The 114,690-nt window shown below is 45.1% G+C and overlaps 3 protein-coding genes across 17 annotated transcripts; 2 read left to right on the top strand and 1 right to left on the bottom strand.

Annotated features, from left to right (window-relative positions):
* The first annotated feature begins 3,215 nt into the window (after positions 1-3,215).
* c22h1orf50 (chromosome 22 C1orf50 homolog) lies at positions 3,216-33,764 on the top strand. Of its 2 annotated transcripts, XM_078239077.1 has the most exons (5): positions 3,216-3,400; positions 5,730-5,845; positions 24,431-24,517; positions 28,822-28,953; positions 30,549-33,764. In XM_078239077.1, the coding sequence occupies exons 1-5, from the start codon at positions 3,355-3,357 to the stop codon at positions 30,840-30,842; spliced, it is 675 nt and encodes a 224-aa protein (XP_078095203.1). In that variant the 5' UTR covers positions 3,216-3,354; the 3' UTR covers positions 30,843-33,764. The 2 variants fall into 2 exon arrangements, with proteins under 2 accessions (XP_078095203.1, XP_078095204.1); XM_078239078.1 differs by lacking the exon at positions 24,431-24,517 and having other exon boundaries at positions 3,255-3,400; positions 30,549-32,674.
* Positions 33,765-39,578: 5,814 nt separating this feature from the next.
* On the bottom strand, positions 39,579-50,710 carry ap5b1 (adaptor related protein complex 5 subunit beta 1). The gene is made up of 3 exons (XM_078239073.1): positions 50,661-50,710; positions 44,362-44,512; positions 39,579-42,932 (listed from the first exon to the last, which is right to left on the bottom strand). Exons 2-3 carry the CDS (start codon positions 44,506-44,508, stop codon positions 40,299-40,301), a joined length of 2,781 nt encoding a protein of 926 aa, XP_078095199.1. The 5' UTR covers positions 44,509-44,512; positions 50,661-50,710; the 3' UTR covers positions 39,579-40,298.
* Positions 50,711-76,238: 25,528 nt separating this feature from the next.
* Positions 76,239-110,436, top strand: cdc42 (cell division cycle 42). Of its 14 annotated transcripts, none has more exons than XM_078239093.1 (8): positions 76,239-76,361; positions 79,382-79,536; positions 97,718-97,874; positions 102,153-102,225; positions 103,656-103,765; positions 104,712-104,909; positions 107,618-107,730; positions 109,074-109,240. In XM_078239093.1, the coding sequence occupies exons 3-7, from the start codon at positions 97,770-97,772 to the stop codon at positions 107,705-107,707; spliced, it is 576 nt and encodes a 191-aa protein (XP_078095219.1). In that variant the 5' UTR covers positions 76,239-76,361; positions 79,382-79,536; positions 97,718-97,769; the 3' UTR covers positions 107,708-107,730; positions 109,074-109,240. The 14 variants fall into 14 exon arrangements, with proteins under 14 accessions (XP_078095219.1, XP_078095206.1, XP_078095214.1 ...); XM_078239091.1 differs by lacking the exon at positions 79,382-79,536 and adding exons at positions 79,203-79,303; positions 83,103-83,287 and having other exon boundaries at positions 76,322-76,361; positions 107,618-110,436; XM_078239082.1 differs by lacking the exons at positions 107,618-107,730; positions 109,074-109,240 and adding exons at positions 79,203-79,303; positions 109,400-110,436 and having other exon boundaries at positions 76,322-76,361.
* The last annotated feature ends 4,254 nt before the right edge of the window (positions 110,437-114,690 follow it).

Below are 114,690 nucleotides of genomic sequence, written 5' to 3'. Positions count from 1 at the left end.
AAGGACACACATCTAAAGTTTTTGGGCAAATAATTAGACCGTTATCTGGAAAGGAAGAATGTGCAAAGTTACCTGGAGAAGACAGGGAAAATGGCACCAGATTAATCCTACAGAGAGCTGGCACACAAATGACAGGGCTGAATGGCCTCATTCTGTGCTGTGTCCATTCTGTGTGGTAAGGACCTGGAACTCGCTGCCTGTGAGGCTGCTGGAAGTGGAGGCAATCAATGATTTTGAAAGGAAACTGGATAGGACTTGAGGGAGACAGAGTTACAGGGTTAAAACTGGGCTGCCGTAGAGAGCCATGATGTGGAGATGTCAGCGTTGGACTGGGATGGGCACAGTAAGAAATCTCATAACACCAGGTTAAAGTCCAACAGGTTTATTTGCATCACGAGCTTTCGGAGCGCTGCCCCTTCATCAGGTGAGTCACCTGATGAAGGAGCAACACTCCAAAAGCTTGTGATTCATAATAAACCTGTTGGACTTTAACCTGGTGTTGTGAGACTACTTATTGTACAGAGAACCGGCAGAGACTCAATGGGCCAAGTGATCTTTTGTGTTGCAATGATTCTGAAAGAAACACAGTGTTCGAGGAGAAAACAGCAGATGAAATGGAGTAAGAGATAAAGGGACCAAGGGATTTGGTGGGGGGAGGGGGATCAGAATATTGAATTTGATGATTAGCCATGATCATAATAAATAGCGGAGCAGGCTCGAAGGGCCGAATGGCCTCCTCCTGCTTCTATTTTCTAAGTTTTATGTTGCTAATCAGCCAGCTCTTCCTATCCTGATCACAATCAAGAACAAAAAACAGAGGAAAGTACAGCACAGGAACAGGCCATTCGGCCCTCCAAACCCGTGCCGATCATGATGCTCGAGCTAAACTAAAACAAACCCTTCTGTCCTTACTCGGTCTGTATCCCTCTATTCCCTTCCTATTTATGTACCCATCCAGATGCCTCTTAAACGTTGTTAATGTGCCTGTTTCCACCACCTCCTCTGGCAGTGAGTTCCAAACACCCACCACTCTCTGCGTGAAAAACTTCCCCCGCACTTTTCCTCTCTCACCTTGAATCGGCTGGAACCTGCAGCAGAGTGAGTGTTTGTGTGGACAGTATTGTGCCCAATGATGATGCTTGCCACAGTTGAATAGACTGCTCAGACTCATTTTCAAAGCTCACGGGTGAGGCAGAGCCATTAAAGCGCAGGATTGTCGGGGAAAAGCAAGAAAAAACATTCCTCTAAAGCTGAATTTCAGATATATTAAAAAATCAGCGAACCGAAAAACTGGGCGGAATGAGCTTTAAACAGTTCCAGAAAGAATCCGATTAGCCAATAGCCAGTCCAGGTACCGAGAGAGTGCTGCACTGTCAGAGAGACCTGGGCGGGAGAATAAACCCTTACCCTGTCTGCTCCCTCAGGTGGTGCAGAAGATCCCGGGGTGCTGCCTACGCAGCCGAGCAGTGCTGATCTCCCTGTTGCCCAGGCCGATATTTATCCCACCCCCAACTACACCAAGACAAATTCTCCTGTCATCACCTTATTGCAGCCTGTGGAATCTTGCTGTGCGCAAGTGGATCTCCAGGCTTCCTGCATTATCACAGTGACTGGGGTCGATTTAACTCAGTAGGTTCGTGACGCAGAACGACGCCAACAGCGTGGGTTCAATTCCCCGTACCAGCTGCGGTTATTCATGAAGGCGCCGCCTTGCCCCTCACCTGAGGTTTGGTGACCCTCAGGTTAAATCCCCACCAGTCAGCTCTTCCCCCCCTCTCTACGTTCATCTGGGACTATGGCGACCTTACTCTATTACAACAACTACACTTCAATCGCACTTCCATCAGTTAAAGTTTATTTATTTGTGTCACCGGTAGGCTTACGTTAACACTACAATGAAGTTACTGTGAAAATCCCATAGTCGCCTCTCTCGGGTGCCTGTTCGGGTACAATGAGGGAGAATTTAGCACCTAACCAGCACGTCTTTCAGACTGTGGGAGGAAACCGGAGCACCCGGAGGAAACCCACGCAAACACGGGTAGACTCCACATCGACAGTGGCCCAAGCTGGGAATCGAACCCGGGGTCCCTGGCGCTGTGAGGAAGCAGTGCTAACCACTGTGCCACCGTGCCACCTGTTGAAAAGTGTTCAGTTGGCGCATACTAGGGTTGTGCCGGGCGCTATGTTAATGCAAGTCTTTCTACTGTCCCAGAGTTACTGAGCGATGTGGATTTTATTCTTTGGCTCTGCTCCCCTGCTCGTGTCTGTGTGTTTTATTGATTGAGTGGTGTTCTGAGAACGGGGGAGGGGGTTGCTCTGTTCTGCAGTGTTCCTGGCTCTGCCTTAGAATGATGTGGAGATGCCGGCGTTGGACTGGGGTAAACACAGTAAGAAGTTTAACAACACCAGGTTAAAGTCCAACAGGTTTATTTGGTAGCAAAAGCCACACAAGCTTTCGAGGCTCTGAGCCCCTTCTTCAGGTGAGTGGGAATTCTGTTCACAAACAGAACTTATAAGACACAGACTCAATTTACATGAATAATGGTTGGAATGCGAATACTTACAACTAATCCAGTCTTTAAGAAACAAAACAATGGGAGTGGGGAGAGCGATCCTAGAATCAGAATTTATGTCACACTATTTGTAACTCCCACAGTTGCGTGGACCTGCAGAGTTTCACTGGCTGTCTTGTCTGGAGACAATACACATCTTTTTAGCCTGTCTTGATGCTCTCCCCACTCCCATTGTTTTGTTTCTTAAAGACTGGATTAGTTGTAAGTATTCGCATTCCAACCATTATTCATGTAAATTGAGTCTGTGTCTTATAAGTTCTGTTTGTGAACAGAATTCCCACTCACCTGAAGAAGGGGCTCAGAGCCTCGAAAGCTTGTGTGGCTTTTGCTACCAAATAAACCTGTTGGACTTTAACCTGGTGTTGTTAAACTTCTTTCTGCCTTAGAACCCATGTGTCTGTGACATAACCACACAGTTACACAGGCCGGCAATGGCAGGTAAGCTGCCTGACCAATGCCCTGATCACAGCCGGCCGCATTCTCTGAGATTCTGCTTCTTCGGTTAATGCCCACAATTTCTCCGGCGTGCTTCCTATGAACCGGCCTCCGGTTGCAGAGTTTTCCCTCAGGCGGTCGCTGTGGAACGAGGGCTGAGAGGAGCTGCTTTGTTTTAGGAGCAGTGAGGACAGCTCTGTTGGAGTGGGGGGGGGGAGGAAGGACCCTGGGAGTGAAGGAGCCGTCACCCGAGCCGGTTTGAGTCAGCGTTTGGGGGGTGGAGAAAGAGAGAGAGGGAGGGCAGGAACAGAACGTCAGAGCCGGAGACTGCACCAACAGACACAACATGAGCCAGAAAAACCCTGAGAACGGCGCAGCCAACAAATCAAAGGGTAAGGTGGGGACCAGGTATCCGGTTAATATTGACATGAATGCTACGTGAGTGTACGTAGGTGTCGCAAGTTCTGTCAATATAGAGCCTGATGTCTGTGTGTGGCTCAGCTGCTGTAGTCAGCTGCAAACAGGTGGACTTTTTAATCAGTCAGAACTTGAGTTTTAAGGCTGTTTTACAAAACATAAAAACCAGCCAGAATCCAGCAAGGAATGAGCGCATCGATCATCTCACTGCTGGGTTTGCCGGGTCAATGATTTGCTAAAGCAAATTCCAAATGCAGACAGGGCACAAGGGTAACGCTCCCAAGTATACACAGTGACAGAGGTTACTATCCAAAGATCACACAGTGGTCGCACTAACTCCCAAATTCACAGTGATCGCGCTAACTCCTGAATTCACACAGTGATCGCACTAACTCCTGAATTCACACAGTGTTCGCACTAACTCCTGAATTCACACAGTGATCGCACTAACACTCCAGAATTCACACAGTGATCGCACTAACTCCTGAATTCACACAGTGATCGCACTAACTCCTGAATTCACATAGTGATCGCACTAACTCCTGATTCACACAGTGATCGCACTAACTCCCAAATTCACACAGTGATCGCACTAACTCCCAAATTCACACAGTGATCGCACTAACTCCTGAATCCACACAGTGATCGCACTAACTCCTGATTCACACAGTGATCGCACTAACTCCTGATTCACACAGTGATCGCACTAACTCCCAAATTCACACAGTGATCGCACTAACTCCCAAATTCACACAGTGATCGCACTAACTCCTGAATTCACACAGTGATCGCACTAACTCCTGAATTCACATAGTGATCGCACTAACTCCCAAATTCACACAGTGATCGCACTAACTCCTGAATTCACACAGTGATCGCACTAACTCCCAAATTCACAGTGATCGCACTAACTCCTGAATTCACACAGTGATCGCACTAACTCCCAAATTCACAGTGATCGCACTAACTCCCAAATTCACACAGTGATCGCACTAACTCCCAAATTCACAGTGATCGCACTAACTCCCAAATTCACACAGTGATCGCACTAACTCCTGATTCACACAGTGTTCGCACTAACTCCTGAATTCACACAGTGATCGCACTAACTCCCAAATTCACAGTGATCGCACTAACTCCTGAATTCACACAGTGATCGCACTAACTCCCAAATTCACACAGTGATCGCACTAACTCCCAAATTCACACAGTGATCGCACTAACTCCTGAATTCATATAGTGATCGCACTAACTTCCAAATTCACACAGTGATCGCACTAACTCCCAAATTCACACAGTGATCGCACTAACTCCCGAATTCACACAGTGATCGCACTAACTCCCGAATTCACACAGTGATCGCACTAACTCCCAAATTCACACAGTGATCGCACTAACTCCTGATTCACACAGTGGTCGCACTAACTCCCAAATTCACACAGTGGTCGCACTAACTCCTGAATTCACACAGTGATCGCACTAACTCCTGAATTCACATAGTGATCGCACTAACTCCTGATTTACACAGTGATCGCACTAACACTCCTGAATTAACTCCCGATGTTTGGCCCTCTTTTGGTGTTCTCCACAGGCTGATCAGGTAAGTTTTCAGATATAAACTATCGCTAGCCGGTTCAGTCACATGATCAAACTTGTACCTGGAGCGGCTAAAAGCCATTGCTATCGGGTGGCAATGTGTCTTTCACATCTATTCGAATGAATTGATTTCTGCCCATTTTTCACTGTTACTATTCCGACTCGGAAATATTGAATCTGGATTTGTGATTTGGGTAATCCCTAAACAGCAGCAAGTGTAGATTCCATGGATAGTGTTTGTCTTGATAAATCCATTCCAGCCCGAAGCTCCCACCCAGGGTGATGGAATTAGGACATTTTCAGAAACTTCAAATAGTTTGTGTTGAAGTTGCAATGGTCACTTGACCTTTGCTGGCCATCTGATGGCCCATCAGGGCCCATTTTAAATAAAAGACAGCTCCAGAAACCTCCATACAAAGACAGAATCCACATCTAAAGTTATGAACATAACAGCTATGCCTTTAAAGGCATAACACTGCCTTCCAGCAGAGGTCAAAGGTCAAAAGTGAGAGGTCAGCTGGCTTTGGTTTCCCGCCTGGGAGTCTGAAAATAACTGCGCCGCTCATTGGCTGATGAGCACTGCTCGCTGTGCATTCTGGGATAGTCCTATTCTGCCTGATTCGGTTTCATGCTAAGTGATGCATTCACTCTTGGAATTAACAGATGCCCATTGGTGCTGCCTTTCAATGATTCTTGTTTTGTTTACAGTGGCGCTGGTCGAAAGCTCTGCGAACCCTGCAGGTCTACAACTGGTCAGCACCTACCAAACCAACCGCGTCGGGGACCCTCTTGACGTTGTAGCACTGGCTGAGCAAATCAAAAAGGTAGGGATCCCTTCCCCCACCCTCAACGCCGGCCCCTTCCCGTCCCATTCATGCTGGATTGGAATTCCGCAGATCATGATCCTTCTTGAGTGCTTTTCCCCCCCCCCCTCTAGAATCATAGAATCCCTACAGTGCAGAAGGAGGCCATTCGGCCCATCGAGTCTGCACAGACAACAATCCCACCCAGGCCCTATTCCCGTAACCCCGCATATTTACCCTGTTAACCCCCCTGACATGAGGGTCAATTTAACATCGCAAGTCCACCTAACCCGCACATCTTTGGACTGTGGGAGGAAACCGGGGCACCCGGAGGAAACCCACACAGACACGGGGAGAACGTGCAAACTCCACACAGACAGTGACCCAAGCCAGGAATTGAACCTGGGTTCCTGGCGCTGCGAGGCAGCAGTGCTAACCACTGTGCCGCACATTGTAACTAATAAGATATTAACAGATTCCCCTCTTCTTTTAAATTAAAAATTTGAAAACTCGAATACAATCATTCACATGAATCGAAGAGAAACAAAATTATACATTTTTTTATCTTCTATGTTTCATATTATAGAAATATGAACTATTAATAGATCCCATGTTTCCTTTTCTCAAAACAAAACATTTTTTTCATCTTTACCATGTATAAATAACTACAAAGCAATCAAAGAATATATTGGTTTTCCATGTTCTCATCATACTACAGTATATACTCCTATATACATACTCCTCCAGTATGTCTCAGAGTTTATTAGAACAAGCACCTCTCTCTGTGAATCAGTCTGACAATTGGTGACTTGCATTCACCCATTCTCTCTTCTCTCCAACATATTTAGAAAAGCCAATCCGCAACCTTATTTCAGTGACTCTCTTTGCCAAATGAACATTGTCACAAAGAGAACAGTTATCCACATAGCATTCTCCATAGCATCTATTTACCCTGCTAGATCCCTGACTCTAATTGGAAAGTTTGCATGGGCAATCAACCTAATCTTTGGCGTGTGAGAGGAAACCGCAGCACCTGGAGGAAACCCATGTGGACACGGGGAGAACGTGCAAACTCCACACAGACAGCAGCCTGAAGCTGGAATTGAACCTGGATCCCGGGCGCTGTGAGGCAGCCGTTGCTGTCCACTGTGCCACCCATTCTATGCGCAAACATTTCTCAGATTACCACTTGTGTAAGATTTCGTTCATTTAGCCAGAAAGGTACATCCCCACATCTGTTGCTTCTACTAACACCAATGTTTCAGCAGTAAGGTACTTTTAACTACCCTTTTTATCTTTTTTGCTTCCCAAGCCAATGGACACCATTTATTATTCTTTCCCACCAAGAGTTTGATAAATCCTGCAGCGCGAGAACGTGCATGAGGAATATTGGCTAAAAATGACTAACCACCTATCTTCCAGATTATCCAAGGCTGGACATTTGAGTGTGCATTTCTTTGAATTACATTTCTTCAATGTTTCGTTTGCTCTCAGAACTTCCTCAACTGTAACGTGTTTTATCATAGTAATTAGTTCCAATATATCATAACTGCCATCAGGTCAGGTCCAACTGAACAACCAGTTCAACTGTCCAAACAAAGGTTTGAATCCCATCACAGCCAATGGTGAAATTTGAATTCAATAAAAATCTGGAATTAAAAGTCTAATGATGACCATGAAACCATCGTCGATTCTCATTTTAAAAAATCCCATCTGATTCACAAATGCCCTTTCCTGGTCTGCCCAACTTGTGACTCCAGGTTCCCAGCAATTTGGTTGACTCTTAAATGTCCCCTCAAGGGCAATTAGGAATGGGCAACAAATGCTGACCCAGCCAGCGATGCCACAAAACTGATTGTTTGGCATCCTTTATCAATTATCTTCTACTCAAATTTCTCACTCATAAAGATTTCTATTCCTAATGGCATTCCTAGCCTGTCAGTGATCTTGTCAAAATATGGCCTTCTCTCTCTTTCTGGACTACTGCCTCACGATCTATGATAGGCGTCCTTTTTGCAGGAGCCGTGATCACTTTCCTGTCCACTTTCAGAACTCATACTGTGTTTTCTGGTCTCCCACATCTCTACCTCACGTTGCCAATCCATGGGGGGGAAGGGGTCTTACCACCACCACCCTCACCCCCCCTTCATCTTGCACATTCAGCCAATGTTTTTGTCTTTGCCAGTGACTTTTCCTGCATGCCCTAAAATGATGGCATCCCTCCACACACTGGCCCCCTACTGGCATATATATGTTGCTCTGGTGCCTCCTTTGGGGGTTGTCCTTTGGGAGAAATAGCCTGAACGCATTTCAGTATCACTTTCTTCATAGTGAGTTATCCCTTCATCTGCTGTAATCTGCTCCTCCTAATTGTCCAACATCTGCATCTGTGAAGTGTATGGTGCCTTTCACTTTTTATTACCTGTTCAGATTCTGTAAATGTAAAATCAGAGCCAATTAGCCACGAGGAATGTATCCTATTGGTTCGATTCCCATGTTGTAAAATTACTGTTTTTCCATCGTTGCCGTACCAGGTCCTTCCCGTTCTTTCTTTTTTAGTTTACTTATTTATTAGCGTCACAAGTAGGCTTACATTAACACTGCGATGAAGTTACTGTGAAAATCCCCTAGTCACCACACTCCGGCGCCAGTTCAGGTACTCTGAGTGAGAATTTAGCATGGCCAATGCACCTAACCAGCACATCTTTCGGACTGTGGAAGGAAACTGGAGCACCCGGAGGAAACCCATGCAGACACGGGGAGAAGGTGCAGACTCCACACAGACAGTGACCCAAGGCCGGAATTGAACCCAGGTCCCTGGCGCTGTGAGGCAGCGGTGCTAATCACTATGCCACCATGCCGCCCAATCTACCCTTCATTTTCATAATATACCATGTCCCCCTGATTAAACTGTATTTCTGATGGCCTTATGCGGTGCTGTAAGGCTTGTCAAATTTTCCCCAGAACTTCAGCCATGATAAATGTCTTTCTCCTTCTGATGTGGAGATGCCGGCGTTGGACTGGGGTAAACACAGTAAGAAGTTTAACAACACCAGGTTAAAGTCCAACAGGTTTATTTGGTAGCAAAAGCCACACAAGCTTTCGAGGCTCTGAGCCCCTTCTTCAGGTGAGTGGGAATTCTGTTCACAAACAGAACTTATAAGACACAGACTCAATTTACATGAATAATGGTTGGAATGCGAATACTTACAACTAATCCAGTCTTTAAGAAACAAAACAATGGGAGTGGAGAGAGCATCAAGACAGGCTAAAAAGATGTGTATTGTCTCCAGACAAGACAGCCAGTGAAACTCTGCAGGTCCACGCAACTGTGGGAGTTACAAATAGCGTGACATAAATTCTGATTCTAGGATCGCATGATAAAGACTCAGGAGGAAAAAAGCAGAAATATTTATGTGAAATAGTGTGACATAAACCCAATATCCCGGTTGAGGCCGTCCTTGTGTGTGCGGAACCTGGCTATCAGTTTCTGCTCTGCGACTCTGCGCTGTCGTGTGTCGCGAAGGCCGCCTTGGAGAACGCTTACCCGAATATCAGAGGCCGAATGCCCGTGACCGCTGAAGTGCTCCCCAACAGGAAGAGAACAGTCTTGCCTGGTGATTGTCGAGCGGTGTTCATTCATCCGTTGTCGCAGCGTCTGCATAGTTTCCCCAATGTACCATGCCTCGGGACATCCTTTCTTGCAGCGTATCAGGTAGACAACGTCTACAGTCGCAGAGCAGAAACTGATAGCCAGGTTCCGCACACACAAGGACGGCCTCAACCGGGATATTGGGTTTATGTCACACTATTTCACATAAATATTTCTGCTTTTTTCCTCCTGAGTCTTTATCATGCGATCCTAGAATCAGAATTTATGTCACACTATTTGTAACTCCCACAGTTGCGTGGACCTGCAGAGTTTCACTGGCTGTCTTGTCTGGAGACAATACACATCTTTTTAGCCTGTCTTGATGCTCTCTCCACTCCCATTGTTTTGTTTCTTAAAGACTGGATTAGTTGTAAGTATTCGCATTCCAACCATTATTCATGTAAATTGAGTCTGTGTCTTATAAGTTCTGTTTGTGAACAGAATTCCCACTCACCTGAAGAAGGGGCTCAGAGCCTCGAAAGCTTGTGTGGCTTTTGCTACCAAATAAACCTGTTGGACTTTAACCTGGTGTTGTTAAACTTCTTACTGTGTTTCTCCTTCTGTACAGAGCATTCCAGTTCTCAGAAAAGGTTTAACTAATTATAGCCCCTTCCAAGGCCAAGGCATGATCACCGAAGGTATTTTTGGGCTTTTCCCATAAACTAATTGATAGAGACTGTAACCTCCAACCATTTCAAGTCAGTTCTTCGCTTGGGCTGTCCATGTCAGGGTAGATGCCAGTTTACAGCTCGATTAGTCAGCTCAGATTTTGTGAAGCTTCTCGGCAATTGTTGCAATGATTTCTTTCACAAATCCCATTACTGAAGGGACTTTCCACTGCCCTGTTTGTCACTACGACGTTCGTATTTTCACACAGACTTTTAAATTCATCATTGGTAAACTACCCTTCCCCATTGTCAGTGAGGATTCCCCCTGTCCAGTCCCTATCCATTTTTCACTATCTAGTCCACATTACCTTTTTTTCTTTACATTACTGTGCATTGATGTACAGGTTAGGTGGATTGACCATGCTAAATTGCCCCTGCGTGTCAGGGGGATCAGCAGGGTAAATACTAGGGTTGCAGAGATAGGGTTTGGGTGAGATTGTTGTCGGTGCAGGCTCGATGGGCCCAATGGCCTCTTTCTGTACTGTGGGGATTCTATGATTCTATGTTGATAGACTGAATGAAGTTACAATGTCCACAGACAGAGTGCAAGAAAAAAATGTTTTTGTCCTGATCCCAAACCCTCAAGTCCATTGCTACAAACTTAAACTGCAGGAATCATTCCGGAGTCTATAGAATTTTGAAAGGTGACCACCAATTCATCCACTATCTCTCCGGCCACCTCTTTCAACACTGCAATGTTCAGAGATTTACCAACTTTCAGTCCCACTAATTTCTGCAGTACTGCTACTCTTTTACTAATACTATTTTCTTTCACTTCCACTAGTCCCTAGGTTCTCCATTACATCCATCGTTTTGGGGATGCAACTGATAGGGGAGATAAAGGGAGACCCGTAGCAGTAGAAAACCTCAATTTCCAAAAGACATTTGTGGACCGAGCAGTCACATGATGACGCAGCTACTGAAAGGGTCACGTGACAGGAGTGCAGGGGTCTCCCCGGAGCCCAGCAAGAGTACAAGGGGGTAGCTGCTCTGCCAGTGAATAAAGTATTGTTTGTTACAAGTCCTTGGTCACCAGTCTTCGGGAACCCAGCATTTTACAACATTCGATAAGGGGCCACACAAAGGGTTAATCAACAAGATAAGACCTTGTGAAGTTGGGGTAAATATATAAGCATGGATGGATGATTGGCTAACCGACATGAAACAGAACAGCCAGGATAAACAGGCGTTTCAAACTCAACAAATTGTAACAAACAGAGTGCCACAGTGCTGCGGCCTCAACTTTACAATCTACATTCAGCACTTAGACAAAGAGACCAAGAGTAATGATTCCAACTTAGTCCAGCGAGACCGGCAACAATTCTCCCCACTGCAACTCAGGATTAGCTAACTCGGAATAACCGAGGACTATGATTTGTTACATGGTGCCAGTGCTACTCGATGTAGTGTCACTGAAAGTGGCAATGCAGGTGGAGAAGGTAGTCAAGAAGATATACGGCATGCTTGCCTTCACCGACCAGGGTATTGAGTTTAAAAATTGGCAAGTCATGTTGCAGCTTTATAGAACCTTAGTTAGGCCGCACTTGGAATATAGTGCTCCATTCTGGTCGCCACACTACCAGAAGGATGTGGAGACTTTGGAGTGGGTACAGAAATGATTTACCAGGATGTTGCCTGGTATGGAGGGCATTAGCTATGAGGGGAGATTGGAGAAACTCGGATTGTTCTCACTGGAACGACGGAGGTTGAGGGGCGACCTGATAGAAGTCTACAAGATTATGAGGGGCATGGACAGAGTGAATAGTCAGAAGCTTTATCCCAGGGTGGAAGAGTCAATTACTAGGGAGCATAGGTTTAAGGTGCGAGGGGCAAAGTTTAAAGGAGACGTACGAGGTAAGCTTTTTACACAGAGGGTGGTGGGTGCCTGGAACTCGCTGCCAGGGGGAGGTAGTGGAAGCAGATACGATGGTGACTTTTAAGGGGTGTTTTGACAAGTACATGAATAGGATGGGAATAGAGAGAATATGGTCCCGGAAGGGTAGGGGGTTTTAGTTAAGTTGGGCAGCATGGTCGGTGCAGGTTTGGAGGGCCGAAGGGCCTGTTCCTGTTTACGAGCCGGGAATCGAACTGCGTCCCTATTGCTGTGAGGCAGCTGTGCTAATCCCTGTGCCACCGTGACGCCACATCTTGTGTTATCAGCTAATTTAGCATGACAATACAGTGGGTTGAGATGGCTGATGTAATATCAGGAGCTCATATGGTCTACAGGTACAATGTCTGGAATGTGTTGGTCACCACATTCCAGAGGAGGGAGCGTGGATTGACTGGTTTATTACCATCAATGTCATGGTGTTTACCTCTTGCCTCATTTCACCAGCATGAGGTTAAAAGTGACAGCAAAAAAATGTGGCTCTACCAGCTATCGGGTCCTCCCGCTGTGACCTTTCCTCCCACCGCTCTGCACACCGACAGTCGGCTTTGTTCAAACTTGTCGGTACAGTGCATCTTTTTTAAAATGTCTCAGGTCGGTGAAGCATCGCTTTCGGTATGAGAATTTAAGAATGTTCCTTTTTACAGCAGTCAGAGCGTTATCAATGTTACAAAAAAGAGATTGGTTAGATTGTGATGCAAGTTATCCTGTTAGAAGTTGTCAAACTGTCTTAGCTGCGTGCACTATTTTGAACAGAAACCACTCTGAACACAATACGGATGCATGCATTTCACACATCTATATTTACTTCACCAACACCGCTCCCCCTCCTCACTCAGTAACTGAGGAACTAAAGTGTGCACAACCATCAGAGAAAACACTAGCACATTCTAGTCTTCAAACTTTGAAGACAAACTTGGTTGACAAACACTCAAAAGGTTAAAGTTCACACGCACGCCCTGTTCCCGTTTCTTATTTACTACCCAGGAATGCGATTCGGCTCACTGGGATTCCCGTTAGCCTCTGACTAATGTGTTGGATTAGCATGAGCAAAGACAGCAGTGATGTGGCTGATTATGATCTGACGGGGTGGGAGTTACTTTGTCTGCGATTTAGAATTGACAGAGAAACAGTGAGCAGCTGAATCAAAAGGTTTATTCAAATATAAAGTATCTATTTGCGTGCGATCCAGTCAACACGATCTTCCGGTCCTGCCGACGGTTAACCCCCCACCCGCCGTGGGTTCCCCGGCAGCAGAGGGTGGGAGCAATTGGAAACCCCGTTGACAGTGCTGGGAGAGGATGATCCCAGTGCAAGCCTGGAATAACCCCACAGGGACTAGTGTCCCTTCACCAGATTCTCTTTATTTACAAACTCAATTCCACTCCTAAGAGTGCTTCAGGTATAAAGTCAGAATCCAGAATAAAAATAAAGTAAAGTTTATTTATTAGACACAAATAAGGCTTACATTAACACTGCAATGAAGTTACTGTGAAATTCCCCTACTCGCCACAGTCCGGCGCCTGTTCGGGTCAATGCACCTAACCAGCACGTCTTTCAGAATGTGGGAGGAAACCGGAGCACCCGGAGGAAACCCACGCAGACACAGGGAGAACGTGCAAACTCCACACAGACAGTGACCCAAGCCGGGAATCGAACCTAGGACCCTGGTACTGTGACGCAGCAGTGCTAACCACTGTGCTACCGTGCCACCCATGCTACCGTGCCGCCCATATGTTAGTACCCCTGACACTCCTCGATATATACATGGGTGAGATTCCCTGATTGGGCAGGCAGGGAATCCGTGCACTCCGGTTTCCTCCCACAGTCCAAAGATGTGCGGGTTAGATTGATTGGCCATGCTAAATTGCCCCTTAATGTCAGGGGGATTAGATGGGTAATCGTGGGTTTATGGAGGTAAGGCCTGGATGGGATTGTTTCGGTGCAGGATCTATGGGCTGAATGGCCTCCTTCTGCACTGTTGGGGTTCTCAATCAGGGAGCTCATACTCCAAGAGGCCAACCTCATGGGTCTCATTGAGGCCATTACACAGCCAATGGCGGGCTGCCTCTGCTACCTCAAAACACACCACGTGGGGGGATGGAAAATCTTTGTCTTTCTCTTTACATTTGATTCTGGATTCAAAGGTTATTATGGAAAATGAAAGCTCATGGTGTCGGGGCTAACACATTAGCATGAATGGAAAATTGGCTGTCTGGCAGAAAACTGATAATATGCATAAATGGGTCTTTATCTGGCAGGATGTGACTAGTGGAGTCCCACAGGGGTGCGTGCTGGGGCCTCAACCTCTTATAATTGATATCAATGACTTAGATGAATGGAGCGAGGTCATGGTGACTAAATTTGGAGGTAATAGATAGATAGGAAAATATGTTGTGAAGACATAAGCGCCGAAATTCTACTGCCCTGCCTGCCATGGCAATGGGAGCGAGCGAGGGGCGGAAAATGGGAAAGTCCGTTGACCTCAGGTGGGATTTTCCAGTCTTGGGTCGAGCGGGGCCGTAAATTCCCGCCCAAGGAGTTTACAGTAAAATACAAATAGGTTGAGTAAGTGTATTAACTATTAAGTTGAGTAACAACAAAATTGGCAGATGGAGTATAATGTGGGAAGTTGTGAAGTTGTCCATTTTGGCAGGAAGACTAAAAAAAGCAGACAATTACTTAAACAGAGAATGACTGTAGAATTTCAAGGGGTAGTAGGATCTAGGCATTCTAGTGCATGAGTCACAAAAAGTTAGTGTGCAGGTACAGCATGTAATCAAGAGGGCTAATGGAATTCTATCCTTTATTATGAGAGGAATTTAACATAAAAGTAAGTATGTTATACTGCCGTTAGAAGTTGAACAACACCAGGTTAAAGTCCAACAGGTTTATTTGGTAGCAAAAGCCACACAAGCTTTCGGAGCTCCAAGCCCCTTCTTCAGGTGAAGAAGGTTCTTAGAACATAGAACATAGAACATTACAGCGCAGAACAGGCCCTTCGGCCCACGATGTTGCACCGACCAGTTAAAAAAAAAAACTGTGACCCTCCAACCTAAACCAATTTCTTTTCGTCCATGAACCTATCTACGGATCTCTTAAACGCCCCCAAACTAGGCGCATTTACAACTGATGCTGGCAGGGCATTCCAATCCCTCACCACCCTCTGGGTAAAGAACCTACCCCTGACATCGGTTCTATAACTACCCCCCCTCAATTTAAAGCCATGCCCCCTCGTGCTGGATTTCTCCATCAGAGGAAAAAGGCTATCACTATCCACCCTATCTAAACCTCTAATCATCTTATATGTTTCAATAAGATCCCCTCTTAGCCGCCGCCTTTCCAGCGAAAACAATCCCAAATCCCTCAGCCTCTCCTCATAGGATCTCCCCTCCATACCAGGCAACATCCTGGTAAACCTCCTCTGCACCCTCTCCAAAGCCTCCACATCCTTCCTGTAATGTGGGGACCAGAACTGCACACAGTACTCCAAGTGCGGCCGCACCAGAGTTGTGTACAGTTGCAACATAACGCTACGACTCCTAAATTCAATCCCCCTACCAATAAACGCCAAGACACCATATGCCTTCTTAACAACCTTATCTACTTGATTCCCAACTTTCAGGGATCTATGCACACATACACCTAGATCCCTCTGCTCCTCCACACTATTCAAAGTCCTCCCGTTAGCCCTATACTCAACACATCTGTTATTCCTACCAAAGTGAATTACCTCACACTTCTCCGCATTAAACTCCATCCGCCACCTCTCGGCCCAACTTTGCAACCTGTCTAAGTCTTCCTGCAGACTACGACACCCTTCCTCACTGTCTACCACACCACCGACTTTGGTGTCATCAGCAAATTTGCTAATCCACCCAACTATACCCTCATCCAGATCATTAATAAATATTACAAACAGCAGTGGCCCCAAAACAGATCCCTGAGGTACACCACTTGTAACCGCACTCCATGATGAATATTTACTATCAACCACCACCCTCTGTTTCCTATCCGCTAGCCAATTCCTGATCCAATTTCCTAGATCACCCCCAATCCCATACATCTGCATTTTCTGCAGAAGCCTACCATGGTGAACCTTATCAAACGCCTTACTAAAATCCATATATACCACGTCCACTGCCTTGCCCCCATCCACCTCCTTGGTCACTTTCTCAAAAAACTCAATAAGGTTAGTAAGGCACGACCTACCTGCCACAAAACCATGCTGACTATCACCTATCAATTCATTACTCTCCAAATAACTATAAATCCTATCCCTTATAATTTTTTCCAACATCTTGCCGACAACAGAAGTGAGACTCACCGGTCTATAATTCCCGGGGAAGTCTCTGTTCCCCTTCTTAAACAATGGGACAACATTCGCTAACCTCCAATCTTCTGGTACTATACCAGAGGCCAACGACGACCTGAAGTTCTTCTCACCTGAAGAAGGGGCTTGGAGCTCCGAAAGCTTGTGTGGCTTTTGCTACCAAATAAACCTGTTGGACTTTAACCTGGTGTTGTTAAACTTCTTACTGTGTTTACCCCAGTCCAACGCCGGCATCTCCACATCATACTGCCGTTATACAGGACATTGGTGAGACGGCATCCCGAATAAAATTTAAAGTTTATTTATTAGTGTCACAAGTCGGCCCATATCCCTCTAAGTGAAGTTACTGTGAAAATCCCTTACTCATGCAGTTTTGATCTCCTTATTTAAGGAAGGATGTAAATGCATTGGAGATGGTTCTGAGGAGGTTTACTAGATTGATACCTGGAATGAGTGGGTTATTTTATCAGTTTAAGTTAGAGAGCTTGAGTTTGTTTCCACTGGAGTTTAGAAGAGCAAGTTGTGACTTGATTGAAGTATGTAAGATCTTGACACGGTGGACATGAAAAGGATATTTCCTCTTGTGGGTGAGTCCAGAACTAAGGGACAATATTTTAAAATTAGGTGTCACCCTTTTAGGACAGAGATGAGGAGAAATATTTTCTCTCAGTTATGTGACTTTGGAACTCTCTGTCTCAGAAGGCAGTGGAGGGAGGGTTGCTGAGTATTATTAAGGCAAAGGTAGATAGATTCTTGTTAGGCAAGGGAAGCAAAGGTTATCGGGGTTAGATGGGAACGTGGAACTCAAACAGATCAGCCATGATCTCATTGAAGGACGGAGCAGGCTCGTGGGGGCCGAATGGCTTAATTCTGCTCCTTTCTGGTGTGTTCACATGTACTGGGAATGCCAAAATCAGAGCATTAAGGTAAACTGAATGAGTTTGGGATGGAGTGGAACAGATAGCTGAGGTGCAGAGCTGGGGAGGGAAGCCTGCAGTGGTAGGCCCGGGATAGAGGATGCATCGGAAGGGTAGAAACCAAAGGCTCTACAGCTCCAGATAGCGAGATGGGAAAGAAACCTAACGTCTGTGGCAGCAGCAGGAGGTTGAGAAATTCAAAAGTGAATTTAATAAATAAAATCTGAAATTCCACTTGGAATGGGAAAAGGGATGTGGGAAAAGCAACAGTGCCACCTAGCATTTGAAGTAAATATAATGATTCACAAAGCTCAAGGTGAACCTGAACCCAGGCCTTGCTTCAGTGTGACAAACTGGGGCCAGGGATGGAAGTACAGGAACGGGACATTTCCCAGGACCTGGGAAAAAGAGGGTGAGAAGTTGGAATTTTTGTCCCAGAGTGGGGGATGCAGGCCGGATTGGAAGTCAGGCCTTCCACTCCTGGTGCCAGTATGGAGGTTGCTGGGTGTGGGGGTGGACTGGGTGGAAGCCTTCAATGCTCTGGGTGGGACTTTATTGAAGATATTTTTAAAACGTCCTTAAAACAAAAACAAAATCCCTTCATCCCCCTCCTCCTCATCTGCCCCCACACAAATGGACACTCCCCATACCTCATTCATGCCAACCTTGGCAATCCCATGCCCCCTCCCTATCCCTACACTAATCCCTGCTCCCCACTCATCCCCACCGCACTTTATAGCCTCAATGTCAACTCATACCAACCAATGCACCCTATCTACCACACATTGCCCTTACCCACTCCATGCCAGCTCACCTAGTATCCACCATGGGCAAACCTCAGGACGCATGCTGACATAAAATAAAATGATGTGTCTGTTGACTATTAAAAAAAACTAACTGATAAAAACACATTCAATACATTGTAATTCCTTCAACTAACCCCTTATGTAAATCCTAACTTGCGGACCAAGTAATTCCCCCTGTCAGATTGCAATCAGCCACATCACTGCCCTCTTTCCTCATCCTAATCTGAAAGGTTTAGAGGGATACGGGCCAAACGCAGGCAAATGGGACTAGTTCAGTTTAGGAAACCTGGTCGGCATGGACAAGTTGGGCTGAAGGGCCTATATTCCCATGCTGTATATCTCTGTGACTCTATGACATATTAGTCAAAGGCTAGTGGGGAATCTCATTGAGACTAATCGCATTCCTGATTAGTTAATAAAAAATAGGCTTGTAATCACAATACTAATACATGCGCAGGATGTGTATGTGAAATTTAACGTGGTGGCAGCAGATTCAGGCCAGTGAATGTGTAGTAGAGTTATAATGGAGATATTATCGTGTTATAGATTGTGCCTCTGAATATCGACATAATGCCCTGTTAAATCAGCCAACTATAAAGTTGATGTGATTCCTCCGGCTGTAAGAAAAAAAAAGGACCTGCATTTATATAGCACCTTTCACAACCTCTGGACATCCAAGTTGCTTCAAAGCCAATTAAGTACTTCTGCAGCACGGCCACTATTGTAATGTAGGAAACGCAGCAACCAATTTGCACAGAGCAAGCTCCCACAACAGCAGTGAGATAAGTGACCTGAGAAACTGTTCTACTGATGTGGGCTGAGGGGCAAATATTGGCTGGGTGCAGTGACCTCCACGAGGCCCAGGAAGTTGGCCTCTTGGAGTATGAGCTCCCTAATTGAGGTAATGATTGCCTGCCCAATTAGGGAGCCTCACCTGTGTATATATTGAGGAGCGTCAGGGCTACTGACACTCCGGATTCTGACTTTGTACCTGAAGCACTCTTAGGAGTGGAGATAAGTTTGTAAATAAAGGGAATCTGGTGAAGGGACTCCAATCTCTGAGGAGTTAGGGAAACATAGAATCCTACAGTGCAGAAGGAGGCCATTCGACCCATCGAGTCTGCACCAACCACATTCCCACCCAGGCCCTATTCCCACAACACCACGCATTTACCCTAGCTAGTTCCCCTGACACTAAGAGGCAATTTAGAATGGCCAATCCACCTAACTCACACACTGAAGGAGGAAACCGGAGCACCCGGAGGAAACCCATGCAGACACGGGGAGAATGTGCAAACTCCACGCAGACAGTGACCCAAGGTTGGAATTGAACCTGGGTCCCTGGCGCTGTGAGGCAGCAGTGCTAACTGCTGTGCCACCGGACACCCAGGAAACTTGCTTGCTCATCAGAAATAATGATGGGGGTCTTTTTATGCCTACCTTAGAGGCCAGATTGGTTTAATGCCACATCCAAAAGACATCGAGTGAGATTTAATGGCCCTGCCTGAATGGCGGAATCTTCCGGCCCTGCCGAAGGCCCACCGCCCAACACGGCAGATTCTCCGGCAATGGGATGGGTGAGCCATGCATAGTGCCGTGAACTTTGGTGGAAGGCCCTGCCAATGGCAAGCTGCCTCTGCCACCAGAAAACACACCGCAGGGGGGTGGGGGGGGGGGGGGGGGGGGGTGCCGGGGGGGGGGGGGAGGGGGGTTGGCTGGAAAATCCCACCCGTCGCTCCCACCAGTGCAGCACCCCTATTGCACTGGCACCCTACCAGCCTAGATTTTGCCAGAGTAGGGTGCTCCTCACTGAGCCACGCCTGCCACCTGTTTGCGTTTGAAAAATAACACCACCGTACCCGCTCAGCTTTCTGTGGTTTGTTCCAAGCCGCAGTGCATTTCCTATCGAGTCTCGAGAGGCTGTTTGTCTGCCCAGTCAGTCAGGCGCTGGGACTGAAACCACTCATTACACAGAAGTGAAACCTCATTTTCTCACTTTGCGATCATGCGAGTCAGGTTTGATCACACAGAGAAAGGAAGCAACACGAACTTCCTTTGTTGCGTGTGCAGAACATCCCCAAAGTGTATCGTGTACAGTGAAGATCGAACAGACGAATACTCCAGCCAATTTGGACGCCGCCAATGTCCCATAACCAATCAGAGAACGAGAAGCTTCCATTTACAACACGGCTTTCAGGAATTCAGGCAATTTACAGCAAATTACTTCTGAAATGTAGTCACCATCAGAAAGTAGGAGCGATTGGTTAACAAGGCTTCTTGACCAGAAAACTGGGAAGACTTCATGCTCTTCAACGAACCCTGATCTGCCTTCAGCTTTAGCAAGAACCAGAAAGGGCAGACAGGTGCCGGAATTCTACCGCCCCACCGGCCACGGAATCAGAGCGGGCGAGGGGCGGAAAACAGAAATGTTCGTTGACTTTGGGCTGGAGTTTCTGGTCTCACTCGAGCGAGGCCGTAAAATCCCGCCCAGGGTATTGGTTTAACATCTCATCTTGAAGACAGCACCTCTGACACTGTAGCACTCCCTCAATGCTGCCAAAAAGCGTCAATCTAAATCATACATTCAACTATAGAATAACCACAGTGTAGAGGGAGGCCATTTGGCCCATCAAGCCTGCACCGACGCCCTCCTCTCCGCCCTATCCCTGTAACCCTGCGCATTTACCATGGCTAATCCCACCTAACCTACACATCTTGGGACACTAAGGGGCAATTTAGCATGGCCAATCAACCTAACCCGCACATCTTTGGACTGTGGGAGGAATCCAGAGCACCCGGAGGAAACTCACGCAGACACGGGGAGAATGTGCAAACTCCACACAGACAGTGATCCAAGGCCGGAATTGAACCCGGGTCCCTGGTGCTGTGAGGCAGCAGTGCTAACCATTGTGCCACCGTGCTGTAATTCAAGAATTATAGTAGAGCTTGAACCCACAACCGTCTGATTGATAGGGATGACCACTACACTATAGAGGTGGATCAAAGTGTTGATTGACTTAGGGGCGGCACGGTTGCACAGTGGTTAGCACTGCTGCCTCACAGCACCAGGGACCCGGGTTCGATTCCCAGGTTGGGTCGCTCTCTGTGCGGAGACTGCACATTCTCCTCGTGTCTGCGTGGGTTTCCTCCGGGTGCTCCGGTTTCCTCCCACAGTCCGAAAGACGTGCTGGTTAGGTGTATTGGCCATGCTAAATTCTCCCTCAGTGTACCCGAACAGACACCGGAGTGTGGTGACTAGGAGATTTTCACAGTAACTTCACCGCAGTGTTAATGTAAGCCTACTTGTGACACTAATAAATAAACTCAAACTTCGCTGATACAACTGAGTGGCTTGCTAGAAGCTACTGCACAGGACACATATCCATATGGGATTGGCACCATGCATAGGTTAGCTAGTTAAGCAAGTTGGGTGGCAGGATAGCATAGTGGTTAGCACTCGCCTGGGACCTGGATTCGATTCCTGGCTGGGGCCACTGTCTGCGCAGAGACTGCACATTCTCCCCGTGTCTGCTTGGGTTTCCTCCGGGTGTTCCGACTTCCTCCCACAGTCACAAATACGTACAAGTTAGGCGGTTAGGTCAGGTTAAACTTCCCCTTAGTTTGGCTGTGTGTCTGATTGTGGCTATGCTTGATGTGGAGTGGCGCCCCCTCAAGCTATAAGTCCTTGGCGACAAACTAGCAACCTGTTCCAGGAATAACTAGCAATAGCAACAGACAAAAAAGTCTGACCTATGCACTGTCTGGGTGCAAAAAGATTGAGAGAGAGAGAGTTAAGCAGACAAGTTTCCTTCCTGAAAACCTGCAGTTTAGCTTTTTAGCAATCTCATAACATCAGGCTATTGATATCAGCTTTGGATTAATGGATTTTTTTTCCCTTGTAAACTTAATGTGAAGTCTCAAACTGCCACGGGACATAAACCTGGGTTCTCTGGATCTGTAAGTCAACCACTGGATTTCTGGACCAGTAACATAACCACTACACTACCGTATCCCACCACAGTCTCTTGTGCCTGGCTCCGCCCCAGAGCTAACTCCTCCACTCACAACTTCCTTCTATATTTACGTCTGGTTTTCAAACGCAGATTTAATTCCCTTTTAAAATGAAATTGAACCCACATCGACAGCAACATCAAATTCCTTCCAGCCTATCCGTTAGGCCTGATCATATCTCCTTTCTCTGTTTCTGAATTGATCTCGATATTTCGATTGTACTTTACCTCTTCCTGCTTTGTGCCAAGCAGTTTGAGCCTTCAGCGTAGGTCCTGTTAGTATTTTGGGTGCTTTCCAGTCAGGTTTTGACTTCACTGGTCTGTGGTTGCAAAGAGTTTAAGATAGAAAAGAAAAACTTTTCAAAATCTCCCTCCCCCTTCCAGTGATGAACCCACTCTCGCCAGAGCAAGCATGCAGCTGAAATAAAAACAGAAAGTTCTGGAAAGACTCAGCTGGTCTGGCAGCATCTGTGAAGAGAGAAACAAGAGTTAATGTTTTGAGTCCAGTTTAATGTTTTCTAAGCACAGTGATTAGCACTGCTGCCTCATGGCGCCAGGGAGCCGGGTCCAATTCCTGGCTCGGGTCACTGTCTGTGTGGAGTCTGCACGTTCTCCCCGTGTCTGTGTGGGTTTCCTCCGGGTGCTCTGGTTTCCTCCTACAATCCGAAAGACATGCTGGTTAGGTGCATGGGCCGTTCTAAATTCTCCCTCAGTGTACCCGAACAGGCGCCGGAGTGTGACTACTCGGGGATTTTGACAGTAACTTCATTGCAGTGTCATTGCAGTGAGCCTACTTGCGACACCAATAAATAAACTTTAAAACTGCAGGCTGTTCTCTGGCACTGTACCTACTTGTCATGTGTGAACCTGCATTGAGAGGGTTGGCAAGCTACGAGATATCGCAGCCTGGCCCAGTTAGATCCTGTCGTGCAGGCATGTACATTCCAGCAAGCTTTCGATCAGGACTGATCAGCCAATTATATTTTTCTTCACCACACCCTGTCCCATGGCCCGTGAACATGGAGGCTAATTGTAACAGTCCATATTATGCCCTGATTCAGGTCACTTAACTGCACATCGCCATTTGCCCACTGTCTCAGCAGGGGGAGTTGCCCCTATATTTTGTAAATGCCAAATTTGTGTTTACCATAAACCCCAGTAGCGCCTGATTCAGAAGGAAATCAGAGAATCATAGAATCCCGACAGTGCAGAAGGAAGCTATTTGGTCCACCGAATCTCCATCGACCCATATCCTGGCTTACCCTGTAACCCTGCCTATTTACCCAGCTAATCCCTCAAACCTATATATCTTGGAACACTAAGGGGCAATTTGGGATGGCCAATCCACCTGACCTATACATCTTTGGACTGTGGGAGGAAACCGGAGCACCTGGAGGAAACCCATGCAGACACGGGGAGAATGTGCAAACTCCACACATACAGTCACCCAAGGCCGGAATCAAGCCCGGGTCCCTGGCACTGCGAGGCAGCAATGCTAACCACTGTCCCTCCGTGCCGCCCCTATTGGGTACCTCCGGTGCTTGGCAAGTGTTCCATATCACAAGCTGGAGCAATTAAGATCATAGAGACGTGATGTTGAGAAGTACATCTTCACACTAAAGGGCTGTGGGAATCCAGAATTCTCCCCAAGAGACTGTTGAGGTTCAGTGAGAATTTCAACTCCACGATTAATGGATTTTTGTCAAGGTAAAGTATTCAGGGTAACTGAACCAAGGCAGACAGATGAAGTTAAGTTAAATTGGTACAGGTTAGAGGGGCTGAATGGCCTCCTGCTGTTCCTGCTTGTACGGTGATGAGAAAAGAGAAGGATGAATTCCAGGCAGTGGGATTGCTAACACGGGATAAGACTAGCAGATCTGGGGAGGCAGTGGCACAGTGGAATTATCACTGGACTAGCAATCCAGAGACCCACAGTTAATGCTCTGGGGACCCAGGTTTGAATCCCACCATGGCAGATGGTGACATTTAAATTCAATAACAATCTGGAATTAAAAGTCAATTGATGACCATGAAACCATTGTTGATTGTCTTAAAAGCCCATCCAGTTCTCTAATGTCCTTTAGGGAAGAAAATCTGTTGTCCTTACCCGGTCTGGCCTACATATGCCTCCAGAGCCACAGCAATGTGGGTGACTCTCAAATGCCCTCTGAAATTGAGGGCTGTTAGGGACGGATAATAAATGCTGGCCCTGTTAGCAACAGCCACATCCCGTAAAACTGAATAAAAAAGATCAGTGTTGGACAAGTCTTATTGTCGAGCCTATTTGAGAACCTTGTTGTACTAAGTTTGAGCACTTGTATTTCCTCAGGCAGATGACTTTGTTCGTGCCAATGCCTGTAATAGACTAACTGGGATTGCTGAGCAGATGCAATACCTCCAGGAGAAAGCGAGAAAGGTAAGAGGTGTCTTCCACTTCTGTATCACCGTCCTTCTCTTTCTGCCATCCTCCCACTGCTTCAGGTCCTCAACCCCACACTGGAGGGCTGGCCTGCTTCCCTGAGTTCTCAGTGAGCCTGGCTCTGGCTGACGGATGCCCCAAATGAAGCTGCGGGGCAAATCGTCAAACAATTCTGATTTGATGTCTTCCGGCATTCCAGTTTCACTTTCTTTAAAGATGGAACTGGATTGCAGGGATCACGGCGGTAATTTTAATTTTCTGGTTGTTCCTCTTCCCAGTGCCAGTGTGTTTTATTGCACTCAGGCTCAGCAATGGCTAGGCCTTGGGGACAGGGTGGGACCAGCTCTCAAGACTGCCGGCAACCAGAATAAAATGATGGTATTTTAACCTCCAGGCTCGCTAATGGCATCAGTTATGTTTGTCTCTGGTGTTTTTCCATGATTGGCCATGGTGCCTTCAGTTATCTAGGCCCTAAACGCTTAAATTTATTCCCCAAACCTCTTCACCTCTCCATCTCTCTCCTGCCTTCAGACTCCATGTTAAACCTATCCCTTGTGATCACCTGTCCTAATGTCTCCTACCTTGCAGCTTACTTATTGCATCTGTGCAGGGCCTTGGTGAGACCACACCTGGAATATTATGTGCAGGTTTAGTCTCCTTACCAAAGAAAGGATAGAATAAAATCATAGAATCCCTACAGTGCAGAAGGAGGCCATTCAGCCCATCCAGTCTGCACCAACCCCAATCCCACCCAGGCCCGATTCCTATAACCCCACATATTTACCCTGCTAATCCCCCTGACACTAGGGTCAATTTAGCATATACTTGTCACAGAGGGAGCCAAAGTTCACCAAACGGATTCCTGGGATGGCAGGATTGTCGTATGAGGAGAGATTGAGTCAACTGGGCCTGTATTCACTGGAATTTAGAAGAATAGGGGGGATCTAATTGAAACATACAAAATTCTGACAGGGCTGGACAGACCAGATGCAAGGATGATGTTTCCTCTGGCTAAGGGGTCAAGAACAAGAGGTCACAGTCTCAGGATACGGGGTAGGTCATTTAGGATGGAGACGAGGAGAAATTTCTTCACTCAGAGGGTGGCGAACCTGTGGAATTCTCTACCACAGAAAACTGTGAAGGCCAAGTCACTGAATATATTTATGAAGGAAACATGGACTTCTATAATCTAAAGGTATCATAGAATCCCTACAATGCAGAAGGAGGCCATTCAGTCCATCGAGTCTGCACTGTCAACAGTCCTCCCCAGGCCCTATCCCCTTAACCCTACGTATTTGCTCTGCCAGTCCCCTTAGCTAGGGGACTAAGGGGCAATTTAGCATGGCAAATCAACCTAACCCGCACATTTTGTCAACAGTTATGGGGCGAGTACTGGAGTATGGTGTTGAAATAGAGGATCAGCTATGATAATATTGAGTGGTGGAGCAGGCTCGAAGGGCCAAATGACCTACTCCTAGCTTCGATGTTTCTATGTTTGTCTCAATGTTTGCCTGCTTTGCAATGCTGTAAAGTGTCTTGGGACATTTAATTGCATTGAAGGCATTAAATAGATGCAAGCTGTTGCTCTGTCCCCAGAGGTACCCGTGAAGGTCTAGCTGTGTTGAGTGTTGCTGTTGGTCTTTAGTTGCTGAAGGAACTGTTGGTTTCTGTGTTACAGTCGTGGAATATCAGGCTTGCTGTGTCAGCAGCACACGACCAAAGACTGACTCAAACTACTTTCTTTATGTGTGCTAAAATGGCGTAATGTCAGTACACATCAAACAAATATTTCCTCTACTACTATGGCGATATTGAGAATCTACAGCAGGGATTCTCGACCCTGTTAGAATCATAGAATCATACAGTGCAGAAGAGGCTCTTCAGCCCATCAAGTCAGCACTGACACATGAGAAACATCCGACTTCCCACCTAATCCCATTTACCAGCACTTGGCTCATAGCCTTGAATGTGATGACGTGCCAAGTGCTCATCCAGGTACTTTTTAAAGGATGTGAGGCAACCCGCCTCCACCGCCCTCCCAGGCAGCGCATTCCAGACCGTCACCACCCTCTGGGTAAAAAGGTTTTTCCTCACATCCCCCCTAAACCTCTTGCCCCTCACCTTGAACTTGTGTCCCCTCATGGCTGACCCTTCAACTAAGGGGAACAGCTGCTCCTTATCCACTCTGCCCCCTCATAATCTTGAACACCACGATCAGGTCGCCCCTCAGTCTTCTCTGCTCCAACAAAAACAACTCAAGCCTATCCAGTCTCTCTTCATAACTTAAAATGTTCCATCCCAGGCAGCATCCTGGTGAATCTCCTCTGCACCCTCTCCAGTGCGATCACGTCCTTCCTATAATGTGGCGACCTGAACTGCACACAGTACTCTAGCTGTGGCCTCACCAAAGTTCTACATCACTCCAACATGACTTCCTGCTTTTTTAATCTATGCCTCAATTGATAAAGGCAAGTGTCCCAAATGCCTTTTTCACCACCCCACTAACATGCCCTTCTGCCTTCAGAGATCTGTGGACAAACACGCCAAGGTCCCTTTGTTCCACAGAACCTCATAGTGTCATGCCATTCATTGAATACTTCCTTGTCAAATTACTCCTTCCAAAGTGTAGCATCTCACACTTTTTCAGGGTTAAATTCCTTCTGCCACTTATCTGCCCATATCTATGTGATCAAATTGGATATCCAAAACAGAATGGGTGTATAAGTAATTATTGTGCAATTCAGAATACGTATTTATTATTGATTTTTGTGGGACTTAATGTAAAACTTGCCGCTACTTTCTGTTACGTGGTAAAAGTCAGTATCAAGCTCCCACAGGGCAAGGTTCCACAATGGAAAATCAGATGGGGTGCATTATGTGGCGCTATGCTCCAGGATCACTTCTTAATGCAAAAGGAGTACTTTGTATCGTTAAAAAAAATCAACTTTCATGGCTGTCCGCACCTCATGTGAGTGATACCCCATGGACACTGACCATCAGATCCCGCCCCCCCACCCCACCGGCACTGAGAGTTCTCAGGGGGCAATGGGAATTGGCAGTCTGATGTGCCACCCATGCCATGTGTGACTCTGTAAAACTCTGCCACGAGAAAGCCAGTGCTCACCTGCCGAAAGGAGCAAAAGGTGAAGTCGACTGAACATTAAGGGGGAAAGTTTAAGGGAGATGTGCGGGGTGAGTTTTTCACACAGAGAGTGGTGGGCACCTGGAACGCGCTGCCAGAGGAGGTGGTGGAAGCAGGCACATTAGCAACATTTAAGAGGCATCTCTTATTCATAAATAGGGAGGGAATAGAGGGATACGGACCGAGTTAGTTTAGTTTAGTTAGGGCATCATGATCAGCACGGGCTTGGCGGGCCGAAGGGTCTGTTCCTGTGCTGTATTTTTCTTTGTTCTTTTTGTTCTATTTCCCGACACTTTGCTTAATTTCTTGGCCCGCTTCCCCAGTAAAAGGACATCCAATCCCACCGGCCTGTTGCTCTGTTTTCCCAGCGTGCATGAGGGTGTGTCCTGCCAGGGAAAGAACCCACTGTCGAAGGTGACTATCAGATTTAGGGGAGGAGAGGGGCCAGGTCTCCTCTGCAACAAACATGCTGAAGGAGAAATGGATAAGAACTGATGCCCGTTCAATGCTGAACGATGAATGATTGAATTAGCCGGATTGCCTTCTTTATCTCTGTCATGAATGCCACAGAGACCACGAGGGATCATCAATAGATTTCCCTGTGGGCTTTGTGGAGTATGAGCTGCCTTATTGAACGAGCGGAGGTTCGCCCAATGGGAAGTGGTCAGCAGAGGTTTTTAAGCCTGTAACTTTTCCGGGACAGGTGTTGGAAATCCCAAGGAGAAGCCGACCTGACTGAAAGCCCGGTACCGACCATTCCCTTTGGTTCACAACAACAGGTGTTAGCGGCGGGAAACTGGTATTTGGCTGCAAATGTCAGTTTCATTGACGTTAAGGGTTAAATTTTCCCGTCCCGCCCACCACGGGAATTGTAGCAGGCGGGACAGGACCATGCAAAGGTCCGTAGATCTCAGGTGGTATTTTCCAGTCCTGGGGTAAGCACAACTGGAAAATCCCACCCTCACTCTTAAAATGAAAATAACTTTGCCCCTAGTTTCCCCACTGTGCCTGGGACTAAGTGTCGGGACATGGTGGCCAGGTAAGTGGTAGGCGTCCCGGGTAAGGGGACGCTTGTCCCCTATTGTTGGTGCCATTGTTCTGCATATTACTGCCCCTTCATTATCTGATCCTGTGTAATTTCTCCACACGTTGTGTTCAGGTCCTGGAAGAGGCTAAGAGAGATGCGGATCTCCATCATGTAGCCTGCAATGTTGTGAAGAAGCCAGGCACTGTCTATTTCATGTACAGACGGGAGACTGGGCAGCAATACTTCTCCATCCTTTCCCCAAAGGTCGGTAAGATTTCAACATTTCCAAGTCCTCAGTAAGTTGCTGCCTCACCACGCCAAGTACCCGGGTTCAATTCTGGCCTCAGGTCACTGTCTGTGTGGAATATGCACGTTCTTCCCGTGTCTGCGTGGGTTTCCTCCGGGTGCTCCGGTTTTCTCCCACACTCCAAAGATGTGCGGGTTAGGTGGATTGGCCATGCTAAATTGCCCCTAGTATCAGGGGGAATTAGCTGGGTAAATGTGTGGGGTTTGAGTTATGGGAATAGGGCCTGGATGGGATTGTGGTCGGTACAGAATCGATGGGCCAAATGGCCCCCTTCTGCACTGTAGGGATTCTAAGTTGAAAGGAGATCCCGATTAATTGCAGCTGCAGTGCGGTGTAGTTTGGGAAAGATCAGGAATGTGGTCTTGTTCACTTGACCACGCAGGCTAGGCAGGATCTTGGCTATGGCTCTGTCTGTAGCATTCCTGTGAGAAGACTATGGATTCAGTTCCCATTCTCTGGAATGGTGAACTGCCACCTCAGTCCAGGATTGAAAGCATTCAAAGTGCCACCTTTCAAATGAGATATTAAATCGAAGCCCCGTCTGCTCCCTCAGGTGAACATAAAAGCTCTCAGGGTAACATTTGAAGAACAGGAACTATCCTTGGGCCTGAATTTTATGCTCCTTCCTGGCTGGTTTTGGGGCAAGAACGTAAAATTGCATGGACAGGATTCCCTCCGGGATCCCACTCATCCCGTGATTATATGTTGGGGCGAGCAGGGTCTCAGATGTGAAGCTCGCCCTTTGCCCTATTATGAGCCTTTTCCCTTCCAGCCTCAGTTTTTAGGCTCCGAGGCACCGGATAAATCAGGGTGGACAACTGAAAAATGTTGAATCCTCAATCTTTCAGGAAGGATGGTGGTGGGGTGGGTACCCCCATCAATGCCATCTCCTCAAGGATTGGATACCACCGGACCTCCCTATCTCTACCTCCTGACAACCCAATTGCCCCCTGACAATCCCCCAGGTGTTCCCTTCCCTGGAACCCTTACCACACACCTGGCCGCCATGCCCCGGACACAGGCACAGTGTTGTAGTGCCTCTTCCGGCCACTGCTGCGCTATGCCAGGAGGGCCTGGACGCAGTCGGCCAATCTGATTGGCTGTCATCTCTCCCAAGGCGAGACTTCCTTCCAAGTGAGTACGAAAGTCCTGCTTGCTGTCGATGAACACTCGTAGCAACAGGCCTCTTGGAGTCAACGGGTTCAGGCCTTGGTGTCATGGCCAATGTTTATCCCTCAACCAACATGACATAAACAGATACAAAAACTGAAAATGCTGGAAAGACTCAACACGTCTGTGGAGAGAGAAACAAGAGTTAATGTTTCGAATCCATGTGACTTCAGAACAGATCGTTTGGTCATTGGCATATTGCTGTTTGTGGAGCTTTTCTGATGTAAATTGGTTCACATTTCTGTTCATTACCACAATAACCACACTTCAAAACTACTGCCTTCCCAGTGCTTTGGGGTGATCTAAGGTTGTGAAAGTTGCTATGTATTTAAATCTTTCTTTTTTTTGTATTAAGTCTGTTATATTTCACTCTTCACATTAGGAGTGGGGGCAGAGCTGCCCGCATGAATTCCTCGGTGCGTACAAGCTGCAACATGACATGTCATGGACCCCGTACCAGGAGATAGAGAAACGAGATTCAGAAATCAACCTCATTGACAAATTTCTGACCCAACAGCAGACACTGCCACAGAGCACAGGGCCCAACTTTCGAGGGCTCGACCCCATGATATTACCTGCCAGGAAGAACAGTCTGGAACATTCCATGAGTCCTGAAAAGGAGGCTTCAACTTCAGAAGACACGGAGTTTCCCAATGGCCACACAGGGTCAATTTAAAAGTTTACTTCCTGCCCGTGATCTTTTGCAGTTTGTGGTTTCCCCCTCTCTCGTTTGGGACACATGATTGTGTGAGTTTGCCGAAGACAAACACTTTGATGTACTCAGGCCACTTTCCTTTTGTTGACTGCGAATGGTAGACAGTTTTCTACTTATTTTCGATGGGGCCACACTTGCATAAAATAGGCAGTAGCAAAAAAAGCACAATGTGCATTTGTCCGCTAACACCAAAAATAGCAAGCACAAGGTTAAAGAGGGAAGATTTCTCCTTCCCACTTGTTGCTAATCAACTTTCACATTTACAATCATCTGGGAGTCTCCGACACCTAGACAAAGTAATCCTTGAGTTATATTGCATTTATCTTTGAATGGTGACTGGGTTACGATTTGCTTATTTGAAGGATGTCACCATTGTAACTAGATTTATTTAATAAGAACATAGGGACAGGAGTAGATCAAGGGCCCATCGAGCCTGCTCCACCATTCAGTACAATTATGGCCTCAACTGCATGTTCCCGTCCACTCCCCACATCGCTTGATCCTCTCTGATGCCAAAAATCTATCTTATCTCAGCCTTAAATATATGCAGCGTATGATTGTCAATGACTCTCTGGGGTATTCCAAAGATTCACAACCCTTTGCTTGAAGAAATTTCCCCTCACCTCAGTTCTCGGTGAGATCAGCCCTTTATTCTGAGACCGTGTGCCTGGTCTTCTAGATTCTTCAACCTCTCATGTATCAGCACCAACCCACCAAGCACCGTGGTTCCCAAACTTCTTCCCAGTTGACCCCACTTTAGAACAAAGGAAAGTACAGCACAGAAACAGGCCCTCCAATTCTGTGCTGATCACAATCCCCTAACTAAACTACAAAAAAAACCCTTTCTCGTACTGTATTCCTCTATTCCCTCCCTATTCATGTACCCTTTTAAATGCCTCTTAAATGTTGCTAATATGCCTGCTTCCACCACCTCCTCTGGCAGCGCATTCCAGGCACCCACCCCTGAACATCTCCCTTAAACGTTCCCTCTCTCACCTTGAACCTGTGCCCCCTTGTAATTGACACTTCCACCCTAGGAAAAAGCCTCTGACTATCCACCTTGTCTATGCCTCTCATTATTTTGTAGACCTCTATCAGGTCTCTCCTCAATCTTGGTCTTTCCAGTGAAAACAATCCTAATTTATTCAACCTCTCCTCATAGCCGACGCCCTCGAGACCAGGCAACATGCTGGTGAACCTTCTTTGGACTCTCTCCAAAGATTTCACACCCTTCTGGTAGTGTGGTGACCAGAACTGCACACAATATTCCAAATGCGGCCTAACCAAGGTTTTACATGATCTGCCAATTCTTGTACTCAATGCCGCGGCCAATGAAGGAAAGCATGCCATACGCCTTCTTAATCACCTTGGCCACCTGGATTGCCACTTTTAGGGAACTGTGAACCTGTACGCCCAGATCGCCTCAGCAGCACGATGGCACAATGGTTCGCACTGCTGCCTCACAGCGCCAGGGACCTGGGTTCAATTCCCAGCTTGGGTGACTGTGCAGAGTTTGCACGGTCTCCCCGTGTCCGCGTGGTTTCCTCTGAGTGCTCCGGTTTCCTCCCACAGTCCAAAAGGTGTGCTGGTTAGGTGCATTGGCCATGCTAAATTCTCCCTCAGTGCACCTGAACAGGCACCAGAGTGTGGCAATTAGGGGATTTTCACAGTAACTTCATTGCAGTGTCAAATGTAAGCCTACTTGTGACTAATAAATAAACTTTATTCTGTGTTTTAATGTTCCTAAGGGTTCTGCCATTTACAATATAATTCACACCTAAATTTGATCCTCCAAAATGCGTCACATTGCATTTGTCTGGGTTAAACTCCTTAATGCCTCAGCCAAGAAAGTAAAGGTTTGTGGGATATGAGAGGTATGATATGGCGGGGGGGGGGGGGGGGGGGGGGGTGGGGGGGGGGGGGGGAGGTGCAGGGGGAAGTGGCTTTACTTCTTGACCGAGGGTTGGGGTGAAGCGGTGTGCGGTGATGATTGGGGGAACAGGAGCTCAGCACAGGGGGAGCTGATGAAAAGATAGTGGTTCTCCAAACAAAGTCAGGAACATATTTTTTTGTGCAACAGCATTCAGGCCTCAGAGAGAAGTCCATCAGGCCAAACCCATCACCACCAATGACAAATATGCAACAACTTAAAGGGGTTCTATAGTTGTCAGAAATCAGCCTCAGCTCTACGGCAGCCATTGCTGCCTTGGAGCTCGGGACCCCAATATCTCATCTTGATACCTCACCAGGGGTCACGACCCACAGTTTGGGAAACACTGGCTGAATCCAATGACTTCTAATGCTGCGTGATGTCCTTAATTCATCCCTTCATCGGGACACAGGAAAAGGCCATTCAGCCACTTGAGCCTGTTCCGCCAATCATTAAGACTGTCCATGATCCATATCTTAACTCCATATATCTTCTTTAGTTCTTCAACCCTTAACAATTTTACCTAACAAAAACCTATCCGCCCTAATCTTGAGGTTAGTGTAGGTTTAGGGGGAATTAACAGTGTAAATACATGGGGTTACGGGGACAGGGCAAGATGGTCTGTCGGGGAGCCGGTGCAGACTCAATGGCAAGAATGGCCTCTTTCTGCACTGCAGGGATTCTCCAATAGGAACATGAGATTTCCCAAGAACAGATTGCTCCTTAAATTCTGTGCAGAGAACACACTTCGACTCTTGGTAGCCTAATTACCCCCATAAATGTGTGAAAAATCTGCAGCCAGGTTGTTCAGGCCAATGTTCTTCCACTCTCTCCCAGATCTGAAGGGGCACAATGCTATAATCCGAGTGCTTTATATTGTATGGAGTGTGATTCATCTTTCATACAGCCATCAGTTTATTCGACTGAAATCCTCATAATAAACGTGATTGTTGAAAAGCAGTAACGAAAGAGGGAGGATTCTCTGTTAAAAGCCAGTTCCAGTTGAAAGTGGTGAGAGAATGAAATCATCAACAACAGCTTTGCAGCTGCAACTTGGCAACTTCTTATAAGAAGGGTCAGAGTTAGGTGCGATGTAAAAAGAGTTTGTGTCGTTTCAAACCAGCCCAAATGAACATTGGCACAGAATCAGCCCCAATTCACCACTAAAATGACAATCAGGAACACATCCCTCCCAGACAGAGCAGAAGAAGCTTTATTCTATATCCATTCTGGCCTGATACTCTTCATTCTTATTTATTCATGGAATATAAGTGTCGCTGGCTAGGCCAGCATTTATTGCCCATCCCTAATTGCCCTTGACTGTCCAGAATGATGTGTTTCTGCCTTGTTAACCATGTGTCCATAGCTGTTTTAAGCATTTCCCCATCCGATAGGGTATCTCATTGCTGAACCAACAAACCAACCCTGTTTTACTATCTCATTGGTGGAACAGGCATGAGGGGCTAAATTACCTGCTCCTTAGACCACAAGACATAGGAGCAGAAGTAGGCCAATCAGCTCATCAAATTTGCTCCACCATTCAATGAGATCATGACTAATCTTCAACTCCACTTTCCCACCTTATTCCCATAACCCTTGATTCCTTTATTGATTAAAAATCTGTCTCTCCCAGCCTTGAACATACTTAAAGACCCAGCCTCTACAGCTCCCTGCGGTAAAAAATTTCACAGATTTAATACACTCAGAGAAGAAATTCCTCCTCATCTCTGTTGTAAATGGGCTACCCCTTACACTGAGATTCTGCCCTCTGGTCCTCGATTCTCCCACAAGGGAAAACAACCTCTCAACATCTACCCTGTCAAGCCCCCTGAGGATCCTATATGTCTCCATAAGGTTGCTTCTCATTCTTCTAAACTCCAATGAGTAGACGGAACCTACTTAACCTCTCCTCATAAGAAAATCTCTCCATACTCGGGATCAACCTAGTGGACTGCCTCCAATGCTAGTATATCTTTTCTTAGATAAGGGGCCAAAACTGTTCCCAGTATTCCAGGTGTGGTCTAACTAGTGTCTTGCATAGCCTTAGCAAGATTTCCCTATTTTTATACTCTATTCCCTTTGAAATAAACGCTAATATTCCATCTGCCTTCTCTATTACCTGCTGAACTTGCATGCCAGCTTTTTGTGTTTTATGTACAAGGACCCCCAAATCCCTCTGTGCTGCAGCTTTCTGCAGTCTTTCCCCATTTAAATAATATTCAGCTCCTTTATTCTTCCTACCAAAGTGCATCACTTCACATTTTCCTACATTATATCCCATCTGCTAAGTTTTTACCCACTCACTTAACCTGTCTATATCCCTCTGTGGTCTCTTTGTGTCATTCTCACCACTTGTCTTCCCATCTATTTTAATGTCATCTGCAAACTTAGCAATGTACATTCACTTCCCTCATTCAAGTCATTAGTATATATTGTAAATAATTATGGCCCCAGGACTGATCGCTGTGGCATTCCATTAGTTATAGGTTGCCATCATGAAAATGCCCCTCTTATCCCAACTCTCTGTCTTCTATTAGTTAGCCAATCCTCTATCCACGCTAATATACCACCCCAACATCATGGGATCTTATTAAGCAGCCTTTTGTGCAGTACCTTATTGCATGCTTTTTGGAAATCTAAGTATATTACATCTAGTGGTTCCCCTTTATCTATCCTGCTCATTACCAGCTGAAAGAATTCTAATAAATTTGTCAGGGATGATTTTGCTTTCTTGAAGCCATGCTGACTCTGGTTAATTATATTATATATTTCTAAATACTCTGCTATTACATCCTTTGTTATGGACTCTGAACATTTTCCCAATGACAGTTGTTAAACTAACTCCCCCACAGTTCCCTTTTTTTTGTCTCCCTTTTTGAATAAGGGTGCTACATTGACAGATTTCCAATCCTCTGGAACTTTTCCAGAATTTAAGAAATCTTGGAAGATTACTACCAATGCACTTACTATCTCTGTACCTATTTCATTTGTTCACCATTCATCTTCATCCTTTAATGGATGTGGACATCATTGGCTTGGCCAACGTTTATTACCCATCCCTAATTGTCCTTGAGAAAGTGGTGGTGAGCTGCCTTGAACCACCGCAGTTCCTGTGGTGTCGCTATACCCGCAGTGCTGGTAAGGTGGGTATTTCTGGATTTTGTCCCAGCAACAGTGAAGGAATGCAACATAGTTCCAAATCAGGATGATGTATAAGTGGAGGAGAATTTGTAGGTGGCAGTGTTCTCTTGTTCTTCTAGTCGGTAGAGGTTGTGGGTATGGAAGATACTGTTGAAGGAACTTATTGCTTGTAGATGGTACACACTACTGCCACTGTGCGCCGGTGATGGAGAGAGTGAATGCTTGAAGTTGGGTGGATGAGATGTCAATCAAGTGGGCAGCTTTGTACTGGATGTTGTCGGGTTTCTTGAGTGTTGTTGTAGTTTCAATCGTCTAGGCAAGGGGAGAGTATTCCAGCACAATCCTGACTTGCCTTGTAAATGGTGGACTCAGGAAGTGACTGAATTCCCAGCTTCTGATCTGCCCTTGTAGGCACAGCGCTTATACAGCTGGCCCAGTTACATTTCTGTTCAATGGTAACCCCCAGTATGTTGTGGGGCCTTCAGCGATGGGAATGCCATTGAATCTCAAGGGCAATGTTAAATTCCCACCTGCTGAAGATGGTCATTGGGTTTGTTTATTTGGTGGTGGCTGGCACTTATGTGATGCGAATGCCACTTGCTACTCCTCTGCCTAAACCTGAATGTTGTCCAGGTCTTGCTGCATATGGTTACAACCTGATTCAGGATCTGAATGGCACTGAACACCATGTAATCATCAGCAAACATCTCCACTTCTGATTGTATGATAGAGGGGGGTAAGGTCATGGTGGCACAGTGGTTAGCACTGCTGCCTCACAGTGCCAGGGACCCAGGTTTGATGCCTGATTTGGGTCACCGTCTGTGTGGAGTTTGCACATTCTCTGTGTGGGTTTCCTCTGGGTGCTCTGGTTTCCTCCCACAGTCCAAAGATGTGCGGGTTAGGTTGATTGGCCATACTAAAAATTGCCCCTTAGTGTCCTGAGATGCGTAGGTTAGAGGGATTAGCGGGTAAATATGTAGGGACGTGGGGGTAGGGCCTGAGTGGGATTGTGGTCGGTGCAGACTCGATGGGCCAAATGGCCTCTTTCTGCACTGTAGGGTTCCTATGATTCTTCTATAAATCTTTTCTGCAGTCTTTCTAGTTTAAACATTACATTTTTAAAATCGAGCCTTTATTAGATTGCGAGGCCACATAGTACTGCGGGTGGACCGACACCACACAGACTGTGACTGTTCAAGAAGGCAGTTCACCACCTGCTTCTCAAGGACATTTAGGAATGGGCAATTAAAAGGCTAACCTAGGCAGCAACACCCAGGTCCTGTGAAAGAATAACACAAATGGGCATTATGCACATTAACATCCAGAGTTTTATATTAGCTTAACTTTATCAAGGGTGGAAAATGTTACATTAATCAAGACAGTGGTGCAGTAATTGACTCTAGGGATGACAGAGGATGGGCTGAGGCAGTGGCAGTGACGGGCAGTATTACAGAGGTGGAAGTCAGCGGTCTCGGTGATGGAGAAGATACAGGATTGGGAAACTCAACTGTGTCAAACAGAACCCAGAGCTGCCTGAAACAGGGGCCACAGTGGGGAGGCAGTGGTGTAGTCATCCAGAGACGCAGGGTAATGCTCAGGGGACCCGGGTTCGAATCCCACCATTGGTGGAGCAACTAAAAAATGGGGAGGTTCAAGAGGCCAGAGTTAGAGGAACACGGATTATCTCGGAGGGTTGTGGGGCTCGAGATGGGGCGGCACGGTGGCATAGTGTCTCGCACTGCTGCCTCACAGCATCAGAGACCTGGGTTCAATTCCAGCCTTGGGTCACTGTCTGTGTGGAGTTTGCACTTCTCCCCATGTCTGCGCGGGTTTCCTCCGGTTTCCTCCCACAGTCCAAAGATGTAAGGGTTAGGTTGATTGGCTATGCTAAATTGACCCTAGTGTCAGGGGATTAGCAGAGGAAATATGTGGAGTTATGGGAATAGGGCCTGGGTGGGATTGTGGTTGGTGCAGACTCAATGGGCCAAATGGCTTCCTTCTGCACTGTAGGGATTCTATGCTTCTATGTCTACAGAGATAGGGAGGGGTGAGACCATGGAGGGAACACAGGGGTGAACAGGACTCGGTGCAGGTTAGGACATGGCAGCAGAGCTTTGGATGACCTCCAATATAGAGAGGGCAGAAGGTGGGAGGCCAGCCAGGAGTGCAGTGGAATAGTCAAGCCCAGAGGTGACAAGGGTACAGATGAAGGTTTCAGCAGCGGCTGAGCCGAGGCAGAGGTGGGACTTGGGCAATGTTACGCAAGTGGAAAGATGCGGTCTCGGTGATGGTGTCAAATGGGTGGCTGGAATACCACCTCGGAGACAGATATTACACCAAAGTACAATATTCGTCTGGTTCAATCTCAGGGACAGTTGCCAGAGAGAGCGATGGAGTCATGACCTGGGAAAGGAGTGTGTAGCAGACACCATTTGAATGAGCAAAAGGCTTCCTCTTTAGACTTCTGCTCATAGAACTGCACAGCTTCCGCCCTGCCCCGCCCCCCTCCATCCTGTAGCCAAGATGTGGGGAGGTGAGAGGTAGCAGTGGCAGGAAGAGGGGATGGGGAAACTGGAAGTGGTTAAGTATAATCGTCGAGAGAAAATGAGTTCATATTCTCAAACTGCCATTGTGGGATGAAGTTAGTTATAAAAAAATCTAGAAAGTTAAAAGAAAAGCTAAAGGTAAAAATCAACCCTGAAAGTGACAGATTGGGTCCTTTCAGGAAGGAAAGCTGTCACTCTTACTAAGAAAGGCCGACACACAAGTCCAGTCCACCCCAACGAGGCTGACTTTTAACTGCCCTTTGAAACAGTCCAGCAACACTAGCAGTTGTATCAAACCACCAAAGACGTGCTGGTTAGATGCATTGGTCATGCTAAATTCTCCCTCAGTGCACCCGAACAGGTGCTGGAGTGTGGCAACTAGGGGATTTTCGCAGTAACTTCATTGCAGTGTTAATGTAAGCCTACTTGTGACAAATTAATAAACTTTACTTTAAACCACTATGTGCAGTGGCTCAAGAAAGCCAATAGGGAGGTGCAGAATATTGAATCAGTCGTAGGTCAGGCTGTATCTTCAAGCTATGGATGCTGAGGTGACAGAATGTAGTTCATGACGCTACCCTGTTGTTCTAATTCAAACAGAGATTAAGTGCAGTACATAAATGACCTTCGCTCAGACTTCCTACAGCCATAAATTGAAAGGATTTGATGTTTTCTTTTCCCCAGTAAGGTCTCAGCAAGAATTGTGGTTTCACCCCCTCTGGGCTGTGTTCCCTTGTACCCCAGACCATACCCTGGGAAAGGTGAAGAGACCAATCTGATATCCAGCCCTTGCTGATTTAGGGCAGTCATATAGCTGCCTGGAGAGATGCCGAGAGTGATAAAGACACTGTCATAGCAGGGATGTGTTTCACCCCCAGTGCTGCAAGTTGGACACCTCCTGTCCCAGGAGCGGCAGCAGCACTGCCCTTGCAATGAATTGTCACCGTCTAAGTTTTGTGACCTCCATGTTTATATGTTTTACCCTCTCAGAACAACACTCTTCTCCCGTCAGAACACTGTGCAGGATTGGGACGAAAGGTCAAAGAAAATACAATTATTCGAACACAAGCAAATACTGAGCCATTTATAAAAAATAATTTATTTGTTTCCCATATGTACTACCAATCAAATCAAGTGAATTAAACTAAACTGCAAACCTTGGCGATCAAATACTGATCAACTCACTTCAACAAGTTATTTTCCCTATCCCAACTGCACCTTCCTCTCGGAGGTATTCCTTTCCCAACACTCCCACAGGCACCAGCTGCCCTGGTGTACCTTGCCCAGTGTAAATCTGGACCGGAAGCTCTGGCAAGCTATCCAATTGCGGAAGACATCACTGCCAACCTGTATCCTGTCCTCTGCTTGTATCTATAAATCACCAGCTGCGTGTCGCTGTTTAGGGATAACCAAGTCGAAGTATGGCCAATTTGATGTTACCTAGTCTTAGGGCTGCCCCCCATAACGCTTCCATTATGGCCCAAGTTCAGATCGATTAACTCAACCCAGACAGGGCTTTGAAGCGGGAATATTCTAAGCATTGAAGTTCCCTGTAGTTAGACTTGCTCTCTTTAATTGTAGACCTTTAGGCATGTTCACTTGTCTTAAGCAAAACCGAATTGCTCAAGTGTCTCAAAATGCTGCATTCACAATGACTTACAACAGGCATCCTGGAAGGAAGACAATTTTACACTTTGAATGGGGAAGTCTGTATTCAAAATGGTCCTGAAAAGAAGCAGTTTATCAGAATGCCTGGCTGCACTGTGCACCAGACGGCCAGGTCTGTGGCAGCCACGGGTCCTATGTTTGGGACGTTATGTCAATCAGGTAAGAATTAACGAAGGGTAAAAGCTTCCAGTTATCAGTCACAATGTCAACCTTCGCCATGTTGTCCAACTGCTCCACACTGAACAAAATATTGAATCGTGGGGGCAGGAACAGAAAGATTTTGTAAGACTCTGGGTCAGATTTCTGTGACACCACGTATTTTTGGAAATGTAAAGTTACGAGTTCACTCAGAGGTCTCCGAGTTGTCTGAAAGCAGAAGCGGCTCAGGGCAGACTGGCCGGAGTCAGGCTGGGCCAAGGATGTCCACAGCTGGTCAAAGAGGCTGGCCTTGATTTTCGAGGGCCAATTTGTCGGGACAGGAAGGGTCAGGAAGAGACGGGAGAAACCAACATTGAGGGGCTCGAGCTGACTGCAGCACGTGATGCCATTCTCCCTGGTAAAGATGGCATTTGCGTGCAAGGTGATGGGGAATGGCAGGCGAGGCTTGAGAGACAGGGAGAAACTGTGAGGCTCTCCATTGAAGAAGAGGCACGGTACATAGAGATCTCTCAGTGGCTCGTAATGGGAGTTCTTCAAGTCAAAATGCAAGTGTATGGTGTACACCCTGTGATAAGCGGGATCGACCCCCCCTGCAAAAGTCAGATGGAACTTCATCACAATTGTAGAGGAAACTCCAACCTTCTGGAACAGATCCAAATATTTTTCCAGGCACTCTCCTTCAAAGATCTTTTCGCTGGGGTTTCCAACTGGAATGAGGTGGGGGGAGTCTTCCTCTGGAACAGGAATGAGCTTTAGTACCGGATGCTTGATTGGAAGTACGGAAATTGAGAGACCTGCGCTCTCAGACATTAGGGATGAGAGTGATCGCGCCTTTGCCCGACTACAGTTGCCCGTCCCCACAGCCACAATTCCGGCTAGTTTCTCGTGGGAGAGGCAGGTGAGTAGCGCGTAATAGAAATGGGCATGATCCTGAATGTCAATATCTTGGAACTGGAGGTGGATGTGCTGCAGGAGGTCTCCCAGGTCTCTGAAGATGGGCTCCAGGTTCTGGTAATGCAGAATGCTTCGGCACACAGCCAGGACTGCCTTACCCATTCGCCAGTCGCCCAGACGGCACATGTCGGAAGCTCGAACCACGTTCAGCAAGAACTGAACGGTGGCCTTCTGCAATATGGTGGCTTCTTTGGCCACTCTTGCGAGCACTTTGAGGTGCCACATGAGCTTGTGAGCGGACAACTGCTTTGATGGGATCTCCACAATCAGCTTCTGCAAGGCCTCTGCCAATGAAACGGGCCATTTTGAATCTTCCAAGACGTTTTGGGTGCTATTGATGAGGTTGATCATGTGCGGAGCTAAGGTGCAATGCTTCTGGTACAATTTGACCATGTACTGGGTCAACTCCGCCATAAAGATTTCATTGGAGTGAAAGTAGCCTACAAATATATACACCGCACGGAAAAACGTCACAGTGTGTTCGCGGCTTCCCTTGGAGTCCACCAGCTTGTATAAAGACAGGAGGTAGTCAAAGATCTCAGCGAGCCCTCTATCCTCCTCAGCATTTTCCAGACACATGAGACTCACCACGTTGAGACATGACAGCATTGTGCTACTATCGTTAAATAGCGAGGGGAAAAGGCAGGCCGCCATCTTTGGGGTGAACAAAATTGGAAGATTCTCTTCCAGGTTCGAGTTGATGGGGCGGTTTTCCGGGAAGTGAAGTAGGCAGTCCATGTAGAAGAGTTTGAGAGGGTTGCTGAGCAGTGGGTGATGGGCCATGCAGACCAGACGCTTCAGAAGGAAGTTCTCATCCTCGACAGTGAAGAGACTGTCGGTGAAGGTGGCCTTCATGTGCAGCATGGTGTGCAGCAAGCAGATATCCATCGTCCCAAACAGACGCAGTAGCTGGGATCTAAAAATTGCCGGAGGGAGCGAGCGCACCAGAAGGACCACCTGGATCAATTCACGGAGCAAAGCAGCTTGGGATACTGGAGTGAGGAGGAAGGATTCCTCCAGCAGCAACGTCACGGAAGACTTCAACTCCTTTGTTTCGACGGTCGACGGGAGTGAGGAAAGATCAGTTGTCAGGGCGACGGCTGATAAATCCTGCGGTTTTGCCATTACTTTCCATTTGATCTCCTCATTCCTTGCCAACATCTCACGGACGGCGCCATCTGACACATTGCGCGACTGGGAGAGCGTGCGAATTGCGTTTTTCAACACTTGACTGTACAGCAACGTGTAGGCCTGGTGCAGAGAGGTGACCTCCTTTTGCTGGAGAGTATGCAGAAGCTCCAGTTTCCTCGACAGGAGCCCTGGGTAGCACGTTTCAAATTCTCGGAGGCAGTCGCACGCCACGGCCCGCAGAGGCCTAAAGCCCCCGCCGTACTTGCGATCGTTGGTGTCACACACTGCATCAAGCAGGTGCCCCATCAAGTTTTTCAAGACTCTCTCATTGCCTATCAGATGATCAGTGGCTATTACGACCGTGGTCATTGAGAGCAGCAGATGGCATTTCAGACTTACTGACTTGGGTACAACGGGCAGCTGTGAGTAGATGCTGAAGATGGACTCTGCTGCCCGTTCTGCCGCCTGGGAGTTGGTGAACAGCCATGTTGGAAACTCCTGAATAATGCCTAGGATCTGCGTCTAAAAAACAGACAAGAGGATTTTACAAACTAGAAGCTCATATTTTTCCATCAAAGCACACCAATCATTTTCAATCCCGCTGCCAGATTTCCTTCCAAAATGTCTCATTTTAAAATTGAAAAGGTGGGACAAGTTGTAGCCTAGGATGAGTTAATCAAACAGGAGCAGATAAATCAAGAGTCACTGGTTAGAAGATGTCAACATTGAGTGCTGGAAGGATTCTCGGAAGGGTCAGATGTAGACACCATCACTAGGCTTTAGGGCTGAATGGGTTACTGCAGGAAACAGTGCACTGAGACTTGATTTCAACACACTGAGGACACAGGAAACAAACACGCAAGACAATATGCTATTGGGCGGCACAGTGGCATTGTGGTTAGCACTGCTGTCTCACAGCACTTGGGACCCAAGTTCGATTCCAACTTTGGGTGACTGTCTGTGTGGCGTTTGCACATTCTCCCCGTGTCTGCGTGGGTTTCCTCCGGGTGCTCCAGTTTCCTCCCACAGTCTGAAAGATATGCGGGTTAGGTGGATTGGCCAAGCTAAATTGCCACTTAGTGCTAGGAGGATTTGGAGGGTAAATATGTGAGGTTGTGGGGATAGAGCCTGGGTGGGATTGTTGTCGGCGCAGGCTCAATGGGCTGAATGGCCTCCTTCTGTACCGGAGGGATTCTATGACAAATTATAAATCTAGTGATTAACGGCATGAGTTTAAAATCCTTTTCAGGAAAGGTGGACAATCAGTACAGGACAACAAAACACACTTGCAGGATCTCACATAATTAGCAATGATACTATGCCAGTAATGATCTTAAGTGTTTTATCATTGGTCTCTGGCTTTACTGCATCCAGATGAAGTGACCTCTGGAAGACAACATTGATTGCAACTCAGAGAAAACCTGATCTCTGGTGGACTGCAAAGTTCCCACTTAACTGGAAACGCTTTGCTTTATAACAAAAAGACATGGATGAATAAATATCTCTCTGACAGCTCATCTGTTAATTGTGCAGCGCAGCGTGGAAGTTGTATGCGTCAGGAACGTCCCTGGTTCAATGCCTGGTCTGTGCGGAATAAATTGCCATCAGTTAGGGCAACAAACAGGAGACAGAGTTGACTTCACTCTCTGTCTCCCTTCCTGTAATTCCTGTCCAGCTGAAAAGTAAACAGAGGGTGTACACTGAGTGATGCCATGACTGGATTCAGCTATAGGGGTCAAACAGTCTGTCGACACTCAATCAATCAATCAATCCCTGGGCTGAGACACAACAATGAGGTGTTGGATAGCAACCCGTGTTTCTAATAAAAAAGGTGAATTTTCAACATTAGGAGACACGTAAACAGGGTGCTTCAATTCCAAGCCAATCAACGGCTACTCTGTAATCTTCACTCAACTGGGACACAAAGGTATAAGACAGGGTGGTGGAGCACCTTAATGTTTTCACCAGTCTTCTCATCTGTCAAGACTTTCAGCAGATCACATACAAAGTTCTCGGCTGTCGTACTTGCAAGGAAACGTGCCGGATTGGCGTGGAATGCTGCTAACTTCTGGGCCCATTCATAATTAGACATGGCCATGGCCCTGGATTATTGCGAGAGAGAATAAGTCAAGTCAACACACATTGTTAGTTCTCCCCCTTCCTTTACCGGGTTAACCGGGCTGCAAGGAGGTGACAGTATTCATCACTACCCCAAGTCCTTCTCGATATTTACATGGTATTTAGATTATCATAGGTATTTATCACAGATATAAAATATATTTATCATAGACTACCACCATAGATAGAATCACAATGTTTACACAATCCCTACAGCGTTGGAGGCCATTCAGCCCATTGAATCTACACCACCTCTCTGATAGAGCATATTACCCAGGCCCTATCCCCGTAGCCCCACGTATTAATCCCCTAACCTACACATCTTGGGACACTAAGGGGCAATTTACCATGACCAAACCAACTAACCTGCACATCTTTGGACTGTGGGAGGAAACTGGAGCACCCAGAGGAAACCCACGCAGATATGCGGAGAAGGTTTGGTGACCGTCGCTCGTTCTCAGTACAAGTTCATGGAATAATACTCCCAAAACCATGCACCCATAAAGATGATCACACTCCGGCTCAGAGTTGTTCACATGTTGCACATTCTGGAGTCTTGGATGGGAAGGGGGGGCGGGGGGGGGCAATGTGAGGTGGAAGTGCCTGTTTGCAGTGTGTTGTATATATCTCCAAGTTGCTCACAGAATCAGATCTGAATGTTTTGATTGGGAATTTATTGAAGAAAAGGGGCAACAGCACTGAAACTCAGCATAGGCCCACAAAATACAAACAAGACAAACCAGTGGGTACGTGCCAGTGGCTTGGATTTCAGGGGCCAGATTGGCTGGGAAGGCAGTGGGGTCAGAGGGTTAAGATATAGCTCATAGCCTGAATGCCATACCAAATCGGAGATAATGGGTGGGAAGTTTTAAGTTTGTTAGTGTCACAAGTAGGCTTACATTAACGCTGAAATGAAGTTACTGTGAAAATCCCCTAGTCGTCACACTCCGGTGCCTGTTCGGGTACACCGAGGGAGAATTTAGCACCTAACCAGTACGTCTTTCAGACTGAGAGGGGAAACCGGAGCACCCGGAGGAAACCCACGCAGACACGGGGGGAACGTGCAGACTCCACACAGACAGTCACCCAAGCCGGGAATCGAACCCGGGTCCCTGGCGCTGTGAGGCAGCAGCGCTAACCCACTGTGTCACCGTGCTGAAACAATCTATCATTGATCAGAAAAACGATGGTGGTTGGGCCGAACATTGCACTACGCTGGTTAAATATAGAAACTCACAGGGAGCTTTGAGAGTGATGATGTATTTAATAATTTCCTCTTGTAGGACCAATTTGCCTTTGAAAAGATGCACCATCGAGTTCCAAAAGTGAAACACTGAGGATTCCTTCCAAAGGACTGGAACAGATTGTTTGAGAATGTCAAGTTCAAGTACAAGCTGGCTTGTGTCCTGTTTTGTACGGAATATAACTGGGTCAGCTGCCTTAGGGATCCTACCCTTAGGTTAACTCTATTCCTCTCACTTTCAGATGTTGACTGAATTGCCTCTGTGTTTCCAGCACATTCTGTTCATTGCATATCGAGGCCAGTCGAGAAACACACATCCCCAGGCATTGTAACATTCACCAACATTATTTTGACAGCTCGTTGTGAAGTGCTTTAAGGATGTTTTGGAGCTTTGATGAGGCATATATACATTTTATATATATATATATATTATATATATTTATATATATGAACACAAGCTCTTTTTAATATTCATGGAGCTGCTGCAACTGAATCAGATTAAAACGGCAGCAAAACAAGCACCATCTGGTATCGAGATGACAGGAGGTTTGGCACTGCATGTGGCGACAGGCATTCCTGCAAGAAAATATTACGGGAATCCTGTATATAAAAATTAGGATATCAAAACAGGCCAGGAGGTGCAATTCTTGCTGTTAGCAAGACTGGTAGAAAAGCCAATAACAACATGTATTTATATTTAATCTTCAACACCCAAGGAGCTTCATCGGAGCATTAAAGAGCAAAACTTTGACACCGAGCAATATGTGGCAAGTTTAGGGCAGGTAACCATTGGGTTTGTTGAAGAGATAGGTTTTAAGGAGTGCCTGTAAGGATGACAGAGAGGTCCTGAGGTTTAGCTGGTACAATCATCGCCTATGTTTCAAGTGCTGGTATGAAAGAAAGATATACACACATCTACTATACATGTGCAAGTATTTCTTTTAATTCATTCATAGGATGTGGATGTCGCTGGCTGGGCCAGCATTTATTGTCCATCCCGGAGGACAATTAAGAGGCAACCATGTGGCTCAGGAGTCACATATAGGCCAGACCAAGTAAGGACGGCAGATTTCCTTCCCTAAAGGACACTAGTCAACCAGATGGGCTTTTCCAACAATCGACAACAGTTCCATGGTCATCATTAGACTTTTATTTTCCAGATTTTTATTGAATTCAAATTTCGCCATCTGCCATGGTGGGGTTCGAACCTGGGTCTTCAGAGAATTACCCTGGGTATCTGGATTACTAGTCCAGCGACAATACCACTACACCACTGTCTCCCCAAGCTCCACAATTTCAGGACATCCCAAAGCGTTTCATAGCCAGTGCAATGTATTCACTGTTATAATGTAGGAAATTGGAGTGACTAACTTTGGGACATTCAGTTAGACCAGTTTAGGAAGTCTGGGAGAACAGAAAATCACCACTGGAGTGGGACTGGGATAGAGAATGCTACACCTGCACACACACACACACGCGCACGCACACGATCCAAAGGCCCAAGGGGCACAGATTCAAATCCCACCACACCCATCTGGTTCACTAAATTCAATTCACTAAAATCCAGAATTGAAAGCTAGCATCGGTAATGGTGACCAAAGCTATTATTGATTGCGGTAAAAAGAAATCGGATTCATTAACGTCCTTTAGGATACCTGGTCTGGCCTACGTGTGACTCCAGACCCACAGCAATGTGAATGACTCTGAATTAACTGCCCTCCGAAATGTTCTGGCAAGCCATTCAGTTCAAGGGCGACTAGGTTCAGGTGACAAATGCACCAATTGAAATTTTTGCCAACTACCTTGAGCTGTGTGATATCGAGACTCCGATGCTGCAGCCTTTCTGTGGAAAATCCAGCAATTTCAACAGTCCAATTAACGTGTAATGAAATGAAACCAGACAAAATGCTTCAAAAGGGAACTGGATAAGTAATTAAAGAGGAAACGTTTGCCGGGCTAAGGAAAAGAACCGGATAGTTGAACAGATTGGATTGCTCTACCAAAAAGCCAACATAACACTGTGGACCAAATCTCTTGGTGCTGAATCCTATATGAATGCTTTTGTATGGAAACTGGCAGGTTGGTAAATGCACTGCGTGCTATAGCACTAGACAAGGTGGTCACTGTGGACTGTGGGCTGTGCACAGATAGCAGCTCTCAGCCAGTTTCATAAAATCATTGAATCCTATAGTGCAGAAGACGACCATTTGGCCCATCAAGTCTGCACCAGGTCTCTGACAGAGCATCCCATCCAGGCTCTATTCCTGTAACACCACACATATTGGCCCAGCTAATCCCCCCTAACCTACACATTTTAGGACACTAAGGGGCAATTTAGCATGACCAATCCAGTCAACCCGCACATCTTTGGACTGTGGGAGGAAACCGGAACACCCGGAGAAAGCCCACGCAGACACAGGGAGAACATACAGACTCCACACAGTTACCCGAGGCCGGAATCGAACCTGGGTCCCTGGAGCTTTGAGGCAGCACTGTGTTAGCCACTGTGCCACCCCTTCATGCCGTTTGGTAGTACGGCAGCTGCAATTGGCCACCGACAGGACCTAGCTGGTTTGCGACACCCTTTGAAGGCAGGCAGCATACCAACATTCACCATCAAAGCCAACAGTTCAAAAATAGAGACTTCAACAAGATACTGTAGTTAGGGAAGGGGTTGAAGAGGAGTTAGGGAGTCAACATCTTCAAGAGGGAGAAGTGTAAGTGACACAACTAAAAGAGTATAACCGATAAAGACAGAGTGCAATTAACGTTGCCCAATCAAACAAAGTAAATCAGCAAACACAACAACATATCTGTACTTCCTCTTGTGCTTTCCTCCCAGTCTTGAGCCCTAGGTTTATTTATTAGTGTCACAAGTCGGCTTACATTAACACTGCAATGAAGTCATTGTGAAAATCCCCTGGTCGCCACACTCTGGCACCAGTTCGGGTACACTGAGGGAAAATTTAGCATGGTCAATGCACCTAACCAGCAAATCTTTCAGACTGTGGGAAAGAAACTGGAGCACATGGAGGAATCCCACGCAGACACGGGGAGAAGGTGCAGACTCCGCACAGTGACCCAAGCCGGGAATCAAAACTAGGTGCCTGGCGCTGTGAGGCAGCAGTGCTAACCACTGTGCCACTATGTCGCAGGAATGCCCTTGTGTAATTTGCAAAATCACTATTAAATTGATTTGATTTTTTAAATAATTTATTCTTTGATGGGATGTGGTCATTACCAGCTGGGTCAACATTTGTTGCCCTTCCCGAATTGCTCTTGAACTGAGTAGCTCGCTCGGCCATTTCAGAGAGTAGTTAAGAGTTAACCATATTGCTGTGGCTCTGGAGTCACGTTGACCAGACCAGATAGCAGATTTTCTTTCTTCAAGAACATTAGTAAACCAAGATGAGTTTTACGAGAATCGATACTTTCACAGTCACCATAACCAAGACAAGCATTCAATTCCACATCGATTAACTGAACTTAAATTCAACCAGTTTCAGTGGTGGGATTAGAGTCAGAGAGTTTTACAGCCCAGAAAGAGGCCCTTCAGCCCATTGTGTCAATGCCGGCCATCAAGCACCTATCTCAGTTGAACTCAGTTGACTGGCAGCTGGTTAGTGATGCAGAGCAACACCTACAGCGCGGGTTCAATTCCTGTACCGGCTGAGGTTATTCACGAAGGCCCTGCCTTCTCAACCTTGTCCATCACCTGAGGTGTGGTGATCCTCAGGTTAAATCACCACTAGTCAGATCTCCATCTCAGAGGTACCGCAACAGCAAAGCGGTTAAATGACCAATTAATCTGTCTTTGGTTGATGGGGAAATGTTGACCAGGACACCAGAAACTCAAAAGATACCAAGTGGATCTTATGATCATAGAATGGTTATACTGTAGGATGCAGGAGGCCATTCAGCCCAGAGCTGTGCTGGCCCTCCAAAGAACCAATTTGCCTGCTGCCACTGCCTTTTCCCCCAGAGTTCTGCACATTCAGCCTTTTCTAACTCCCTTTTGAAAGCCACATGCACCATGTGGCACAGTGGTTAGCACTGCTGCCTCACACAGCGCCAGGCACCCGGGTTCGATTCCCGGATTGGGTCACTTTCTGTACGGAGTTTGCACATTCTCCCCATGTCTGCGTGAGTTTCCTCCGGGTGCTCCGGTTTCCTCCCACAGTCCGAAAGACGTGCTGGTTAGATGCATTGGCTATGCTAAATTCTCCCTCAGTGTACCCGAACAGGCGCCGGAGTGTGGCAACTAGAGGATTTTCACAGTAACTTCTTTGCAGCATTAATGTAAGCCTACTGGTAGCACTAATAAATAAACTTTAAACCCTCCTCCCTCTGCCACACTCTCAGGCTGTGCAGTCCAAACCCTAACCCTAATAAGTAGGGACACCAATAAATACTTTATTTAACCCACTTGGAAAAGTTTTTTCCTAATGTTGCCCTTGCTACTGTTGATAATTCCCTCAAATCGGTGCCCTCTCTGGTACTTGTTGTTCCCCCTCCTTTTGGGGAGCTGCCCCTTTTACTTTATCGCTGAGTTAATTGGAGTTGGCTTATTTGATTTGCCCTAAAAGAGGCCTCTGGTACTTGTATCAGCTGAACAAGCCAGGTGGAGCCTCAGGTGAATGAAGTCTCAGGGCCAGCGACAGGGCAGCACTCCCTCAGCACTGCAGCACCAGCCTGGATGAAGGGCTGTCTGCCTCCTGGCCTCAGGCACTGGCTGACTGGAGTCAAGCTGGGAGTCTGTAACGCAGTCCCGGGAGTGGGGGGGGAAATGGGTAAAACTACCCCCCTGACCCCGGGGTAAAGCCCGGGCCCCAGCTCCCATTCCCTTCAGAGCTTCTATCTCAACCAAACCCCCACAGCCCTTTCCTCACCGTCCTTGGAAACGCCGCTCCGCACAGGCCCGAGTCACATGACACACCCGCCGGGCCGGACGTGACGTAATTGCGGGGCACTGCAATTCACCGCTGGGGGGGGTGCCATCTTTGATATGGGCGGAAGCATCATGAGCAACTTTGCCACACATTGAATGATCCTTGTTTTCCCTTTATTGTTTCCCTCCAATGGATCTATTTACTTTGTTGAAACATTAAATTGAAGCCAGCTATTTGACATTAATGGCAAGGAATGTCCAAATGTCTCCTCAGACTGTCGCATTTTAAAATTGTTTCATGTTTTAAGTTTATTTGTTTGTTAGACACACATACACACACTCACTCTAGGCCTCCTAGGTTAGTAAAGTTTCAGGTTCACTTGATACTTAGGGTTTCCCCTCATAGTTTCCCAGTAGGGAATTGTCATAGAATCTCTACAGTGCAGAAAGAGGCCATTTGGCCCATCGGTTCTGCACCAGCTCTTCGACAGAGCATCTTAACCAGGCCCACTCCGTCCCCATACCACCCCCCACACCCCCATTTACCTGCTAATCCCAGTAACCCACACATCTTTGGACACTAAGGGGCAATTCACCATGGCAAATCCACCTAACCTGCACATCTTTGTAGTGTGGGAGGAAACTGGAGCACCCGGAGGAAACCCACGCAGACATGGGGAGAATGTGCAGACAGTGATCCAAGCCGGGAATTGAACCCGGGTCTCTGGCATTGTGAGGCAGCAATGTTAACCACTGTGCTGCCCCATTTATTATGTTAAAATGTATCTTTTCTTCCCAGGTGAGTTTGAATGTGATGGTGTCTTATAATTTAATCAGGGATCCCAAGTTGTTGTGGCAACATGCACTTTTACATTCATGTGCTAGTCTGGAGCTGTGTGGATAGTGATGGCACAGATTTCATATTCTTTCCATCAGATGATTGAACAGGAATCTCTCCAGGTCTTACTACCTGCCATTGGCATGTTGGCTGGATTTGCAAGGTGATACTCCACCTGTTTGGCCACATTGTGAACGTACATTCCTTGGGTATCAAGTCCTGGGGTGGGACTCAAACTGGATTCTGGCTTGGCGGTAGGGACCTTACCCACTGTGCCACAAACCCTTCAGTTTAATTGTAAAGGATTTGAAACCTTTGCCACTATTTTTTCTGTAAATAAAATCCACTATTTCCATTTGATCTTTAACAATGGTTACAGAGAGCTACAGTGATTTGGTAAGCCATTCCAATTATCAATTTATGAGGTGATTATCACTTCCTGTGACTTGGAACCCTCTGTGGACCAGTCTGATACTGTTCCCAAGTATTGTTGGAAGTCCTGACTTATTACTTCATACATATCTGTCAATGCATTCAATTTAAAGCCTTTGACTTTATTTACAAAATATTTGAGACCTACTCAACTTCGAGAATTTCTCCCAGCCTTATATGTTTTGTGTAAGATTCGCAACTCTGGCCTTTGACATATCCCACTCTCCCCCACCCATCATCTTTCACTTCTGAAGCTCTTTCAAATATTTGTCATCTTTCTCCCTGAGGAGCTCTTGTGGCGCCGTGGGTAGTGTCCCTGCCTTTGAGTGAGAAGCTCCGAGTTTGACTTCCACCCCAAGACTTAATGGCCAAGGAAGGTATGTTCGTAACTTGGCCAAACGGGTTGTGTAACAACCTGCAGAATCCTTTCAACACATGCCAATGGCTGGCGGTAAAAGCGGGAGAGATGCCTGGTCAGCCATTCTTGATGCAGTGGCGCCCCTTAAGCTATAAGCCTCTGGCAACAGACTAGCGACCTGTTCCAGGAAAAAACCTCACCACGGGAAGAGATGAAAGTCTGCCTTGTGCGGGAAGAGAAACAACAACCTTTCTCCCTGAATTCAAAATTAAGTCTCTTCAAATCTATCCTCCTGACTACTATCTCATTCTGAAGCGCCTTGGGAAAGGTGTTCTTTTGTTATCCCACTGCTGCAAGGAGATTCATTTGGTATTGTTCCTGAGTGTTGCCTTTGGCCCAGTCTTATCCCGCTGGCTCCAATAGAGATGGATGAAATGGCTTTTTATAATACTGATAGCTGGTATTACAGAATCTCTGTCTGAACATGACATAAACTATGGGCTGAATCTTCCTGTCCTGCCCACCACTGGAATCGTAGTGGGCAGGACACGGATCATGCAAAGTTCCGTTGACCTCGGGCGGGAATTTCCAGCCTTGGGGCGAGCGCAGCTGGAAAATCCCGCCTGATGTCTTGTTAACACAAGTACTGAAGTTTAAACCTAGGCAAGATCTTTTGTTTTCTCTTTCCGCCTCTGGCGGTCTTTCAAATTCTACAACAAATTTCTGGTGAAATAACATAAGGTAATAATTTGAAAGGTATAGCATCAGTTATTTCTTGAGTAACCTCCTCCCCTCTCGACACTAACTGTGCATTAACCGAATTGGGGCAGAGCAGGCCAGTAACCTTTCCGCTCCACACGCTATACTTTTTTGAGAATGCAGGCGGATGATTTTAATAGTTTTAGCACTGATGCACCTCAATGAGCACCCGGAAACAAGGCTTTAGAACTGAAGGCTTTAATACATTAACAATGAAACTACTAACACAAATTCACCCGTTCAGACTGAAGGGGTCCTACCGGAGCAGGGGGTCTTATACCCTGCCACCGGAGGCGGGACCCCACTGGAGTGTGCCATGATAACACATAGGACAGGTAAACACCCTATCCCAACAACATAGTACAACCCCCATAACAACAACACCCTAGCCCAACAGTAATACAATAACAACCCCAGTGGTGAACCAACGATGGTTCACCACATTCACCCCTCCTTTAGGAACCAAAGGTGGCGGGGTGGATGAAAACAGACAATGACAAAAAAAATAACAGGATTCACAAGTCCAGACGGTCTGGAGGACCACACCGACGCTGCGATCTTCTCAACACCGGTTGCGAAACCGGAGCAGGTGCTTGCGGTGGCTCTCTCAAAACAACATCTGGCTGTCCCCTCAAAGACTCCCGGGCCGGCCGGCCCTGATGAGGCGATGGTGTAGGGGATCCTGGAACGTTTGGTGGTGGTGGTGATGATGGTGGCGCCGATCTCCGAGTCTCAGGCAAGCTGTACATGGGAGTAAAAGTGTTATGCACTGGTCCCGGTGCTGACCGCGCCACGTCTGGGGAAGTAATGAGGAGTAGTGGATCTGTGACTGGGGGAATAGGAGCGACAGGAGTTGCTACGTCCCCTGCGGGCGCCAGGTCTCTAATGGAGACAGTGTCCTCTCGCCCGTCAGGATATGCCACATAGGCATACTGAGGGTTGGCGTGGAGGAGTTGGACCGGTTCGACCAAGGGGTCGGACTTGCGAGCCCTCACATGGCGCCGCAGAAGGACGGGTCCTGGGTACGTCAACCAGGCTGGCAATGAGGTCCCCGAGGACGACTTCCGAGGGAATGAGAACATCCTCTCGTGGGGAGTAGCATTGGTTGCCGTACACAGGAGGGAGCGGATAGAATGGAGCGCAGTTGGAAGGACCTCCTGCCACCGGGAGACTGGAAGGCCCTTGGATTTCAGTGCCAGTAGGACAGCCTTCCAGACTGTAGCATTCTCCCTTTCCACCTGTCCGTTACCCCTAGGGTTGTAGCTCGTGGTTCTACTAGAGGCAATCCCGAATGAGAGCAGGAATTGCCTCAAGTCGTTGCTCATGAACGACGAGCCCCTGTCGCTATGAATATAGCAGGGGTACCCGAACAGGGTAAAAAGCTCACTGAATGCCTTGATGACGGTGGCAGTCGACGTGTCCGCACAGGGGAAAACAAACTTTATGGCCCACATGAGGAGTGTGATCCTACAGTACGGTGGGCCACTCCCTTCACTGGCAGTAGGGAACCAGCCGCAGCCTCCAAATTGCCCAAAGCGCCCCGCGTGCAATCTATCCACCCTGAAGATCACGACACCATCCCTTTTTAAAAATCTGGTACCTGGCTGCAAGCCCATCGCTACTAAAAGTAGGCGTTACAGCGCTGAGGACCGGATCTTTATTAGATCTGAGGTTCAGCGGCTCCTCAAGGAAGGGATCATACAGGCCAGTGCTAGTCCGAGGAGAATTGGCGCGCAAAGGTGAGGTAGCACAAGGAGCCTGTATTGCTCGTAAACTGTGCCCTGTACCTCAAGAGTTACCATACATTGTCCTTGGATCGGTACAGACCGGGACTGTGATGCCATGGAAATTGTCTGTTTGGCAGGGAGAACCCGGAGTCCACACCTTTTAGCAGTTTCAGGGTGTATGAAACTTTCGGTGCTCCCACTGTCAAACAGACAATTCACAGTTCTGCCACTAACCTTTACCTCCATCATGGAATGTTCCAGTCTGTAATGCCGTTTTTAGGTTTGGACCTGCAGACTTTGTCGTAGTGGCCTTTTTTACCGCACTGGCTGCAGATTGCCGTTCTTGCCGGACACTGTTGCCGTGGATGCTTGGCCCCACCGCAAAAATAGCATCGCTGGCCACCTGGAGCTGCCGCCGTCGTCGAATCGATCTGGGAGCGCGGGTTCGCGGGGCGAGGAGGGAGCAGAGCTTGCTCCAACCACGTTGACTGCACGTGGTCCTCGGGGTACAGCGCCAAGCTCTTCGACGCCGCCTCCAACCTCACGGCCATCCCCATTGCCTGGGTCAAGTTGAGTTTCCCCTTTTCTAATAATTTAAGTCTGATGTACGAGGACCCTACCCCTGCTACGAACGCGTCTCGGGCGAGGTCTTGCATGTACTGCTCGGCGGAGACATCCTTACAGTCACAACCCCTGGCAAGCTGCAGGAGTTCATTGGCGTAGTCTTCTATGGTCTCGCCCGACTGCCGACGTCGTGTAGCGAGGAGATAACGAGCGTGAATCTCGTTGGGTGGCGTAATGTACCTATTCTTTAGGAGCTCGACGGCACCCTGGTAAGTGGAAGCTGCACGAATGGCTAGGTAAATCGTGTCGCTTACCCTTGCGTGGAGGACCTGGAGTCTATCACTGTCTGTAGTGATAGCTACCGAGGCTGCCAGGTAGTCCTCGAAGCACTTCCACCAATGTTCGAACGTGTTAGCTGCACCGACCGCACGTGGGTCCAGTGTCAGACGATCCGGTTTTAGGATCTGTTCCATATTCTCAGTTAATGTATTAAATTGATGCACCTCAATGAGCACCCGGAAACAAGGCTTTAGAACTGAAGGCTTTAATACATTAACAATGAAACTACTAACACAAATTCACCCGTTCAGACTGAAGGGGTCCTGCCGGAGCAGGGGGTCTTATACCCTGCCACCGGAGGCGGGACCCCACTGGAGTGTGCCATGATAACACATAGGACAGGTAAACACCCTATCCCAACAACATAGTACAACCCCCATAACAACAACACCCTAGCCCAACAGTAATACAATAACAACCCCAGTGGTGAACCAACGATGGTTCACCACAAGCACATTTGGACTGAGCTTGAAGATAATCGGGGAGAATATCAGCTCCTGCTTTCCACCCAGTGATTCCCACCTGAAAATGTGTTCAGGCATTTGGTTGGTTTCCCTCCTCAGCTGTGAGTAGCCAATATTCACTGTCTTGGCTCACACAGGAAGAATGGCCATGAGTGCAATAATGGAAGGTTGCCACTACATGTGTAACGCTATGTTGGTGGTTACAGGAAAATCAGAGAGAACATTGAAAACTGCGTTCAGTGGGTAGGACGGTTGCCTTGAGCCCATAAAAAGGATAATGCTTAGGAGCAGCACTGTCAGAAGTGTCATCCTTCAGATGAGATGCCAAACTGAGGGCCCATCAGTCCTTCTAGATTGAACAATCACATTGCATTAAGTGAAGAAGAAGTTCTCTTGGTGTCCGGGTCAATATTTACTGTTTGCCTCAACTAATGTCAGGAAACAGAATCGTTTACCTCATTACTGTTTGTGGGACCTTATTCAGAGAATCATAGAATCCCTGCAGTACAGAAGGAGGGCCATTTGGCCCATTGAGTTTGCGCCGACAACAATCACACCCTATCCCCATAACCCCACATATTTACCCTGCTAATCCCCCCGAAACTAGGGTCAATTTAGCATGGCCAAGAAAACTGGAGCAAACCCACGCAGACACGGGGAGAATGTGCAAACTCCACACAGACAGTGACCCAAGCCGGAAATCAAACCCAGGTCCCTGGCACTGTGAGGCAGCAGTGCTAACCACTGCGCCAGCGTGCCGCCATATTGGCTGCTGCATTTTCCAAAAATACAACACTGACTACACTTTATGTCCCTTTGTCTCCATAGGAAATGGCAATTAGTTTCTGGGTGCTTTTAATAATACCTTGTCTGGTAACAGGGTGGCGTTTCATTGTCTCTTAGAGAATCACCCTGCTGCAAATCAACCAATAGCTGGTGGATCCTTTTAAAAATAAAATGTCTTATTTAAAGTCCGATACTTCTGGATTTAATTTGGTGTTTTTTCCCTTTGTTATTATGACAAAAGGAAGCAAAGCAGTACATGCTGGCAATAAACAGAGTTATTTGTAACTGATTCTAAAAGGGATTATGATGGCAATGTTTTGGACGATATCTCATTAAAGATCACAAGTGTGGACAAGTTTAAGGATCAGCTTTGTTTAGTTTTCCCTCTACGCTGACACCATATTAAGCTGATTTGACATACTAATCAAATTAGTCTATGGAAAACCTCCTCCCTTCTCTTTGCTTTGTCTCAGTAAAACTTCACTGATATGATTGCTGTGCTCACAGCAGTGAAAAATCCCATCTTGTCCTCGTGCCAACTTTTTCACTCCGACCATTGAAGGGAGGGGTTTCTTAGTCAGTTTTTATTTTGTTTGCTATTCCCTTCTGCATTCAGGGAAATGCTAACATGGGTGGCACTGTGAAAATGGAGCGATGCCGAAAGTGAACGGACTGATTTTGAGATGGTTTTTCAAAGACAGCAAGCGCTGTGGTTAAAAAGCAACTCCTGCTGCTGGATCAGTGGCTAACACCCTGGCCTCTGGGTTTGAAGGGAGTGGGTTCCACTCCCACATTTGTGCATGTTATTGAGGTTGCTTCTATGAGGGAATGTTGTCCCGTTTGAAGGTCAGTCCTTCAGAAGAGGCGGCACGGTGGCACAGTGGTTAGCACTGCTGCCTCACAGCGCCAGGGACCCGGGTTCGATTCCCGGCTTGGGTCACTGTCTGTGTGGAGTTTGCACGTTCTCCCCATGTTTATGTGTGTTTCCTCTGATTCTTCCCACCATCTGAAAAACGTGTTGGTTAGATGCATTGGCCATGCTAAATTCTCCCTGTGTACCTGAACAGGCGCCTGAGTATGGCGACTAGGGGATTTTCAGAGTTAACTTCATTGCAGTGTTAATGTAAGCTTACTTGTGACACCAATAAATAAGCTAAACTCAATGTTGATCTGAAAATTAGGTTGCTGAGGCAAATGTTAAAAATGTCCTGGCACAACCTCAGAGTGAAGGGACGCTCCTTTAACACTCAGATGAGGAGGAATTTCTTCAGCCAGATGGTGGTGAATCCGTGGAACTCATTGCCACAGAGGGCTGTGGAGGCCAGGTCATTGAGTGTCTTTGAGACAGAGATAGATAGGTTCTTGATCAAGAGTTACGGGGAGAAGGCAGGAGAATGGGGATGAGAATCATATCAGCCATGATTGTATGGCAGAATAGACTCGATGGGCCAAATGGCCTAATTCGACTCCTATATTTTATGGTCTTAAGTCCAAAATCCTCTTTCAAAGAAGATTATTGGGAAACAGTTTTCAAAAGGACCAAAGTTCTGTTTTTGTTTTCAAAATTTAAGACTTGTCTCTTACCACTCTGTTTTGAAGATCAATTTTTGAGTTGACCTCAAAATTGGTGACCATTACTCACATTCAAAACAGGCTGTATCTTTATTTAAATATGTATGTGTTGTTTGGTGCTGGTTATATGATCCGGTGGAGCAGCCAACCAACAGTCCTTAAGAGAGCCGCTGAATGCTCCCCAGAAACACTCTTGGTGAGTGATATTTGTCAGGCCTGCGAGGAACCCTTACCACAAAAGCCAGATTTTCCTGCACCTCCTGGTCCCTCATAAATTTTTTCGTCCTTTGCTAGTCCTCCACCCATTCCATTCAGATGGCCTCCCTTTCCCAACTTAAGTATGTACATCTCAGTTGGTTCCGCAGAGGAACTACCCAATTCCCTTCCCTTGCTGCTCTTCGATCATCGAGGGGCCAGTAGGTGCCTGTTAAACACTGAAGGCTGGGTGATATTACGTAGGTGAGGCCTGGCCTTGAAAACGTCTCAAATCTCCTGCTGATGCCATTAAATGCATCAGAGTTGAGGATCGCTCCCTCTATCATTTCAATATTCTTGATGGGACTTTGTGCCTGGGCAGAATTGGGATCACTTTAAACAGATTTTTGTATAGCTGGGGCCAGTTAGCTCAGCTGAAATGTATGTGATATCTGGACCTGGTCTCCTGTCACCTTGGGAAGGTGATGACCTAGTGGTATTATCACTAGACTATTAATCTAGAAATTCAGCTAATGTTCTGGGGACCCGTATTCCAATACCACCACGACAGATGGTGGAATTTGAATTCAATAAAAAATATCTGGAATTAAAAATCTAATGATGACCATGAAACCATTGTTGATTGTCAGAAAAACCCATCTGGTTCACTAATGTCCTTTAGGGAAGGAAATCTGCCATCCTTACATGGTCTGGCCTAACATGATTCCAGAGCCACAGCAATGTGGTTGACTCTCAATGCCCTCTGAACAAGGGCAACCAGGGATGGACAATAAATGCTGGCCATCCAGTGATGCCCATGTCCCACAGATGAATAAAAAACATTTTTAAAAAACCTATGGCTTATTGTTAAGTAAATTGAATAAATTTGAGTGGGAGGACTTGTGACGCAATGGATAGCATGCTTGCCTCTGAATATTTACCTGCAAAATCTTAGCATGGCCAGTCCAAGGTTAGATGGATTGGCCACATTAAATTGCCCCTTAGTGTCAGGGGGACTAGCTGGGATAAATGCATGGGGTTATGGGGATAGGGCCTGGGTGGGATTGTGATCGGTGCAGACTCGATGGGCTGAATGCCCTCCTTCTGCACTGTAGGATTCTATGATTCTATGATATAATCCTTCCAACATGCTAATGGCAGGCGGGAATGATTCCTGGTCAGCCATGCTTGACGTGGAATAGCGATGCTCAAGATCTAAGCCTCTCATGACAAGCTATCGCCCTGTTCCGGGGAAAAAAACCGCTATGAAAACAGATCTGCCTTGTGCATCACAAGAAGACCAACAACAGCAATAAATTTGAGTACCCTTTTGTCTGTAAGGTATTTTATTTAATTGGTGGAAAATATGCATTGCAAATGGCAAGTTGGAGACTTGTTCCCTTTGTTTATTTGAACCATAGAAGCTTACAGAATGGTAGGAGGCCATTAGAAACACTGTTTCTATGTTGTCTCTTCTTCTTAATTCATTCTTGGAAATTGGATATTAATGATAAGACCAGCAGTTATCACCCCTCCCCAGTTACAATTGAGTGACTGGCTAGGCCACTTCAGAGGGCAGGTAAGAATGGAGGGTTCCCTTCCGTGGCAGACTTTAGAAAATTAGTTGCATTCTTATGACAACTTTTGCTCACTTTTCAATGTATCTGCATTTTTAAAAAATATCAAAGATAAGGCAGTTTTCAATGAATTAAAGAGGGTATCTAATCTGGCAATTAATTTGTTAAAGGCCCGACGACCATCAGGGGAGGTAATGGCGTAGTAGTATTATCACTAGACTATTAATCCGGAAACTCAGCGAATGTTCTGGGGACCCGGGTTTGAATCCCGCCACAGCAGATGGTGGAATTTGAATTCAATAAAGAAGCATCTGGAATTAAGAATCTACTGATGACCATGAAACCATTGTCGATTGTTGGAAAAACCCATCTGGTTCATTAATGTCCTTTAGGAAAGGAAATCTGCCGTCCTTACCTGCTCTGGCTGACATGTGACTCCAGAGCCACAGCAATGTGGGTTGACTCTCAACTGCCCTCAAATCTGATAAAAAACCAACTTCAAATTTCAAATGGCAATACTACCAGTCCATGCAGTCATGCTTGATATTTCACTGGCTCGAAAACTTTGCGTGCTATAGGAGCTATAAGGGTGGGCGATAAATGCTGGCCAGCCAGCGACGCTCATGTCCCACGAATTAGTTAAAAGAAAACAAACATAAAAATGATATTAGCCCAGAAGCATGTAGCCCATCAGGTGGGTGTAAATAGTCTCCCACTGCAGCAATTTTAACCTGGCACTTGTGCTTATTAAAAGCTCCATCAACTTGCCCTTCTAACATAGACAGACTCCTTCTCCCCAGCCTGGTAGTTCCTTCTCGCTGCAAATTTAAACGCTAAGGAATGACTCCATGGAGTTCACTCTGACACAACAAACGATATCAGATTGGCCACCCTTTTATATCCCAAAGGAAAACTCAGTGGGGATTATTAAGGGCGACCATGCAGAAAGCTCTTATCAAACAGTAGTGGACTCACCAACATTAAGGGCGTTTAAATGGTCATTGGATAAACTTATGGATGATATTGGAATAGTGTAGGTTAGATGGGCTTTAGGTTGGTTTCACAGGTTGACGCAACATCGAGGGCCGAAGGGCCTGTCCTGTGCTGTAATGTTCTATATTGAGTCTGTGTGGGTTTCCTCCGGGTGCTATGGTTTCCTCCCACAATCCAAAGATGTGCAGGTTAGGCGGATTGGCCATGCTAATTGCCCCTTAAGATTATTTTAAGTTTAAGTTTATTTATTAGTGTCACAAGTAGGCTTACATTAACACTGCAGTGAAGTTACTGTGAAAATCCCTTAGTGTCCAAAGATGTGTAGGTTAGCAGGATTAGTGAGGTAAAAACGTGGGGTTACGGAGATAGGGTAAAATGCAAAGGTGGGTCGGTGCAGACTCATTGGACCGAACGGCCTCCTTCGGCACTGTAAGGATTCTATGATTCTACAATATTTTGTCCAACCCATCCCCACAAATTCCCTCCTTGAGGTTAAAAGTTCAGACAGAGGTTTTCTTCCTCGTGGTGTGTGTTCCAAATTTTAAAAACAACTAATGCTCTAGGATTTATTATTACTTTTAAACAGGGGCAGGGCGGGTTAAATAAAGTTCTGTCATCTGACCATATCTTCTGTGTCTGCAGATTGCTTCAGTTTCACCTGAATTCTCAATAAATCCAGTTTGCAGCTTGAGAGATTCATACTCTGTCAGAGAGTCTGATTAATGATAGTGTAAAGGTTGAAGGGGACAGCGGGTGTAAAAGGCATTGAAGGGTCCGATCAGCCGGATCGAATTAAATGGCGGAGCAGGCTCGATGGACTGAATGGCCTACCCCACGTCCGTCAGTCAGAGAGATCAGTATATTATTGCCAGAGTGGTTCTCGCTGGCAAAGTAGTTCATTGTTTGCCATGTGTTCTATTATCTCACAGTAAAGTGACATTTTGGTTCATATGCATAAGCAAAAAAAGCCCAGCAGCAATGGGCACCAATTCATCTCATTGCTGCTTACAATGCAAGATCATAGAATCATGTGCGGAAGAGGCCACTCAGTCCATCGAATCTGGACCGACTCTCTGACAGAGTATCTTATGATGTGGAGATCTAATGTGTGGATCTAATGTGGAGATGTGGAGAGTATCTTATGTGTGGGGTTATGAGTATCTAAATGTGTGGGGTTATGGGGATAATGTGGGGGAGAGGCCCCATTATCCCCATAACCCCACACATTTACCATGGCTCATCCATCTAACCTATACATCTTGGGACACTAAGGAGCAATTTAGGATGGCCAATCCATCTAACCTGCACATCTTTGGGCTATGGGAGGAAACCAGAGGAAACCTACACAGACACAGGGAGAATCATAGAATCATAGACACCCTACAGTGCAGAAGGAGGCCATTCAGCCCATCGATTCTGCACTGACAACAATCCCACCCAGGCCCTATCCCATAATCCCACATATTTACCCCTCTAATCTCTCTAACCTATGCATCCTGGGACACTAAGGGGCAATTTAGCATGGTCAAAGCACTTTTGGATTGTGGGAGGAAACCAGAGCACCTGAAGGATACCCTCGCGGACAACGTGCAAACTCCACACAGAGAGTGGTCTGAGCCCGGAATCAAACCCGGGTCCCTGAGCTGTGAGGCAGCAGTGCTAACCACTGTGCCACTGTGCTGCCATGCTGGAGATGGTAGTAAAATGTCTTTACTTCGACAATAACTGCTTACTGGTAGTTGTTGCAGGGTAGAATTGCAATTTCTGCTTCTCAGAATGCAGTTGAATTCTTTCGCGGTGTTTGAAATCTGTCTCGTCTCAGCATTGAAGTACCACTGCCAACATTTGACCTTGTGGATGCACTGAACACTTAACATGCTCACAGATTTGGAAGGGGGAGGGATAAAGCACAACAAGTCTATCAAGTTTCACTTGTTTCCTGTAACAGTCTGTTATTCAGCAACCTCTTTCTATAAGTTTCACTGTGAATACAAACAACCCCATTCAGTTCATCATTTTAAAAAAATCAGCATCTCCGCTTCACAAACCTTGTTGTTTCTAATAACGTGACCTTGGCAAATGCATCCCAGTTAGCTGTATTCTTCTTACATTTCCTGACAAACAGTAACAAAGTTGAAACAATGATTTTTAAAACTTATTTTAATGTTTTGCCCTCCTTTCGAAGATCAATGTTTACTTCAGCTACTGCCCAACAAGTGAGAATGGATTCGTCATTCTTTGCTGATTAATGATATTATTGCTGACCCCCCCCCCCGGCTCCCCCCCACCGCCACTCCCCCTCCTGCTCCCCCCCGTTACCCCCCCTTCCTTCCCCTCCCCCTCCACTCCCCCCACCCCTGCTCCCCCTCCCCCTCACCATTGTCAACATTCTGGGGGTCACCATTGACCAGAAACTGAACCAGACCAGCCGTATAAATATTGTGGCTACAAGAACCGGTCAGAGGCTTGGAATTCTGTGGGGAGTAACTCACCACCTGACTCCCTCAGGGCGACTCGGTGGCACAGTGGTTAGCACTGCTGCCTCCCCCAGCGCCAGGGACCCGGGTTCGATTCCTGGCTTGGGTCACTGTCTGTGCAGAATCTGCACGTTCTCCCCATGTCTGCGTGTGTTTCCTCCGGGTTCTCCGGTTTCCTCCCACAGTCCGAAAGGTGTGATGGTTAAGTGGATTGGCCATGCTAAATTCTCCCTCAGTGTACCCGAACAGGTGCTGGAATGTGGCAACTAGGGGATTTTCACGGTGACTTCATTGCAGTGTTAATGTAAGCCTGGTTCTAACACTAATAAATAGACTTAAACTTACTCTCCAATTGCCTGGATGAGTACGACTCCAACAACACTCATGAATCTCAGCAGCATCCAGGACAAAGCTGCCCACTGATTTGGCACCCCTTCCCCACTGTAAACATTCACTCCCTCCATCACTGATGCACAGCGGCAGCAGTGTGTATCGTACACAATGTCCACTGCAGCAACTCACCAAGGCTCCTTCAACATCATATCCCAAAAACATTGCCTATTCCAGCTCAAAGGTAAAGACAACAGATACATGGGAGCACCAGCATGTTCCCCTTCCAAGTCACGCACCAGCCTGATTTGGAAATCTATCACTGTTCCTTTACTGTCGCAGGGTTGTTTTTTAATATACCTTCACACCCACACTGTTTTTCCTATTAGGGAATAGTGGAGTAGTGTGGGAGGTGATGGCCTAGTGTTATTATTGCTAGATTATTAATCCAGCTAATGTTCTGGGGACGACGGCAGATGGTGGAATTTGAATTCACTAAAAAATATCTGGAATTAAGAATCTACTGATGACCGTGAATTCATTGTCGATTGTCAGAAAAACCCATCTGGTTCACCAATGTCCTTTAGGGAGGAAATCTACCATCCTTACCTGGTCTGGCCTCCATATGACTCCAGAGCCACAGCAATGTGGTTGACCCTTAAATGCCCTCTGAAATAGTCTAGTCAGCTACTCAGTTCAAGGACAATTAGGGATGGGCAATAAATGCTGGCCCAGCCAGTGTCACCCACATCCCATGAAAGAATTAAAAAATAGTAGTAGAAGGATCCCTGAACTGATTATCACCCTATTGAACCATGTTATGAATCCGCCTTCCCTAACCAGCAGGTCTTAGCTTCTGATCCAGAAGTAGGGATGCTACAAGACCTCTACGTCACAGGATTAAGACCCTGGAACTCTCTCACTACAGTGGTTCAAGAAGGCAGCTCACCACCACCTTCTCAAGGGCAATCAGGGATGGGCTGGTCTTGCCATTGACATTCATATCTAAAGAATGAATAAAAGAAGGATTTAAAAGTTGAGGCTTCACTTTTTCTGGACAGGTGTGTTAAACCAGCTCTGAAGGGCAGAAGCAAAGAGAGCTTATGCTGGGTGTGAGTGAGCACTGGATCAAGCCGTGTTGTTTGTGTGGTCAGAGGGTGAGCTGGGAGTGGTCAAGGACACAGGAGAGATGTCGCATGAAGGAACTTGTGAGGGCAGAAGATGGGGAGAAAAAACTAAATTTCTGGATTAGTCAATGCGAATGAGAGGTGATCTCAAAATACTTAAAGGAATAGACAGGGTAAATGCAGGCAAGATGTTTCCCTTGTTAGGGGAGGCTAGAACCAGGGGTGCAATTTCTAAATAAGGGGGATGTCATTTAGGACCAAGATGAGGAAAACTTTATTTGCACATAAGGTTATAAATCCCCTTAATTATAAAGGAGATAGTCATTGACTTCAGGAAGCGTAGTGGGGAACATGCCCCTGTCTACATCAATGGGGGCGAAGTAGAAATGGTCGAGAGCTTTAAGATTTTAGGTGCCCAGATCAACTGTCCTGGTCCCCCCATGCCAACACTATAGCTAAGAAAGCCCACCAACACTTCTACTTTCTCAGAAGACTAAGGAAATTTGGCATGTCCGCTACAACTCTCACCAACGTTTACAGATGCACCATAGAAAGCATTCTTTCTGGTTGTATTACAGCTTGGTATGGTTCCTGCTCTGCCCAAGACTACAAGAAACTACAAAGGGTCATGAATGTAGCCCAGTCCATCACGCAAACCAGCCTCCCATCCATTGACTCTGTCTACACTTCCCACTGCCTCAGAAAAGCAGCCAGCATAATTAAGGACCCCACGCACCCCAGACATTCTCTCTTCCACCTTCTTCCATTGAGAAAAAGATATAAAAGTCTGACGTCACGTACCAACCGACTCAAGAACAGCTTCTTCCCTGCTGCCATCAGACTTTTGAGTGGACTTACCTCGCACTAAGTTGATCTTTCTCTACACCCTAGCTACTACCTTAACACTACATTCTGCACTCTTTCCTTTCCTTCCCTATGAACGTTATGCTTTGTCTGTGTAGCGTGCAAGAAACAATACTTTTCACTGTATACTAATACATGTGACAATAATAAATCAAATCTTTGGAATTCTCTACCAGCGGGCTAATGAAGCTCAGTCATTGTGCATTTTTAAGGTAGGGATTAATAGATTCTAATTAACAGTAAAGGGTTATGGGGATAGTGAGTGTAAAAGGCATTGAAGCCATGATCATTTTGAATGGTGGAGCAGGCTCGATGGGCTGAATGGCCTACTCCTATGTTCCTAGCTGGTTTTGGGGCTGAGGAATTGGAGGCTGTTGCAGCTAATAGGCTTGATTCCAAAATTCAGTCGCCAGGAAGCAGACTGGAGCTGTCTAATGATGACTTCTTTTGATTTTGCCTCTCCCTATTCCCATAAGAAAATGCCTCCTTTCAGTCTTTCTCGATATCCTGAAGCTTATAAAGAGTTTTACTGACTAGAATTATGTCATTTGGACCTGGGGCCTTCTGGTCTGTGTAATGTTACATTGAACATCACACAACACATCAAAGGAATGTCAAACGATATTGGAGAATGTTCTGAATTTATCAGTTGTAGATGAAGCATCTTGCTGAAATGCTCTCTTTCAAATCCTGACTGATCCATTCCACATTCGCCAGGGAGCCGGGTTCGATTCCCGGCTTGGGGTCACTGCCTGTGTGGAGTTTGCACGTTCTCCCCATGTCTGCGTGGGTTTCCTCCGGGTGCTCCGGTTTTCTCCCACGGTCCGAAAGACGTGCTGGTTAGGTGCATTGGCCGTGTTAAATTCTCCCTCAATGTACCCGAACAGGCGCCGGAGTGTGGCGACTCGGGGATTTTCACAGTAACTTCATTGCAGTGTTAATGTAGGGCTACTTGTGACACAAATAAATAGAAAAAACATTTCCGGCGTTTGCGATTTTATTTTTTATCTCCTTCTCATGCCTTTTATGGCCGGTGAACGTTTGCGTGAAGGCTAATTTCACAGTAATGACTTTACTATTTATTATCGGTTTGACAAGCTGAGGTAATTCATTCCGAGCTGAATGATTCTTTAATTGCTTTATTTTTCCTCTGCTTCCCCTTCAGCTGCTGCCTCATGCTGTGATCTGGTTTAGCAAGCTCAGACATCCAGTGGGATTTTAGTCTCACGTACCTTAACAGTGATGCATGATGGCTGTTCAACCGTGAAAGACATCACTGCAAGCTAAATCCTGTCCTCATTCAACCCCGGGACTGCATTTTCTAACAATTGGACTGGATAGTGATTAAGGCAAGAAACCTTTTAACACATGCTGATTATACCACTGTAGGATTGCACTTGCGGTGTGAAAATCAGGTAAAGCAGGGTTAGACAGTGGGAGATAATTGGGCACAAAGATTTAGTTCAGGCTCATTTTGAAAGTTGTACTGTCTGCCCTTATTTTCACAGAATCCCTACAGTGCAGAAGAAGGCCATTCGGCCCATCGAGTCTGCACCAATTCTCTCTCACAGAGTACCTTACCCACCCAGGCCCTTTCCCCCACACTATCCTGACATATTTACCATGGCTAATCCATCTAACCTGCACAGCTTGGGACACTAAGGGGCAAGTTAGCATGACCAATCCACCTAACCTGCACATCTTTGGACCGTGGGAAGAAACCGGAGGAAACCCACGCAGACACAGGGAGAAGATGCAAACTCCATACAGAGAGTGACCCAAGACCAGAATTGAATGCGGGTCCCTGGCAGTGTGAAGCAGCAGTGCTAACCCACTGTGCCACTGTACCACCTCATATCCATTATAAATTCCTATATTTGTATTTACAGTGGCATGGTAGCACAGTGGTTAGCACTGCTGCTTCACGGCGCCAGGGACCCGTGTTTGATTCCTGGCTTGGGTCACTGTCTGTGTGGAGTTTGCACGTTCTCCCTGTGTCTGCGTGGGTTTCCTCCGGGTGCTCCGGTTTCCTCCCACATTCGGAAAGATGTGCTGGTTAGGTGCATTGACCTGAACAGGTGCCGGACTGTGGCAACGAGGGGAATTTCACAGTAACTTAATTGCAGTGTTAATGTAAGCCTTACTTGTGACTAATAAATAAACTTTTAACTTTAAATCTTCCAATGTTAGCACCACAAATCCAGTTTCTTACTGGTGTGTCTTTTCGCTATAACTTTTGTGACTGCTATCTAAAATCATAGAAACAGGAGTAGGCCATTCAGCCCTTCAAGCCTGCTCCGCCATTCAATATGACCATGTCTGAGCCTCTATATCGATGCTGTTTTCTTGCTTTCTCCACATTCTCCTTGATCGCTTTAAAATTTTTAAAAATTATCTAAACATTATATCTTTTACATTTAAAGGTTTGAGATGATGGGCTGCTCTTGGGTTTGTGAGGTGGCACGGTGGCACAGCTGCCTCACAGCGCCAGAGACCCAGGTTTGATTCCTGACTTGGGTCACTGTCTGTTCTCCATGTGTTCATGATGTGGAGATGCCGGCGTTGGACTGGGGTAAACACAGTAAGAGTTTTAACAACACCAGGTTAAAGTCCAACAGGTTTATTTGGTAGCAAATGCCATTAGCTTTCGGAGCGCTGCTCCTTCGTCAGATGGAGTGGAAATCTGCCTTTCCACTCCATCTGACGAAGGAGCAGCGCTCCGAAAGCTAATGGCATTTGCTACCAAATAAACCTGTTGGACTTTAACCTGGTGTTGTTAAAACTCTCCATGTGTCTGCGTGAGTTTCCTCCGGGTGCTCCAGTTTCCTCCCACACTCCAAAGATGTGCGGGTTAGGCTGATTGGCCATGCTAAATTGCCCTTTAGTGTCAGGGGGATTAGCAGGGTAAATACGTGAGGTTATGGGGATAAAGCCTGGGTGGGATTGTTGTTGGTGCAGACTCGAGGGGATGAATGGCCTCCTTCTGCACTGTAGGGGATTTTATGATTCTTTTTTGAATACATTCAGTGATATGGCCTCCACAGCCTCCTGTGGTAGAGAATTCCACAGGGTCGCTACCTTTTGAGTGAAGTAATGTTTCCTCATCTCAATCTTAAGTGGGCTACTCCATATTCTGTGACTGTGACCCCTGGTTCTAGATTCCCCAGCCGGAGAGAGCATCCTCCTTGCAGCTAGTCTGTCCACCCTGTTGGAATTTTCTACATTTTTATCAGATTTCCTCCCACCCTTCTAAACTCCAGTGAATACAGGCCCAGTCAAACCACTCTCTCCTCATAAGACAGTCCCACCAACCCCAGTCAGTCCAGTGAACTTCTGCTGCACTCCATCGATAGCAAATATACTCTTTGTTAGGGGGGAGACCAAAACTGCACGCAATACTCGAGGCGTGGTCTCACTAAGGACCTGTACAACTGTTCCCACTCTGAACTCATATTCTCTGACCATGAAGGCCAACATACCATTTAGCTTCCTAATTGCTTGCTGCACCTACCTGTCCATTTTCACTGACTGGTGTACAAGGACACCCAGATCCCTTTGCACACTTCCCAATATAATGTAATAGTTCGCTCTCCTAGTACTAAAGAGAACAAAGAAAAATACAGAACAGGTACAGGCCCTTTGGCCCTCCAAGCCAGTGCCGATCAAGATGCCCTAATTAAACTAAAAAAAAACCTCTGCCTTTACTCGAACTGTATCCCTCTATTCCCTCCTTATTCATGCATCCATCCAGATGCCTCTAGAAATGATGCTCATGCGTTTGCTTTCACCACCTCCTCTGGCAGCACGTTTCAGGCACCCACCACTCTCTGCGTGAAAAACTCGCCCCGCACATCTCCCTTCAACTTTCCTCCTCTCACCTTGAACCTGTGTCCCCTTGTAATTGACACTTCTACCCTGTAAAAAGGCCTCTGATTATCCACCCTATCTATGCCTCTCATAGTTTTGTAGACCTCTATCAGGTCTCCCCCTCAGCCTCCATCTTTCCAATTACTTAACACAAATCTGGACTTGAAAGCTAGTCTCAGTTATGGTAGCCACAAAACTATGTACTCGTTGGAATTTAGAAGGCTGAGGGGGGATCTTATAGAGACCTATAAGATAATGAAGGGGCTGGATAGGGTAGAGGTGGAGAGATTCTTTCCACTTAGAAAGGAAACCAGAACTAGAGGACACAGCCTCAAAATAAAGGGGGGTCGGTTTAGGACAGAGTTGAGGAGGAACTTCTTCTCTCAGAGGGTGGTGAATCTCTGGAATTCTCTGCCCACTGAAGTGTTGGAGGCTACCTCGTTGAATATGTTTAAATCACGGATAGATGGATTCCTGATCGGTAAGGCAATTAGGGGTTATAGGGATCAGGCGGGTAAGTGGAACTGATCCACTTCAGATCAGCCATGATCTTATTGAATGGCGGGGCAGGCTCGAGGGGCTAGATGGCCTACTCCTGCTCCTATTTCTTATGTTCATATGTTCTTATGATCGATTGTTGTTAAAAGCCCATCTGGTTTATTAATGTCCTTTGGGGAAGGGAATCTGCCGTCCTTGCTTGGTCTGGCCTACATGTGACTCCAGAGCCACAGCAATGTGGCTGACTCTGAAATGGCCTGGAAAACCATTCATTTCAAGGGGGATTAGGGATGGGCAACAAAGGATGGCCTTGCCAATGGCGCCCACATCCCATGGAAGAAAGTGCGTGTGGTGGAATTTTTGATACACTGGATTGACGGAGGGGGAGGATGATGGTCCGGCAAGAAAAGCAAGAGACGGGTTAAATTTCAAGGTGACAGAGGGGCCAAGGCAATTGTGGAGGTGGCAGTGCTGAGGAACTGGACATGAGCGGCCCTGATGATGGATGGGATATGGGTTTCAAGGCACGGCGATCAGTTTAGATCAACATGGGGGATTGGCTGAGGGGTTAGAGTGAATCAGCAGCAAGGGAGTAGGGTTCGTGGCAGTGACTGGAAATAATCAGTCTTCCAGCTGCCAAGAAAGTTGTGACTCACTCTGGACTTGATGTCAAACAGCATGGAAGGAGTCGGGGAAGAGATAGCTGACCTCATGCCTGCAAATGGTGTTGTCCAGGAGCAGCATGTAGGTAAGCAAGATGGGGGTGGGGTGGGGTGGTAAGAATTGGTGCCCACTCAGGGAACTCTGGAGGTGAGAACAGAAGGAAGGAGAGGGAAGCCATTGCGGGAAGTGGACTGGTTGCTTTTAAACATAGAAAGTAGAAGCAGGAGGAGGCCATTCGGCCCTTTGAGCCTGCTACACCATTCATTTTGATCACGGCTGATCATCGCATTCAATATCCTGATCCCCCCCTTCCTCCCATATCCCAATGATCCCTTTAACCCTAAGAGCTTTTTCCTTAGAAACATTAGTTTAGTCTGAATGGATTTATTCAAGTCATTTCACAGAGCCCGAAAATGCAGAGGTGTTGGAGGAAGGTGAAACGATTAGCTGTTTTAAATAGTGTGGATACGTCAATAAGAACAAAAAGGGATAATTCCCCAAACACAAAGGAGGTGATTCAAACTTTAACCTGGGGGTGTGGGTAAGGTGCAGGTGGGGGAATTATAGGAGGGGGGATTTAGGTGTACCTGGGCATGGAGGTAATGGGCAGTGAGGTAGTGGGCAGTGACATGTTTGGAAACATTGAGGAGGAAAGGGAGGTTAGATACAGAGCAGTAAGTAGTAGGAGTTTTATTTCTGAGCCGCAATCACCATTGTGGTACCGAGCTGTATTAATTAAGAACATCGCAGTTTGAATTCCCGCTCTGTGCTGAATTCAGTAATCCCACAGTCTAAATGGCAGGTAAGTATGCTTCAATAGCCTCTGTGAGGTGGTTTACAGAAGCACCAAGCCAGCCAGGCTTCATTCTAAGCTAAAACTAGAAATCTACCGTGCAAACTTTGCGAGGAAACAGGAGAATGAATAGTGAAAGAAGCTGCCCACACAGTGCAGGCAACTCTTGCCATTTTTACAGATAAGCGCTAGGTTTTGAACACGAACTGGAAGACGTTAATCATGATCAGACCAACTTGAGAATAATGTCCTCAATTCGTAGCTAAATGATGTCTAGCATGAGGATATTAACTCCTGAAGGTGGGCTGATCTGCATTGGGGAGAGCATGTATAAAAACGCAGCCATCAAAAGATGCACTTTAAATTGAAAACAGAATGCTGCTTGAACGCCTCAGCAAGCCAGAGGCAGATCCTGTGAAGGGAGAGAGAGAAATATTTCATATTCATAGAATCCCTACAGAGCAGGAGGCCATTCGGCCCATCGAGCCTGCACCTCTCTGACAGAATATCTTACTCAGGCCCTCTGCCCCGCCTTATCACATTTAGCATGGCTAATCCACCTAACCTACACATCTTTGGACACAAAGGGGCAATTTTACTATTGCCAACACACCTAACCTGCACATTTTTGTGGGAGGAAACCAGAGCACCCAGAGGAAACCCAAGCATCTGGAGGAAAACTACGCAGACAAGGGGGCAACATGCAAACTCCACACAGTCATCCAAGGACGGAATTGAACAGGGGTCCTTGGGGGCATGAGGCAGTAGTGTTAACCATTGAACCACCGTGCCACCCATGATGACTAATGATTGATTTTGCTTTTGAAAAATTGGGCTTTTTCTGTCCATGTTTCAGTTCTGAAAATAACTGGAAGTTCTGAAAATTACCCGTGTAACTGGCTTATGCAGCTCCCAGCTGGGCTGCAAACTGTCCCAGGCTATTTGTAGTAGAGTTTCTTGGTCAGCCAAATACTGCAGAAGACAACGGCAAACCACTGTGCTGCTTTGCCAAGGATAATTGTGGATGAATCCAATGGATGTCTTTGGTCACCATGACCTTCTTAGGGCTTTGTTCCTGAAGGAGGTGGAGGATGGCTACTTGAAGATTGAGAATGATGGTTGGGTCATGTTCCAGCTAAATCACTGCCTTTGACATAAGACAGGATAAAGTTGGAAAAGGGTAATGGGGGAAGAAATAACCTAATCATTTTCTTTCACTGAATCTTTGGGCAGGTTCACAAGATGATGAGGCTGAGGTGGAGCTATCAAATTGACATTATTCATGTCCTTCAAGGAAGGAAGCTTGCTGTTCCCACACTCTGGCCTAGATGTGACTGTAGTCCCACAACTGTTGACACGTAACCTCTCTTTGAAGTCACTTAATTGCACCAACTCACGAGTCACAGTGTTTCAAGAAGTCTCAAATCCCGCTTTTCGGGACAACAAGGCATGGGCACTAAGTGCTGCTTACATCCTGAGGGTGAATGAATCTTAATAAAGAAAGTGCCCTCCGGTTTGAAGCACTGTGGGACAGCCACCCTGTGCCCGGTGGCAACAGCTGCTTCACTCTTTGTGACTATCAGAACCTTGGCCTGGTGGGCGGATGTCTCTGACTGTGACACAGCATCCCAACAAGAGCCAGCATCTTCCGAAGGGGGAGAGGAGGAAACGCACCTCATCTCGGATACACTCCCTTGATCAACTCCCTATAGCCCTGATCCACTCTCCTGATCGCTGATACATTATATTGATATCTGATACATGCTGCTGATCCCTGATCCCTCTCTGATCCCGTTCCACTCTGGTCTACTCTCCTTATCCATTCCTTGATCTCTCATCCACTCTCCTGATTCATGATCCACTCTGATTCCTCGTCCACTCCACTCTCCTGATCCACTATCAGATCCCTGGTCCTCCCTCTGTCAACTTTCTTGATAACGGATCCAAGATATGTTCTGATGCACTCTCCTGATTCCTGATCCACTCATCTGAACATAGAAACATAGGAACTAGGAGCAGAAGTAGGAATTCAGTCCTTCGGGCCTGCTCCGGCATTCAATCAGATCATGGTTCATCTCTCCCAGTCTCAAATCCACCGTCCTACCTGTCCCCCATATCCCTTTATCCCTTTTTTTTCTCTGATCCCTGACGTGCTCTCTGATCTCTGACGTTTGCTCTGATCTTTGAGCCTCTCACCTGATCCCTGATGTACTCTGATCCCTCACTCATTCCCTAAGCCCTGGATCACGCTCTGATCCTTGATCCTCCCATATCCAGTCTCCTGATCCCTGGACCACTCTGATCCCTGATCCACTCTGATCCCAGACTAACTCTCTGACCCCTGATCCACTTTCCTGATCCCTGATCGACTCTGACCCCTGACTCACTCTGTTATCCTGATCCACTCTCCTGATCTCTGATCTTTTCTGATCCACTCCCAATCCTCTTTCCTGATCCCTGATCTGTTCTGATCTACTCAAAGAACAAAAAACAAAGAAAATTACAGCACAGGAACAGGCCCTTCGGCCTCCAAGCCTGCACCGACCATGCTGCCCAACTGAACTAAAACCCTCTACCCTACCGGGGACCATATCACTCCATTCCCATCCTATCCATGTATTTGTCAAGACGCCCCTTAAAAGTCACTATCATATCTGCTTCCACTACCTCCCCCGGCAGCGGGTTCCAGGCACCCACCATCTTCTGGGCAAAACACTTGCCTCGTACATCTCCTTTAAATCTTGCCCCTCACACCTTAAACCTAGTAATTGACTCTTCAACCCTGGGAAAAAGCTTTTGACTATCCACTCTGTTCATGCCCCTCATAATCTTGTAGACTTCTATCAGGTCGCCCCTCAACCTCCATTGTTCCAGTGAGAACAAACCAAGTTTCTCCAACCTCTCCTCATAGCTAATGCCCTCCATACCAGGCAACATCCTGGTAAATCTTTTTTGTACCCTCTCCAAAGCCTCCACATCCTTCTGGTAGTGTGGCGACCAGAATTGAACACTATATTCCAAGTGTGGCCTAACTACGGTTCTATAGAGCTGCAACATGACTTGCCAATTTTTAAACTCAATACCCCGGCCGATGAAGGCAAGCATGCCATATGCCTTCTTGACTACCTTCTCCACCTGCATTGCCACTTTCAGTGACCTGTGTACCTGTACACCCAGATCCCTCTGCCTATAAATACTCTTAAGGGTTCTGCCATTTACTATATGTTTCCTATCTGTATTAGATCTTCCAAAATGCATTACCTCACACTTGTCCAGATTAAACTCCATCTGCCATCTCTACGCCCAAGTCTCCAACCGATATATATCCTGCTGTATTCTCTGATGGTCCTCATCGCTATCACCAAATCCACCAACCTTTGTGTTGTCTGCAAACTTACTAATCAAACCAGTTACATTTTCCTCCAAATCATTTATATACATTACAAACAGCAAAGTTCCCAGCACTGATCCCTGAGGAACGCCACTTGTCACAGCCCTCCATTCAGAAACACACCCTTCCACTGCTATCCTCCGTCTTCTATGACCGACATGATGTGGAGATGCTGGCGTTGGACTGGGGTAAACACAGTAAGAGTTTTAACAACACCAGGTTAAAGTCCAACAGGTTTATTTGGTAGCAAATGCCATTAGCTTTCGGAGCGCTGCTCCTTCGTCAGATGGAGTGGATAGCTGCTCATAAACAAGGCATACAGAGACACAAACTCAAGTTACAGAATACTGATTAGAATGCGAATCTTTACAGCTAATCAAGTCTTAAAGATACAGACAATGTGAGTGGAGCGAGCATTAGGCACAGGTTAAAGAAATGTGTATTGTCTCCAGACAGGACAGCCAGTGAGATTCTGCAGGTCCAGGCAAGCTGTGGGGGTTACCGATAGTGTGACATGAACCCAAGATCCCGGTTGAGGCCGTCCTCATGTGTGCGGAACTTGGCTATCAGTTTCTGCTCAGCGACTCTGCGCTGTCGACAGCTACCAAATAAACCTGTTGGACTTTAACTTGGTGTTGTTAAAACTCTTGCTGTATTCTACGACCGAGCCAGTTCTGTATCCATGTACTCCTGATCCCCTTTCCCGATCCCTGATCAATTCTTTATCCCCTTTCCTGATCCCTGATCTATTCTGATCCACTCCTGATCCCCTTTCCTGATCTATTCTGATCCACTCCTGATCCCCTTTCCTGATCTATTCTGACCCACTCCTGATCCACCTTTCCTGATCTATTCTGACCCACTCCTGATCCACCTTTCCTGATCTATTCTGACCCACTCCTGATCCTCCTTTCCTGATCCATTCTGACCCACTCCTGATCCCTGATCCAGTGCCTGCAGCTGATCTTTGGGGCGGGGCCAGCGCGATGACGCAATGACGCCGTGCCCCTGCTGAGGCTGAAAGCGGAGCGGGAGACCCCGTGCAGCTGCCAACGCCCGGAGCAGAAACAGCGGAGAGAGAGAGAGCGGTGAGTGAGAGAGAGCGGGGGCACCGCGGCACCCAGCCCCGGGGAGAAGGGGGGGGGGGGGGGGGGGGAACTGAGAGCGCGCGGCACCCGGCCCCGGGGAGGGAACCGAGAGCCCAGCCCGCCGGGGGTTAGTCAGCAGCCCGGCCCGCGGGAGCCTCCCCTCCCGGCTTTACGAGCGGCTCTAATCTGGCGCCTGAGGCCTGGTCCTTCCCTGCCCCGGGTGGGGAGGGGGGCGGCGGCAGCGGCTCCGGCCCCTTCTCCGCTAGTCGGGGCTTGGGCAGCCGCTTCCCGGGATTTGAGGCTGGGGAGCCGGGGTGTGGCGGTGACATTGGGCTCCTCCCGGGCCGGGAGGAGGCCGCGGCCTCTCGGGAGGGAGGGGAGGGGGGGTTTTGCTGCAGTCACTCGGCTCCCAGCAAATGCCGCAGTTTGGAGGCGGCTTCCAGCTGGGAATTCCAGCACCCTGGCGTTGAACAACATCCCTGCACCGGGAGAGGGGAAAATAACCCACCCCCCCCATCCTCTCTCTCCCTAAAATAAATCCTTCAGCTCCAAACTGGGTTTCCTGTTCTAACCTTACCAAGAAAGAGGAAGTTAGGGTGCTATGTCAAACTGTGCTAGTTTTCTCTTTAAAATCAGGTTTTTTAAAAAGCAAAATGGTTAGAGGGAAGAAGCCTAAAGAATCAAATCAGTAAATTCTCCTCACTTGAGCATTTTTGTGTCCAAATGAACAAGCTGGCTGTAGTTCTTGGGGCTTGAATCTCTCGAGATTCTCCAGTAAAGGTACAGAAAATGTTCTGTCAGCTGTTTGAGCGTTTCACTGCAGTGAAGACTGCAGAGAAACTGCATTGCTGCTGGTGACAGGAGGGAGCATCCTGTTTTCTATACATCTCCAATTGTACCTGGTGACCACTGATCTGATTATTGCTGCCCAGGATGGGACTGCCTTGCCCAAAATGTGAGCCAGTGATTCTGATTGCGGCTCAGGATTGCCGCTGTAGTCAAAATGTGAGCCAGTGATATTTGGTGTGGATCAAGATGGAAACTGCCCCTCTCTGTCATTGAGAGAGACATTTGCGTGGTTATCATGTACAATATTGAGTAGCTAGAGTTCCCAATGTCACTGGGAAGTTGTAACATGCAGGTTTCCTCCTATTTTTATGATTCAGAAGTGACTCGCGCTTCCGAGGTTGTGCAATTGAATTTAGCATGACCAATGCACCTAACCAGCATGTCTTTTGGACTGTGGGAGGAAACCCACGCAGACATGGGGAGAGTGTGCAAACTCCACGCAGACAGTGAGCCAAGCTGGGAATTGAACCTGGGTCCCTGGTGCTGAGGCAGCAGTGCTAACCACTGCCATTGTACAGAGAATCATTTGTCATTGCTTATTGTACCCCACACCTGTTGAATAATTCCTGTTTTGATTACTATACAGATGTATTGTTTCTGGGACTCAGAATTTCTGTTCATGGGCCTGATAATTGATGAGTGTACATTTAGGTTGGTAGATGTGGGTTTTAAAAAAAATTGGTGACTAGTTGCAGTGACAGGAAGTTGGCTAATCTGGCGCAGTTTCCAGTGAATCCTCTTCATATAGGCTGGGTTTAATTTTGATGTTTAGTATTTCTGTTATGCTGTGATTAATACACTATAGCGTTTGTGTAATTCAAGCCTGGGATTAGCTTAATCGGTACTACTTGTTTCAAATAGAAACAGAAAATGCTGGAAATAGTCAGCAGGTCAGATAGCAACAGGGCAAAAGTAGGTGGTGAAGTTTGAATTCCAAAATCTGGAATTAAAAGCCAACTGATGACTCTGGTTTCATGGAGCAATTTGTTGTAAAAAGCTATTTGGTTCACTGATGTTGTTTTTAGGGAAGGAAATCTGCTATTGGTGTGTGTGACTCCAGTAATGTGGTTGATTCTTAAATGACCTAGCAAGCCCCTCAAGTCAAGATCAATTGGGGATGGGCAACTAATGCTAGCACAGCTAGAGACCCCACATCCCTTGAATGGGCAAGAAAAAGCATGCAAGAGTCTGAGTTCCAATGTAATAAAATGCTGTGTCCATTGAGTTAAAGCTCTTGGTTGCCAAATGTGGTTTAGAAATCAGACTAAACTCATGAGTGTAATCTTTGAGAAAAGTTGTCTATTAACCTTGAATGATTGTCTCTTTGCATGTTTCACCATTCTGTACAGTATTGCTTTTTTGCTTAACTATTGAATAGTCCTGCTTCCCTGCACATTTCCATCCTTGGAAGTATTTATCTATTTGCTTAAAGGATTTAAAATTTGGTTGTAGGTATAGATACAGATTGAAGTGGTCTTGACCAGGTATCCCTTTTCCAGAGGGTGGGGTCCCTGGAAGATAGATCTTGGTGCATAAAACTTGCCTCTGGGCCAATTTGAATCCCCTATTGGAAAGGTGGGACTGCACGATGCTGTTGCTTTAGGGTGACACAGTGGTTGGCACTGCTGCCTCACAGTGCCAGGGACCTGGGTTCGATTCCAGCCTCGGGTCACTGTCTGTGTGGAGCTTGCACATTCTCCCTGTGTCTGCGTGGGTTTCCTCCCACCCTCCAAAGATGTGCGAGTTAGGTTGATTGGGCATGTTAAATTGCCCCTTAGTGTCAGGGAGGTTAGCAGGATAGATGCGTCGGGTTGTGGGAATAGGGCCTGGGTGGGATTGTGGTCGGTACAGACTCGATGGGTTGAATGGCCTCCTTTTGTACTGTAGGGATTCTATGATTCTTTATCTGCTTCTGTAATTATGAAAGCAAAAATGAAACTTTGTCTGCGTTCCTTCAAGTCTGGCTTCCTCTGAGGAAACTTTGCTTTGCAGCTCTCGCTTGGAGTCTTGGCTATCTGGTTCTGAGGCTCCATTCTTGAATCACAACCTGTAGCTGTGAGCAAGACTAGAGCAGCAGCTTTGCCTACTTTCAGGTTTGTATTCTAGTCTGTTTTCTGGTTGTTAGAACTTTGCTATTGCATCATTAATTTCTATTTTCTAATACTGTACAGGGAACCAATCACGAATAATGGGCCACATCAGGGTGACTGTTTGAAAACTTCCAATGAGAACTAGAAAATTCTGCATTTCGTACTTGCCATACTCTAATAATCGTAGAAACTTGTTCAACAACTGATTCTGAGATTTGATGCAATTGTGATTGAAGGTAACTAGGTGACAATTGGTGTCTTTGTTAGAATGGTGGTGTAACTTGGGCAAGTGCAGGATAGTTAAGGAAAGACAGCATAGATTCATTAAAGGAAAATTATGTTTAACTTGATTTTTTTTTTGAGGAGCTAGCGGGAGGTTGATAAGGGCAGCATTGTTGATGTGCTGTATATGGATTTTCAAAAGATATTTGATACAGTGCCACAACAGACTTATAAACAGAATTCTAGTTCATGGAATGAAAGGGAAAATAGACATTTGGATAAAAAAATTGGCTGAGTGACAGGAAATAGAATAGCCATAGTTGTTTTTCGGTGTGGAGGAAGGTTTGCAGTGACATTCCTCGGGGGTCATAGTTGGCATCCCTTGCTCTCTCTGATTTGTAGTAATGACTTGTGTATAGGGCATGATATCAAAATTTGCAGATGGCATGAAAATTGGTAGCATTGCCAACTGATGGTCATGAACTTCAAAAGGACATAGTGGCACAATGGTTAACACTGTTGCCTCACAGTGCCAGGGACCCAGGTTGGCTCACTGTGCAGAGGCTGCACATTCTCCGTGTCTTCATGGGTTTCCTCTAGGTGCCCAGCTTTCCCCTCGGTCCATGATGTGCTGGTTAGATGCATTTGTCATGCTAAATTCTCCGTCGGTGTACCTGAGCAGGCGCCAGAGTGTGGTGACTAGGAGATTTTCACAGTAACTTCATTGCAGTATTAATGTAAGCCTTGTGTGATTAATAAATGAACTTTTAACGTATTAGTGGATTGGGCAGGCAAGTGGCAGATGTTCAATGCAAAGAAGTGAGGTGATTCGTTTTGACAGGAAGAATATGCTGGGTGAATCAAAGGGACAAACTAAGGAGGTGCAAGAGCAAAGGGACAATTGTGTTTCAATCCTTGAAGGTGGCAGGGCAAGTTGAGAGCAGTTAATAAAGCTTATTGTGTCTTGGGTTTTATAGGGGCTGAAGAGTTAAGGCAGCCAGGTTGAATTGCCTCATCTGGAGCACTGCATTCAGTTCTGGGTGCCATAATTGAGAAGGATATGAAAGCATTGGAGAGAGCACAGAAGTGATTTACAGACAGGGTAAATAGTGAGAAACTGTTTTCCCCTTGAAGATTATATCAAGAAATAGGCAAAATGAGTAGAAGTGATGCAAGAAATTATGATTTCACAGTAACTTCATTGCAGTGTTAATGTAAGCCTTACTTGTGACTAATAAATAAACTGGGTCTGGAGCAAACCTTTTGAGAGGGTGATGGAGACAGGTTGAAGTATTCAGAAGGGAATTGGGTTGCTATCTGAAAAGGGATAATGTGTAAGGGGGAGGGGTGGAACTAAATGTTCTTTCCAAGAGCCAGTGCAGACTCAAAGGGCCAAATGGTCGTCTGCACAAAGATTCTATAACATTGCTATGGCTCAAATGAAATAGGGGATTAGGGCTTGAAGTGCACAAGAATAATTCACTTGTAGTAAATGGAAAATAACTGTTGTATCTGCCACTCTGAAATGAGTGAAGTAGAAGTAACAAGCTTTTGATTCTCTGGCACCAAGGCTGAGCTGGTCCCACAGTGCTTTTGCTGACTGATAAAAGAGGTTGCCTTTTCTGTTCCAATGTGAGTTGTGTGAGCAGGAACTGGTCAGTGGCTGAACATTTTTCAATTTAAATTGTATTTTTAAATTTATACTTCAGCTTGATTAAAATCTTGATTACAGATTTGCTGTGCATATCTTCCGGTTTCAACCTGTGCTGGATGCTGACCTAGATTTTGTCAGATGCTGCTCTCTTCTGGGCTGGATATCCTGTCATCTGTATATTTTCAGCATTTGCAGTTTCTTGAACCTCCTTTAGTACAGGTTACCACGAGTTGAGTTTGGCCTACAGATTCTTATGCTAATAAATAGGACTTTGCATATCCCAAACACACAGTTTCACAAATTATTTGCAGTTTTCATGTGTGCTATTCTAAATGATGTATTTATTGCATGGCTGAACTAAAAACTTCTGCATCATAGCCCAACAGACTTCATTGAAAAATTGGCATTGTGTGCTCTTAACTTTGCTAATACTATTTCCAGTGTGTCTTCACTGATGCTTGAGATACAAGGAACAAATGTCTATGATCAGTTGAGACCCACACTGTGTGAAGCTGAATTGGATTTTTATCAAATTTTGTTCAGTTGCCTATTTGATTACGTTTGGCCTGCTGTGAGGATGGTCAGTGACCTGTGATTTTCCACCCACCCCCAGAGGCATTGTGCATAAGCTGTTGAATATCTGTCTGCTTTGCTCTTGTGAAATTGTATTGCTTTTCTGATCTGGGCGGCACGGTAGCGCAGTGGTTAGCACTGCTGCTTCACAGCTCCTGGGTCCCGGGTTCGATTCCCGGCTCGGGTCACTGTCTGTGTGGAGTTTGCACATTCTCCTCGTGTCTGCGTGGGTTTCCTCCGGTTTCCTCCCACAGTCCAAAGATGTGCGGGTTAGGTTGATTGGCCAGGTTAAAAATTGCCCCTTAGAATCCTGAGATGCGTAGGTTAGAGGGCTTAGCAGGGTAAATATGTGGGGGTAGGGCCTGGGTGGGATTGTGGTCTGTGCAGACTCGATGGGCCGAATGGCCTCCTTCTGCACTGTAGGGTTTCTATGATTTCTCTATGATTTCTTTGGGCCTTCAGGACAAGGTCTTTCAGAAGCTATTGGCCAGGAACTGTAGTGGATCACATTGGAGTGGATCACATTGGAGTGGTTATGTGCTTCAAGTTCCATAAACTGTGGGCCATTGCAACTGGGAATAGTTAGTTTCTTTGCTTGTCAATTTCAAAACATATCTTCCCTTGTATAGATTTTCCGTTTATTGAATTTCTGTGATCGCTACAATAGATTTTGGAACTAGTGAGGATCCACAGTTAATGACCAAGGCCGATTTGAAACTGACATGTTGCGAGAACTGACCTCCTGCTCCCTTGAGTTTTTGCCACTTTTCATCTATTGATTCTTCCAAAATGCATATGCAAATGAGCTGGTAGCCACCTGGTGTACCCTCTGTCACATTCCCCATCAACTGGAAGCCATGACCTCTTGGGAGTTTCAAAAAGCTCCAGTTGATTTAAGGGGAAAACTGAAATTCTTGTCTGTCCCCCCCCTTAGGTGACCATGATGCATTCCTATTGAATAATGTGATCTGTCCCATTCAGCTCTTGTTTGAATGAATAAGTGAATCTGTTCACATCCTGGTTTTGTTCTTGCATAAACTTGATCACCAGCTTTTCCTAATCTGTCCAGCTGAAATCATTGGTCTACACAAACCTAACGGAGCACTTCTCGTACATGCCAGGTAATGGTTTGGTGGAAAGATTGCGTCTTCCAACCTATATCTCATTGTACTTTGATTTTGCACTTAAATTGCTGTTTTTGGCTCAAAAGTGGCTTGGCAGAAATTTCCATAATTGGAATCCAGTACTTGTGTGAAGTTAATCCCACGCACTGCTTTAGGTGTGTAAATTAGATTTGTGAAATAAGCTCTAATTTACTAACTAGAGCATTTATGTATAAAAATGTCTCTGCAGATCCCTGGAAGTTAAGGTTTTTCTTAAGGCGTGAGATTTTGGTGCTGAAGTCCCATTTACATCAATTTTACGCAGGCAGTGGTTATAATTAACAAAGCATCTTGATTCTTGTCACTCAATTCTGGAAGCAAGATGGGAAGGGCAGCTATTCAATAGCTCTGAAGCTGTATGTAATTCCATACCAGGTACGGGTTATCTTCTGTATCCTGTATAGTAAATGTTACTTGAAAGATCAGTAAACGTTTTACCAAATTAGTGTTTTGAAATGCACACATCCTGTATTGTGTTAGTTCCTGCCCATGCATGCTTGTTAACCTGACAAGTGCATGCTGTGGCAGCGGCTGAACAGTATTCTTGTCTGAAGGACAGATGGAAGTCTTAGTCACAGCAGTATCTGGGATAGAATTTAACCAGGCCAACTTTTGAATAATGTAAAATTCGGGCAACTCTAAGAGGGTATGGCACTCGCCATGGTGACTCTGACGTTCTCGTGCAAATATGGAACTTTCTTATTCTGGTTGCCTTAAATGTAGCAACAGATGTAGTATCAGAGTACCTCAATGTGGCCAGCTTAAACCCTGCTTTTAATGACTTGTCTGATGCTAATGTAATTTCCAAGTAATGGTCCCAAGATATCAGTTCAATGCTGAGCTTAATATAGGCCAAGTCGTTTTTAATTTTGGGAATCAGTATATGCAATTTGTCCATGATAGATGTTGCAAATTTTGGTGCTGTAACATGCATGTTTAGTTTTGGTGCAAATTAAGCCAATATTTTTGTTTTATTCCACTGGTTGGGCATTTTAAAATTTCCCATTAATCTTTGCTTTGTGCTGCCCAATTGCAGAATCACATCGTACAGCACAATCCTGAAAGTACAGCCGTTAGCTCAAACAACCAGTTTTGAGAATCTGTGATTGTAATGTAGCTTGTTTATGCTTGCACACATTTACAAGAACCTGATTCTTTGAATTACCCAGGGGGCTGGGACTAATAGTTCCCTGTTGTGTTCTCCTTAGCTGGCAATGCCTTGCCTAATCAGTTGATTTGCTGACCAATCAGCACCTTTTCTCTTTTTGAAATGTGGCGTTCTTGCATTGGGTGACCCAGTGGTTAGCACTGCTGCCTCGCAGCGCCAGAGACTTGGGCTCAATTCTGGCCTCAGTGCTGTCTGGTGTAGAGTTTGCACATTTCTCCCTGTCTGCGTGGGTTTCCTCCCACAGTCCAACCACAGATTGGCCATGGTGAATTGCTGCTTAGTGTCAGGGGGATTAGCATACATAGATGGGATTACAGGGATAGAACGTAGGTGGAGTTGTCAGTGTAGGCTCGATGGGCCAAATGGCGGCCTCGTACTGTAGGCATTTTATGAAAAGTTTCAGCAATTTTCTCAGGATGATGGCTTTCCATGTAGGTCTCCAGCATCCACTTCAATGAATTTTGTGCAAATCCAGCTGACCCCCTTTCTTTTGAAAATGAAGATCTTGTCGTCCTGGTAGCCAGCTTTGTGGTCTGTTGGAATTCTTTTCTAAATCTCCATTGGTTGCAGGAAACCCACATGTTGACAGCTGAGGAAATTTTTATCCCACTGGCCATACAAAAGCTCAAACAGCAGGCCATAAAACATAGTATACTTAAGATTATTAGTGAATTGTTGCCATATAAGCTACTTGGTATTACTATTGCCAGACTATTAGATTTTGGAATGCAGATGTAAATTTTCTACAAACTGCTAAGCAAGTGCTTAAATCCAGTTAACGTAAGGATGGTGTCAAGTAGATCCAGCATTTAAACATTTCATGGCAAAAACATCTCAATCTTTCATGCTTGCGTTCCTATGAGTTGAAGACTGTTGACTTGGTTTATAATCGTCAGTACCCTTTTTTTGAGGAATTTAAAAGAAAATCTTTGATTTCAACCAAGCTTCCATTCACAATGTACAATGAACAGGCCATCCAAGACTGGGTATAATTGGCAATCTAGTTGAGGCCCTTTGGGGTTGAGTGACCATACTAACAGAATTCATCAAAATGGAAAGTGGTGCGGTTGATTCTGAGACTAGGTCCTGGAAACTACAATGGTATACGAGGCGAGATGATGGATTGGGGAACAAATAGTACAATCTGGATGACAGTGGGTAGGCAATGGGTGAGCTGCCAACAATTGTTTTTTCCTGTCTGGTGCAAAAACTAAAACTGAAAAAAGTGGCCAAACCATGGGCTTATAAGGGAAATTAGAGATTGTTAGATCCAAGGAAGAGACATGCATATTGGCCAGAAAAATGTATTCTTTGGAGTTTGGAAGAGAGGGAATCAGATTCAGAATGTTCCCAAAGACAGAGAAGTCAAACTAAGTCATAGTTTGAGGATAAGGGGTAAACATTTTGGGACTGAGGTGAGGAGAAATTTCTTCACCCAGAATGATGAATCTGTGGAGTTCACTACCACAAAGTAATTGAGGCCAAAATATTGTGATTTTGAAGAAGAAATTATATATAGCTCTTGGGGCTAAAGGCATCAAGGAATGTGGGATCAGGATATTGAATTTGAAGATTGAACCTGTTCTGCAATTCATTTTGATGGCTGACTCTGTTTTTTTAAAAAAAAACAAGCCTGAGGATTGGGAGCAGTTTAGACTTCAAAGGGTTGATTTTAAGAAGGGGAAAATAGTCTGAGTAAGCTTGCTGTGAACAGGAAAAGAGTGGTGAAAACCCGAAGGTGCTTTACAGTCAGAAGCAGAGGAACAAAGAAATGGTTGACCAACTAAATACATTGGTTCTGTCTTCACAAAAGATGACACCAATAACATACTGGAAATGTTAAACAGGGTTTTGAGGGAGGAACTGAATGAAATCAGTATTAGTAGGAAAATGGTGTTGGGGGAAATTGGGATTTGAAGGCTGACAAATTTCCAGGGCCTGATAATCTACATCGCAGAGTACTTTTTGAAGTGACCCTAGAAATAGTGGATGCATTGGTGGTCACTTTCCATGATTCTTGGACTCTGGAGGGCAGCCAACCTGTAAGAACTGTTGCGATGTAACCCCACTGAAAAGAATGGAAGTAGAGATAAAATGGGGAATTATAGACCAGTCAGAAGTGGGGAAAATACTAGAATCCATTATAAAAGATTTAACAACACTTGGCAAACGGTGACAGGCATGGGATTAGGGTAGTGTACTGTGAGTAGGCAGTCAGGAAACAGAAGGACTAAACAGATCTTTTACCAGATGGCATGCGGTGATCAGTGGGGTACTACAGAGATCAGTGTTAGAACTCCCAACTATTCACAATTTGTATTAATGATTTGGATGAGGGAACTGAATGCAAGATCTCCAAATTTTCAGATGACAAAGCTGGATGGACGGGTGAGCTGTGGGGAGAGATGCTTCAATGTGATTTGGACAAACGAGATGGCAGATGCAGTATAATGTGGATAAATGTGAGGTTATCCACTTTGGTATCAAGAACAGGATTTGCTGAACAGCTATGTGCAATGAGAGCTGTCTGTCCTTGTACACCAATCACTGCAGGCAAACATGCAGGTGCAGCAGGTAGTAAAGGAGGCAAATGGTACGTTGGCCTTCATAGCCAGAGGATTGGAGTGCAGGAACAGGGATGTCTTGCTGCAGTTATATAGGGCGTTGGTGAGACCACACCTGGAAATGTGGCCACTCTTATCTGAGAAAGGATGTTCTTGTTATAGAGCACAATGAAGGTTTACCAGGCTGATCCCTGGGATGGTGGTGAGACTGATGTATGCAGAGAGATTATATTTGGGGTGGTGAGTGGGCACAGGAGTTGGATGATCAGCCATCATAATGAATGGTGGTGGTGGAGCAGGCTCCATGGCTGCCTCCTATTTTCTATGTTTGTGGAATTAGCATTACTTAATTCCATTGTCTGAGGTCAAGAATGATCAAATTCAACTTTTGCCTGCCACTTTGCATTGGTCTGTTAACAGGTTCCACAATATGCCTGCATCTCTCACTTCTGGTCTTTACCAGTGCATTTTGGCGCTGGTAAATCTAAATTTCTGAAACAAGACAGCAAGTCTTTCCAGTCATCAATGCACCATGTCTTAGGCAGTTAAGTCAATTGAGGATGACTTTCTTCCACTCTGGTTTGATTGGTTCTGAGATGGCTCTCTCCAGTGAGATCACCACCACATGTTGACACGCCCCAGGCCTCCCTTTGTAGGCCATCAAAGTTTTTGCTTGTCAGTCTGAATAGTCACAGCACTGTTCTGATCTGACCCTTGATTGTAAAATCAGTTTGTCTCTGCACCCGGAATGCGAACATGATACTTATCGACTTTCTAACACTTGAGTGACTGGTTTAAGTAGCTTTTTAAATCTGGGATTTGGTTTAAGTGACACCTTTTTATGTGAAGGACTGGAATAGCGACTTTTTTGTTAGTGATCCTATTTCAGAAGCAAGTATGTGCGTCAGCCAGCAAGTGATATGTGAATCACAGCCACAACTTGCAATTATGTACTTCATGTAGCAAAAGGTGTTTCAAAGGAGAATTAATTTGAGCCCAATGACCTGTTTTTAAAAAAATATTATTTGAATTGTTCTGGGATTTAAAGGGGCGGTGAGCTGTTTTTTAAACACAACTTGGCTTGCCTTTTTGAGTGCAGTTAATTCTCAAGCACACTTCTGTGGGTCTGGAGTAACAGGCCAGGTGAAGACAGCAGCTTCTTTCTCCTGAGGTTAGTGAGCCAGTTTGATTTTAAACAACAAAATTATGGTTTTATTGATTTTTAAATCTTGAATTTTAAATTCTTGTGGCTGTGCAGAGTTGCAATGTTGAGAAATGCATGCATTGCAATTGCAAGAGTGTTTCATGAGTTGTGAAGTGCTTTAGGATGGCGTGGTCCTGAAAGGTGCTGTTTCCTTCTGTGGTCTGTGCTAACTGCAGTGGTGGCTAGGGTGCAGATTTAGGTCAAATAGTGACTGAGCTACAGATGTTCCTTCAGTCACTTGCAGAGTGAATGTAAGTTGCCTTTTACCTTGATGGTTGGTTAACTAATTTAAAAAAAACTGCATCAAATTGTGTATATTGTGGCAGCACAACTGGTACTAAATCTACAGTAAAACAAAAAGGAACTTGTGGGCTGAATAACTGAAGTACTTTGCACTCATCCTGTTCACATGCCTGAGTTTGTTGACCTACCTTGGCTTAGTGTGGGAATCCCTCTTTCTAAATTTCATCCTTGTTTACAAATTCATTGGCCTTGCCCCTCGCTGACTTCCCTCACTCCTACAACCCTTGGATTTCTGCTTGCCTTTTTGTTGCTTCTCCCCACCCACAGATGACTTGTAATAGCTCCACCATTGTTGCAGCCTATGCTTCAGACTATAGAATTCCCTTGCTAAAACATTTTGCCTTTTAACCCCCTTTGCCTGCTTTAAGAAGATTCTTGATGTACTTTTAAGCATCTGCCCATATCATTTGCGGCTTGGTGTTGAACTTCATTAACCCTCCTGTTTGTTATAGAGGTGTTACAAAGGTTATGCTCTAAAATAGTCTACAGCAGACCTCTCCCATTCTCTGGTGAAAGAGACCAGTGTTGGGAAAAAATATTAGCTAAGTTAAAGTAGCTTTCATTGGATGCTGTCAACAGCCTCACTTTATCCTAATCCAGCATGGAAGTGGATTGCAAGATTCTAGATTAGGGGTGGCATAGTGGTTAGCACTGTTGCCTTTCAACTCCAGGAAGCTGGGTTCAGTCCCAGCATGGGGTTTGCACAGTCTCCCAGAGTCTGCGTAAGGTACCTCCAGTGCCCTGGTTTCCTCCCACAGTCCAAAAGATGTGCAGGTTAGGTGGATTAGCCATGGGAAAGGTGTGGGGTTATGGGGGATAGGGTGGGGGTTGCTGGGGAAGTCAGAGCTAGTGCAGACTCAATGGGCCAAATGGCCTCTTCCACACTAGCGATTCTGATATGGTTGTGAAATAGTAAAGCAGGAAATCTTTCTGCTTCACGTCCATAATATTTAGAATGCTGGCTGTGATTCGCAAGTGACGGAAAAGGAGTCAAATATTTCTGGTGCTGACTTGGTGCTAGTTGCATTTGGGGAATACCTAGGTCAACTCAGGAATTTCTGGTACGCTTGGGCTGAATCAGCAGCCTCCCTTGCTGAAGGTACTGGTAAGTGAGAATCATACAGCAGGAAGGTTGGAGGTTATATTTGCGCTGAAGCTGGTATTTCAGACTTGTACTAGACTGAAAAAGCTTTTCTGCAGCTTCATATTGTGGCTGAGGTGGAATTTCAACTAGTTGGTTGCCAATAGATGCTTGGTGACTAAGCTCAATTTTGAAAAGTTTGTTTTAACCTAGATATAATTTTCAAGCTTGTAGATTTGTTTTGGCTCCAGTGGTTAAATGGAGGTGAAACTGATTGGATGTTTCTCCCCCTGGTGTTGGAGAAATGCAATGGCAGCATGCCCTGCTGTGTTCAGACACGCCCAGTCACTTTTCTGTTGTTTCAACACTTGTGCATCGTGAACTGACATAAGCTAATTGGCCAATTTGTTATGGCCTCTATATATTCTCAATTTCAGCCACACTTCACTTGTCAGTTTATTATACGTTTGGACTCAAATGCTTCTGTAAAATCTTACTAATTGCATGGATGTTTAATATTAGGACTGACTACTGATGGTTAAGATATTTACCTGTTCAGTGCTTGATGAAACACTTTGGTGCAGCTGTACTGGTCAGCTGTTTGGTTTCACACCTTGAGCAGGTTCATATAACCCTTTCTTAAATTCTTGCTTTACCTGACAAACATCCTTTTTGTGCTGCAAGGAACCAGTGTCTCTGAAGATAGCCAGATAAGATGGTTAAGAAGGCATACGGGATTCTAGTCTTCAAACAAGGCATTGAGTAGAAGATCTGTATAAAATGCTGGTTAGGCCAATGCTGGAGTAGTGTACAGTTCTGACCGCCACACAATAGAAGGAAGTGATTTGCACGAGAGAAGGTGCCGAGGAGGTTCACCAAGGATGTTGCCTGGGCTGGAGCATTTCAGCTATCGAGTTTGGATAGGCTAGAGTTCTTTTCCTTTTGTGTGTAAAATTGAGGGGCATAGGGTAGATAACTTTACCCTTTGCAGTGGGGGCGTAGATTTGGGGGGGGGGGGGGGGGGCTGGAGGTTTATAGGAGATGAAGAAAAACTTTTCCGCCAGAGGGTGGTGGGAATCTGGAACTTGCTGCCTCAAAGGGTGGTAGAGGTGGTGACCCTCAACATTTTATGTATTTGGATGAGCACTCAATGTCCTAGCGTTCAAGGCAATGGCCAAATGAACTGTGATTAGAATAGATAGGTGCTTGATGGCTGGTGTGGACATGAAGGGCCCCAATATGTGCTGGAAAACTCTGAGCAGTAGGCTATTTGTGCACTAAATTAAACTGTGTACCATAATCCCATTTACCTACCATTGATCTGTGATCTCTTGAAACCCTTGCCTGATCTCTCGATCCCTGCATCTTTTGCATTATCCAAGGAGCTGTGACTCTGGAAAATGTTAGAATTGTTGCATTTTCCAGCAGTGGTCACTAACATGCAACTTCCATCCTTCATATACAGCTATAGTAAGCCCAACACTATCAATCTTATTACCTGAGTTGACGTTGCTGCTGCTTGTATCTATCCAGAGATCTGCTGTCATGTTATGTCATGCTTGTCTGTCTTGTGCTGTCTTCCTGTAACTGCTGTGATGTCTATTGTTCAACCATGCCATGGTTGATCCCTCTTTCAGCTGCCCTTCATTATGCCCTCTAGAAGAGATCTCTGACTTTTAAGCTCTGATTCAACATCAGTTTCTTCCCTGGATGTCACATTTTGTTCTCGCAATTTCAAGCACTTGGCACTCGCGTTATAAAGATCACCACAGAATCTCTAGCTGTGTGTATCCTTCCCTCCCACTGATCCCTTGCATAGTTGGTAACTGGAAATAGTCTGCATAAATTAAATGGTAGCCCAATTCTGGCCAATCTTATTTGAGTAATAGGAGTAAATATAGGTAATACAGAAATTAATCTTGCTGAGTCAGTTCTGTATCAGCAAACTCCCCTCCACACCATACCAACTTGCTGTTCCTTAACCGTTTCTCTGCCTTGGAAAAGCAGCCATCATAATTGAGGATCCCACTCACCCTGGGCATACTCGCTTCCATCTGGAAAAAGATACAAAAGTCTGAACACTTACCAACCGACTCAATAACTGCTTCCTCCCTGCTGCCACCAGACTTTTTGAATGGACCTACCTCACCTAAGTTGATCTTTCTCTTCACTCTATCTGTGACTGTAACACATTCTGCACTCTGTCCTTCTCTATGAACGGTATGCTTTGTCTGTACAGCACGTAAGAAACAATACTTTTCACTGTATACTAATACATGTGACAAATCCAATCAATCCTGTAACTCCCTTCACAACAGCACTCTACCTACACCATGTGGACTGTAGCAGTTTGAGGTGGCTCATCACCATCTTGAAGGCAGTTGGATGGGTCTTTCAGTGAAACCCACATTCTTGGAGGGTTGTGGGGGGGGGAAGAGGGAGAATGTTGAGAATCTGATTTCATGTCTGCCATTGTACTGAAAATGGCTCTCATCAGTTACCAACTGTTACCCCATGACTGACAAAGGTAATCTCATCCCAACCTTGTACTTCTGAGCATGTTTGTTGCCTCTGACACTGACTTCACTCCCAGCTGGGTGTCCCATACTCATCTATGTAATTATAGCTAGTGCTGCTTTTCCTAATAATGGCTTTTCCACTCCTGTACCATTTGCCTCTTGTTACCCACGGGTTCACCCTTTTGCCATCTCTATCCAAACACCCAGCATTAGTTTTCACCTTTAAAGGCTGATGACACCAGCACTGTTGTGCTGCTGATTCCTCCAGTTACTATTATCTAACCTCCAATGCTGGTGAGCAGAAAATTCCTGGTCATGTGTTGGGAAAATTGAAGCGCATGCTTTTGCATACTCAACTTGTTCACTGGCTACTGACTTCATTCCTCTCTGAGGCAACTGTCTTGAGACTGAATCAAACTTTTAAAGGAAAGTTTATTTTAGTAAGGCTTACATTAACACTGCAATGAAGTTACTGTGAAATTCCCCTAGTTGCCACAGTCAGACACCTGTTCGGGTCAATGTACCTAACCAGCACATCTCTCAATGTGGGAAGAAACTGGAGCACCCGGAGGAAACACACGGGGAGACTGTGTAAACTCCACACAGTGACCCAAGCCAAGAATCGAACCCGGGTCCCTGGAGTTGAGGCAGCAGTGCTAACCACTGTGCTGCCATGCTGCCCCAGAAACTCACTGCAGGGTTCAATGCGATACCAGAAAGCTGCAATGTTCCATCCGTATGATGCCTAACTCCATATCATTCACTTCACTCCTGCCTTTGCTGATCTGCCGCTGAAATGCTAATTTGTGCTTTTGTTAACTTGGGCTTGACAATCATTTCAATGCATTCTTGGCCAGCATCCCACAGTCCACTCAAACGTGATCATCCAAAGCATTGCTTTCTGTCTTGTTTTTCCACCAAGTCCCCTTCACTTGATCACCATGTATTCCCTAACTAACTTTGGCTTCTAGTCGAGCAACACCTTGATTTTCCCCAAACAGAGAGAATTCTCAGCCACCTCTTATAATGACCTGTGCCTTCAGCTGCCTTAAACACATGTTTGGAAATCTTTCCCAAAGCCTCCCCAACTCTGTACCTCTTTCTCCCTTGAGGCCACTCTGCTCTAATCGCGCTTTTGGTTATGTTTTACTATTGCCTTTTGTGACTGAATTATGGCTGATCTGATTTAACTTCAGCCCCACATTCCTACCTACCCCATAACCTTTCACCCCCTTGTTAATTAAGAAGCTATGTAGCTCTGCCTTTAAGACTCTGCTTCCACTGCCTTTTGAGGAAGCAAGTTCCAGAGACTTGTGGCCCTCGATTCTCGGCTGTCTTGAATGACAAAAGTGACTCCTAGTTCTAGATTCTGAGACCATCCTCTCCCCATCCACCCTGCCAGCAATCCTTGAACTTGTGTTTCTGCCCCTTTGTAACCTCCTTGTGTCCTCTTCACAATTTACTTTCCTACATGTCTTGTCAGCAAATTTAGCAACCAAACCTTCAGTCCTTTCATCTGTTTTTGCTTTCTAGAACACTAAAGTGCCTTGGGATCTTTATAAATGCAAGTCCATTTTTCCCTTAATGCATCATTTTCATGGCAATTGGCCCCCTTTATGCTTGGGTTGCTGCAGCCAATTTGTACATTGCAAACTCCCATAGGTGGAAATATGATATTACATTAAAGGTGCTTGAGTCATATACTTCCAAGGGGTATTCTTCTAGGGGTGCAGATGCATCATTAAAAATAGCAGTGCAGGATAGGAAGGCCATAAATGCAAACAGTGCTGTGGTTTATTCTGGAGGAATAGAAAAGGAGAATGTGAAGCTTGCGTGCAGTTCTAGTCTACAGAAGCCAAGAGGAATTGATGTACAAAGATTTACAAGGATGATATTGGCATTTTGCTTTAAACTTGTTAAATGTTGCTAGGCTGTTGGGGAACAGCCCTAATCGTGTACTTAAGCTAGTGTGTTTATCAATGCTTAAGATATCTTTTTAGGATGTGTGGCTGTCTTGCAGCCAATAACAAAGCTGAACTTTCTACTCGAGCTCTGTAATGGTGACCTGAAATCTTGAACTTTTGTTGCTTGTGGAATAAATTTGAGCTCTTGGGTCTCATCTGGCACGTGAGTCTACATATCTCAACCAGGTCACCATCTTGAAGTGCAACTTGTTTTAACTGGCCAGGATAAAAACAAAGTATACTTAAAATTACACTCACTGATCACAATGTAAGGATCCAGTCAGGAAGTTCACAAATAATAGGTTGTGGTGAGCAGTAATTTTGTGTTCAGAGCCTCCATGTAGATTGTATAATGTTTATGTGGCTAGTTTTGGTTGTAACCTATTTTGGCTTTGAGATCCAAGATTTTTTTGGCTCCATTCTTTTTGCTGTTGGTTGTCCTAACATGATGTGGAGATGCTGGCGTTGGACTGGGGTAAACACAGTAAGAAGTCTCAACACCAGGTTAAAGTCCAACAGGTTTATTTGGTAGCACAAGCCACTAGCTTTCGGATCAAGTTCCGAAAGCTAGTGGCTTGTGCTAACAAATAAATCTGTTGGACTTTAACCTGGTGTTGTGAGACTTGCTGTGTCCTAACATGACCACTTATTGCTCATTCCCAGTTGCTCTTGAAATGCTGTTGCTTTTTGTTGAAGGTGGTACTGTTAAGGACTTCAGGATTTTAACTCTGCAATTGGAAGAGGAGAATGGAGTATGAGTTGGGATGATTGTGTGACCTTGGTGGTGACATCCTTGCTCAGGGTATCTTATTGACCAGGCTGATGCAACCATAAGGAGAACTCCAAGACTAGGTCAGAGGCTAGGAATACTGTGGCGACCTAATTCCCCTCCTGACTCTCCAAAACCTATCCACCATCTACAAGGCACAAGTCAGGAGTGTGATGGAATACTCCCCACTTGCTTGGATGGGTGCAGCTCCAACAACACTCGAGAAGCTTGACACCACCCAGGACAAAGCAGCCCGCTTGATTGGCACCACATCTATAAACATCCACTTCCTCCACCACGGACACAGCAGCAGTGTGTACTATCTGCACTGCAGTAATTCAACAAAGATTCTTAGGCAGCACCTTCCAAACCCATGACCATTTCCATCTCGAAGGACAAGTTCAGCAGATGCATGGGAACACCACCACCTGCAAGTTCCCCTCCAAGGCACTCGCCATCCTGACTTGGAAATATATCGGCATTCCTTCACAGTCGCTGGATCAAAATCCTGGAATTCCCTTCCTAACGGCATTGTGGGTCAACCCACAGCACATGGACTGCAGTGATTCAAGAAGGCAGCTCACCACCACCTTCTCAAGGGCAACTAGGGATGACCAATAAATGCTGGCCAGCCAATGAAACCCATGAACCACAAATTAATTTTTTAAAAATCCAGATTTTGGCTTTTATTTTGAATTTAGAGCTTGCAACTTTGATACTTTTGTGATGTTGTGTGCACAATTCCCTTGGCTTAGTCCCCAGACCCTTGATAGTTGCTGGTCTTATTCAAGGTGTCTGTGATGGGCTTTCTTTTGGTGATGTGGGTGGAAGGGCTGAGGTGCCTCAAACCTTCTGAAATATTCCTGTCACTCAGTGTGGTTGTTTATGCAAATTTGTCTTTACAGGAGTGACTAACACCAGAAAGTGTTGTGGATATGCCTCTGCAATTTTGTCATAGGCAGACCAGCAAAACACTAAAAGGGATGTGGGTGGTTCATGTCCTTTATTCCGTGAACATGACAGCAACTGTTTCACTAATTGAAACCCAGCTTGATGAATAAGCACCACTTGAGTTGTTTTGCTTGATTGAACACTTTTAATATTCTGCCTCTTGTAGCTTTGTTTCCTGAATTGATTTTTTAATGAGGAAGAATTTCCCAAATCTGACTGCCTTCCCCCCCCCCCAACATTTAAGCAGCCTGTTTATTTTTTGTTAACGCCTTTTGCTTTAAAAACTCAAACTTTGTAAATGACAGCTCATAATTTTTTCTCTGGGTGTGGGCGTGTGCTGATGTAGAGATTCTGTCTGTGGGATTTTTGAACTGTAATGTTTGTGTTATTGGAGGTTGGAAACTCTGTGGCTGCAATGCACTAAAATATTGGTACTGATATTACAACAGATCCATATTGGTAAAATTGGTCAGGTCTTGCTGAAAGTACTAAATAATTAGAAAATGCTATTTGCCCTCTGCCTTTTTGTGCAATGAACATGAAACTTGGCAACTTTAGATGGTAAATGTGGAATTTGTTTTCATGCTACTGAGTATCTGACCCTGTCAAAAGTAGCTCGTGCTAAAACGGCAGAAACTTGGATCTCACAATTACCACGTTTGAGGAAATTGACTTTGGTCCCTCTTTACAAGAGCAAAAACTGTCTTTGCTGGTTAAACTGGGTGGCAGATGCTCATCAGGCAGCACCTAAGGAGAGAAATGGATTAATGTGTCAAAGCTGTGACCTTTTAGAACTGCCAGCCCTCCTTTATGTGGCTGCTGAACTATGTTTGCTGTACATCTTGTCTCCAAGTTTGTACCAGTTAGGATGTTTACATGGAAGATGGTCACGCTCAAATCATTTGAACGTTCCTTAACCCCTTCAATGCCAATTTCAAAATTTGAGGATGAGCAGCTATCTTTCATTGTTCTTGTGATTTTTTTTTTAAAAGTTCTGTTCCAGCGACAAGTGTGGATGGGTTGTTTAACCCTCTTCCCAGCATTTAAAACACAAGCCTCTGTTCCAGATCAGTGGATGGGCAACCTAGGCTAGTTAGTGGCCCTCCACCTCAGTGGGCCATAAGATTAAAATTGGGCTTGTTTACCAGTCATGACCCCAAGAATAAGATTGAATATATTAATACATACTAAATGTTTCCTGTGCTGTAGAATATGCTTAATTATTGATGTATTAGAATTGTGAACTTCAAATGGTAAAGACAGAGTATTTAAACTTTGGACACAGAGGGAGTGTGCAGTTCGGTCAATGTCAACTTGCACTTTACTTCACTTGCCCTTGCTTTACATGTGTATTACTTCAGTTATATTGGTAGGAACAAAACTATGCAGAGGGAAATCAGCAGAATGTGTCAACCCTGCAATTGGGCAGCAGTCAGTCTCATGGACCATTCTTGGGAGCCCAGGTAGACTGCATGTGGCCCCCTAGCCCATAAACACTTGGGCAATTGTTACATTTACCACTTGACCATTTTTTGATTAGCACAAAATTTGAAAACAGGTTTTGCCAGCCTAATGATCCCCTCAAATTTTATTCTTGATTTGCAAACAGTCTGGGTTCATTTATTGATCGGTACTATGAATGCAATCTGTGTAGCTTAAAGTTTACATTTCTGACAATTTGCCCATAATAGTATGGCAAGGCTATTATAAATCTGTAGGTTTCTGCTGAAGCTCACGTATTTCTCTTGGAAGTAAGTTGACTTGACATGGCAACTATGCCCTATGCCAGTGTATCAACTATATGAAACCACTTGTGCCCTACACTTTGGATGTTTAATTCTTTTTGCCTACATACTGAACTTTGCATCAAGCTAGTTTTACATGAAACACATTAAAGTTTGTTCATTTAAAAATCATGAGCAGAGTTTGAGGAAGCGGGCTTTGTAGGAGGACTTGCTAGCAAAGGTGCAAGTCAGACTTCACTTCAGAAGAATGATTTGGTAGAATAGAAAAGCCTTGAGCAGGAACCTGTCAGCTGCATTTGACTTGCAATAAGTTTTCAGTCTTCCCCGCAAACATGTTTGTACAGAGTGCTACCCCAATCTGTACTTTGGCACTTGCGATCCCATTTTGGCTGACTCTCAAAGCCCCCCTCAATGCTGGCTTGCCTGTGTTCATAAATGAATAAATTTCAAACCTTAGAATGATAGCAAAAGGGTGAGTAAGGTGACTTGTGCTAAGCTGGGATTCTGCAGATTTCTAATATGATCTATCTTTTACAGATACCAATACATTGGGTAAAGTGTGAAGGTGGAATTCCAGTGACGTACAACTATGCAGACTATTAAGTGTGTTGTAGTTGGTGATGGTGCTGTTGGTAAAACCTGTCTCTTAATCTCCTATACAACAAACAAATTTCCATCAGAGTATGTTCCCACGGTAAGTGAAATTTGCCTATTCCTCAATGTGAACACATGATTGTGCTTTATACCATCAAATGAACACTCAACTGAATTTCAGTTGCTAGCCTGGAACACAATTAGCATGATGGAGCCTAAGCAAACCCTTTGGAAGTCCAGTTGTGGGCAGTGTTTAGATTTGTAGCTATAATGCAGCGTTTCTATTGATCTCATTTCTGCAAATGTTTCAGAAAAGTGGCATAGAAACTGGTCACTAATACTGTTGTCCTCCAGGGATCCAGAGTGGAATCACTAGGGCAGGTGCTCCAAATTTTCTTGAAGAAATTGGTTTTCTAATCTGCTCATTCATATACTTGAATCACAATAGCAAAACAATTTGTGGCCATGTTGTGGAGAATAAAAATTTGGTTATCCCAGACCCCTGAGATTAGATTAAATTTTTCTATATCCTCCCTTTTTTTCCTGCAACTTGACTGGTGCTGTGCATTTTCTACGATAAACATACTCCCAACGTTGGCTCTATTCTATCTCCAAAGATGCTGTCAGACCTGTGATTTTCTGGCATTTTCTCTTTCTGTTGCTGTGTATTTTCTTCTATTCCTGAGTTCCTTTATTGCTGCTGTGTATACTGGGGCCTTCAATTGCGTTCTCTGGTTATATTTAAACTATTGCTGCACCATTAATTGTCATGAATAAGTGAGTGCAGGATTTGTTTCACAAACAGGGCATATATAGACACAAACTCAATTTACAAGATAATGGTTGGAATGTGAGTCTTAACAGGTAATCAAGTCTTTACAGGTACAGACAATGTGAGTGGAGAGAGGGTTAAGCACAGATTAAAGAGATGTGAATTGTCTCCAGCCAGGAGAGTTAGTGAGATTTTGCAAGTCATGCGGGGTTACATATAGTGTGACATGAACCCAAGATCCCGGTTGAGGCCGTCCCCGTATGTGGAACTTGGCTATCAGTTTCTGCTCAGTGATTCTGCGTTGTCATGTGTTGTGAAGGCAGCTTTGGAGAATGCTTACCTGAAGATCAGCAGCTGAATGCCCGTGACTGCTGAAGTGTTCCCTGACAAGAAGGGAACACTCTTGCCTGGTGATAGTTGGGCGCTGTCCATTCATCTGTTGTCGCGTTTGCCTGGTCTCGCCAATGTACCATGCCTCAGGACATCCTTTTCTACAGCGTATCAGGTAGACAGTGGTGGCCGAGTCACAAGAGTGTGTACCTTGGATGATCTCGCGTGAGATGATGGCATCCGTGTCGATGATCCGGCACGTCTTGCAGAGGTTGCTGTGGTAGGGTTGTGTGGTGTTGTGGTCACTATTCTCCTGAAAGCTGGGTAGTTTGCTGCGGACAATGGTCTGAGGTTGCGTGGTTGTTTTGAAGGCAAGTAGTGAGGGTGTGGGGATGGCTTTGGTGAGATGTTCGTTGTCATCGATGGCATGTTGAAGGCTCCGGGGTAGATGTTGTAGCTTCTCTGCTCTGGGGAAGTACTGGACGACGAAGGGTATTCTGTCCACTGCGTCCCATTTTTGTCTTGAGGTGGTCAGTATGGTTTTTCGCTGTGGCACGTCTGAACTGTCGATCGATGAGTTGAGTGCCACATCCTGTTCTTATAAGGGCATCTTTCAGCGTTTGGAGGTGTCTGTTGCGATCCTCCTCATCTGAGCAGATCCTGTGTATACGGAGGGCTTGTCCATAGGGGGTGGCTTCTTTAATGTGTTTAGGGTGGAAGCTGGAGAAGTGGAGCATCGTGAGGTTATCCGTGGGCTTGCGGTACAGTGAGGTGCTGAGGTGACCGTCCTTGATGGAGATTCATGTCTCCAAGGAGTAACGCTATTTGGTTTGACAAGAGGCCAAGGAGCAACGCTCTGAAAGCTCGTGCTAACAAACCTGTTGGACTTTAACCTGGTGTTGTGAGACTACTTACTGTGCCTATCCCAGTCCAATGCTGGCAGCTCCACATGTTGTGAATAAAGCAAAGATTACCTTTCTGCTGAGACATGTGTGTGGCATTACTGTGCCTTGGACAAGGCCCATCCAAAGTGCAAGGTTATTTCCACTTGGCCCTGTTCACTTAATCCAATACCCACTCGGATGAGGAAATTAACCCAGCATTACTAACTAAATCTTGGTAAAAGATATTTGACTTTCAATTTTCCTTAGCAGTTAATCTTTGGTAGAAACTTCTTTTAGTGGAGCCAGCTTGAGTCCAGTTTCCATGCCTGGGCAAACAGTTGGTTGACACCTGTGCTTAGCAGCAGTAATTCATGTCAATCAAGTAGGCGTGAAGAATCAAATAAGACCCCATGGACGCTTGCTTGTGAAGTCATTTGGATTCCTGTTTATAAACTGTTTCTCATATCAGTCATCAATAGTATTTGTACATTCCTAATGCAAACTTCACAATACATAATTGTCTTTGTATTCACTACACTCAGATCACGTGTGGTTAAGCAGCTGTTACAAAATCTCCTACAGTGGTTAACAGATTTCTTGGCTTTTAGGATTAATTTTAAGTAATCTTGATATCCTACTTGTTTAAACTTGAGGTGCCATTTTACAAAGTGAAAATTGTGATTTTTGAACATTTCAATTCTTTTGAATTCTCATCCTTGTATTCGGATTCCACCATGATTCCCCTTCCTATCTTGAACCCACAGCCCTCCAATATCTTTGCTTGAATTCTAGTCTTCTCGGCATCCTCAATCATTTCACTGTTGACTGCTTGCAGCTGCCTAGGCCTGTGCCTCCCCAACTGCCTCTGTCCTGCTTTCCTCCTAACACTCCTTCAAGCTTGCCTCTTTTTTGACCAAGCTTTTGGGCATTGACTCTAATGTGACTCCGATTTTCTCTCTCTTGTTCCTGTGCAAGCAGTTGAAAGGTTCACTTGGCCAGGGACACTAAAACTGGATGCAAGTTGCCCCACATTGTATAAGGGGAAGCTGGGTAAGTAAATGAGGGAGAAAAGGCAGGTTTTGCTGAAGTTAGAAAAGAGTGCTTATGCACAACATGGGTCACATGGTATGTTTGTGCTGTAAATGCTAGTTATTTGTGAGCTAATGTGCTTTGCCAAGTGAAATTATGAACAATTCTAGGATTAGTGACAAGTTAACATGCTGTTAGTGAATTGGGCCTGGATGAAGATAGAACAGTGAGTACATGAGCTAGTGGGATGATGGTATCAAAATTTAATTTGGGGCTTAAAGTGAAGTTGTATTTTGTTGACTTTGACATGGAGATTTTTAAATTGCAATTCTGTAGAATTTTTGAAACTGGCAAATGATGAGCAAGAGGAACATTTTGTTTTGGGTGTGAGGAAAGAGGTGAATGTTGGTGGCTTGTGTAGGGTCACACTTCATTCAGTGTTTGGTTTACGATTTACTGGATGATGGGTAGTTCAGTGTAGTTGATTGCAGGGGCCAGGGATTGAAGTTGTAAGATTTTTGGAAAGCTTTATGGTTGTGATAACTAGGAAACATGGAGAGTTCAGGAATTTCCACAGTTTGCTGCACATGGGTGTATTTGAGTGCAGTACAGGATTAATTAACTTGTGCAAGTTTCTTTTAAGCCTTTGTTTTTGTATAACATATGAATCTGCCTGTAGCTTCTACTGGTGTAGTACCATCCAATAGTTGAGGGCTCTTGACATATGAATAGTTGGACTGGATGGAGAGGTTTTTCTTACAATCGAGCACTTTTTCTAAAGATGTACTTAAATGTTCAAAAACATTCTAAGTTGAAATTACAGTGCAATGAAATTCAACATTTATCCATAGTGTGTTCCATTCTTGAGGTACATCTCTGTACAATGGTAGTACTTCATGCCTGATATGGAATGTGTATTTATGCAGTCTTGAGGGCAAACATCAAATTGAAAAATGTGCATTAGCATGCAACTTGCAATTACTTGAGCTATATGTTTCCACTTACTAACAGATGCTCACACGTTGTGACTAGTTACTGGAGTTATTGGAATATCATAAACATGGGTGACTGTCTCAAATTTCACTTGTGCACTCTATCAGAATATTTTGCTTTCATTCATTTAAATTAAAGAATCTCTCTTCTATTGTACAACATTCTTCTCCTTTCGGGAAACCTGGGACAATGTGGAGACGGCTTATGATATTTTGAATCCAATTTTGATGCACTGTCTACTCTTGTTGCCAGTTTGCAACTTGAGCTAAATGGTCTCAAATGCTTTTCTGTCTGCAATTCTGGAGGGGTTTTCAGTTGCACAGGTCTCGTATATTGCAAATAACTTGCTGATCTTTGTGCTGTTTTGCAGGTATTTGATAACTATGCTGTAACAGTTATGATCGGAGGTGAACCATATACCTTAGGACTGTTTGATACTGCAGGTAAGAATGATTGTCCAAAATGAACCTGAGGGATAGAGTCAGCAGGTTATGCTCATGGGTGTTTCGGGTGACTTGAGCAGAAACATTGTCATAGCCATGCTCACTGACAATTGGTAGGCCATTCATATGATAAAGTTTAGGGTCTGGCTGTTCATTTGTGGGGGGGAAGGCACATGCCTGCAATAATAACTTGAGTTGCATAGAAAGGTTTGGAGTCCTGATGTATATATGGAAATATTGACCAATGCACTAATTGGGGCAGGTAAGACTTGCAAGTTTCAGACATGCTGCTGCATGATTTCTCAGCTGAAGGCGTTTAGCACAAGCAAAATGATCAATTCTATACTACGTTTTCACCTGTAATTGGTCAGATATACTAGGGTGCATTATTAATGGGACTTGGAATTTATTTATAATCCAGTCAGATCTATAGCTGATCATGTCATTTAGGAATAAGGCTTTTAGCAGCATTTCCCAAAACACAAGGTTTTGCGGGAAGGAAGTAGCAATAAATATTTTTTGTTTTGCATGTCTTAAATTTTCTGAGTTCTTGGGTTGCAAACAGTAGTGAGGCAGAACTTTGAATTAGCCCCTTTTTTTACTCAGTAAACTGACTTCTCCAAACTAGTTATTCCTCTTGTTCTGGAATGAACTCTGATTTGAGTTTGGTCCCTGCTAGCTCGTTTTAAATAGGCGTGAGGTGATTAAGTGACCATTAAAAGGCCATTTTGTATCTTCAAATGTCTGGTCATTCAATTAATGCTATGTTAGACTTGTTCTTGGGGCATTCTTTGTCCACAAATTTGATTAACTTGATAAAGTGATTTAGCCATGCACTTGGAAAGTGAATAGTCAGTTTTGTGCATGACTGAGCCTTTTGACAATGCAGATCTTTAACAGCAATTTGCAAGTTTCTATTAGCATCTGCAAATCTTGTCTTGTATTTACTTTTGCTGAGAGAATGCTTCTCCCTTTTTTGGAGGGGGGAGATTCTAGCACTAGGTACAGCTTAAAGTGGTCTCATTTCAAGCTGAGGGTGAGGAGGATTTTTTTTCTCTTGGCTCATTATTCTTTGGAATTCTCCAAGAACAGTGTTTGGGGGCAGGATTAGATTTTTGATCTTCCTGTATTTGATCCTCAAGTCAAATCTTGTTTGCTGGGTGTAACCTTGGATGTTAATAGTTGTTAGAAGAATCTTTGTATTTAGACTGCTGAATATCTTTTTGTGGACTGATGTAATTGGGTTGCACTGTTTGGCGTTAACTTCAGCTTCCATAATCACTCGTTCTGAGTGTGAAACTTTTGACATTACTTTTAGCTGGTAGATAACTTTAGTATAGTTTATGGAAATCTTGTATAGGTACTGGGGCTGATTCTGGTTTTAAAATTTTTTTTCTGCTTTGGTTAAACATTTGATACTTTGTCTTCAGGTCAGGAAGACTATGATCGATTACGACCACTGAGCTATCCACAGACCGATGTTTTCCTTGTGTGCTTTTCTGTTGTGTCACCATCTTCATTTGAAAATGTTAAAGAAAAGGTTTGTACTTTCAGTCCTTGCTGAAGTTTTTACTTGGCACAGTTCCTCACTTGCTTGAAAGTTTAATTTCTGTTGGGTAAACCATGGTTCATTCTACATCAGCTGCCTGATCCACATCTGGTAGAGAAGACACGTCTCTGCTACTGGTGCTTGGGTTCTCCAGTCAGAGACATGAGGGCTAGAATGACTTTGAGCCACTTTTCTTTGGACTCTTATCAATGCTTAGAGGGAAGTGATGTGAGAGCGGCTGGCAAGATCTGATATTCAAGATGGATGACCTGGCTGTTGCCTTGAATTACTGCAGCATTTGTTGTTTGGTGCAACTGAGTTTGCTTGTCCACACCAGAGGACAGGCGAGAATTAGTCGCATAAGCCAAATTCTGTAAGGACTATGGGCAATCTTGCCTAAAGGATATCAGTTCACCAGTTGGGACTATGTTTAAAATATTGGTCGGATCACAATGTATGGCATTTAAATTTGCATTCCATAAATTCAGTTCAGTAACTCACTACTCTAGCAGCTGTTGCCCTTAGCTTTAGCTTGTGCCACCTGTTCCTGGGAAATTTGCCAGCTTTTAACATCTTGACCATGAGATTCTCTTGTCAGACTGCAGTTGCCTTGGAACAGCAGGATTGTCCTAGCATCTGTGTTGCAAAAAGGCTTTTACAAATTTATAAACTAGTCTTTTTCCCTGTGAAAGATTACATGGCCTTTTTTGAGCAACTGGCCATGGTGTGATGTGCAATCCACTCGAGGAATTGCAGCTACAAGACACATCAGACAATTGTAGACTATTATCATAGTTACATTTAATTTTATGCAAGGCATTTAGTTTGAAACATCCTAAAGTTGTCATTCTGTTTTTGTCAAATGTAGTGAGCTATTGAAGGTGCTACTTGAATAAAGTTTAAAAATGTTCTAATTCTTTACTGATCCTCTATATAGTGGGTACCTGAGATAACTCACCACTGTCCAAAGACTCCATTCCTGCTGGTTGGGACTCAAATTGATCTAAGAGATGATTCCTCAACCATTGAGAAACTTGCCAAGAATAAACAGAAGCCCATCATCCTGGATAATGCTGAAAAACTGGCCAAGGACCTGAAAGCAGTCAAATATGTGGAGTGTTCTGCTCTGACACAAGTAAGTGCTTAAACTATTCCTCTGGAGCTTGTTTAACCTTTTTGGGCAACATTCCAAAAGAGATTTGGTCTTAATGCACGTCTCACCTGGATTTGGGAGTTATGCAGGTGCACCCCAAATTAATCTAGAGGGGAAAGTGTTTATAGTTCTTAGTTCTGACTCAATTGCCCATTTTGTAAAGTTGCATCGTTTGCTGTCACTGCTTTCTGCATTCTGGCATGGAGATTGGAGCCACAGCATTTACATTGCTGCACAACTTGTGCTGGTGGTGAGCTAACCTTTGCCTACTTGTGCAGTTCAACAATGTTTAACTGCTCTACTGCATAATTCTTCATCTCGCATTAGCTAAGATACTTGTTTGAGCAGCATGTTGTCCAAACATGACTTTTTATATGGGTTGATGGTGTAGTGGTAATGTCACTGGACTAGTAATCCAGAGGCCCAGGTTATTCCTCTGAAATACTGGTTCAAATCAGTTGGTAGAATAAATTTTGATTCCAGAATGTCAAGTTGGTCTCTAATGTTGACCATTTGGTTCACTGGAAGGGAAGGAAATCTGTTACCCATACCTGGTTTGGCCTACATGTAATTTCAAAACCATAGTAATGGGTGACTCTTAGTGGCCTAGCAAGCCACTCCGTTTGGGATCAGCAACAAATGTCAGTCTTGCCATGAAAGAATAGAGAATTGCTTTAAAATCACAAGCAAAATGCCTCATTCTGGAAACTAGGCAGGCCACAGACCATGTAGATTCATACTTTGTCTATCAGAACGTGGCTGCTGTTTGACCTTAATTTATAATGTAAAACACTTGTGAATTAAATTGCTGCTATCACTAAATATTAGAATGAGTTACTCAACTGGTTTGATGCTTCTAGTTAAATATCTCAAGTTGTCAAAGGGCTTGTTGATGCTATCTATTCTGGACAAGCAGTTTAAACTATTAAATACAATATTTTCAGACTGTAATGGGACAGTCAACGTTTCAATATATTGATCCTTGAAACATCTGTCCAATGTTTTTTGTTTCTGGTCTGCCACTTTTAAAATGCTGGCTCCATCTCGTGAACTTGGATGAAGATCATTTGATTGTATCTATCCATTATACAAGTCTTACCATCTAAATGCTAATTTATCATGTCCCCTCTGAACGCTGACCTATTTCGGGCTGGCTCATTTGGAATTTAAATGTCAATTGTTAATTTAGGGTGTAGGTGTATTGGAATTCGTGCATTGTCAATGCCTGCTTACACTAAAATAACTCGTGGATAAGCATTGAGGTTTACACTAACCTGTCGAGACTAAGGTGGCTCTGATTTTAATTCCCCGTCATGAAATATATCTGTGGTGTTGAGGTGGGAAGGAGGAGATAGTCTTTCGGTTATCAAAGATACAAGTTACCTTGCCATGGATAGTTTTTCCTTTGGTTGTTGAAAGAAATGTTGGGGGAAGGAGTTGAGGGGCACCTATTTTTTTACACCCCTTCTGTCATTTTTACAGTGGGAAGGGGATTAGGATTAACATAGCTATGGACAAACTTATTGGTACTAAGCTTGTCTGGTCCTATATTATTCTTTCCCACTTCCATCCACTTCATTCACTGCATCCCATGTCCCCTCAAACAGCAGCATGGGCATGGCTGCTGTAATGCTAGTAGTTTTTATCTTGCCCATGTGGCTGTTCATGAGGCCTGTACTGGTAGTTTATTCAACTGTTTGAGATGAGGGCTGCATCAGTTCAGTCTGCAATGATTGAATTTTTTTTAAAAAAACAGCCCATTGTAGTTTTGCACTCGCCTATGCAGGTGAAATGAGTTTTGGCACAATTAAGAATTAAACCTAAGACTTTCTGGTTTGTCACAATTCTTCTGCTACTGTTCTACTGCATTTTGTTCTCCTTAGCAGCACCCCCACCCCAACAACCAGATTTGGTCCTAGTTGAAGCTACTGCTGCATTGTAAGTTTTTTAATCTGATTCAACAGCTTTCTGAATGAGAAGCAATAAACTTGATCTTTTTTTAAAAAAGCAATGACTGACATTTTAGACAATTTTTGAAAGACAAGCTTGAACATGTTGGGATTGGAGCTCCAGATGCTCTTGAGTCTTGACTGTTAAAATGTGAAATGTTGACTTGAGTCAAACTTTTAAAAGCAGTATGAAATCTTGCTGCCATGATGCAACCTGTTTTTCATTAACAAGTACAAGATGCTGATTTTTTTCCCCAAGATGCTGAAAGCCCTCACGACTGTTTTCTGTTTTTGAAGAGCAGTTTATTGGTTAGATATCTGTCAGCCAGCAAATTGGTGTGCCATCTCATCTAGCAATAATGGGCAGGTTGGCTTTGGGTCCATCTATAAGTGAAGCTTTCTCCCCACTCCTCGGTTACAATTTGAATGTGGACAACACTTAAGTGCCAGAGCTTGGAATAAAATGAGCCAGCCAGCATTGAAGAAGTAGCAAGTTGGTTTTTAGCAGGCTTCCTTTTCCGAATGGTCCTGCCTGAACCAACCTGCTCACTTCTGACCAGTGCAGATTTGCTTTATTCAGGTGTGTTGGGTACTCTTAATCCCTGGTTAAATGGGTGCTGTTAAAACTGTCTTGCTTCTAACCTGAGTCTCTCCTCTAACTTCATGCTGTTTTTCCACTCCCGTCCCTCTTTTCTCTCTCTCTCTCTCTCTCTCTCTCCTCCCCCAAACCTTGTCTTGTAGAGAGGTCTGAAGAATGTTTTTGATGAGGCTATCCTAGCTGCCCTCGAGCCACCGGAAACTCAAAGGAAGCGGAAATGCTGTATATTCTAAGTGTCCCTCCATCTTAATTCTCTGTATCCAATCCAATAGAAATGCTGTTCAAATGCGTCCTTTTTAAACTGTTCCAGTCTCCCCTTCATGTGGATATGTAAAAGTCGCTGGGTGCCATTTTGGACCTTTTCCAAAAATTTCTACTCCTGTAATTGTGATGTACTCTAGGTATTGTACAGTTGCACCTTTTTGTGGGTGTCTTGCTGTTAATTTGGTTGAAATAAAGTTGGTTCAAATGAGTTCTCTGGCTTGCCATATTGGAGATGTGTGTAAATGGAGCTGATGGCATTCTATATGGATTTTTGATGTCTTCTCTTGCTTTCTCTATCCTTTACCCTTCACCTAATGTGGCAAACAAGAGGGGTATCCTTCATTGTAGCTGTTATCAGGTTGGCTAAACTTATTTCAACTAAGTAGTGCCACATGGTTGCATTGCATTATTGCTCCCTGCCTCTACTGTGTGACTTTGTGCCTGAGCTTTAACAGCACATCTTTAGCTACTTTCTTAGTCCCATGGCAATTGTTGTAGCGTAAGCCTTCCAATAAATTCTTGTGCTTTTTCTTTCTTCTCTGCTTGGCCTGTTAGGTTTAAAAAAAATCTATCCTTTTGTTCGTAAGTACCTCCATTCTTGAATAAAATTCTAAGTAATCTATTGCAAAGCAAACTTTGATTTGTAAAGTGCAGTATTGAAGATTTAAACTGTTCGATCTGTGTAGCTGGCAAAGCAAATGGACATTCACACGTGGGGACAGTTCTTTAAGCAATATTGCAACAAACTGCGGTGTTGTGCTCATACTCTAATTTAGTTGCAGCTAATTTTTTAGATGAGCACCATTCTAGCTACTGTGTAAATGGAATAAACTTTGGGCATAGTGCTAGCCTTTTATATAAATATTAGATGGGTGCTTTAATATCTACTTTTGTCTTATTGTCAGCAAGGTGTAAGAAATGTTGAATGTTCTAGATACTACCATGAGTCCCAACTATGTTGCCAATAGCAGTCTTAAGTCTCCTTCATGAAAGTTGTCATCTTTTAATGCAAGGCAGAATTTAGCTATAGCACCTGTTGGTCAGAGAGCCAAGGTTGTTAGTGGTAGCTGTTATGCGTAGTAAGTTTATAGAGTAACGTGTACAGTAAATATCAGCATGTTATGGTGCCAACATCCCAGATGCAAGCTTTAAAATTGTTGTATTTGGTCAGTTGTATGCATAAGAGGGAAATGCACGTTTCTAGGTAATTCATTCTAGTGCTGCTATTTTGGGGGTGGGAGGGTACTGGGCTCATAAGGTAAAGTGAGTGTCCTTGTCAAGCTTGACTTTTTAAACCTATTTCCTTGACGAAAAAAATTTAATATAACTTCCAAGACTTTTTACACCAGTTATTTCCACCATTTGAGATACCCAAAAGTAATGTTGGAAGTGAAAATTATGGTCAGGAGGAGTGAGGTGGTGCTGTTCGGGTGTTAAAGTCAGATGGGAAGAAACCAACCCAAGATGGTGAACTTTGCAAGGCACATTTGAATCCTTTTGAGGTGGTTAATCCTATAGAGATGTTCTAACTTAACAATTGATATTAGCTATGTTTTAACATTTGTCAACAAGGTTTGCTTCCCAAATGTTTTTTGGTTTGGTTCTTGTTTTTATTTTGAATCTGTAACAATGAGACCCCACCTTTCTCTCCCACTTTCCAGAAAGGACTAAAGAATGTATTTGACGAAGCGATATTGGCAGCCCTGGAGCCACCAGAACCCAAGAAGAAAAGACGCCCTTGTTCACTGTTATGAGCAGTGTCTGCAGGCTGACATATTGAAGCATTGTTTAAAAAAAAAAAATCATCTTGCAATAACACCCTGCACAAACCACGAGTGCGATGATGGGAGGAATAGAATTAGCCAATGGTAAATTTTCCCCCTTCTAATGTAACATTTAGTAGTCGATGAATTTTTTTTTTTGTTCCTGATTTATTTTCCACTGGATACTTATCCATAAACTAGGTTTTAATCTGCTGTTCTAAAATTCCTTGCCACAAACGAGACTTGCACAGTAATTTGCTTCTGTTTAATGATCAACTAATGGCTTTTAAGATGTTGCCACACTCCCAAGTGCCACATCCAACAACCTAGCACCCACTGTTCTACTTCTGTATTGTCCTGTTATCACAAGAATAAACCATTGGGTGCCCACGTATCTTTATGCTGATTTTAGTGGCAATGTTTTTGGCTAATTCTTCACTTCAAATTTCTCCCACTTTACACTGCTTTTGTGAAATGCTCTCTGCAGAGGCAACCTGAAGTTGCCATTGAGTCACAGTTCAAAGCTGGAAATGAAACTTTTTTTTGAATTAGATTGTAATTTACTGCAGTCCCAGTGATGACATGGGCAGTTTAGACTAAGCTAGGTATTGGATCTGAATTCCGTGTTGGCATGCAATCTCAGATGCTTGAGCCATGAAAAGGTGGTTGATGGACTGTTGTGCTTGGGAGTGGCCTGGGAGATACTTGTGCGTAAAAGTGCAGACTGGATTCCTGTGGGAATAATAAATGCTAAGGATCCTTGTAGAATTCAGTGTTAAAATTTTACCAAATCTTTTGATTTTTTTTTCCATTTGAAGTGTCATGTTTCATTGTCCTTGTAACTTTTTTTGGTTTAAAAACAAAAGCTTTATTTCATGTTGAGTTCTTTGTATATGCATTTTCAAAATATTAAACTTGTACCTTAATGGCCTTTATTGATGAGTTGTATTGAGATTGATTGCCAACTTGGCTCATTTGTCAGCATTCATTGTTAAAGCAAAACTGTATGAAGACTTGAGTAAATTAAATGACATTGGCTTTGCCCTGCATCTGTGTACACTGGTATATTCAGTTGAGATTGCCAGCCAAATTTAATCTCCTTCCAACTGGTGTTTGGGTTTCAGCAATCAATGCCTGACCATTTAATGGCCAGTGTCGGTGCTGGCAATTCTAAGTGTACCCAGTTATCCCCATTAAACATGCATTTTGTAGCTACAATTTTCATCTAGAAGCAAATCATTCTTAAATCTGAAGAGGAAAGCATGTTCAAACTGGGGTAGGTCAGAATTCTTGCATGTTCAATTCACTCTTGCACAGTGGGTTCAAACTTGCACACCGTATTTTGTTAAAAGGAATGGGTAGAATAAAATTAGGGCAACAATGAAGCTTTTGGCAATCTTTTAAGGCACAGCCAAAACTACAAACTCTTCTGAGTAAGATCCATGTGATAGTGACTGCACATTGAAACATTGTCACCTGGCATTTGCTTTAAATGAGCTAGAGTCCACATTAGGTGCTGCAATAATCTCTCAACCTTCCAAATAGAACCGTGTGTTATGCAATATTAATATTTAATGCCAATGGTGATTCCTGGAAAGGGGAATCAGTATACTGGGTGTACACACTGCAGAGTAAGGATCTAAAGGGAGATGGTGCAGCAAGCTTCATAGATGCCAACTGTTGCTGGAAATTACATCTGAAGCTGAAATCGCCTTGAGTTGCCCTTTCAAGTTGCCTTGTGATGTATTTCATTGTCCTAGTGTATGGGACCTGGTGCAAGTGGTATAGTGTCTAAGATTTGCACACCTCATTTCTGTCCCTTGCAAGTATACATTTGGATGAAGACCCACTTCATTTGATAAATGACATTCCACACATTTGACCCGAATGGATAGATCTCAAATTGCATTCACATTGGAATTTTAATATGGTTCTCCTTTGCTTTGATCACAGCAAGCATCATAGTTGTTTGCACAGGAGGGACTACAGCAAATGCTGTCATCGGGACCTGTAACACCAGCATTGGAAAATATTGAAAGACACCATAAAATTTCACCCTTAAACTAACCACCGCAATAGATTTAATGGAACTCTGTAGCTCTTTAGTAAAATAGTGTGGAGAATCTAGTAAGGTATGTGTATGGAAACATTGTTTTGAAGCCTAGTGCTAATTCTAGTCTTGTGTAGCATGTAAGTAATGTATTTTTTCCTACTCAAACATTAAAATGGTACATTTTAATTTTCTCCTGTCTTTAATAGTGTTTTTGGTATCTCGAATTTACACTTGAAAGGAGTGGGGAAGCATGCCAAAGGTATTGGCTTAAGCTATTTAACACTGCAGTATTTTGACATGACCAATCTCAATGTGTAGCTAAAATTGATACAAAAGCTGCTAGATAACTCTGGCCTATCCCGTCTGAATGAGATACACACACTGCTGCTGAGGACCTGTAGTCCCTTGCTTTTTGTAGAATGCAATCTCCCTGTTGTCGCACAGAACCTGGGGAGGTGTTGGTTTAATCGTCCTCTGTTTCTCTCCGGGCATAGAAACTTGAGCTGTCATGCCCTCTGGTCTTGTAGAGAACTAACATAATGGACAATGTGCTTTATTTGAACTTGAAGTTTCAGACCTGTTCCATCATAGTTAAAGGAGGAACAAATGGGGGAGAAGGGACTGAACTGATTTACCCAGCACCACATTTCAGCTGTGAACCACTGCCTTCAGATTGTGGAAAAGCTTTTCACGTGGAATGTCTGCATCTCAATACCATTATTTGGCTTCCTAGTGACAACTTTGTAATGGCAGATCACAAAGTAGCCCACTAATCCCATGAGTTGGGATTTTTTTGCTTGAATTGTTGAATATTGGTCCAGTGCCTAGAGTAGGGAACTGCAGCAAAAATAAAAATGCTATTTTCAGTTCCTTGACTTTGTTTTATGGGGTACAACACTGCATTTGAATAATGGGCTCAATGGAAGAGTATGAACAGTACATGGCACAATTTGTGGCACAGTGGTTAGCACTACCGCCTCACAGCGCCAGGGTCCCAGGTTTGATTCCAGCCTCAGTGTCTGTGTGGAGCTTGCACGTTCTCCATGTCTGCATGGGTTTCCTCTGGGTGCTTCAGTTTCCTCCCACAGTCCAAAGATGTGCAGTCAGGTTGATTGGCCATGCTAAATTGTCCCTTAGTTTCAGGGGAACAAGCTGGGTATATGTATGTGTGGGGGGGGGGGGGGGAAAGAGGAGTGGGCAAGGGCCAGGGTGGGATTATTGTCGGTGCAGGCTGAATGGCTTCCTTCTGCACTGTAGGGTTTCTATGAATTTCCATAACTGAACTCTCGTTAAGCTTGTCCAACTTGGTATTCTGACCCAAATCAGTGCATTGCGCTGTACCGGTTTGCAAATGACTTCTACGTGCCTTGCTTTAACTCTACCACTTTATAATATCAGAAGGGCAAGTTACTGGAATGAGAGGTTGGAGTTTTTTTTTTTGCTAGTAGATTATTTGCCTGTGACAGTTTAAGTTCAGAAACATACCAGGAATAATCCTGTAATAGGGAAGGTGATGGATATGGCATTGAAAGGAAAAATATCTTGTGCATCCTGATTTGAAACAATGTCAAGAGTGCTTGATTTGACTGTCCATTGTGGGAATCGGTGATCATTCTTCCTAGTCTGTATGGAAGAGTTCCTGAATAACTAGATTGAGGATATCCTGGTGTAGTTTGGATGAAGGGATTAGTAGTTATTTTTGGTGAGAGTCTGGATGCTCAGATTGAAAGTGTCAATCCCATACATGAATAAGAAATCTACCACCACTGTCTCCTTTATACGCCTGAGAATGGCCTAAAATGCCATGTAGATTTTGCTGTTCCGTAAATGTTCTTAATCATAAGTGATGCGCACATTCTCCAGATCAACATCTGGACAAACCATTGACAAACTTGGCAATCTTTACAAGATTTGGTAAACCAGAATAGATTGTTTGTTCACTTTACTTTGGAGTTTGAGGATTATCTCAGCAAATGGTATTCAACACACAATCTGCACCTTTATCATCCATCAGCCAGTGGATTTGCTGAAAGATTCATACAATCCTTGAAACATTCTTAAAGCTTCAAAAGAGCAAAGTTTGTTCTTAGTATGAATAGATTGTTGGCATCTTGTGGCAACACTACCCAAAGTTCACAACTATTGTAAGAGAAAGTTGAGTGCTAAATTTGATTTATTACCTCCAAAAACTTCAGAGACAGTAGAACGGAAACAATCTCAAGTTGCTAAATGAGAAGTGAGGGCACACAGCTCTCGATTCAGCAAGAGATTGAATGTATGCACATAATTACGGCATGAGTGAGAATTGGGTACCAGCCATAGTTTTAGCAAAGAAAACAGATCCAATTGTTTACACTGTTCAAACTAAAGATGAACAAGTTTGACGCTGTGCTCATCAATTGTCATCTCAATGATTTTCTCAATCTTCTCGAAGTACCAATAACTATAATCCCTAGTGTTGTGAATACTGAAAAGGTAAAGTCGCCAAAGTCCCAGATGACCACAGGCTGCACGCTCTTTTTTTGAGGGGGAGAGCTGACTGGAGGTGTTTTAGCCTGGATGATCACCACACCTCAGGCAAGGGGCAAGGTTGAGAAGGTGGGGCTGTCATGAATAACCCCACCCAGTACAGCAACCCGTTATGGCAATTGAACCCTTGCTCTTGGTGTCACTGTGTCACAAACCAGCCATCCTGTCAACTTGAGTTAACCAACTGCTGAATACTACTATAGAAGACTTAGTTGAATTTGAGTTGTCTGATGACTGTGTCTGCACTACTATACCAGGTGAGAATGATGCAGAATTAGTTCCAAGACAAACTGTGTCTACTAAAGTTCCAAATCATACTTTTAGGGTTAAGGGCAGCTAAATTCCAGAATGTTGCATACAACCGAAGTGGGATAGACATCCTGATCCTTTTCCTTATTAACTGTGTAATAATGGTTTAAGTTTTTCAAGTATAGTTAGTTATTTGTTAGCGTCACAAGTAGGTTTACATTAACACTGCAATGAAGTTACTGAAAATCCCCTAGTCACCACACTCTGGCACCAGTTCGGGTACACAGAGAATTTAGCATCTAACCAGCACATCTTTCGGACTGTGGGAGGAAACCAAGCACCTGGAGGAAACCCACAC

This window comes from Mustelus asterias, chromosome 22, assembly GCF_964213995.1.
Source record: "Mustelus asterias chromosome 22, sMusAst1.hap1.1, whole genome shotgun sequence".
NCBI lineage: Eukaryota > Metazoa > Chordata > Chondrichthyes > Carcharhiniformes > Triakidae > Mustelus > Mustelus asterias.
The sequence above is the reverse complement of the archived record's forward strand: the minus strand, read 5'-3'. Positions and strand labels throughout refer to the sequence as shown.

Bases quoted from the DNA above. Each gene is read 5' to 3' on its own strand.
- c22h1orf50 (XM_078239077.1), top strand. From the start codon at position 3,355: ATGAGCCAGAAAAACCCTGAGAACGGCGCAGCCAACAAATCAAAGG. The intron at 5,846-24,430 runs GTAGGGATCCCT...GTATTTCCTCAG, and splicing joins TGGCTGAGCAAATCAAAAAG to GCAGATGACTTTGTTCGTGC. The intron at 28,954-30,548 runs GTCGGTAAGATT...TCTTCACATTAG, and splicing joins TCTCCATCCTTTCCCCAAAG to GAGTGGGGGCAGAGCTGCCC.
- ap5b1 (XM_078239073.1), bottom strand. From the start codon at position 44,508: ATGGCCATGTCTAATTATGAATGGGCCCAGAAGTTAGCAGCATTCCAC. The intron at 42,933-44,361 runs GTGCTCCACCAC...TCTGTTTTTTAG, and splicing joins AGACTGGTGAAAACATTAAG to ACGCAGATCCTAGGCATTAT.
- cdc42 (XM_078239080.1), top strand. From the start codon at position 97,770: ATGCAGACTATTAAGTGTGTTGTAGTTGGTGATGGTGCTGTTGGTAAA. The intron at 102,226-103,655 runs GTAAGAATGATT...CTTTGTCTTCAG, and splicing joins AGGACTGTTTGATACTGCAG to GTCAGGAAGACTATGATCGA. The intron at 103,766-104,711 runs GTTTGTACTTTC...TCCTCTATATAG, and splicing joins TTGAAAATGTTAAAGAAAAG to TGGGTACCTGAGATAACTCA.